We start from the raw sequence: 144,179 nt of genomic DNA on the forward strand, positions 1-144,179 counted from the left end.
CCATGGGCCTCATTAAAGTGGACTTCCCTTGGCTTTGTTGAATTCCTCAGTGGTGCCAACAACCATGGTCGGTTGGGATAGGCTGAATCTCCTAGATGGAAGACAAAAAAAGTGCCCAAAGATGTAACACAATTTCAAATTTTTCAACTTGAAATTGCCCCAAAAATATTATGATTAATTGTACTGACCCTCTAGCCAAGCCCTCTCAGGCCACTGTGGTGTCATTTGCAGGGATGTGCAGATGTTCTGTTGTACAAAAAAAGAAATCATAGGCAAAGCCATGTAAACACGCACAGACGCTTGTGATGTACAAATCCGGTAAGCAGACAACTTGAACATGATTGAATGGAAGTGTTTCCGATTCCGGTAGACCTGTTCTCTGGTGTGTGGTGGCACTAAGGCAATATATGTGACATCAACTGCTCCAACCACATGTACCTGCTGGAGTGGAAACTGGATGAAGCTGTTGATGTGTCTTATCATTGAAGAAAGAACTTGTAGGATACCACTGAAAGTGGGTTGTTACATGCTAACAGATAATGCCAGAATATATCGGAAAGAACCTTTGGCAACAAAATGAAGTGCTGCCATGAGTTTGACAATTGGTGTAATAGATGTTATATTTCTGTTACGAGGCTGGAGATCTGGCTCCAGCTGATAACATAAATCTAGTATAGTTTGCCTTTGACCTGTCACAAGCACACTGACACCTTTTCACTGACCCACTCACACAGACACAAACAGCACACCCACACACAAACAACACAAAAAAACACAGGCGTGCATCAAAATAGACAGACACCACCCCATCCCAGCACAACCACAAGTACCACATCCACCACCAACACACATCCAGACACAGCACCTACCACCACAGACACATCCACTACCACAAGCACACCCCAAACATCTTGCCCACCACCACAGACACATCCACCACCACAATCACAGCCCCAGACACTGCACCCATGACCACAGACACATCCACCACCACAAGCACAGCCCTAAACACTGCACCCATCACCACAGCCACATTCACCACCACAAGCACAGCCACAGACACTGTGCCCACTACCACAGCCACATTCACCACAACCACACCCAAAAGCTCCACAGCACACACACCCATAAAACAGTAATGCCCACACTCACCCATACAACACAGCAAGCCATAGCCAAACATTCACAACATGCACCAGACCCACAGACACCTGCACTCTCAATAGACACTTGAAACAACAAACAATTCCACTCCCTCTAAGAACCCCAACTCTCTCCCAACCATACTACCCATTTTCCCTGTGAGAGTCTTCTCTTGCTTTGTGTTCGGGTATATCATACAGATCACAGCAGGCTTATCAAGGTCCTGTATACCAAACGCTTAATGAGCTACCACCAAACTTACATTGTTGAGACTCTACGAGCATGGAGGCCCCAAGGGAATATTAATGATAAACCAGTTCACAGCAACGGGAGGCCCATTTTGAATATTACCGATTCCCCATGCAGAGGCATAGGGGATCGAAATTCTGGAAACTGACGAGTAGTGCTGGATACAAGAGCAACCACAAACAAATCTAGCCTTGAAAAAGTCTGGATAGACAAAACAGGTGCTTGGCTGCTTCTTGTAGAAAAATGATATATTCAGAATCGTCTATGAATTAAAAGGAGAACATTACACTATCTCGAACTGGACTTTCTTATCAAGGATTGTGAACAAATATACTGCAGTGTGTGTGCCTTGGTGCCATTGCCTAATAAGAGTCTTCTGTTTGCCCTTGTCCTGAGCCCTGTCACACTCACACTCACTCCTCTCAAACGATTACCCACCCCTTTCACCTCCCAACCCATCCCTTCAACATCCCAACGCATCCCTCAAAAGACAGGAACTCCCCCTACTACTCCAAGATACCCCTAAAAAAAAGCAACGGCCCCCATCCCAAAACCTTGACCAACCCTCCCAAACCCAAGACTGCCCCTCCCAAAACCACCCCCCCTCTCAAATCCAAGACCACTCCTCCCAAATCCACACCCCCCAAACTCAAGAGCACCTCTCCCAAACCCAAACATCCCCCTCCCAAGTAACATCTTTGCAGGTACCTGCTCTGCCCACTAGATGCCCTTTACTGGGAAGGTTCCCCTGGCAGTGCATTTGGAGGCACACTGATTGTCACAGCACACCTGTATACAGGACCTTGTGGACACCACTTGGACTGACTTTTACCTTGTTTAAAATAAGTTGAGAGACTTATTATGATTAAGTCACAATTTTTCTTTTCACCAAGTTTGCCCTGGCATTAATTTTCCTTTGAAATAGTTTGATTGCTAGCAATGTATCAGTGTTAAATGTGTAGTGCATATTAGTCTTTAGCATGATGGCAGGAACTACTACATACTTTTCAAATGTCTCCTATGTTACGCTGGTTCACATGGTATGTGATGGTCATTTGCATTTAGGTGCAGCCATTCAACATAGTAGTGGACACTTGCACAAACAAATAGATGTTGACACATTATTAAAGGATATTTTACTACAGGTGTGTTTGTTTCACCTTGATTACTGAGAAGCACATACACATATGCAGTTCACATTTTAATAGAATGTGCAAATTGAACTTGCATACAATACAGAACTTGCACTAGACAAAGGAAAATGTTACATGGATGAATATGTAGAGTGCTTCAAATTTGGGATTGATATTGATTTTCCAGGTAATCTATGAAGTGAGGGTTACAGCTTGCCTAGTGCAATTTCTACATGATGTTACATTGCACTGATCCCAGTGATGTGTGATGCATATGTTTTTACTGTGACAATTTTCTTACTTTCTTAAAACACACCTATATGCTGAGTTTTGGATTTGATATCCCCTCTTGTGCAAGTGTCCTTTTTTGGAAAGCAGTCTAAACAGAAAGAAATGCCAATACTGATATATTCATTTAGCACATCTCATGACAACCAGGGAAGAAGAAAAATTCAAAACTGGGAAGTGCTATTTAATAGCTGTTTATTTTTAATTAATTTCAAAGAATCCAAAAATGACACTTAGTACATACTAAATTGGAAAATCGCAAGCGCAAAAATTGAATAATAAGACACCAAGAAAGTAAATAAAATCTCAATCACCACTTCAAACCTCATACGTATCACAGTCATCCTACTCACATTCCCATTCAAACATTACAGACACAACAAAAGTTTCCACAAAGAAGGTGGAGCAATAAACACAAAAGGATGAAATATAAACAGTCTGCTCAGTTCATGAAATTTATCTGAATGATTTCAATCAGAAACCAACTGAAATGGCTTTCTTTAGGAAATTTATAATCAGTTGTAATTCTCAACACATTATTTCTGACAAAACAATAGTGTGCAAATAATTCAAGTGCAAATTACATTAACACAAGAAAAATATAGGGCAGACTGAAGGAGATGGCCTACCCGTTTCGAATCCCTACAATTCAACAAGGGATTCTCCTCAGGGCCAGGGTGCTTTCTGCAAAATAAAAGGAAACAAACAACTAAGTGGGTGTTCTTTGTCTAATGTACAAGGGCACTAAAGAGAACTGCTACACCAACATGATCACATCGCTTACCCTCAGTAGTGAATAGAGCGCTGAAGGTTCCTAAGATAGTGAAAGGGGAAAGAAAGACACATACTGAGTGTCAGTAGATAGAGAAAGTTTTTTAAAATAAAGCAAAATAACATGAACACATGAAAAACCTGTCATGGCATAATGTATTTCAAGCAGTGGCAAGTGTACCTTAGAGTAAATGCAAAGGCACCAACTTTGACGAAGTGGTTGATTCGTCAAAGTTGGTGCCTTTGCATTTACTCTAAGGTACACTTGCCACTGCTTGAAATACATTATGCCATGACAGGTTTTTCATGTGTTCATGTTATTTTGCTTTTTTTTTTAAAAAACTTTCTCTATCTACTGACACTCAGTATGTGTCTTTCTTTCCCCTTTCACTATCTTAGGAACCTTCAGCGCTCTATTCACTACTGAGGGTAAGCGATGTGATCATGTTGGTGTAGCAGTTCTCTTTAGTGCCCTTGTACATTAGACAAAGAACACCCACTTAGTTGTTTGTTTCCTTTTATTTTGCAGAAAGCACCCTGGCCCTGAGGAGAATCCCTTGTTGAATTGTAGGGATTCGAAACGCGTAGGCCATCTCCTTCAGTCTGCCCTATATTTTTCTTGTGTTAATGTAATTTGCACTTGAATTATTTGCACACTATTGTTTTGTCAGAAATAATGTGTTGAGAATTACAACTGATTATAAATTTCCTAAAGAAAGCCATTTCAGTTGGTTTCTGATTGAAATCATTCAGATAAATTTCATGAACTGAGCAGACTGTTTATATTTCATCCTTTTGTGTTTATTGCTCCACCTTCTTTGTGGAAACTTTTGTTGTGTCTGTAATGTTTGAATGGGAATGTGAGTAGGATGACTGTGATACGTATGAGGTTTGAAGTGGTGATTGAGATTTTATTTACTTTCTTGGTGTCTTATTATTAAATTTTTGCGCTTGCGATTTTCCAATTTAGTATGTACTAAGTGTCATTTTTGGATTCTTTGAAATTAATTAAAAATAAACAGCTATTAAATAGCACTTCCCAGTTTTGAATTTTTCTTCTTCCCTGGTTGTCATGAGATGTGCTAAATGAATATATCAGTATTGGCATTTCTTTCTGTTTAGACTGTTTAATAGGCTCAGCCTTACTGATTGGAGCCAGCCCATTGTTGTTAGTACTTTTTTGGAAAGCAGCTGGCACCAAATGTATGAACCCAATGTAGTTCAAAAGGTGTGTTACTTAAAATTTCGTAAACGTCAACATTAGAGATATATACATTGCACATTGGTATGCTATTGCTTGCGTTAGTAATTTAAAAATGCATGAATTTTGAGCAAATTTAAACAGCCAAGTGAAAAGGTAACAGGTAATTGGTGATGATGGTGTTGATATGCATCGTGATCAGCCAGCAGCAGCAGAGGCAGGACATGTAGGATCGGGTCCGTGGTAGAACAAGAAGTAGGAAAGCGAGTAAAGGTGAGTTTGTGCCTTATATGCATTCTATTCTGCCAATATAGGTGTGGAGGTTTCTCCACCACAGTTGCATCGGCGGGAATGCACACTGCGATTGGCTCGGCAGACAAAGTGGCTGTACCGCCTCCAACAGCTGCTTTTGCCTCTTCTGCCGTCAATACGTTAGAGATTTTATACCAGTGAAAGTGGGACCGTGGCGGTCTTTTACCTATGCAATAACCAACGTGTAAATAAGGTGTGCGGACACCCAAGTCGGTGGGCAGGGCAACTGCTGAAAAATCCACGGCGGGACCCCATCCGCCATGATTTAAATCAGTTGCTTAGTCACAAACAATATAATTCCAGACAATGGAAATGTTTTTGAATTTATTTGGCATTAATCATTTAACTGTGGTGTTGTATGGCCCCGAGGTACTGGAATGGAAAAGAATGCTGAAGGAAATTATTCAGATGGCAGTATCTATGGGTGCTGATGTTATGGAGGCAGACCAAGATAGACTGTGGAGTTATCACAATACGTCACACACATCTATGGGAGTGCCTCCATTTTTGTTGCTGAGGGGAAGGTATTCCTACAGCAAATTGTCTCCTAGTTGGGGATTGGAGTGCCTCATTTACAAGATGTGTTCATGTTGAAAGCAAGGAGAGGTATGACATATTGAACGAGGTGTAAGATGTGCAATTTCAGTCAGGGGATTTGGTAAAAATTAAAAGACCTTTGGGTTCTAGGAAAAGGAAATCTACGTTTTTCCCCAAAACAAATGTGGTGAAAGTAACTAAGCATGCTATCTTGGTGGAGAATGGGAAGTGGTGGACTAAGAGGAGTGGTTCAGTTGTATTCAAAGAGAAGGTGGATGGGTTAAATGGTGCAACTGAGACTGGCAGCAGGGGAAAATTAGATAGCAATGGTGGTGGAACAGTGGCTGCAGCTTGAAGCACGGGTAAACTGGATGGAGTTGGTGGCAAGACAGGCTCGGGTGCTAGGGGATGAAAGTCTTTTGGATGATCATTTCATGGGAAGTTCAAGATTTCGTTACAGCATGTACTGGGGAAGGAAATTGAGTCAGGGCGTTGCTTGTGTGGTGTCGTATGTATGAAATGGGAAACATGTTGGTTGGTGTGACAAATTCAAGAAGGGAGAGAAGTGGAAGATATGCATGTGTTCCCAGATACTTGCAGGATTATGTTTTGAACAAGTATGTTTATTATGTTGGTTGGTCATCTAGCTAATTGCATGCTGAGTGTAGCTAATTGCATGCTGACTGTATTATGTCATGTATTCGGAATTGTATGTCCTTTATCTTTTTCAATAAAAGTTTAGCAAGTTTTGCTGGGTAAAATTGAAATATTCTGAATATAGCTAATTGCATGCTGAATATTTTATGTCATGTATTCTGAATTTCATGGCATTCATATTTTTTTTAATATAGGTAAACTGGTTTACCGTTGGGTAAAATGTAACTATATTTTCTCTTATTAGTTATGTTGTTGTAAGTGGGAAGATATGTTATGTTTGTTATTACTGTTTCACATAGTTTTATATTGTCACAGTCACTTTAACATTTGGAACTTTGTCTCAGCATGAATGTTCTTCATTCGGGCAGTTGTTGTGGGAGTCTGCAGCAGTCACCATGGAATGTTATTTGCTGTCTGTTTGCTGTTCTTGGAATAAATCTTGACTCCTTATCAACATCCTTTGACTGGAGTGTTTTGGGACATAATTTCAAACTAAAAATAGTCCTATATGTCAGATATTCCTTTGGCATAATTTGATGTCATTTTTCACAACTACGCAAAAGGAAAATATATGCACATCCCTACTAAAAAGCCCCCCCAATTTATTTTTGATCTGTAGAACTTACTAAAACTCGGCTTCCTAGCCACATTTTCATCCTCCTCAAGGACGAGTGTGCAGAAGTGGAAGTTACCATCAACTCAAGTAAGCTAACTAATTCTATTGTATCTTATCCAAAGAGTAACGTTCTCAACACCAGCTGATCCAGCAGTCTTTGCATGGCACACTGTCACATACCGCAAGAATGAATAAACTAATAAATTAATGAAAGATAGAATGACAGCACTAATTCGATAGAGAAAATAATTTCTAACCCTCTGCATAGCAGTGACTCATTCACCGTGGAGGCCCCAGGATTGTTAGGCATAGCTTCAGTCTTTATATTATCTGCCTGCTGTCTCTTGCACAGGATCAACCATTCTTCTCACCCACTGTCTTCCATCATAACCACCTCTCCTTAAGCTCGTCCTATCATCATAATCCAGGCCCAATAAAATATTACTGAGCTCTTGGCTGATGGGAAGTTGCATAAGTCATTAAGCTTCAGAAATATTTTAGCCAAACAATTCTCCCACGTACTACAGGGAGTAAACATGTTTACTTGACCTTTTTGAAATATTGGACTGCTCTTACATGATAGAGGCTGGGATGTGACAGCTATGGCCACTTTATTAAAACAGGCACTTAACATTATGCTACAATGGATTGTAAATGAATGAAAAATTGATGTCACCCATAGCACACATGAGAAGACAGGATCGTTTTTTTTGTTGTTTTTTTTGTGGTCTTGACCTGAGAAAATCTACTATGTGTATATATATGTATATAGAGATAACTCTAATCACTAGTATATGCAGTAGACCTTTGTGCTTTCTACCATTCCTATGTGACTCTTAGAGTATATCCATTTGTATCTCTTCCTTGAGTGACTGTACTACTTATACATTTGCAATTTTTCTTTCTGTTTGTATCTCCTCTTTGTGTGACTTTACATCTTGTACATTTGCAACTTTTTCTGTTAGTATCTTTTATGTAACTCATGTAATCCTAACTCCTTATGTTTTGCAACTGGTTCTTATGTAAAGCGCTCTGACACCTTCGGGTAAAGTTCGCACTATATAACATTGCATTAAATTAAATAAAAATAAAATAAAATAAATGAAAAGCACAATTAAACACTGACACTAGGGCTTAGATTTACAAACCTTTTGCATTGCCTTTTTAAAGCAAACCATATGGAAGGTGTAGTGGTGGTATTTACGATGCAACACAAATTGCAATTTGTGCTGGGTTGTAACTAAAAGTAACGCAAAGCTGTGCGAGGTGCTGTCTTGCATTACTTTGTTCAAAGGGGGCATTCCGTGGGTGGTGCATGGGCTTTCCCACTCCTTTACCCGGTGATTTTCATGCAAATCCGTGTCTACAAAGAATTGTAAACAGGGATTTGTGCCAAAATCCTGTGCCCACTTGAGGCATGTGTTATAAAGAGAATTTCTTTTGTTTCTCATAATGTTCCCTCTTTGCCTGCGTGCTGCATTGAACAGCCCTTATACAAAGTGGGAACACCTTACAACACAGTTTTTGTACTGGTAGAGACCCCTTTCTGTACAAAAAATACACTTACCACAACCAGCGAGAGAGCAGAACAGTGCCAAACCTTTGTAGATCGGCGGCTGTTCTGCTCTCTACTATTCACGCCACGCAACGCAACGCAGCGCAGCAACTTTACCTGCTGCGCTGCATCGTGAATTTCTTAGTGAATCTGGGCAAATATGTATAAATCAGCAATGTTGCAAAAGGACTTTTATCAATTAAATTTGAGTTAGCAGGAAAAAGTGACAAAACTATTTTTCAGAAAAGCTATTAGACATGGCTCAGAGAAATTAACTCCTTGCCTAAAGGGTCTGACAAGCTGCAAGATGTCCTCACAGGCGAAGATTCAACTAACATCTCAAATACCTGGGCATCAATAAAAAAAAATTCTTCCATTTACTTGCCAGCCTCATTCAGGCCTTATGATCCGCAAGATAAGGTTGGAATGGACAAGACATCCGTGTTTCTGACTGATGAAAGCAACTTGATGCAATGTTCAAGTGATCCCTGCACTTTTGTCTTTATTGAAGAATGCCTTGATCAGCTCATAACTGCATGTTCTTCATTGCTCTTAATGTCGTCATTTCTCTTTTCATGCCAAAGCCTCTGAAGCAAGCATAGGTGAGTCTGCTCTTAGCACAAAGAGTTCTTTGGCTCACTGTAATGTAGTAAATATTAAACCATTCCTAATGTGCCCTTTCATCTATAGATCTGGAAAATGTGTCTACTCGCAGTCCATCTATACATATATCTGTGATCTAATCATTTTCTTGGAAAGTGGCTTCAGGTCTAGAAGGAGGATGGAGAAGGCCTCACTTGGGCTTTCCTTGCTAGTCCTGTAAAATGGGCTAGTTATTCCCACCCCAAGAGTTACTGATACCCGAGTTTGGGAAATTCAGCTCATTATTAGTGTGGATATGTTGCTCCAATTTGAGATAGGAATTAATAGAACAATTGGTAATTTTGGGTCCAATTTGCTTGGTAATTCATTTTGGGCCAGACAGTCAAACAACATTTTTGATTTTTTTTTTGTATCTGGAGTCTCTAGGTGAAATTAAACAGACCTGTGGTCTTTCCTTTGGTCTCATAATTCGGATGGAACATGTTATCTTTTATTAAGGTTTGGGTGCCATTTAAAATTAGTCCATCTTCAATTTCTATAGCCTCATTCATGGATGTTATTTAAGGGATCGCAGCTGCGACTCATGGAGTGCAGCTTGCGACCCCTTGCAGACTGTTTTCAACCCCTAGCGAGAGAGGCACCTTTTTTGGGTGTCTCACTCAGGATGGTATAGCTGTCAAATTCTGAGCGTGTAACTGAGTGTTTTTCTAAGTGTGCTTTGCAGCGTGATTAATGAATATGTTGTTGTAACTATGTTAGAATGTATTTGTGTGTATATGTGTTGTAAGAATATGTGAATGACTGTGACTATATGAGGCACTCATGTCTAACATGGTCAAAGTCATACACACATTCTTGACACACAAAACCTGCCACACTTTCCTAAGACGCATACACACACAAATATATTCTGACAGGGGTAGAACCAGCACACATTCCTTAAACACGCATCAAAGCACACAATAAATAAACTCTCACTTACACCCTCATTGTGAGACAGAAATTCCATCTGGAGTGAGAAACAAAAACAAGGGGGCATATTTACAAGGGCTTTATCTCTGCTTTTTTGGCTTAAAAAGCCCAAAAAGTGGAGAGAAAACTATCGCCCTATTTACAAGAGGGTGCAATCATGCATAATTGCATGTTAGCAACCTTTTTTCCAGTGCCTCCCTTTGCATCTCTAATGAGAAGCAAAGTGGACATCACTGGGCGTACCCTGGGTGGACTACCTTGCAAATATCGCTGATGTTCACATCGCGATATTTACAAGGCAGCCCACAGGATTTTAGCAGACGTTAGATTTTTGCAAAAACGGCTGTTTTCGCATAAATCTAACGTTTGCTAAAGCTCAATACACTCAAAACGTCACTTTACGCGCTAACGGACCCTTTGATTGCAGCAAAGTCAGGCGGGGTTATGGCTACTTATCGCAAGAAGACCACTACATGTACTTCTATTCATTGCTATGCAACCCTCTAATGAGTGTAATACTGTGTAATCACTTTTTGCCTTACCTCCCCCGGGGGGGGCGTGATATGAGAAACCTCAATAAAAAGATTTAAACAAAAAAAATCTAACGTCTGCTAAAATCCTGACTTACCTATGTTTGACATAGGGGGTGGATTATGCTGGTACGACCACAAGGTCGTATCAGCAAGGTTATCGCCGTGTTGCAGGAAACATCGCTAGAAAACCAGCGATGTTCCCCGCAAAACGCCGATAACCTCGCTATCTCTGGAATTTTTCTCGCCCTGGAGAAAAGTGTTGTTAATAACGCGCTACCAGGGCGATAAATTCTAGAGATAGCCTGCGATAAGAAATTTATCGCTAAGCACGGCCAGCAATATTTATCACTGGCCGTTGATAATATGCCCCAAGGTCACTCTCTCCAGAGGAGTTGCAAACAGTCTGCTAGTGGCCACAAGCTGCAGTCTACAGCTATACAGAATAGGAGTAAAATGTGATTAGGGGCGAGTGCCCAAAGTTGAGAAAAGATTGCAGGGCACAGATTAGAGGATGCGTTGTGCCTACTTATTAATGAGCACTGGGGGCATAATTGTGACTGGAGGCCTGTGTGCCTTCATGTGAGAGGAGGCTAGGTGCACCTATCAGGCTCCTTGTATGCAAACAGATGATGGGGTATATGCTGGAGATCTAGGTGCAAATTGGTCAGCGAAAGATTGGTTATACAAGATATAAGGATACATGTACACAAGTAAAAATGTTTCAAAGGCCACATATGAGGGGGGTTATGTGTACGGAGATGAAAAGGTACTGCAGGCATTCAGGGTTACCTCTGAAATCTCAAGCTGCCCAGTTTAAGTCTGAGTAGCTAATAGCAACAAATCCCGGGCATACGTGAGCAAGGTGTCAATCAAATGTAAATCCATAAAAAAGTTCTAAACACAAAAAGTCTCAAAGTTCATTCTTCTGTATATTCTTGTTGTTTATTCAAAGCAACACACGACACCAGCCGACACGTGTTTCATCACAATTTGGAGTTTTCCCGCGACTTCCTCAGGGCTTTAATAAATGGTGAAGGTGTCATAGAAATGCTCTGCGGGTGATAATTCCAACCTGGCTGGTCAAAGCTGATCTTGAAATCTTGATCAATATCTGTGTTTTTTCAGTGTTTATTCAAGAAACCTCAAAGTAAGCAATGCCGTCCTCCTAAATTTCAATGGGAGGATCACCCGTCTCTGTAGCTAAGATTAATAGCGAAAATATCCAAAAGAATCCATAAATAAGGCAAAACCACAGTCTGTCGTAACCTGGATAAACAATATGTAGTCAGCACAGTCTTTCTGACGCCAACGTTCAAAAGAAGGACAAAAGTCCAAACGTGATTGTGTAGGCTCAAAGATATTCATATGCGGGAAAGTATGTCGGGTGAAAGCCTTCCATATTAACGAATATCCCTCATTTGTAGAAAACTTCGGCGGATTTGTTGCTATTAACGCTGTGTAGGGTTTCCTTACACTTATAGAGGGGTTTTAGGGAATTATCCCCTTGCCTGGTTGCACCGTACACACACCAACTTCTGACACTACCGTAGATAGAGCAGTGCGCCTTTTTTCTCCTGAATTACTAAAAAAAACCTCCGCATATATTGTTACATAAGTCTGAGGGGCAGATTTATGAGGCCCTTGCGCCACGTTTACGCCGCTGTTGCGTCACGCAAGGCGGCGTAAACGTGGCGCATCCCTACGAACGATTTACAACGTGACGCATCTAGGCAGATGCGTCACGTTGTAGAGCCCTGCGCCGCTTGTGGGCGTTCCGGCGCAGGGTGGGCGTTCCGGGGCAGGTGCACCTCGCAAAAGTGGCTGAGTGAAATCTATAAGATTTCATTCAGTCACTTTCAGGCCAATGCTGCGTCAAAAGCCTGCGCCTGCTTGAAGCAGGCGTAGGTCTTGATGCAGCATTGGTCAGATAGGGCACCCCTGAGCCTTGCTGGAGCTGCGTCGCGCTTGCGACGCAACTCCAGCAATGCGCCGCCTTTACGGCACAGATGCGTCACGCATCTGTGCCGTTTTTGCCCCATGGTGCGCCGCATTGTAAATGCGGCGCACCATGGGTGGCGGAGCTGTGGCGCACTGTGGCGCACATTAACTGGCGCATCCCTGGGGATGCGCCAGTTAACATAAATCTGCCCCTTTAAGTACCTGGAGTGATTCTGTTGAAAGGCATGGTGCACACAGCTGAAAGCAATACAGGTGTACAAAAATGAGAGGCTCCTGATTGCACAAAAATGATGGATACTATGTGGATGCAGGTGATATGGCTGTTTGCATACAGGTAAAAGAGCAATGTGTACAAAGGGGAGATGTGTCAAAGTACACACAGGCAAGATGTGACTAGGTGCATACAGGTGAGTGGATCCTATGCCCACACACAAAAGAGATGTAGTCAGAACATGCACAGAGATGGGATGTGACTTAATGTAGAAAGGTAATAAAGCACTAGCTACACTCCTCCAGTGAGACATGTCTAAATGCACACATGATGGTGTCAAAGCTATAAAAAAAAATGGGTTCCGTCGGCTGCCACCTATAAAAAAAGTTCCAAAAGACAATTCAGTTTGAGACATCAACTGTGTATCAAGCTACCATAATTCATGTTTGTAATGAGTGTCCACAACAGGTCTAGGAAGGCCCACTCTGTGGCTTTTTTTTAATATGCACATGAAATAAAGTGATTATCCCGAAAATATCAACTTATTTAAAAAAACAAGAAATACATTTTTAGGATTCAAAAATGTGTATATTCTACACAAATATGTGATGAAGCTAAAAAGCTTATCCCAGAAAAGGCACACAGATTGGACTGGAGAAAAAACAAAGGATTGGAAATTGTGTGTGACCAGAGTGACTGCATTTTTTGGTGGGTATATTTGCTCTCTGGGCTCATCAGATGCATACTGTGTGCAGATTAGCTCATATAAGTAGAGCTGTCGCAAATGTACCAACTAGGGTCAGCCTTTGATCAATGGTTAGGTTGTTATGAGTCAGCAGAGGCATTTTGGGTTTTGCCTGGCAACTACTGGTTTTGCCATGACACATGGAGAACCTGTCTGAGTTTTTGAGGCTGTTTTTTGTTATGGCTTGCATAGACAAATCATGAAGGCGGAGGCCAGGGTATGACGCTGTGTCTGAGCATTTGAAGCTCTGTTAAGAGAATGAAGGCTGTACCTGGTCTTTGGTGGCTGTTCTTTCGTCTATGATGTTTGTTTTCCTGGTCTATGATAGCTGTTCTCCTAGTCTATGCTGCTGGTGTTTTGTGAGAGAGACTCTGAAACATCAGCACAACATCCTAGGGAATTTACTTTAATATACTTTTGTTGTTTTTCAATATTACATATTGTAGGTTTACCTTTTTACCAAATTTGTGATGTCACATCTATTGATAACACCGGGGTCAACAACTGAGTAATATCACTTTCTGTAAAATAACAAGGTTCAAAGGTCAAGTGATGTTGGCATTTTTGTGAATCGACGTCCATGGCTTCATTGTGCAATAGCTTCAGCAGTTATTGTTAAAGTTATCTCGAACCTATCATTTACAAGAACAATATATAATCTTCCTGCCAGCTGCTCCACAATTTCCATTAAATGATTGAGTGTTAATGAAACCAAGACTTCATTTCTTGACTCTTCCAAGAAATGTGAACAATAATTCTACTCCCAGGCAAAAAGGGTGATTCCATGATTTCTCTTCAGTCTACTCGAGCTAACGATGGAAAACGGTATCAATGCAGTGATTGCTGCATCCACGTGTACTATTTATTTGTGCAAAATGTGTGATTGGTTGGTGGAAGCATACAGACTCACCATTACGAAGAGCCTTTTTATCTCAAACGTGTATTCCTGCCCCCATCGCCCTTTAGGCTTTACAAACAGTAAGAAACAGAAACTGTCAATGCTGCATGATTCAGCTACCACATGCAATGCCAAAGACCTCAACAAGCAACATATTTCCCTCTCAGTAGATTGACTATATGACTATAAGAACTTGCCAAAATAAAAGTTAAACTCTTGACCATCATCCACAAAACTGCTTTGGCAATCATTTGACTTACCTTCAGTTTTACTTCAATGCTGTTACTTGGTCAGAGCTTTTTTTAGCACATTGAAAAGCGTCTGGTATAGCTGAAGGCAGATAACTCATAGTCTATGCCAGTGGCCTGTGAAATTCCTAGATTGCATATATCCTTATAACACACTGTCAAGTATTTGCCACCAATTATGCCTCGGCCAGATTTGAAATTGTAATTCAACCCAGTCCTAAAATATGAGGAAGTGTGCTTGGCTGAATTTAGGTAATGAACAGAGGTAAAAAAAATTCCAGGGAGATATAATGTAACGTTTATATGTTGGTGCTGCATATCTCATAGCCTATATGCTTGTAAAATATGTTTTGCCACTCTATTTTATCACATAGATTCACCTTTACAAACATAAGGAAAGTGAAGGACTGCACTTAATGCATACTCTCTGAGTGCTCACTACCCCTTGATGCCACAGAGTAGAATGAACACTTTGGGTTGTGTACCTTTTTCTCGAGGTCACAGTAACATTGGACTTATTTCCCTGTATCATCAAAATAACTATACATCTGTGACACATTTTGATTGTTTCATGCCTGTTCCTTCTGAATAGGAATTATTTATTGTATTTCATCAACAGCATTTGACATAGTCCAAAAATTGGTGCATGGAGCTTTGATACTAAAGACTCACCTACTCAAAGAACATTATAAATCCCTACATCTCAGAAAGACTCTAACCTGTTACTGTTTAGAGAAGAACACCCCCAGTCCATTTTATTGTTTTTCAAACATCAAAAAACTACAAACACCGCACCATTATCACTGTTAGGACCACATTACATATAGATACAACTGATCGTTTTTCAGATCCAAACCATAGTATTCACACCATCTTCTTCCCATGCTTCTGCGGGCAGCCCCTGCAATATAGCTAGGGCGTCAGTTTTAGATGCACCAGTCCACCCCTGCCCTGCACTCCAGCATTGAGGGGGCCTGTGAGGAATTCCATTTCCAGAAGATATCAAGCTTGACAACCAGAGAAGCGACCCAAATGAAAGGTCGTTCCACCAGTGGGCCACCAAGATCATCCAGCCTATCTTCTTGTCCATTCCTACGTCTTTTACCCTTTTCACTAGTTTCCCCCTTGATGTTCCTCAAATGTTTCTTCCCTTTTCTGCTTTGCCTTCTCTCCTTACCCTTGATTCCCTCCCACCCTTCCTTGATGTTGTGACCACGTCTCCCTTACGATCCCACTTAACGGAACTCTGCCTGAGGGAATCTACAATGTGTGTATATATATGTATATTGGGATAACTCTAATCACTAGTATATGCAGTAGACCTTTGTACCATCTACCGTTCCTATGTGACTCTTAGAGTATATCCAGTCATATCCCTTCCCTATGTATATAGAGATAACTCTAATCACTAGTATATGCAGTATACCGTTGTGCTCTCTTCCATTTCTATGTGACTCTTAGAGTATATCCATTCGTATCCCTTCCCTTTGTATATAGAGAACTCTAATCACTAGTATATGCAGTAGACCTTTGTACTATCTACCATTCCTATGTGACTCTTAGAGTTTCTCCTTATGTATCCCTTCCCTATGTATATAGAGATAACTCTAATCACTAGTATATGCACTAGACCTTTGTACTATCTACCATTCCTATGTGACTCTTAGAGTATATCCACTTGTATCTCCTCCTTGTGTGACTTTACATTTTGTACATTTGCAATTTTTTCCTTGTGTATCCTTTTAGTAACGCATGTAATCCTAAGTCCTTATGTTTTTCAACTGGTGCTTATGTAAAGCGCTCTGACACCTTCGGGTAAAGTTCGCGCTATAGAAAATCGCATAAATAAATAAATAAATCCAGTAAGCCCAGTAGGGCCACTCTAAGAGTAGGATCCAAGGGTTGGTCAAGCATCCGTGAGAGTTCTTGTGTTATTTGCTAGTAGAGGACTGGATTATTCTACTAGCTCGATGAAGTCATACAGGAGTTCATGTAAGTCAAGTGAGGATAGTTTAGCTGGATAAGTCTAAAGTTTGTGGAGATGACCAGCACTTGGGGGGCAATCTTAAGCTTCCCTCCATTCTGATTCATCAATTTCCCAACCGTGCCTCCTACAACTGTTTCAGTGTGCCAAGTCAGCTTCGAGCTGTAATGATTAGTGAAGTAAACCTGGTAGACACGGCCCGGTGAATAATACCGTCAATAATTTGGTCTCGAGAGGGCTGAACTCAGGGATGTCAATGTCCGAGGGGATGTTGGCTGTGAGGGCGTTGTGTAATTGCAGATATTTATGAAATTGGGTGTAGGTGAATTGATAGCGTTCTTGTAGCTCTTGGGACTTCTGCATAAGGCCCCCTGCCCATACATCACCAAGGACAGTGATGCCTATATTGTCCCATTTTTTTAACCCCTCTAGTCCTTCTATGTTGCACAACACATGACCGTCCACATGGTAGTCAGCAGATTCAGCTTATGGTCCCGGCCAATGAGTTTGAGTGCAGCTCTCAAGCACAGGAAGGAGATTGTGAGATTGATGTGCTTCACATTATTTCCGAATATATTGTCTTTGCCAAACAAGTCCAATTCTCTGCGAAAGGCTGGGTCATCCTACCAGCTATTAAGCCAATCATTTATAACAATGTTCTGCGAGGCACTATAATAACTTTGAAGATCTACCATCCCCAGGCCTCCATTGTACTGGGATGGCTGACAGTTGGCAAATGTGATTGGGGCATGACCACCTGACCAAAGAATGGAACTAATGTTGGAATTAAGGATTTGGAACCACAGGTTAAAGTTCGGGAGTGGAAAGTTTTGAAACATATGTAAGAAGTGAACGCTTGAGTAACCTACCTGTTTGCCCACAAACGCTGCCGTGAGGGGAACGGCTCTTCGACCCTTCCTGGGACCTTTCCTGGGAGTGCCACCGCAGTAGTTTCAACGCCGCCGTGAGGGGAACGGCCTCCGAAGTCGCAGCAAGCCACCACCACCGCCGCAGGGACTACACTTTCCATCAGCCCCGGCGGGCGTGGCGCGACCAACGTGACATCATCGGAGCGCCCCTTAAGAGGGAGGAGCGCCGAGCGAGCCCCGAGAACGCTTGAGTAACTTCCCTGTTTGCCCACAAACGCTGCCGTGAGGGGAACGGCTCTTCGACCCTTCCTGGGACCTTTCATGGGAGTGCCGCCGCAGTAGTTTCAACGCCGCCGTGAGGGGAACGGCCTCCGAAGTCGCAGCAAGCCACCACCACCGCCGCAGGGACTACACTTTCCAGCAGCCCCGGCGGGTGTGGCGCGACCAACGTGACATCATCGGAGCGCCCCTTAAGAGGGAGGAGCGCCGAGCGAGCCCCGAGAACGCTTGAGTAACCTACCTGTTTGCCCACAAACGCTGCCGTGAGGGGAACGGCTCTTCGACCCTTCCTGGGACCTTTCCTGGGAGTGCCGTCACAGTAGTTTCAACGCCGCCGTGAGGGGAACGACCTCCGAAGTCGTAGCAAGCCACCACCACCGCCGCAGGGACTACACTTTCCAGCAGCCCCGGCGGGCGTGGCGCGACCAACGTGACATCATCGGAGCGCCCCTTAAGAGGGAGGAGCGCCTCTCGCCCCGCGAGTCGCGCGCGGGAGTGCCCGGGCTAAGCCTGGGACAAGGGCGGGACAGTCTGCGACAGTCCGCGACTGGACGCGATCGGACAGGATCAGTCACTCTGCCGCTGGGACGTCAAGACCTCACCCACTAGTAAGATATTTACTTGTTGAGTATTGCCTTAACCTGTGAGAATCAACTACACTGTTAAAGAGGGTTACCGGGTAAAATCTCAGGATGCCGAAGAGAGCTGTTGCTGCCACGTCTAATACACTTGATAACTATCTGGTACAAACGGTGAAGAAGATAAATGTTCAACGGAGAGAATCATTGGGATTGAGTTAATCTCCCGATCTCCAACGCTTAAGTCCATCTTTACCACCCTCTTTGGAAGACATTCCACCACAGGCCATAGGCATTGATGCTCCTCTTATTACCTTCCATGAATCTGTCAATAACGATTCTAATACAAACTCAGTGGTTGCCCCCGATATACTTCTCGTAACTGATCCCGAGAGTGATATTGATTCTGATCATGGGGATCAAAAGCGACCTACTGAAGATGAACTTTCTTTCTTAGATCAGGTGTCTCGGCCGGTACGAACATGTGCTAAAAAACAGCCAAAGCGTGGAGGGTTGCGGTCTGGGGTAAGGAGGAAAAGGGTCATCACTCCAGGCACATTAAAGGCAACAACTATGGACCATGGCGAGGACAAAATAAAGTACTCTATGGATGAGGAATTGGTCCATAAGATTGTAGAGATGTTTGAAAGTAAAATTAAAGTCATAATTAAACCTTTGGTGGCAAAAATTGACAAATTGAATGCCTAGATTAAAAAACTGGGTGGCATACAAACTAAGGTCGTGGGGGAGGTGGAAAATATAACCTCTCTTGTTGCAAACATAGCAGTCTCCTCAGGGGAGAATATACTGGGAGGGGTAGGGGTGGGGGGTGTATTGATACCATCTCACCCCCCTGCTCAAGTTCCGGTAGATATTGTTAACCAGTTGGCTGTTAAAGATGACGCCTTATTAACAGTTAACATTCCCCCTGCTCAAGGTCAGGAAACAGACCCTCTTCAATTTATTGTTGAAGCCTCGCCAGTGGTTCTGGTGTTGGCTAATGTTCCACTCCTAGAACGTGGCCTGGTAGAGCCACCCGCATCCTTGTTGAGTAAGGCTTTACATTGGTTAACAGGGAATATGAAGTTAGCTCCAGGAGGGAAACAGCAACTGGCGAGAGAGATTAAGACAGCGAAAAGGGTCCCGTGGATAGGGAACCGACCCAAAAAGTTTAAAGGCGACTGTGTGGCGGTGACCTTTTCACACCCGGCAGTTCTGCCTAATGTCCTTGCAAATTTACTCCCGCCACAACGAAGAAGCGGTACGGTTGGCCCACTCACCCTAAAAATTTTTTATGGTGAACAACAAAATGTTACTTATCCTAAAACCCCAGTTCCAGGTTGGGATATTAATATGAATAATAGGTGGGGCATAAATCCTGGACCGAACATTGTAACTCAAAATAGCTTCGATGTTCTTTCGGGGCTGGATTTGTGTGTTTGACGGGAGGCTTGTGAGGAACTGGGTGGTGAGGCAACTGCAGATCTGACCCCCATGGCTCCTGTATCTTCACTTATGAGTGGCTGCGCTATCCCCGTAAAAGGGAACCTTGAATTGGGGGATAAAGTCAGGCTGTTAAGTTGGAACATCGCTGGTTTGCGCTCTAAGATAGGAGATCCCCACTGGCTTAATTTTATTAAACAACATGACATTGTTACCCTACAGGAGACCTGGGATAAGGTCTGCGATTTCTGGGTGGATGGCTTTACCTCATTTTTTGTCCCTGCGCTGAGCTCGATGGCCGGAAGAAGTAAAGGTGGTCTTGTGCTGTTGGTTTCGGTGAATGTCAGGGGTAAAATTGTAAAGGTTGACTGTGTTTCACATAATTTTCTCATTGCGGAGGTAACCTTGGTTATAACATCAAACTAATCCTTGTGAACTGTTATAATTCACAGCAAGGGGTCTCTGCAGATGAGCATTTAGCATGGCTAAACGATTTTTTAACTTCCTATAAAGAAAAGAAAACCACTTTTTGTCATCTAATTTTGATGGGTGATTTTAATGTACATTTATGTTTACATTGTGACCTAACTGATCCAGACGGTCCGGATAGTATATCCCCCCAGCATTTTGAACATACCCAGAAGGGGGAGGCACTTGAAAACCTATTGTCCAGTAACGACCTGTTTGAAGCTGAGTTTTTGGATAACAAAACCCGGGTTGCAACTTATACTGGTCGGGACTGCCAAACGATCATTGATTATATCTTCTTATCACTAGGTCTTTTAAAGTATGTCATTTTTTATAATGCTATACCGATGCCTTTAAGTGACCATAATCCCGTGGTGATTGAGCTACTTAACGGGTTTTCTCTTTTAAACACTTCTGTCCCGCCACAGACTGTTCTGTCGGTTAAAGCTAAAGACCAGGGGAGAAGGATCAAATGGGGTAAGACCGTGCCCGGTGACTTTTTCCTCACCATAACATCTAAGGCTGCACAGGAATTAAATACCTGTGTAAATCCTCTCTCCAGGGGGGAAGACGTAATAACATCGTATGAGGGCATTTGTTCTAAAGTGTCACAGGAACTGACGCTTAATTGTCAAGTAGCAATAAATAGACCGGCAATGGGCTGCTTCGGCCAAAAATGCAGTAAAGCCCATAATATTTTAAAAAAGGCCCTTAATGTTCGCCCGAGGAACAAAGCTTTGGTATCTCAGCTTAGAAGGGAGTACTCGAAGGCAATTCAGGAGCGAAAAAGGGAGTTAAAACATGAAGCCTGGGCTGAGCTCATGGATAAAGCTACCTTAAAAGACAGTGCCAAGTTTTGGTCAATTATCAATACCCCCCTGTTTTCTAGAGATCAAAACTCAGTCTTAGAATTAAATATCTCTGAAGAAGACTGACTTAGTCATTTTGAAAAAAAATATGGTAGCCATTGGAGCTGGATACCTTGGTGGTCCCTGTTCCTGATTCCATTGTGGCTCCAGTAAGGTTTGAGACAGCCGAAGTGGTTAAAGCAATAGAGAGTACGGCAGGGCATAAGGCTCCAGGACCGGATGGGGTTCCCACCGACATGTACAAGGCTAACCCGGTGTACTGGGCCGATATCCTGACTAAGGTCTTCAATGCCTCAGCAACCGTAGGGTTCCCCAAATCTTGGTCTACATCGATCATAATCCCTGTGTTCAAGAAAGGTCAGAGGGGAGAGCCGAGATGTTATAGGCCTATTTCATTGCTAGACTCCTCTATTAAAATCTTAGGGAAGGTTGTCTTGGCCAGAATTACATCTTGGGCCTCGGAGAATAACATATTGACAGATGTTCAATATGGTTTTAGAGCTGGGAGGAGCACGGAGGACCAATGTCTCAATCTTAACCTCATTATAGCCAAATACACGAGGGCTAAAAGGGGCTCTATCTTCTTGGGTTTTATGGACCTGTCCACAGCTTTTGATCTAGTTAATAGATCAAGGCTGTGTACCATGCTGCTTAAGATGGGCTTCGATCGTTCGCTGGTGTACTTTTTGGCAGAGTTGCATAAGGATTTGAGGGCCTCAATTAGGATGACAAATGAGGGGAAATGCACAGCAAGTTTTAAGTCCAGTAGGGGGGTGCGCCAAGGCTGTATTCTAGCCCCAATGTTGTTCACGTTGTACGTGAACTCGTTGGAGACTGACCTGACAACAGCTACGCAGGATACTCCGCGCATGGGGGGAATGCCAATCCCGGTGCTCCTCTATGCCGACGATGCAGTCTTATTGGCAAGGACTCCAATCGGACTGCAGAGGCTGCTTGACTCCTTCAGTAATTTTATGAATAGTCTTGATTTGGTAATTAATAGTGGGAAATCCCACATAATGTCTATGGGAAGTTTAAAAAACAATGTTAAAGCTTTCTATTGTGGCACTGAGGTTATCAGCAGAGTAAAGGTTTTTACCTACTTAGGAGTATTATTCGATGACAGGAGTAGTTGGACCCCACAGCTTACTACAAAATCGAATGCCGTGAGAAGCTCTTCTGCTGCAGTATTGGGGTTTGCCAAAAGACTAGGGGGGAAACCAACTGAGGCAATCTTGGCAATCTATAAAGCCAAGACAGTTCCAATTGCAAGGTATTGGGCAGCAATCTGGGGGTCCATCAATTCTGACCGCATTCAAATTGAGGAAAACAAGTTTTTGCGGTCTCTTCTTGGCCTCCCATCTTCTACAGCCACTTATTCTATCCATCTTGAGCTGGGTCTGGGATACATTATAGATATAATTAAATTAGCACCTATCCTGCTATGGATCAAGATTTGGCTGAATCCGAAACTTTCCCTAAACCGTAAAATTATACTTGATTGTCTTAAATTAGATCATGTGAGGGAAATCCAGTGGTTGTCCTATATTAAGAGCCTGGCTGAGAAGCTTGGGCGTCCAGAGATTTTTTCCAGACCAGATTCTCTGTGTAAAGCTGATTTAGTGTGGGTCAAGATTAACTTTATCAGGCTTTGTGAAGCCGAGCGAGAAGCGGTTGAGCTAGGTAAACCCTCAGTAAGGGCCCACGTACTGGTTACCACGTCCGACAGATAGGGAGCCACCCTATCTGTCGGTTGTGACAAATTTCTTTCACAGATGGTTACTGACGAAATTTCGATTCAATCAAATGTTTATGGTATTATGGGATGTGAAAGGCTGGGGTAGGCCGGAGGACATTCCCCCTTGTAAATGTGATGACCTTTCTCCCCAAGATACTGTAAATTTTTTGGTTTTCTGCAGTTTGTTTTCTATGCCTCGGAAACGGTTTATCACACCATTATTGAAAAAGATGAATTTTAAACAATATAAACCTGCTTTATTATTTCTCCAAATGATGGAAACGCCTGAAACTATGTACTGTGTGGCCAGCTTTTTGGCAGCATCTGTTAGAATAAGGAGGTCTAGACTGGATGTTTAATGCTGTAAGTTAATTTCTTTTAAATAAGCTCTCGTACCTGGGAAAAATGGCCTTGAAGAATAATCGTAATAGGTTCACTAATTTGGGCTTTTTATGGAAATGTACTTTGAATGCAATTGTATAATTTTAATTCTTTTAACATGCTTTTAATTGGTTGTATTATTGTATAGCATACTTTTATGATTTTAACTAATCGAATAAAGTGGTTTTGACTTGACTTGACTTGAGGCAGTATCATCATCTTGGAAAGGGCTGCACGTCCCAAAACATGGAGCTTGAGGTGCGTCCACTTCTGGAGGTCTCTTTTCAGAGCAGTCACTACGAGTACCAAGTAAAGTGCCTTGTGAGCCTCCGAATTTAATAAATATGGATCCTCAGGTATTTGAAGGATAGACTGTGTATTGGGAAGCTAGATTGTCGCTTATTGAGGCCAGCAGGGATTTAGATTTGTTCATTCGGTGTCCAGAGACCTCCTCATACAGGCTAAACAGGGCCAGACATTATGGGCCCGAAGTTTGTGGGTCAATGAGGAAAGGCAGAACATCGTCAGCATACAGTGCAATTCTCTCCTTGGCCTGGCGTCCCAAGACCACCCGTGAAGTTGTGCTTCACAGGGTATTAGTTTCGTGAGGGGTTCAATTACTAGGGCAATAAGGAGGGAGAAAGAGGACAACTCTGAAAAAAGCCTCTATGTATGGGGAATGGGGTGGAAAGGGACCTGCTGATTTGGACTTGCGCAGATGGCTGGCAGTAAAGGGTTTCTTAATAAGGTCACGAAAGTGAATACCCAGCCCAGAGCAGTCCAGTATGATGTGTAAAAAGGACTAGTCAACCGTAAAGGCTTTCTGAAAGTCTATTAGGCATAGTAGTAGCGTGCTGGAGCTTGGATATTTGATAAAGTTCCACTTTGACCTTCCGGATGTAATGCTGGGTGCTGCTGACAAGCATTAAACTGCACTGGTCTCTGAGTATAAAATAAGGTAGGGTGTGTTGTAAGCGGTTAGCAAGGATTTTGACAAATATCTTAATCATAGAGTTAATTAAGCTGATGGGCTATTAAGAGGCACACTGGTCTGGAGGATGATCAGGTTTAGCGATAACTACTATCTAGGCCATGTCAAGCCCCAGGGGGAATGGTCCAGTTAGTGGCTGCTTCAATGTAGAGAGCAAGCAGGTGGGGGGTCAATTCAGCCCAGAGTTTCGAGCAGTAGTCCATGGGGAAGCTTTTGATGCCAGGGGCCTCATTTATGAAAGCCTTGCGCCACCGATGCGTCACTTTTTCCCATGTTAAAAGTGACGCACCGGCGGCGCAAGGCCTTCATAAATAAGGCCCTAGGTGTTTTACCTGCTGTCATTCCGACAGTGCAGCATTCATCTTGTCAGCAGTAATTGGTTGGTTGAGGTCACGGGCCAGCGAGAGGGGACTCAAGGGCAGCAGAATGTCAGCCAATAGTGGGTGTGCCAGTTCTTGCTTGGGTCATGGTCTATGGGTGTATATATATTGGTAGAATTTGACGTACACTTGCAGTATGTCAGGGGTGCGCATCTATAGACAGCCTTCCACATCCATGATCTCGAAGCAACCTCACAGGTGGCCAGCTTCCCAGATTTATCTCCATGTTCGTATGTCTGCTGCGTTGTTGCTTTCCAGCATTGGCTGGCTACATCAAATGACATTTGTCACAATTAGGTTCTTGACACCTCTAGATGATGGACAAGTTCAGGGGAGGGCTGTGCTTGGGCTTGTCACTCTAGGAATCTGATTTGGGCCTCAAGTGCAATAATGTGGGACAGTTTCTCCTCTTCTGTGCCCCAAATAAACCCCTCACTAGACCTCTAGTTGTGAGTTTGCTAGCCGCCCATAGGGATCCTGCCTAGTCCACTGTACCTTGATAGGCCTTGAAAAAAGATTGGCGTTCAGACTCTATGTATTCTGTGCATTGTTGATCTGTGAGGTACCATGCACTGAGGTGCCACATTGGCCACTTGGTGTGTTCTATGGCTCCTATGCTTACTGTGAGTGGGGCTTGATCAGATATTCCCTGTGGGAGGATGTCAATTCCAGCCAGCTGGTAGATGTCTACGGCTGGAATTAGGAGAAGGGCTATGCGTGACTCTGTTTTGTGGGCCACAGAGGTATGTATATAGGGCCGATCACAGGAGTGCCAGATCCTCCATGCATCACACAGCCCCAGTGAGTAGACCCAAGCTATAAGTTGGCAGGCATGGACGGTACGTCCTTGGCCGGGGAGGACAGTCAAGTCAACCTCTGGGTTAAGGGCTGCATTGAAAGTGCCTCCAATGATGGTGGTACCCAGTTTCAGGCCTGAGAGGGGTCAGTGAGCTCAACGTGGATGAGTGTGTGTGATTGGATATGTACACTGAAACAAAGTTGTGCTGCCTGCCTTCGAGGGAGCCCTCCACCCCAATGTATATACTGTCAGGATCTGTGTGAGTTTTGGTGATCGTCAGAGGGAACCTCCTGTGTAGCAGGATTGCCACTTCTTGGGACTTTTGGATGAACCCAGAGTGGTATATTCTGTTGTAACCAAACCTTCTAAAGAAAGGACATTTATCACCAATCAAGTGGGTCTCCTGCAACATGAAGACTGTGGGCTTGTAATGTTTGGCATAATGCAAGACCAATGGAGTTCCTAATGAGGTCTAGCAGACTGTTAACGTTCTAGGATATTAGGTTAAAGTCTGTCATGTAGGATGTGAGAAAGGCAGCGAGTGAGCAGCAATCTGGGCAAATAGGGACCAGTGAGTTTGTAGGTGGTGGTGGCCTCGATTAAAGATTGTGTATGTTGCATGGCGGTGGATCTGATTATGGTACCTGAGGCCTGGGTTTAGTGCAATAAAGCATGTTGCAACAAACAACTTCCTTGCTCTCCAATCCAGCCACCTCACATCGTACTTCTAACCCCAAAGTATCTGTCGCTGAAACTAAGCACAAACACAAACCATTGAAGAACAAACAAGGGTGTAGTCATATGATGTGGACCTCCTTCATTGCAGGATACTGTGCCAGATGTTTAGTATAATAGCTTAGTGTAGTTCTCAGTGGAAACTCCCTCACTGGGCCCTGGTGCCTACAAGTCAAAAGGGGTATCTAGACGGTTCATCAGGGATCTCAATCCGGGAGCCGAGGAAGTCTATAGTACAAAAACTTCATTCATCTCCTATGTTCCCTCCAGTGACTGCATGGTCTGATTCTCAGCCAGAGGAACCTGGGCAGCTGTGGGTACAGGCACAGTGTTTATAAGATCTTGTGCATCTCTTCCTAGGTGGCTTTGGTGCAGGCAAGATTGCGTTGCAGCCGTTCCTCAACACCTCCAATCTTGGCTGGCCCATGCAGGTCTCTCTTTTCCGCCGCCCAATTCTAGGCCTGCCCAGGTGTCTCAAAGAAGTAGGTTTTTGAGTTAAAAAGGACCTTCAATTTTGCTAGGGAAAAAAGCATGTGCTGAAAGTTGAGAGCACTGAGATTTTGTTAGCTCTCATCAAAATATTTTGTTTGGTGCGTTTACAGGCCTCTCAGAGGATGGTGTCTCTATCTCAGAAATTAGGTATTCGGGAAATTAGTGGGCATGCTGGTTCTCTGAGAGGGGCTGTGGGGCCAGATATCTTTGGGCCTGTTCCACTACAAACCTTGGTGAGAGTTCACCTTCGGGCACCTATAACCGCAACCATCAAGGAATGTTTTGGTATCTGAAATTTCTGAACCTTGTGAGAGCCCAACAACCTGAAGGGTATTTGTACGTAGTCTGTGCTCGGCGCCCTCAGTATGTTCCACTAGGGTAGTCATGGAGGAAAGCAGCTTGTAGACCCGCCTCTTTAGGACAGCCACATCATCTTCCATGGAGGATATCTGTCGTTCAGCTTCAGTGATGCGGGCAGCAGCATTCCTGGGATCTTGGAGGAGGAACGATACATCAACCTTCACTTCGCCCAGTTTGGTCTCCAGCATGGTCTTTGAGTCATGATAGCTTTTTGGATGGTAGGAAGGTCGGACTATTAGATCTTCCCTTGCGGCACAGAAAAGGTGCATGGGCGTCTCCTACACTTGAGGCAGCCATTGTGTTTTGATCTGTTTTGGGTTGGGGCCTGTGCAGGAGGCAGTGGCTTGTCCTTACCGATCCTTGCAGCGGCAGACCTGGTGGCCGATATAGGAGGTATATTTGCACCGTGCCCCAGGGCAGCATGAGCAGTCAGGCCCTCCCTGTTGAGGTGGATCTCGTGGTGCAGCACAGGTGCCGGTCCCGGGCCCTGGGTAAGCTTTGTGGCAAGATGTGCTGGTTCAACCCCCAGTGGGGCAGGGATGCATCTAGTTCAAAGGGCGGCCAAAGGGAATCAGGAGCACCCCGGCCCAATTACCCTTGGACAGCATGAGCAACTGGGGCAATGACCGCCCTGGTCTCAGGGGTCCAAGTCTTGTGGATGGAAAGGAAGTCAGTCTCTAAAATGTGGAAGATATATATAGATCTGTATCTACCAGTCAACTTTATTGGATCATAACCTTGGCAGCTGAACATATCATAACTCCATTGGTTCCAAACATGTTTCTGGTCCATAAATACCCCATATATAACTACAAGACATTCCATCATAACAAATAATACAATACACTATTTTGTGTACGATAAGACAAGGAGATACTAATTACACGTTTACTCACAAAGGTTAGATTTTGTCTCTATTAGAAATTCATATGTAAGGCACTTCAATATGTTATAAGTCAAAAGTGTATGTGGGAGCTCATTGAGGGGATGTAGGTGACAAAGAGGTGGAGAGAAGTGGATTTTCTAACATCTAAGGGGTTTTCCTATTACTATAAGAAAGAGTATTTTAGATCATCCCTACAATAATAGTTGAACAGCAGTTGCCAAAGTGTGGCCATGTGCAACTCTGGAGTTCTGCTAAGGCACAAGGGAACTTGATCAGTTGCTGCATATTCATTAGCAGATCAGTGGTGAAAAGCATGCAGATAACACATTGTTTGTCAGCAGAAAGCTATCGTCGGGAAGCAGCTCGTGGCATTTCCAAAACAATTCAATTTTACCCCAAAATAGTACATTCTTTCTCAATCGAGGCCGGCCTATTTTTAAAGATGACAAGTTCAATGTGAATGCAGCACTATTTCAGGACTTGGCTTGTACTGCGCTGAGCTGTTCTTGATTTAAAAACTGTTCATTTATTGTTAACAGAGACTGGCCGCTTTTCACATCATTATGCTTACTGGTTGAGTTGAAGTCGTGCAGTATTTTCTGCTTCTGTTCTGCTTTTCCACTTTCTTGTTCAGTCACATAATGGAAAGTGAGGGGAGCCAGCTGCAAATTATAGTGATGTGGTGCTTTCCTCTGATGTGGCTTTGATAATGAGGTAGAGTAAACGGATATCAGCATTCACTGAAAAAGTGTTGGGGTAGGGGCTGCTGCTGCTCATTCAAGGCCAGACGGCCACTGCAGGGCATCTCCACCTTTCCATGGTTGTCCCTCAGTTGCCCATTCTCCAGCAAGAAATCACAAAGACACTTAGTGACAGATATTGCATTAACAGGGGAGCTGAAAGGAGGGTTACACACATGAGTCCTGAGGCACAAAAGGCATCTTACTCCAGTACTACTAGATTACAATAATGAAAAATGCAATTCACAAACCAAAGCCTGGCGATCTTACTCGTTTTCAGTATGGAGATTTCCACCACTGTGCAGAGATGTCCACATAGGTAGGTATGCTATTCTGTAGTAAATGTGGTAGGTACCAAGGTGAGTATTGGATTAAGAGCAAATCAACAAGGGTGTAGAGAGAGACATGGAAATACAAAACACCCACTCTCAAAACAGTAGTACCATTGCAAATTACAAAATATATTCCTAAATGTGCTACAGCCCTAATACTGTTTAAAAGGATTACATGCATTCAAGTCCAGCTGTGGACTACTTCAAACACTACACATGGCCCACCACTGGTACTGCAACACACTTTCATAGAATACAATGGAAGCTGGGAATTACACTAACACTTCATAGGAAATAATATTAAGTGATGGAACTTCAATCTAAATGTATATTGTATACATTTAAATCTGAGTGTTTACAGGCTTTATAATGAGTTTGGTGGTCTTACCACCATACCGCCATGGCACTCATCTGAAGAAGACCGCTGAGTTGGCTGTCTTCCACTCGTCCTATTAAGATGCATGCAGCCTGAACTGCCAACTGCATCGACGGATGGTGTCTCATCAGCGCTGTGGAGGACTGGAATGTTGTCGATGTGTACTGGATCGGCGTACAGGGCTGGGGGATCCCGCCAGAGGATTAAGAAAACACAGTTGCGCTGGCATTCTTTTGCGGAGATTCACCGACGGCTGTAGTCTGCTGCCAAACACTCTCAGCAAAGACCCATAACAGTGACCATTGGATAGATACGAATACAACACACCTGATGTCCATTGGCCAAGTGGATACACCTGTAAATCATACTTATAAAGCACACATCGTTTCAGACCATGATTCTTTGCCACTCCACTGAAGCACAGCAAGTCAGACCCCAATTTCAGGTGAGAGAAGGCAGCTCCTTTTTACCCAATCCCTTTTACCACTCTCCACACACTTTTGTTGCACATTTTCCTCACATCCATTAGTGTTTTTTTTTCCAAATTGTCACTTACTTTAATTTGGAGTTATGCCACGCCAAAACAATGCACGTTTTTCAGAGGCTGAGTTGTCAGTCATGGTACATGAAATCATAAAAGTAGAGCTACAATTGTTTGGAGCCAAAGTCCAACATACTTCTCTCAGTAAGAAAAGGGAAATGTGGTTAGTAGACAGAGTGAATGCTGGAGGTACCACCCTGCGCACACAGGAGGAAATTAGGAAGAGGTGGAATGACATTAAGGAGAAGGTGCATTCTCTGGCCTTCGCACAATATCTGGAGGCACAGAAGACTAGTGGTGGTCCTACAGCACCCCAATACATCTGTTTCCCTGGGCGTAGAAAGTCTTGGCCATCTTACATTCTGAGGGCTTGACAGGAATACCCGGGGGAGTAGAGTCTGGTAGGTCACACCTCACTAACTGTCACAATACCTCAATGTCCTGTTTGCTCTTAACTCAGCTTTTAACATTGTGTTGTGTACCTAGTTTCCTAACATGCAATCCCCAAAGCATCAGAGATGTAGGTCTGTTTGTGTTAATGTGTATTCTTGCATTTTAGATCACATCTATCGATCTCCATTACATGCCACATATTGGAATGGTGTCTGTAAGTGTATTACCATAAAAATATAATTCCTGGACCCATGATGTGGGTAGCTCAAATATTTGTACGGTATGAAGGTCACTCAGCTTATTAGAAGTGGCAGGTGACCGCGCACTACCTTTGAAGTGCTGCGCACGTCCGTTGGCCGTCGCGGCCCCGCACGCGCAATAGAACATTCCACACTAGCGCAGAACAATCGGCGCAGTTAAGGAGCTAAATGTTTGGGGATGTCATGTTTATTCCTTAATCCAAAAGGCAGGACATCTAATGAGCTTCTTATTTCAAGTACATATATTTAATGTCTCCAAATGTCACGTTAACAAGCTCAATACCACTGAAATATATCAGAGAAGTAATCTCTACCTATTTAGTTCTTCCTAAGTTTCTACTACTGTGTCATAAAACATTTGGATGTAGATACTACACTTCCACCCATAACAATGTTCTCTATTTCACAGCAGGCCTATCTGGCAGAGCTATTGGCCAGAGCTTGGCCACCACCAAAGAGACTCCCACCCCCCCCAAGATCAAGTCCTTACTGATGACAACAGTCCTGGAGATCTGGACGTGAATGACGTTGCTGGTCCATCTGGTCAGCCTGGGCAGATGTCAACAGGGAGTCTCACTGTAACCACACCAACACCTCCCACTGCAGCTGCAATACCTCAGCCAACCACAGTCCCCCAACCTGTGTACTTTGCACAGTTACGTCTATTTGGTGCCTCCCAGTGCTAGATCTTTTGTGACAATCACCAGCCCAGCTAGAGAGGAACCACAACCCAATGGGAGAGGGCACCCTGAGCCAAGGGCACAGGGTGGGGATAGGAGTCATAGGAGGGGTACTATAGGCCAGCTAAGTAAGGCCACTGGGGCCAATCACACCCAGGCCACCATCAACCAAGTCTTGGGAGCCTGTCAGGACTCCCAAGGTGTGATGGGCCAGGTACTAATCGAAATCTGGGAGATGAAGCAGCTGCAGAAGGACATACACCGTCAGATGCAGGCCAACTACACCAACATGTGTTCTCTCATAAGGATGCCGCAGGACATTCACACACCTATGAAAGAGTTTCCCAACACCACCTTCCTCTTCCTGTGGTCCAACATTAGACCCATCAACATCTGCGGCAGCCGCAGGAAGGAAGGCCCTGCAAGAGGAAGACTCACCTGCAGACACCCTAGTAAATGCTGCTTTGGATCCCCCCACACTGCCAAGAGGGGACGTTCACACACATTTCCAGGAGTTGCAGATAGCAAAACCTCCACCACTGTGAGCAAGAAACTTCACACCTAATTCCCTCCAGAGTGAATAACACATTCTCTCTGTGGACACATTTAGCTTTCTGATGGGAATAGTATTTTGTACATTGGACTTCAAACAATTTGAGATCTACAACTATGGCTTCATTCACCATGACTGACTTTTTCACTTTCGCTTTTCCCTGTTTCATTTTGCCCAATGTATATTTTCTCCTTGTTCACTTCAATAAATACACTAGTCAGAAACTCATTGCCTGCTGTAGTACATCTCTCATCTACCAATGTATATATGTACTCCCATTGGAACTTTACAATGCCAAAAATATCAGTTTATGTAAGCATGGATATTTCGCATGTACACAATGTTTTGCTCTGGATCACAACCATGTCTCAACAACACATACATACAAGTGTATTCTAATGTACCATCTTTATTCCATTGGTCAAACAATAGGCTGTAATTATGTCAGAAACATAGCAGATCACACATGACTCAAATATTCTGTGTCAGTGATCACATTTTAGTGGCAGACCTTAACAAAGTTGGAGAGGGGGATCCATCAGATAATTTCATATTGAATAGTCAAAATCAAAATGGCTGATGTCATGAGCTGAAGCAATACCGTCTAGCTCACAAAAGTAATCTCACATGAATAACACCAATCAGGGCTGGACTGGGAACTGAAACCATCCCTGGCTCAGTAGGCCCCCCTGGAGGAGAGGGCAGGAGTGCGGCCAAGCTGTTTGTTAGGGTGAGTTTCGGCCAATTTTGTTACAGGGGGCAAAACTTGCCAGCCTGCGGTAACAAAAACAAAACTCAGGGGCCCAAAATCAGCCCCCACCATGGCGGACCACCGGGGAAATGTCAGGTACCCATTACGGCCAGTCCGGCCCCGACACCAATAGACAGATACATGGCAGTACTACATTTTCTGATCATAGGATCATTCACATCCATTGTTTGCACATCTGGTCTAATGTACTGTCACAATCAAATGTCAGTGGTGTGCCACAAGCACTTTGCCCTACAATGAGTAGACACATCAACAGCCACATACACTTTACACACAATGAGGATTTTGCCAATGTGAAGGGAGACTAGCATGATTTGTACCCACAACAACATTTTTTTTCTAACACATGATGGCACACATATTGCATTAGGACCACCACCTGACAAGGTACAAGTCAAATGGATTCCTTATAACTTCCATCCTATCACTGTGCAAGCTGTCTTGGTACAGGATTTGTACACTCAAAGTATGTGACAGAAATTCCCAGGAACAACCCATGCCCCCCTTGTACTTTGGAACAGCTACATATAGTCGCAAATGTCACAACTCTGAAATATCCAAATGAAGACACCATGGTGAAGGTACCTAAATCAGACAAAAACAAATACATTAGCTATCAAACCATACATATAAGACAATTCACAAAGTCATCTTCTGGAGAACACAGTACATGACAAAAAGTGAAAGCTAAACAAGGCAACACAAAATTACCATCTGTCAAAACCTTCCTCATCAAACACCTTTCAGCTGGATTTTCCAGAGCTGGACCTTCCTAATCATTAACCTTAGCATACTCATCACAACAAGACTTGCTGTAACAGTCAAAGTCATACACAGGAAACAATGCATTTCTTGTGATGTGGAGCACTGTCTCATTCTGTGTCCAATGCACCTTCTTTAGTTTGTGCCTTGGTGCAAGGTGGCACAGGGTGCTGTATCCATAATAGCCGCTTGTCCATCTGTCAATGCTAACATGCTTCTTTGTGGGAAAAAAATAAAATTCACTAAAGAATTTCATAACAACTCCTAAGAAGTTCTGGGGCCATATTGCAAAAAGTGCCCCGGGGGTGCAACGGGAGTGTGTGTCCACTTTGCGCACCCTGGGCCACTTTGGTATTACATAATGGGCCGCAGACCCTTGTGCGGCTTCTTATGTAATACCAATAGCGCTGACGCATATAAAGAGCTATCTTAAGGGGGGCGTTCCCTCATGTGCATAGGGGAAGCCCCATGCAAATGAGGGAATTCCTTTGCCTCGACGCAAGGGCCGTATTGCAGGCGCAGAGGCAAAGAAGCTTTCAGGAGGTGCACTAAGTGCACCACGTCAAAGGCTGCGCACTATCAGTGCGCCCCATGAACTGCTCTCTCCTGCAAGGGGATCTCTAATCCCCGATCAAAGTGCAGGCTGGTTTCCGCCTGCACGATGTAAACACGGAGCGGATTTTAAGCAGCTGCACCTTTTTTCACATGAAAGCGCTGCCCCCAGGGCAGCACGAGTTTCCAGCTCCCCTGAGGGCAGCGTATTCATCATAATACGGCGCTTTTTTCTTCATTGCATTAGGCACACCTTTCTAAAGGTGTGCCCAGAGCAATGAAGGAAATGCGCCACATGTATATTGCGGCCCCTGATCGTTACAGCTTTCACTGACAGGAAAGTAGCAAGGAAACCATAGGTCCTAACACAGGCAAAGTAAACTGGCCCCTTGTGAATTGTAGGGTAACACAAAAGAGCCACATCTAGGTGCAGTGGGCACCTGACACTACTGGACCCCGGTGCCACTATGCCTGCTGCACCACTGAATGCTACGCCCCGTCTGAGAAGGACTCTTTGAATCCAATACATTGACTTCAAGTCTAGGCCACAGTTGACAGTATACATTTTTCACTTTTTTAAATAACTATTTTTATATCGCTGGTGTTTTGCCTGAGCTTTCAGAGCAAACCAACAATTGGCTTATTATCTCTCTCGCGGTCCATTGCGATTGTGTCTACAAATTACCTTAAATGTGCCGTCTCCTGCAGAAGACTCGCAAGTCTAACATAAGCTCACACACACTCTCTCTGACACTTACTCATATCCCCCTCATTCACTCTTTCTAATTCATTTCCATTCCTCACTCCCATTCCTCCATTCACTCCCATTCCTTCTAACTCACACCAACCTGACATATCTCCCCTAACTCATTCTAACTCAGTCACACTCACACTCTGTCAATCACACTGCCTCAATCACTCTCACTTACTCGTTCTCATTCATACTTATCCATTACCTCTCACTCATGGATTCTCACTGTCACTCATATACACACGCACTCTCACTCTTTCATACTCACTGACTCTCTCTCACTCCCCCATTCCATGACTCACACGCTCCCACTTTCCCTCACTCAGTGTTAATGCATCACTCAAATGCCTTCACTCTAATTCTCTAATTCTTACTCATAATCACTCCGACTGACTCACTCTTGCACACTTTTACTCTCAATGATTCCTGGTCACTTTTACTCACTCACAGATACATACACTCTCACAAGAACCCTAATGCACACTCACATTCACTCACACCCTCACTGATTTATACTCAATTTCTTTCACCCACAAATACAATCACACATGGAGGCCCTTACTCGCACTACCATTCACACTTCAACAGAGCCTTTAAAACTTTTTTTATTTACTGTGCTTCCTTTGGTAGTAACTCAACAATGGTAGCAATAGGGCAGGAATCTAGTGCTGGATATTGAAGCTAGCAAGGCACAATTTCTGTGCTGGTAACAAGGAGCCAGACAGAGCAGTAGAGCCGGGAATAATGACAGGAAAACCCCCCTCAAACCCTCCAGCAGCTTCTGCTAGGGCTGAAAGCACAATTCTATCAGAGGCTGGGACAGGGTTAAAAAGTCCACCCCTACTGCTCTATCTGAACTCTTGCTGGCCATAGCGATGTGCTGATTAGCTCCCTGACAATGCAGTTTTAGCAGATTTGCCGTGGGGCCTGAGGCATGCAAAGTATGTCTGATAAATAATATGGATGTGCCTGTGATATGGAACCATAAATTAATATACAGATTGTGTTATCCCTGTGCACACTTTTCACAAAATGTTTTGTTAGAAATTTTTCACGTTCTGGTCAGCGCTGCTCCTGTTGCACGTCGTCAGACCGTGCCTTGGTAAAATGAAGAAATGGAGTGAGAATGGACCTTCTCACAAAGAAAGCGCGCTCAATTCCATGCGGAACAATTTGTTCCCTTTCACTATTCCAAAACTGATTGTAATTCAAGAAACTCATTCCATTTTATCCATGATTTAAACGTTTATTTTCATCATTCGAATAATAGGTATGTTCATCTTATTATTCCATTGAATTCATTTCCCAATCTTCAAAATAACACCCAATGCATTTCGGGTCAAAGAAAAACAAGGACCCTTCTTCAGGGGTCTGTAAGGAAAACATACAGGACCAGGTTAGTGACCTACTCGCTATCGTGGCAAAGCATCATAATGTACATAGTCATCTGAAAACAATGCGTGCTCTATAATTGTGAACCTGATGTTATATCGTGGCATATACTATGCATAACGTCAAAAATTCACTCAATATGACATAATTGCGCAGATAATCTGACATTAACTCAACAAATCGAAACGCAAGCGATCATTTGCAATTGAATTACTGCCAACATCGTCATTTGAAAACATCATTGAATGTTGCATGGGTTGACCTAAGCATGTGCACTTGGCTAAAAATAAATTACAACTAGCTCTCGCACTTACTTGAAGATACGGGACGAAACGCCTCTACAAACGTTTCAGACGCCATAAGCGGGCGGCTTCACTATGTGTTTGAGCTATAGCGGGAAGGAAATTCAATATGTGACGGCGGTCACATGACGTGAGACTGTCAACGTCACAGGGCTCCTAAACCAATCGACCCATTCGACCTTTGCATGTGACGTAGTCACATGACATGAGTGCACTCGCTTCCCGCTACCATATTGGGTACAGAGTAAACATTACGTCAAGTACATGCAAACACTTTAAAAAGAGCAAAAAACATTTAGCATTCAGAATGATCTAAAGAGAACGGTCACAAATATGGATATTTCACCGCATAATTCATATACTACTGCATAACAAAACATTTTAACGACAGATGTTCATAAATTAAGCTAATTGATGAAAAGGACACATGGGAAAAGAACAGGCACTGTCCTCAATGCTCGGATAAATTTATAAAAAGCACAAATGTTCAATCCTGTCATTCATCCCCACACAAGAATACCAAACAATTTTACAGAAAATAATTGAGCATGCAAGAGAAATGAATTGGATCAGTGACAAAACCAAAAGATTGTTTGAAGTGAAATACCCGAGAAGACCGCGACTGTACATGTTGCCAAAAATACATAAGGATCCTGTAAATCCTCCATTCAGACCCATAGTCTCGGCTTGTGGCTCCATCTCAGAACCGATAGGAAGATTTGTTGACCAATTCCTACAGCCCATTGTCCAGAAATGTGCTACATACATTAAGGATACAACAGCCTTTTTGAAACTATTACAGTCAATTGAATTCCAAGAAGACTCAGTTTATCTACTGTGTACTATAGATGTAGTATCTTTGTATACTTCGATCCCGCACAGTGAGGGGATTGAAGCATTAGAATGGAGCCTATTACAAAGCGATTTGGATGAATCACAACAAGTCTTTATTTTGGAATTAATGCAATTCGCCCTGTTCTATAGTTACTTTGAATGGCAAGGAAAGTTCTTCAATTAGTGCAACGGAACATCCATGGGCTTTGGGGGGGCTCCCTCATATGCCAATATTTATATGAACAAATTTGAACATGATTACATTCTTGAAAATCCCTGTTGGACCAATGACTTAGTAGTATTTAAGCGCTATATTGATGACATATTCGTGATTTGGAAAGGTGAAAAAGCTGACCTGATACATAATATAGAGCGGTTGAATACACACAACGAAAGGATCAAATTCACATACACTGTGGAAGATATATCGATCGCTTTCCTGGACGTCAAAGTTTCAATACATAACAACAAATTGAGCACTACGGTGTACACAAAACAAACTGATCGGAATTCCTGTCTACTATTCCAGAGCTTCCACCCTGAGACATTAAAAAAACATTTGCCAACGTCTCAATACACAAGATTGAAGCGCATAACTAGCAATGAAACAGATTTACAAACATCACTGGAGATTCAAACTCAAAAATATCGCAGAAGAGGGTATCCGGAAACAGTTCTAAATGAATCTTTGAACAGAGTGAAAGTAAGATCTAGAGAGTCTTTACTTGAGACTAATGTTCTACGAAGTATGAGCAAAACGGTATGTGTACTGAAATATTCCACAGATGCAACACGTATTAAGCGAATCTTGAACCAACATTGGTCATTGATTGTGAGAGAACCGGATTTGAGTGAGCTTTACAATGACAGAATCACATTTGCATATCAAAGATCACACAATCTTAAAGAAATGTTAAATAAACCCAGTAAAGCTAAAACATCACACAAAGGAATGTCCAGATGCCAGAACTGTGTTCATTGTGGCAACATGATGATTGGTAACCAGTTTACACACCCAACCAAAGGATATCAAATTGATTTACAGCATTCACCTACATGCGATACTAAGAACATCATTTATGCAATCAAGTGTCCTTGCGGAAAGGTATATGTGGGCCAAACAGAACGCAAACTAAAAGTCCGTATTACAGAACATAAAAGTAATATTAGACTCGCTAACATAAAATCCACGGTGGCTCAACACTGGATACAATTACGGCACCAAATCTCACAATTAAGATGCACGATTCTTGAGGTGGTAAAACAACGCCTTGACATGGACCCCAATAAACAAAGACTACAAAGAGAGTTTTTTTGGATCAAAAAACTGAATACCCTACAACCTGTGGGGATGAATGACAGGATTGAACATTTGTGCTTTTTATAAATTTATCCGAGCATTAGGGACAGTGCCTGTTCTTTTCCCATGTGTCCTTTTCATCAATTAGCTTAATTTATGAACATCTGTCGTTAAAATGTTTTGTTATGCAGTAGTATATGAATTATGCGGTGAAATATCCATATTTGTGACCGTTCTCTTTGGATCATTCTGAATGCTAAATGTTTTTTGCTCTTTTTAAAGTGTTTGCATGTACTTGACGTAATGTTTACTCTGTACCCAATATGGTAGCGGGAAGCGAGTGCACTCATGTCATGTGACTACGTCACATGCAAAGGTCGAATGGGTCGATTGGTTTAGGAGCCCTGTGACGTTGACAGTCTCACGTCATGTGACCGCCGTCACATATTGAATTTCCTTCCCGCTATAACACATAGTGAAGCTGCCCGCTTATGGCGTCTGAAACGTTTGTAGAGGCGTTTCTTCCCGTATCTTCAAGTAAGTGCGAGAGCTAGTTGTAATTTATTTTTAGCCAAGTGCACATGCTTAGGTCAACCCATGCAACATTCAATGATGTTTTCAAATGACGATGTTGGCAGTAATTCAATTGCAAATGATCGCTTGCGTTTCGATTTGTTGAGTTAATGTCAGATTATCTGCGCAATTATGTCATATTGAGTGAATTTTTGACGTTATGCATAGTATATGCCACGATATAACATCAGGTTCACAATTATAGAGCACGCATTGTTTTCAGATGACTATGTACATTATGATGCTTTGCCACGATAGCGAGTAGGTCACTAACCTGGTCCTGTATGTTTTCCTTACAGACCCCTGAAGAAGGGTCCTTGTTTTTCTTTGACCCGAAATGCATTGGGTGTTATTTTGAAGATTGGGAAATGAATTCAATGGAATAATAAGATGAACATACCTATTATTCGAATGATGAAAATAAACGTTTAAATCATGGATAAAATGGAATGAGTTTCTTGAATTACAATCAGTTTTGGAATAGTGAAAGGGAACAAATTGTTCCGCATGGAATTGAGCGCGCTTTCTTTGTGAGAAGGTCCATTCTCACTCCATTTCTTCACCATAAATTAATATCACATTTTGCACATGCACATTCCAGACATCTAGTTGCACGGTACTTCCTTTTTATCAGCACTTTGCAGATGGATTGTCGCTCAGCTCCCCTCAGGGTAACTGATGTGCATGGATGGGCTGAAGGGATTGACCTGCGCAGTGCAAAGGCTAAGGGCATTATGTGGCGGTAAACAATGGGTAGGGCACTGCCCAAGCATCCCTGTTGATGAACCGCCACTGCTTGAATGAACGAAAAAGAGGAGAAGAGGGAGGGCAAAAAACACAGAGAAGAGAGAGGAATAGATGACGGGATACTGTGATTACTAGATGGCTCCATGCCACTGGGACACCGCTTGCGTTTACTACAAATGTTCTTTCGAGAAGTTGCAGTCTGGATTCAGCGAGAATGCAGGAATAGGGGATATCTGGTTGCACATGGTAGTGAGTCTATCGGACATGGTAGGTCCATTGCTGAGCATGATAACTCCTTCCACCTCCTCAGAGAATAGAACATCCACAGGTGAGAGAGGTGCAGCATAGATAGAGGAGGACAGGAAGCCAGGAATATATCTTTGTATTCCAAGTGTGACAGCACTGGCAGAGAAAGTAAAGCAGGCAGTGCGCCAAGAACTTTATAATATTTCAAATGACGGCATTCAGAGACAGATGGAGGAGGGTGGCAGAATGGCAGGCATATGTTTATATATGTGAAGGGGTAAGTAATAGGACACTGATGGAAGTGAGAGTGTAAAGCACAAGGCTATGTAGTATGTTTATGTTTAAAGGATGGGACCATTAAGGAGAGCAGCAGAAGGCCAGACACATTTTTGTGACAGAAGAGCCATTATGAGATCTTTACTATTTTATGTAATGGTATTTATGGCTTCGCTAAGACACTATAACAGGTCTCCTCCCCCATTACTTTCCTTGGCAATGAAGAACAATCAGTGGGGTGAAGGAGCAATGCAGGTCACCCCGTACCCATAAAGGGACTCAGACAGCTCAGTAATTACTCATGAGGTCTTTGATGACAACTAGAAAGTAGAGTACACAAAAAAGTCTGGGTCCAAACAGGTGACAATGATTGGGATGCGTGTTATGTTGCTGTATCTTTAAGAGTGTCATGGACAATGACATCACTATCAGAATGATTATATTCCAATTGCTGAGAATACAGTTTGCTGTAACTCCTGCCTGTTGATGGTTGATCATTAAAGCTACTCTACAACCATTACTGAAATAGAGTGCTTGTATTACTGGCGACGAGGGTCAAGACCTGATTGGGGACAGGTACTTTCAACCATCAACTCCCCTACACTTGGATTATTAATTTGGACTTTCTTTCATCGACTTTGGATTGTCTGGACAGTTTGGAATTGTTTATCCTGAACGCACCATGGTATTTGGATATCATGCACTTCTCCCATTGGATTGACTTATCTTGGACTATTGGATCTGTGCATTTTCTTTAATATTTGAACTTCTTGACTTTCATTTTGCCTTCCACAGTGTAAAAATCTCTTGGCCATCTGACTTCGCACTCCACACTCGCGTGTAAGAAAAAGGGGAATCCAGAAAATCGTATGTATATTCCCTGATATTTTATCTATTGAAACTAACACACCGTTGTGTGTAGCCTGTTTCTTTCTAAAACTCGCGCGCAACATTGCGTGCAACATCGCGAGCAACTTGACAATTTTCACGCATGTGTTTACCTTCAAATCTGTCTCGTGTGAAACATTGCCAGTAGAGTTCTTGTCCGCGCGCTTGATCCCTGTGTTCTCTGCTGACGCCTCGACGAAGAGCCTCACGTCTTGAAACAACGTCCTGACGCTCACGCACGACGTTGCTCATCATTGCGCTGGCAGCCATTGTTGTCCTGTTTCCTTGACAACTGATTCAACGCCGATACACACGGCTGTACATCAGCAAATTCTGCTTCGTTTTTCTTCAATTTTCAATACGATTTTCAGCGCTCATGCATATAACAGCGCATTGAATTGGAAGCATCATTTATCTTCACTATCTGCACATTGACCATCGTTTTCTCGCTGATGTGCACAGCTGCACATCAAATTATTTTAAGGTTTGGACTACTAACGCTGATGTGCACAGCACTGCTTTATATTGCTTAATTAATCTAGACTGACCATTCTAACTTATTGATTTACTACTTAGTTAGAATTTGAACATTCTATAGATATGTGCAATAACTTAGTTTTCTAACTACCTGTTGTTCTACACATAGGTATTGTATTCACCTTTCATAACTTATATATTAGAACATACTTATCTTAATAATGGCCACTACTTCTAGCATGTCACAACCACCTCCTTTTCTTTCAGAAGAAGGTGAACCCATTCTTCCTTGGAAAAGATGGAGGAATTTGTTTGATTCTTATTTGATTGCTATTGGGGGAGAGAAATTTTCAGCAGTCAGAAAACAAGCTATTTTGTTACACAATTTGGGTGTTGAAGGTAGACATACGTATGATAGTATGGACAGTATACCTGTGGGTGGAGCTGATGGTGAACCGGCAGATATTTTTGAAATGTCTATGACTATGTTAGAACAATATTTTGGTCCAAGGATAAATGTTGTTTTGGAACGACATAGGTTTTTTACTCATGTTCAAGGTTCTCGTGAACGTGTTGGGACATATGTTGCTGCTTTGAAGACTCTTTCACGCACTTGTGATTTTGGCGATCTTTCTGAGTCTCTTGTTAGAGATCAACTTGTTCGATGCACGAACAGCTCTAGGGTGCAAGAGAAATTATTATCCAAAAATCCCACATTGAAAGAAGCTTTAGACATTGTAGAAGGTATGGAAAACACCTCTACATGGGTTAAAGAGATAAGAAAGAATAAAGAAGATGATAGTCACACTGTCAGTGACGAAAAAAAGAAAACCTCTGATTCTATACATATGTTAGAAGAGGAAGCCGAATATCACGAAGATGTGGCTAAAGTTAGTATAAGTTCTAAGGGCAAACCTATCCAAAAGACGTTTGCCCAGAAAAACACTCTTGATAATCGTTCTTCTTTGACCAAAGAAGCTACCTTCTCTAAGGAACGTGATCCTCGCTCGCCAACAACGTTCTGTTAGTAACCAGAAGATGCGTTGCTTCAGATGTGGGAGTTTCTCTCACACTTCTAACTTTCCCCATTGTTTCGCTAGAGACAGCATCTGCAATAACTGTGGTATCAAAGGACACTATGCACGAGTATGTAGATCTGGAAAAAAGAGAGAAGTTAGTGAGCCAACTTCTGATATTGTACGTACACTAGTGGTTTCCAATGTTAATGATGCAATGGTCGACACAGAACATATTTTTATGCCATTCTGTGATGTGAAGATTGACAAATTTGTATTTAAACTCATGGCAGACTCTGGGTCGCCATTTACGTTAATTGGCAATAAGATTTGGGATGAAGTGGTTGGGTTGGAAAATGTTCAATTGTTACCCCCTGATATCTCTCCTCTTAGCTACAATAAGTCAAAAATAGAGATCTTAGGATATATTGTGGCCAACATTTCTTTCAGTGGTAAATGTATATCTGGGAAAGTTTATGTAGCTGTCAGAGGTGATAACCTACTGGGTTGGCGGCATCAACATGATTTAGGGATTATTCTTAATCCGGGAGCTGAGAATCCAAAAGATCAAGTCATGCTGATGGAAGATTTTCTTTCCAGCCATCTTCACCCCCAGATAAATCTTGTGTGTGAATCTAGTAAATATTTTGATGATTATTCTAACGTCTTTTCTGACAAATTGGGATGTCTGAAAGGATTTGAACAAAAAATTATCCTTAAAAAATCTGCCAGACCGTGTGTGCACAAAGTCAGGAAAGTACCTAACATGATGCAGGAGCCACTTAGACTTGAAATTGAAAAATTGTTAAATTTAGGAGTGATTGAGGAGATTGAGTCATCAGAGTGGTTGAGTCCAGTAGTTCTAGCACCCAAGGATGGGGGGAAATCGATTAGGATGTGTGTGGATCTTCGCGGTTTGAATGAATGGATCTGGGTAGATCGTCAGCCTTTGCCTAACATAGCAGAGAGCATCAGCATTCTAAAGGGAGCAAAGATATTTAGTGTTCTTGATCTCTATTCTGCTTACCATCAAGTTGTGCTACATAAAGATTGCAGACACCTGACATCGTTTGTTACACCTCTGGGTGCTTACCGTTTTTTAAGAATGCCGTTTGGTTTAGCTTCAGCAGCCGCATGTTTCCAAAGAGTGATGAAAATGGTTTTGGGCAGACTCTCCAATGTAATGTTCTTTCAGGACGATATTTTGATTTATGGTGTAGACATATGTGAGCATGACAAAGTGTTAAGATCTGTGTTAGATAAGTTAAACGAGAGTGGACTTACAATAAAAAAGGAAAAGTGTCGAATTGGCTTGGAATCTGTCACGTATTTGGGACACGTTATCTCGGGGAACGGAATTCAGCCCAAATTAGAACTAGCTGAGAGTATTGTTAAGGCACCTACTCCAGTGGATAAGGATCAGGTCAAATCATTTTTAGGGATGGCGGAATTTTATTCCAAATTTGTTAAGGGTTTTGCTAGTCTCGTTGAGCCCATTAGGTCTCTTTTGAAAAAAGGTGTACAATTTTCCTGGTCTAATGATTGCGAGAAAGCTTTTGTTTTGGTTAAGAAAGAGATTGGTGAAATGCCAACTTTGGGTCATTTTGACCCCAAACTCAAAACTATATTGACTACCGATGCCAGCCTTAAAGGGTTAGGTGCTGTGCTTTCCCAAGTTGTAAATGGTGAAGAAGTTGTTGTTGCGTTCGCTTCAAGAGCTTTAAAGGAAGCTGAGCATAATTATTCTTGCATTGAAAGAGAAGCTTTGGCAGTATATTGGTCTATATGTCACTTCAAATTTTACTTATGGGGGATACCATTTGTGGTTAAATCGGATCACCGTCCTCTAGTTCAGATTTTTTCATGTCATCAAAATAATCATATGACACCAAGGTTAAAAAGATGGAGTGAAGGTCTGCAAGAGTTCAACTTTTCTGTGCAGTATATTCCGGGGTTGAACAATAAACCTGCTGATTGCTTATCACGTCTTCCCATAGATAGAGATTGTATCACAGAGGTTACTATGAGTATAAATTGGGTTTTGGAGTCTAGCATCTCCGAGGAGGAATGGTCACACAAAGTTGATAGTGATGTTGTTTTTCTATTACTAAAGAATGTTATCAAGAGTGGTTGGCCGGATCATGATAGTCTTGAGAGTGTGTTGAAACCCTTTTGGTCCGTGAGGGATGATTTAACTTTTTTCCAAGGAAATTTAATGAGAGGTGATAGAGTTGTGCCTCCAAGTGAATTGAGAGAGAGGGTTGTCAACCTGGCTCATGAGGGGCATTTGGGAAGAAATTTGACGAAGGCTCGCATTAGGGAAAGATATTGGTGGCCTGGAATGGATCGCATGGTGGAAACCGTGGTTAAAGATTGTCATTTGTGTGCTGTCAATGACAAGTCACGTACCACCAATCACTCTCCATTGTCACCTGTGGAAGTTCCGGTTGCTGTTTGGACTAAGTTAGGCCTAGACATCGCCGGTCCTTTTGAGCTTATGCCCTCACATGAGAGATATGTTGTTTTATTGGTTGACTACACTTCGAAGTGGGTAGTGTCCAGATGCATGAGTGTGGTTAACTCAAGAACTGTGATTGAATTCTTAAAAGATGTTTTTGGGTCTGAGGGTGTTCCCAAGTTTCTACTCACTGATAATGGGGTACAATTTACTTCCAGTGAGATGAACAGTTTCTTGAAAAGTCTCGGAATTATTCATCAAAAGACAGCTCTTTACTCTCCTCAAGCAAATGGTCTCACAGAGAGGATGAATAGGGTTGTGAAAAGTTGTGCACAGAGGGCTTTAGAGTCCAAGACTTCATTCAGTAGTGTTTTAAGGGAGACATGGTGGGCACATCGCACGACTCCCAATGCTGTTATGAAAAGGTCTCCTTTTGAGGCTTTAAGAGGTAGATTAGCTTGTTCAAAGCTAAATCCTACTTGGCTTCCGGAGAAGATGGTTGAGGACAGTGTGGAAAAAGAAGTGAGAAGGAGGACTGTGTTGACAAATTATCAGCAGAAATACAAACAACGCTATGATACAAAAATGGTTGTCAAACACAGGAAATGGAATGTGGGTGACAGTGTTCTTGTGAAAAAAACGAAATTTGGTCACAAGGGTGTTTCGAACTTTATTGGTCCTTTCACCATTGTTTCCATTAAGAAAAATGTTGTCACCTTAAACAATGGTTGCACTTGGAACATGTCTAAACTAGCCAAATGCAATGATGTCAGAAATCATTACTGTGATGGTCCCAAACTTCCATGTATTCCCAATATTCCTCCTTCCACCAGTTACCAGAGAGATACTCCTAGGAGGTCTTTACAACTTCCCAAGAAGTTCAATGATTATGTGATGCATTAATGTTCACTGTTACTCTTTGATCCTTTTTCCTTTTATATTGTTTTGTGTCTTCATCAATATTCAAATTGTTCTTTTATTATGTATAGGGGATGTGTTATGTTGCTGTATCTTTAAGAGTGTCATGGACAATGACATCACTATCAGAATGATTATATTCCAATTGCTGAGAATACAGTTTGCTGTAACTCCTGCCTGTTGATGGTTGATCATTAAAGCTACTCTACAACCATTACTGAAATAGAGTGCTTTTATTAATGCGGCTAAGGCGACAGTCAGTGGCTGAGATCATTTCAAGCATTCCATCCATCACTTTGTTTTGATGACCTAGAAAGTGGAAGCATTTGGTGCAGGGGCCTAGCTATCCATAGTGTACCAGGCGTGGCGTCACCGGGGCCCAGAGTATGTGGGGCCCAATGCACACCAAATGTAGCTATTTTTTACGGCTAAACCAGGTGAGAGGGGAACCATTTTTCCTCCTTGCATGAGAACCTGTGGCATCATTGCTAAGTGAAGGATCTGGTGGAAAGCACTCCTGTTGTTGATACTTACCCATCAGATTCTGTATGCTTTCAGCAATGCATGATGTTGTCTTGCAAGATCCTCATGTACAAATGACAGCATTTGTGATCTCTGGATTTTTAATTTCTGGTATCGTTTAGTTTCACTGTATTAGTATTCCTCTGATTTAATTCCTTCAAACATTATAGAACTGTAAAGTTCATATTCATTATGTACCAACACTTTGAAAAAATAAGGTGATTCACATGCAAATTTATTAAAGTATAAAATTTGAATTTATTCTGTGCAAAACCAAACTAAATATGAAACACTTGCCTTTGACTGTAGGATTTCCACTCGTCTGTATTTAGACCGCAGCAGCTATACTTGTGCTGAATCCAAATGCCCACATTTCAGCTCCTCTGTCTGGATTTTGGGCTGCCCCAGGGGGCTTCAAACAAACTTTTCCCCGAACAACACCAGACCTTAGTAAAAAAAAGGGTGGCACGAAGCCCACTTTGTAATGACACCTCTTGACAGGCTATCAAAGATACTTTTTGCCAAGAGACGGGTCAGCATGGCTATAGTCAGTCAGCTTAAGTACAGTTTCACACCTGGCGCCTCCATGCTGAGCAGGTCTTGGGGCACCCTACCCAAACGTTCACCAAGTGAGAAAACAAAATTAAGCCTAGGATATTCTTGGAACTTTTGGCATAACCACAACTGGACAGAATTAATATCCAATATAGAACTCTTTGCATATGAACTGAATATTTCAGTGAATTTGTACATGGCACGATAAGCAAACAGCCAGATAGTTTTTTTTATATAGTTTTATTTTAAACTCTTAGCTTCAATTGTACTTATTTCATTAATTGTACAATAAACTTACCTTACCTTACCTGGTGACTCCATGTTGAGCAGCCATTGGGGCACTCCACCCAAACTTTCACCAAGCAGAAAAAAACAAAATGAAGCCTTTCATGCTATCAAGTAAATTGTGTGTAGAAATACCGAAGAAGAAGAGGAGAGAACAATTGCTCACTGCAAGATATACTCGCCTTATATTTATATGAAAAATAGCATGGCTAACAAACACACACAAGGTGAGGTGGTGTCCCGTCGTGTGCAGGTAGCATGACAACACAAAGAGATGAGCTCTCTCTGATTTGCAGGTCACACACTTGATTCCTGGCAAGGCCGGCTTAGCTTTTCATCCTTCTGAGATAGATACATCCAATACTAGTAACTGGGTAATATTAAAACCTATTTACAGTGCTTAGAAATGGCAGAGGCATGGTGTTAATTACTACCCAATCCAACAGTGTTCATTGTATCTACCTCAGAGTGATGAAATTTAGATTTAGCCCTGCAAGGATTAAAGTGCATACCTTCAAGCTGCACAACGATCTCTTAAAACATGCTAAAACCCACTGAGATATGCTATAGAGATTCAAGCACTATCTGCACTTGTGACCCCTGCAGGTTGAACGAGTTTCTGTTCAAAATAAGCTGCAACTCACTGCACTTTATTGGATTTTAACATGTGAGCCTAATGTTACATGCACTGCTTTAGAATAGGCACACTAACCTTCTAAGATAAGTTTGATTATTCAGTAACTTTAGTTTTTTTGCCTGTATTACACTTAAAGTTGCTGAACACAGGTCTCTGCAGCAGGTGTTTTAATCTTACTAGTAGATCCACGTGGCCAGCAGGAATAGCTGGGTATATATTTTAGTGGTCAGGATTTCTAGCTGATGGCAACCTGCTGGTGACAAGTTTGAATCTTGTTGCAGAAAACTCGGCCTTTCGTATGACTCGTGTAAATAAAATAAAAAAACAGACTGAACTGAATGATGATAACTTCTCTTAACCTTGATACTAAACTGCAAGAATTTGCTAATAGACAATGTAAAAACACATCTGTATGCCTGCTGTTGCAGAAAAAAAGATGCTGCAGTGGAGCATGTCACTTTCATCTACGTGAAGACAGATATTTTCAGTTACTCTCTTGCAGTGTAATTCTGAGAATCATGTGCACCTTGGGTAGCCGGGGAGGGTCAGATACCGTGGGCAGTTCGAATCATGCCACAAATGTGACTCGTTATCTCGCATTGCAGAAAATAAACTCCATAAAGGGGGGAGACTATTCTGCCTGCCCCTCTGAAGCAGTTTTCTTAGAATATTTACAGCTCTGAAGTCAGATTAATGTCCTCTGCCAGAAATGGCTACACTCAGAAACATTTCAACAAAAATATCAAAAACATAATTAACCGTGAAAGTAAGAAATGTAATATAGAGATGTTATCACTTACATTATTCCGCATTAAGATTTTTTTTTATTAAGCTGCATGTATTTCAACCTTCATTAACCTTTGTTAAGATGCTTTTCCTTAATTCTGAAACCTGCAGGTTGAGGTGCAGAAGAATGGCTGTACAGTAACCAAGCGATGGGTGGATGATGTTTGAATTAATCTCTGCCACTGGTAATTACTCGGGTCACATCCCGAGTGATTTTACCCACCATGCCACCTCAGATTAGACACAGCCATACATAAATCAGTGTTGGCCCTTCTCCAATAGGAACAGTCCAGCCTACACTGCCACTCCAGGTCCTCTCCGAAGCAAAACACAAGCAACACAAGACCAGTTTCACCCTAGTTAGGGGCTCTACAGCTGTGTGCAGCTTGGTGTCAGTGGCACAGTGAGGACGGTACCCATGCCTGGGCATACCCGTTGCACTTGGGGCATCGCTATAAAGTAAAAAAAGTGATAGGTGGAATGCTTGAATTAATCTCAGGCACTGATTATTACTCAGCTGCATCTCAGTCCATCATTTGGGATGTATGTCATTACCACGCATGCTTTTACAACTCATGCCTTTACTACGCAACTTTCACAACGCAAGTCGTTACAACGACTTGCGTTGAGGGGTGCTGGATAGTGAATAGTTTAATTTACTATTCCAACTCCAGTCTCCGTGGATAGTAGGGAAGGTTTTGGATAGTAAATTAAATATTCCCTATCCTAGAGCGCCCCCCCCAGCGCAAGTCGATGTAACGACTTGCGTTGTAAAAGTTGCGTGGTAAAGGTACTGCGTTGTAAAAGTTGCGTGGTAAAGGTACTGCGTTGTAAAAGTTGCGTTGTAAACGCTGTTCCCCATCATTTGTTGCCCACCATGCCATCTCAGATTAGACCCAGCCGTATGCAAATCAGTCTTCATCCTGCTTCAGTAGGAACAGTCATACCCAAATTACTCCCAAAACCTATCTGTGCTAGCTTAACAATATCGAAACATGTAAAAAGTGCTACACTGCTTTCTGAATACTTCTTCAAAAAATGCTGGAATAAGTGGTAAATGGCATTGTTCACATATCAATGTTAGTTTTTGCCCTAGCTAATTTCACTAGTTCCTTTTTTTACCTTTAACCCTAATTTCTCCATGGCTCTTTATGTAGAAGTTGAAATATGTAAACAAGTCTGTGTTATTGCTTGTCTCAACCTTTTCCTTCTCTAAAGCTCACTCGCTGACTCCCTCTATCAGACTAGTTTCCACCCTATCCAGACACCAGTGCTCAAGGACACTCTTGAATTCTGTCTGCCATAGTCACCCTGCCGTTCCTAATTTCAGATCCCTTGCTTGTGACCTCCACCTTTTTTCTGCCGTCTTCTCTGCTTGACCTTCCATTCGAGGAACCACTGCATCTGCCCATTACACTTGCTCTCTCACCGACACCTATCCCTGTCTCCCTCCTGTGTTTTGCTCTGTTCTCATACATCCCACTAGTCTACACCAATCTCATGCCTTGGATCACCCTCTTGTGCACCAGTTGTTCCAATCCTTCTTGTTCTCTTCTCACCAAGCTCCCTACTATCCAGCACCCTTCATTGTGACCATGTCTCACTCAGTTGAGCCATTTAGCTCAGTGGTGGGCTTAGTTTGACACTCCCTTCATCTGGCTGTCCCTTTTTCAAATCTCCATGTCTTTGTCGCTTCATTGCTTCCTTCCCTCCGGAAATATCATTTTGAATGCAGCCATCTGTCTACACCCCTTCAACCATTCTCTAGTGCAGATGTGCCTTCCTCACCTTCTTCCAAGCTGTCATTCTCCAAAGGTGCTCCATCGAGCTCTTCTCAGTCATAATCCCAAACAAACGTGTATCCCCGCAACTGTCCTGTCGTTGTTCGGTTACTTATGGACCCTTGGCTCTCTGTCTCAGGTCTGGGACCTGTCGTAAATATTCACTGCCATACTCCCTGAGACCTAATTCACCTTCTACACCTGACCAGCACTTTCCTTCCCCAATCACAATTTAATTGTACCTCAGCTCAGCGACTAATTTGTTTGAGGCAAGGCGCTTTGCCCAACTTTGTCCTCTATTACTCTGGGCAGACACCATACCATGCCTTCCACCTCTTCCTGTCACTATGTATGTGGGCACCCTGGTAGACCTGCTTCGCGTTGCTTGGATCCTGGACCGGAACCGACGAACTCAAAGAGATGCCTACCCCAACAATTGTCCTCAACAATCAATAGGACACCACTCACCTGAGAACTTTGCTCCAACTCTAGTTGTCCGGCCATCAATACTTCTCCTTCCCATATTGTCTCTATGTGTCACTGGTTATTCCTGACTCCTCATTCCCAACTTCATGTGTCACTTGTAATCCCTTTCCTCCGGCATGTTCAATTTCCCATTCTCTATTGCTACTTGGAGCCAGCACTCATGGCCCTTCTGTGTTCCTGTGGGCTTGTTATCTCCTCATCTCTTGGTAGTTCCAAAATCTGTGGCCCGGTATCCTATGGGCTTGGTCTGCCATGTTACATACATCTCTGAGAATTTTCTTTTGCCCATCAGGCCATAAAGGCTGAAACTTGGGAAGTTCAATACCCCTCTGCTTGGATGTCCGACTTGCTTGCCTCTGCCACTCTCAAATCAAAACACTTCTGCACTAAAGGAAATTCTGCCAAGCAGAGCTGGATGCTGTAGGAGGGACCCCCACTCTGCTGGTTGCTGTGTTGTGCTGGTCTGCTGCTTGCTGCTTCTGTCTTGGTCAGTGAAAGGACTGGACTTTGCTTTCTGTATCCTGCTTCCACGGTTCTCCAGGGGCTTGTGTGTGCTTGACTCCTGTTAAGAAGTCCCAGGGCCATCAAAGACTTCATCTGCAGCCCCTGAACTCCTCTGCTGGGAGTTCTGACCTACCAAGTGGTGCAAATTCCAGTTCCTGGGCCCTTGGAGGTAGCTTGGCTTCTAAGAACCAAGAAAATGCACACATCGACTCTCAGTGCCCTTTTTCCAGAAGCAGCACCACTGTTCGGTTAAAAAATCCATGCATCCCCGGTGTGCAGCTGAAGAATCAATGCATCACTTAGTTTGTAGCTGTGAAATCGACGCAGTGCCTGGTCTGCCACATTGACATAGTGCTCTGGATTTTCAACGGATCGTCCCTGGAAGCCAAGCTCTTCATCGACTTTGGCCGCACTGAGGAACCAAGGCCACGTGTCCGGATATTGATGCATCACTTCCCCTCGCAGTAAGGAATTGATGCATCAACTCCCCTGCACTGTAGTAAGGAACCAATGCATCACCTCCCCTGGCAGTAAGGAACTGATGCATCACCTCCCTGGGAATAAGGAACCAATACATCGCTTTTCTTTTTTGGTGCCTCACCTACCCTGCACCTGTTTTCGCCTTTGATTTTGACGCACCTCAGGTACTTTGTGCTAAAAGTGACACATCCATAGATTTCTACGAACCAAACTGTTTTTAACCTATAAAAGTGATACCTTTTCTTGTGGATGTTGGATTTTTGTCGTTTTGGTATTTTTTGATTCAGATAAACATTGTTTATTTTTCTAAACTGGTGTGGTGTCCAGTCTGTAGTGATTTCACTGTGTTACTGTGGGTGTTTGTACACATGCTTTATACATTGCCTCTGAGATAAGCCTGACTGCTCGTGCCATCTACCAAGGAGGTGAGCAGGGGTTATCCTAGCTGTGTGGTTCCCTTATCATGACTAGAATAAGGGTCCCAATTAGAGACATCCATTTCTAACACCCTTCAAAGTACCTCAAGTGCCTATCAGTTAAGAATCTTTGCTGGGAAATCCCACAAGGATCTTATTTGTAGCTGAAAAATAAACTATCTATGAAAGCCTTTCAGTTTTCAATCCCTTCCAAGAAAGCCTGCCTTTTCTGATCTTTGAGGAAAAATATGCTACACAGTGGTTAGGATGATAAAGGAAGGAGGAGGCTGGCAAAAATAATCTACAGAGAATTGGTATTAGGCACACCTTTGCTTTACTAAATGAGTCAAAGCACGGATGGTGTCACCACCCCATATGGGGAAAACACCCACTATGCCACATTGATCTGCAGCCTTAGACCTGGTCAAGCAAGTGACAGAAGATAATAGTCTCTGTTTGGTGAAACCCTCGCTGCAGCGGACAGAGATACACTTTCAATCTGACTGTACTTATAGTAACTCGAGTTACACCTCTACCTGCCTAAAATGATTACCCTTGTGGGTCATAGTGCGCTTTACAAATACACATAACTTAGCATACTGCTGCACCTAAATCTAAACGAATGGTTACCGTTTGAAGTCCAATGTTGCTGAGAAAGGCAGGCCAATCTGCAGAACACTGGATGGTCTTCATCTTTAGGATGCTATATTGGGTGTGTAATGTTTACAATAGCTTGAATTATCTATTGCTAAAGATTTGGATCTTGCTAGAGCACAACTGCATCACAAGGCACATTTATTTATTTATGTATATATGTATTTATTTATTTATTAGACACACCCAATAAACTTAATTGCACCTAGGCATAGTTCATCACATTGTACTATTTTGTGGCACCACCCATAGGAAGATATGCAGTTGAGGAAACATAACTAATCAGTCCCTTAAAAGGAAAGTTTCTACAGCTTTTCTATAACTCGCTAAGGTAGTTTAATCATTGCTACCAGTGGGAGGTGAGTTTCAATTCCATGCACCGATTAGTGCAAATCTGCAGTCCACTTTCAAATGAAGCATAGTTCTGTAAAATTTACAAGAGGGTCATTGCTTGATCCAATAGTTCAGACAGACAGTCAGTCATTGATTCTTTCCCACAGTACAGTAGAGCAATGAGTATAGGGGTTATATACCACACATGATAAATAAGGGTACGTTATTTATTGAGTGGGATAACTGCAACCTATTACAAGTTGATGGGGAATAACATGCCAATATTGGTGTTTTATGCATCAAAATTGGCATGATACAGTAAATATGGTATAGTTTCCCCTGTTAAATTTCTGCGGGTTTAACAAAGGTTGAGTTATTTAATGCATCCGATAATTATCTTACGCGTTAAATACATAATAACTCATAATAGCAACTCGCGTGTAAACAGGGGTTTTCGCATCGTTTGGAATTAACCGCCCAACTCGTAATCAGGCACTTCAAGTAAAAGGCATATGCCTGCAGTACTGCTATCAAACATCCTTTAAATAAGAGTCAACCTTGCCACTATGTTTTGACCAAATTATAACATTTGTAATTTGACCCTTCCGGAGCCATCTTTTTACGTCACTGATAATATATAGCTTTGAATTTATGATGGATCTATCTATGTTTTTATGACGTATTTTGTCAAGGTACAGCGATGCTTGATTTAGGTTCTGTATGCAAAAGAAGACAAGGCATAGAAATTTAAAAGGAAAACATAATTAACTTCTTTACATTTCATGTTTGGGAGATCCTAAAGAGAAACATGAGTCTCAAGTTGGCAATGAAGAGTCTTTGGTTGCCTCTCAATTCAGTACAGCTGGAAGACAGTGTGTGCTTTAGATATTCAGAGTAACAGCTGCATGAAGCAGGACAGTTATAGAACCAGATTTAAAACATTTGCACACTTTAGAGATGTTTATTTTGGGAAGATTTGTTACAAAAGTATATTCAAAGCATGGCATGTTCTTTTAGTGCTCCATTTTCATTTGGAAGTCTGTACATAAAGTTCTTTACAAAGAGCAAGTTGGAAGTAAGACAAGGTAGAGTGAAGGCAGAAAGAGCTCAGCAGATAGAAACTGGTTGGATAAGTCAATTGTTCTTAGTGCAGTGGGAGCAGGCTGCTCTTTGAATGAATGTATATGAGTGGCCACAATGGAAAAGGACTGGCATTTCTTTTCTGTTTTGCATTTTTGGGATTTGATGCAGGAAGAATCAGTTACTTCCGTATAGCATGTTGTGCAGCATTTATTGTGTTTCTTGGACATGTGTGTGGTGGCGTTCTGGTCTAGAAATTTGTGTATGATGGACAGAGGTTTGCAGTACAGGCGAAATTTGAGTAGACCAATGCCCCTCCATTTTTTTATAAACCAAATAGATGTTGGCCTCCTGATCTTCCTCTCTGATCTTTAGATCTTCCTTGGCTTTGGAACCCTTGTAGAAAGTCTGTGGGTTCACAGAGTGAGAAATATTTCCAGAGGTCTCATTGACCCCTTCTGGGATAAATCGCAGGGGGATATGGCAGTATTGAAACTTCTCCCACCAGAAAGTCTTGTTTATTGAGGCCCCCATTTTGGGTTCTGGGAAATCAAGAAATGCAACAGAATGGTGTTTATAAATCGTTATTAATGTTGGTTTAAATATTAACCCAACCAGAGTAATGAAAATTACTGGTAGTTATGGTAACAATAATTAAAGCATTAGTGAGTATTAGGAATGTGAAAATAATAATGAGGGACTATTACAAAGTCTATTTATAGTCTCCGTCGATCTATTAGAAATGTACCCAAGTCCTTTATCCGGCTAAACAGAGATAGCACAACTATGTGTTTGCAGTGTTCTGAGTTCACGGGTAAGCCTGGGTGGAGTTCTGCAAAGTGACAAAAAACTCCACCAAGCTACTCAGAGTTTGGTGAACGGCGGAGTGGGTTAATTTTTAGTTCCGGTGTTTGTCCTGCACTGTAAAATCAGTGTGAATGGCATCTTGCACCGTGCAAGAAGGCGTTGTTTCTGTCTGCTGCTCAAGTAGAAATTCTACTCGAATGGCAGCTTCCTCAATGCGAATGGAAGGTTTCTAATGTGGGCAGTAGCGACCGCCTGCATTGAGAAATCTTGCTGAGAAGTGGTCTATCATTGGATTTTCCTCTCTCACGCTTGCCAGCTTACCGTTGGTGAGCGCGAGCCAGGAAAAAACTCCATGAGCTCCGCAGTTTGCGAAAAACTCTGCGAAGTTCACCGCCCAGCTTATTCACTGGAATGGTGCACAGCATCATAGTGTCTTTCGGAATCCAATGTTCTCCCCCTGCGATGCTAAATCCTTGGCCTTTATAGACTGTTGCAAAGGTAAACACACCCTAGCAACCCTACTATCTACACTATTCCGACCATCTCCTCTGTCAGAACCAAGCATCCACCTAAACCCTCCCGAGCACCCCCGAATAAGTACAACATCCCGATCACCCTTCAGAGCCCTAGTGCCCCCGTCACCAAAACAGTCTTGACAGAGCGGCGCTGTCTGCTCCACAACTGCAGATCTGCAGTAAAACACAAACTTGAAATCTCCGATACCATCACCCATCACAACATTGACATGCTCTTCCTCACAGAGACCTGGTTCAAAGATACCTCTCACTCTATATTTGATCTCCTATTACCCACAGGCTATTCTATATTCAGGAATGATAGAACTGACAGCACGAGGGGAGGTGTTGCAGTCATCTTTAGAAACTCCCTTCAACTTAAGGCTTCTCCTATCAGCTCCTCCCACACCTTTGAATGCCTTTCTCTTGAGCTACAATTGCACCACCGTTCACCCCTTAGATTCCATGTCATTTACCGCCCGCCTCGTAGTGGCCCTTTGTTCTTGGAGGAACTCATTGACTTCATCAGTGACCAATACTCGCAAAGTGACAATCAAACTTTCGTGGGTGACTTCAATCTCCACTGGGGCCTACCCCAAGACTCTTCTGCAAACTCCCTGGCCACCTTCCTCTCTGCAAACGATCTTATCCAACACTGCACAGAATCAACACACTCTAAGGGCTCAATCCTGGACCTTGTTATTTCTAAAGCAGGCCTGCTTTCTATCACTTCCCCTATTCATGTAGATTGGTCTGACCACCTCCTCATCCCATTCTCTCTTCAACTATCACACTCTATAACTCGTGGCAAACCCAAGAGGGCTATCTCCTGGTTACGTGATGCAAACAATATTGATGTCGGTCCCCTCTGTGAATCAGCTTTGCTATCACTTCCAAGGCTAGACCCGAACCTAGATGTTGACGAACTCACCTCCAAATGCCTCACAGTTCTTGCAGCCGAAATCAATAACGTCGCTCCACTCAAAAGCAAAAGGATAAGACCCACTCCCTCAGCACCCTGGTTCAACAAATCCCTCTATGAAGAAAGGAAGCAGCTACGATTCCTGTAGAAACAATGGAGGCATGTGCCCTCCACCGATAACTTGGCCACGCTTCGCTCAGCAAGATCCAAGTACCACAAGGACATCTTCCTTGGGAAAGCGGCGCACTTCAAAACCCTCCTTGACTCAGCCAAAAATAGACCTAAAAAACTATTCGATCTCATTAAGATTCCTAACTACTCTCCCTCAACCTCCAAGTTGGAGGATTCTGCAAAGAGAGCAGCGGATTTCGCTATTTTCTTCGATGAAAAAGTGAAATCACTTGTGGATCAGGTCGCTCACCCTACCCCTTCAGAGGAGTGCAAATCCTTAGCTATTTGGCAGAACTTTGACCCCATATCTGATGATGCCCTTTTCAAGTGCATCCGCGAAACAAAGCCCTCCAACTATTATCTGGACCCCATCCCCAGTGCCATTGCCATTGACTTCTATACCCTTTTCCTTTCCTATTGGACCACTCTGGTCAACCTCTCCCTCCATCAAGGCTCCCTTCCTGTCTCCTTCTAAACTGGGCAGGTCACCCCTCTGCTTAAAAAACCAACTGCTGATGCGACTGACCTTAACAACTTCCGCCCCATCACTAACATACCCTTTCTTGCGAAGATCACAGAAAGATGTGTAGCGAAACAACTCTCTCATCATATCAAGGACAATGATCTTCTTGACGATTTCCAGTCTGGCTTCATTCAAAACTGCAGCACTGAAACAGCCCTGCTGCAAGTAGTTGATGACGCACTGAGGATACTCTACTCTGGGCTCTGGGGGGTCCTGTCTTCTAATTCTCCTTGACCTTTCTGCATTCTTTGACACTGTCAATCATAACACCCTCCTCAACATTCTTCAACAGAGAATGGGCATGGAGGGCACTGTGCTTAAATGGTTTGCTTCCTTCCTTTCAAATAGATCCCAAATGATCAAAATAGCGAACAGTCTTTCATCCCCTGTGGCGGTAGGTCAAGGTGTTCCTTAAGGCTCTATACTTGCACCCACATTGTTCAATATCTATTTAGAACCACTGGGAAATCTCCTAAGTAAATCCGGGATCCACTATCATCTCTATGCAGACGACACTCAAATCTACATTAAGGTTGCCTCCACTCACGATCTCTCTATCCTAAGCTCTACTCTCGACTCCATTCAAAACTGGATGTCAACTCATCAACTGATTCTGAATCCCTCCAAAACTGAATTCCTCCTCTTCTCCTCCTCACTCTCTCCTCCCCCGGTGCAATCGTGGATGGATCAGATGAATCTACTTAACAATAAACCCATCATTGTCAACAGCGCAAAATCCCTTGGTGTCATACTCGCCAAAAAACTCAATCTAATCTCCCACATCAATTCCATTGCAAAGTCTGCTCGATACCAACTGCGCCTTCTTTGGGGAATCCGTCGCTTCTTCCCGGAGCAGGACCTTATAACCCTGGTGCAATCGCTGGTCCTCTCCAGACTAGACTACTGCAATTCTCTTCTTACTGGCCTCCCCAAATCCCACTTGTCCCCCCTTAAATCTATTCTCCATTCAGCAGCTCGTTTCATTTATGGGGCTAAAAGAAGCGACCACATCACACCGATGTTATCCACCCTCCGCTGGCCTCCTAACGAGGCTAGAGCTATCTACAAGACTGCTTGTATCACCCACAAAGCCTTGCACTCCTCCTCTCCTCGCTACCTGGCGTATAAACTGAAACTCTCTGGAGGCTCTAGACCATCACGTAATGCGGATAATCTACTGCTTGAACCTCCCACTTTCAAGAAGGAAAGAACGATGGCCCAATCCTTTTCAGGCAACACAGTGAGAATCTGGAACTCCTTTCCGCCTCTGCTACGGACCACCGCCTCCTCCCAGGCCTTCAAAAGGGACCTCAAAGTTCTCCTCCTCCAAAGACACCTCCAAAAGTAATTCACGTCCTCTCTATTATATGAAGGAAGACCTCCCATTACTGAAAATTCTACTCTCCATGACTATGGAAATGCCGTCCCAGTGTGTTCTTGTGGTTGGAGTGTTTGCCATTTATTGCAGCATTATCCTTGTACTTGTGTTTGGTACTCTTTTGTAACATGCACACACCTCTTTTCCCCTGTAACACACGGTTTGCTACCTCTCACATTTTGTTTGCCTTTGATACTTGCACAAATGCCACCATTGCCTACGTAACGTTTGTTCTTGTGCCTGAGTGTCTAGCATATATTGCAGTATTATACCTCTAATTGTACTTTGTTTTCTCTTGTAACCTGCACACTTGTCACTTTGTCCTCCTGTGCACTTTTTGCTAACTCATGTATTTTGTTTGCTCACAATTGTCACTTTACCTTATGTAACTTAACGTCTGCTTTTGTAATCTGTTCACGTGTAACGTTCTCCTCTTGTATCAGTTCTGTTCCTATTGTGAAGCGCTCTGACGCCTTCGGGTAAAGTCCACGCTATATAAAAATGCATAAATAAAGAAATAAACACACATGATCAAGCTTTCATTCTTGTCTTTTTTGGTTTTTGTTTTGTTTTGCTTTTTGCAGTTTTATATAGCATGAACTCGACCTGAAGATATCAGAGCGCTTTACATGAGCAACAGCTGCAGTACAGACGGACACATTCATTTTTTTAGGCACGGTGAGATTAATTGATTTGCCCAGAATCACAGGATGTTTGAGCCTCTTGCCGGACTCTCTAGCCGTTTAGCCACATTCTCTCATTGACCCCTTGAGTCACGGACTAGAGCGTGAGAAGTATATGCAAAAGAGGCAATGATAAAATAATGTGTGAATTGCACATTATAAGCACATCTTCACTAGTAAGTGCTAAAAATGATCATTAATAATAAATATTCACATATTTAACTTCGAGGCAAGCATGCTGTGAAGATCAGAGTTTGATAAAACACTCATAACCTAATTAATCAGTTATAAAAAAAACGTAGGGCCTCATTTATGAGAAGTGAAGCATCACTGCGTGAAAGCAGCGATGCGTCACTTCTCAGTGCGCTCTCCTTGCGACATGATTGGTGCGTCATATTTACTGTATGACGCATCATGTCGCAAGGAGTTACAGATACGTCAGTATTTCTGACGTATCTTTATGGCGCAAAAGTGACGCATTGCTGGAGTGTGCCACAAAAGTGACGCAACTCCAGCAATGTGTCCTTTCACTTGGGGCAAGCCCCATGTGAAAGGGCCTGCGGCAGTCTTACGCCTGCTGTGAGGCAGGCGTAAGATATTGATGCATTTGCGTCCTAGAATTGGCGCAGTGAAATCTTATAGATTTCACTGCGTCACTTCTATGACCCTTTCTTGCGTCAGAACGCCCCCCTGCACACATAATACCTGGCGCAGGTATAATGTGGCGCAGAGGTTAACAAAGTGACGCATCTACCTAGATGCGTCACTTTGTAAATATGGTGCAACAAGGCAAATTTTTTATGCCCCTGGTGCGTCACAAAATGTGACGGACAGGCGGCGTTAAAGTGACGCACAGTCTCATAAATAAGGCCTGTAATTTTTTACCCTACCTCGGAGCGAATATCAAAGTTGTAAAAACAGAGATTAGTGACATCATTAGGGGGAGTATTTTAGCTGGTTGAGAATGACTATGGATAGTCCAAATCATGAGTCCGGATGTAGGTCAAGTCATGTTAGGATCTCCGCTATCAGAGGCTGTGTGATTTATTTTGTCATTATCCTGGTCAGGAGGAGGTGTTGGCATGGATACCAGTTGAAAATTTGTGGGGCGATTATTAATAAGGAGTAAAGTGCCCAGACGTTTTTGCATTAATTTTGCATGCAGTAAACTATTAATTTGTGCTTTTTTGCACATGACCTGTCTATTAGATAAAGGTTGGTGTAAGTTGCGGGCAAAAACTGGAGCGGGCACAATTTGTGCACATTTCCTAAATGGTGCTAGTGCTAATATGTCACAAATATCCTTTATGTCCATTTCAGCTAGGCGACCTGGATTCAAATGACCTTGTTGGTGATGCGCTTATCTAGCAGAAATATCTTGTAGCATCACGCCAAATAATCTTCCATGATTGCTTTCACGGTTGGCTGGTTTTGTTTATGTTCTTACTTCTTGGAGTGTGTTTCTGTTGATGACTAGATGTAACAGGTTTTCAAGAAATACCTTTCAGAACTGGATAAACAATCACTTTGTCATGACTAGGAGTCAGGTTTTGAGTTTGTGGGTTACATCAGGAGTTTTGAAAGACCTAGGCTTGTGTGAAATGGGAGATAGATTTGGGAGAGGATGTGGTCTCACGGCTAGAATGCCGACTTTGGAGCTTGGAAACCAAGGTTCGAGCCTCGGGGTCGACACCAGATCCTGTGATTCTGGGCAAATCACTTAATCTCCCCGTGCCTACCAAAAAAAAAATGAATGTGTCCTTGTGTAACGTAACTGGTGCTCATGTAAAGCGCTCCAATACCTTCGGGTCGAGTTCGCGATATATAAATCCGCAAATAAAAAAATAGATGCATGTCACCCCTATACTTATGAGGTCGTTAAACGTTCCCTGTTTAAACTGGTCAGGGGTGGTACAACAGATCATTGGGGTGGATTGCAAGCAAAGAAGGTGCCACTGTGAAGCAGCAGCTTGTCTTTAATGGGTAAGGGCCCGCTCCCGCCACCTTTTGGCCATCCTAAAGAGTTTCTGTCAGGCTGAGTACAGGTTAGCCAGACAATCTTTAGTTTCAGGTCAGGCAGCCAGAAGCTAGTGTGTAGGTGCCTGGCTGCTTGAGCTGAACTTAGCGGTGCTGAGGATGTCACAGCTCTTGAGGGCATGGCCTCTGTAGTGTCCAGCCCCAAAGAATGCAGGCAGACACAGTATGTTGTAAACACGGACCTCTTTATTATACGTCCTCACTCTTCAATTACTAACGGCTATCTCCCTGTTTGGTCCCCCAGCTCCTCCCTTTCCGCCCGCCCTCGTCCCTCACTCGGGCAGGTCCTAGTGCCTGACCAGTTTGGTCACTGGTCACTTGCATCGACACCATTACATCTCCCCCTCTGTGAATAAACGAAAACACGATAATGTATGCCACAGCAAAACAGTAAACTATTGTTTTTAAAATTCTTCGATAAAGTGAGACGGTTTCGTGATCACACGTCTGGGGCGTGACTGGAGGTTGGGACTGTCGCGCTCATTCTCATAGGCAATCTCCATCAGTAACTGGCTGTGAGTTGGCAGTGTCTCTGGGTCTCCCGGCTCCAGTTTTGGTTCGGTCAGTAGCTCCTTGACATTTGGGCTGCACCTTTTGAAGTATGTCACATTCCTAGTAAGTCTTTTTCCATCAGTCTCTGCAGTGATCATGGTTCCCCTTTGGTGGATCACTTTGAGTGGAACCTCATGGTATCAGCAATCGGTCTTCCTGTGCTGCTCTTGTAGTGCCAGCACCCAGTCTCCCTCTTGGATTTGAGGGGGAGTAGCATGGCGTCACTCATCGGCATAGTTCTTCATCTTTTCCTTCTTTATCTTGTCTCTGACCGCCATTTCCTCATGATCAGAGTCGAGATCCAGTTTGTGTGCTGTCATACTCATCAGGGGTATTCTGGTGTGCACTGGTCGTCCTAGCATGAGAGTGGCAGGACATTTGCCTTTGGTGGAATGAGGCGTATTGCGATACGCTCGCAATACTTCGTCGAGTGCTGTCTGAAGGCTCTTCCCGGTAAGTTCTGCTTGCTGGATGGTCTTCTTGATCGTGGCCATGAAGCGTTCGATCATTCCGTTGGCCTGTGGCCATAGTGGTGTGATCTTGTGGTGTGTGAAGTTGAGGTGCCTAGCAAAATCAGCAAAGTCATGGCTGTTGAATGGAGGCCCATTGTCTGACTTCACCACTAGGGGGATGCCCCATGCGGCAAAGACCTCCTCTAGGATCGGTATGACGCTTGAGGCTTTCGTGGATGTGCACAGTTGTACGATGGGGAATCGGGAGTATTCGTCCATGATGGCTAGGACATATTGGCCTGATTTGATTGGCCCAAAGAAGTCAATGGCAATGTGTTGCCAGACGCCCTCCGGTAGTGGAGACATTTGTAGTTGTGCAGGGGGATCCGGACGACTTACCAGTTGACATTGCGGACAGTCTTTCAGGGTCGTTTCCACCATCAGGTCTAGTGTTGGGAACCAGACTCTTTCACGGAGTGCTCTTTTTGTGGCTACTATGCCCCTGTGTCCCTCATGTGCCAGGTTGATGACCTCTTGTCTGAGTTGTTGTGGGATCACTATTCTGGTGTCCCGTAAGATGAGACCATTTTCGGCTATTGACAGTTCTTCATGTACGTGCTTGAATGCTGCCATCTCGTGGTTGTTTTGTTCATTGCTTTTTGTGTGTCTCCAGCTGTTCGTTTGGATCAGACGTTTCACCTCTTGTAGGGTGACATCCGTTTGCGTCGCTTCACAAATGGCCTCCAATGGAATGGCCGGAGGCCTCGCTTGGTCTATTACGGAACAAATGTATTCATCCGCGATTGATTGTTCTGATTTGTTGGATCTAGCGGGGTGTCGGGACATGTAGTCAGCGGGGTTTGCATCTTTTCCTGGTTTGTGAATTATGGTGTAGGTGTACTCTTGGAGCTCTATTCTCGGTGGCATTTTTGCTCGCGGGTTTCCAAATATTGTGATCAGCGCCTGGTGGTCAGTTATCAGTGTGAAATGTTTTCCAAAAATGAAAAGTTGGAAATGTTCACACGCCCAGACAACAGCTAGGCTTTCTTTTTCCGGCTGTGAATATGCTCTCTCTGTGTCCGTTAGACTTCTGCTGGCATATGCTACTATGTGCCGTTGGTCTCCTTCTCTGTCATACTGCGCGAGGATGGCACCCAATCCCACGGGACTGGCATCCACGGTTATCTCCGTCTTTCTTTTCGGATTGAAGTATGCTAGGTTCTTTGCTGATTCCACAGTTCTCTTGATTTCTCGAAATGCCCCTTCACACTGCGTGGACCACTGAAAGGGCTGTCCTTGTTTAGTGAGCATCCTTAGCGGGTAGCTTAGCGTGGCGTAGTCAGGTATATATCTTGAGCAGTAGCTGGCCATGCCTAGGAATGATCGTACATCGCCTACGTCCTCCGGGCTTGGTGTGTCGTTTAGTGCTGCCACCTTTTCTGGGTCTGGTTTCAATCCGCTTCCAGAGAACAGGTGTCCGAAAAATTTTGGTGTGGGTTTGTGAAGTTCACACTTGTCTTGGTTGAGTGTGAGGTTCGCTTCCATCAGCGCCTGACAGACTTGATCCAGTGCTTTGTTGTGTTCTTCAGTCGTTGCTCCATAGACGAGGATGTCATCGCTGTAGTTTAGGACCTGTAGAATGTGGTGTATTGTTCTCCTGATGGCCTCTTGGAATATCTCTGCTGCTGATGACACCCCGAAGCTTAGTCTTTTATATCTGAATAATCCAAGGTGTGTCGAGAATGTTGTGATGTATCTTGACCTTTCGTGCAGTTCTAGCTGATGGTACCCTTTGTTGAGATCCAGTTTGGAAAAGATCTTTGCTCCATTGAGAGAAGTGATCATGTCACTGATGTGAGGGCCTGGGTGTCTTTCTCTCTCTATTGTCGTGTTGGGAGCCCTCATGTCTACACACAGACGGACTCGGCCACTTTCTCCTTTCTTTGGGACCACCACGACAGGGGAGACCCATGGAGTTGGTCCATCTGTTCTCTCGATGATGTCGGCTTCCAACAGGTCTTGGAGTTCCTTCTCCACGGCTTCTTGCAGGTGGAACGGAATTTTTCGGTGGTGTTGCGCCACCGGTGTGACTTGTTCATCTATATGTAACTTTATTTGGCAGTTCTTCATTTTTCCCAGGCCTTGAAAAAGCTTGGGGAACTTCTGGATGAGTGTTGGTTTGTCAGTGACTCTGAATAAGATGTCCACTAGTTTCAGTCTCTCAGCAGTTGCTAAGCTCAGGAGGCGGTCGGCTTCAGGCCCCTCGATGACATGGATATAGGCTGGTATTGTCCGACATTCATATGACAGTTCGGTCTCAAACTTCCCAAGACATGTTAGTGGCTCCTTGGCCATCCACGTATACACTCGTACGTGGGCATCAACTAGCTTGGGTGGTGATTTCATGCGTTGGTACTCCGTTACTGGTAAGTAGTTTAACGTTGCTCCACTATCTAGCACGAACTGTGTGGGGTGGGAGCCAACTTTTATGTCTAGACGCTGGTACTCTTTCAGCTGATCAAGGTCAGCTACACGGTAAAGATATTCTTTTCGAGGTCGGTGGGTGGGTGATGGGGATCGAGATTCTCGTGATGACGATCGCCGAGATTGACATGTCCTGGAGGAGCGGCAGCTGGATTGTGACGACCCAGTAGATGAGTCTCGTCTATCCTGGACTGCTCTGACGTGATGACGACTGTTTGAGGGTTGGTGTCGTCGGTGTCTTCCCCCGTGGTCACTCTTTGGTACTGCCCCGCACATGCTTTCAAAATGGTTGTCTCTACCACATTTCCGGCATTGTTGTCCTAGCGCTGGGCATGCATCTGCATGCAGGAAAAGGTATCCGCATCTGTAGCACTTGGGTTGTCTGTCTGATCGTCCCTTCGTGTGACTCTGGTCCTTGTGTCCTTTGTTTGACTGGTGGTGATGTCTCTTGGATCTGGAGGAAGTAGACTGTGGTGGAGACCGTCTCTGCTCTTGCCGAGACTGCGTCCTGTAGACTTGTTCTCGTCTCTCACTTTTCCCAGTTTCCATTCTCTTCGCGTGTTCGTCAGCTTGTTCATCTACTCTCGTCATCTCTACGATATCTTCCAGCGCGTAGCTTCTCTTGAGTAGCTTGCATCTCAGTGGCTCGGAGAGACAACCTTCTATGACTCTTAGTCGCAGGGCGTCCTCAGTTGAGAATTTGACGAAATCGCAGTGCTTCGCCAGTCATCTCAGACGTGTTACGAACGCCCCCATTTGTTCACCTTTCTCTTGGGTGGCCAGGTTGAAGGTATACCGCTCGAAGTCGATGTTCCTTTTGTGTAGGAACTTGCTGTCTAGTGCTTCACGTACTTTGGCATAGGTCTCAGAGGAATCTTCTGGCAGTTCTTTTATGATTCGTCCACCTTCCCTGCCAATCAGGTTCTTGAGAATGAGCAGTTTCTCTTCGACGTCTGTCACCTTGGACGCTTTCATGAAATCCTCAAAATCTTCGATCCACTCTTGCCATCGCGGGCCCATGCTCCCGCCGGATTCAATGACAAGGGGCTCGAGGCGTCGCAGGAGGGATGTTCTCAACATGCTTGCGGACTCTGAGTCGGGCATTGTGCGCTTGTGGTTCCCGCCTGCTTTTGTAGTCTTTGTTTATTATCTTGCTGCACTCACCAGAGCTTGTTTATTGTCTTTATTGCACTCGCTAGTGCTCGTTTGTTGCTTCTGTTGCACTCACCAGTGCTTGTTTGTTATCTTGCTGCACTCACCAGTGCTCGTTTACTGTCTTTATTGCACTCGCCAGTGCTTGTTTGTTACTTGGTTGCACCCGCCAGTGCTTGTTTGTTAGTCTATTTGCCTTTGCCAATGTTTGTTTGACCCTTGCCAATGCTTATTTGCTGTTTCAGACTCTTTGCCTGACTTCAAAATGGCCGCCGATGATCCCTCGCAGGGGATTGGTCAATATTGCCTGACATCAAAATGGCCGCCGGGAATATCGTTTTCAGCGAGATTTCAGTTGTTTCTGCTCGTTTCTTCAACCGGAGCCACTCATTCACTCGGCACTTCGACTCTCCACTCACCGCTTGTCAGTTGCAGCCACGATCCACTGCCAGAGTCACTTCAGCAGGTGAGGTTCACTTTCCTTTACTTTTGCCGCCGGAGTGGGCTCCCGGTTGGTGATTTTCTTCGGCCACACGCTTCTGCCGCCGAGGTGGGCACTCTGTAGGCGCTCTTGATAGCGCGCTTCTGCCGCCGAGGTGGGCACTCGGTAGGCGCTTTTGTTGGCGCTCTTCTGCCGCCGAGGTGGGCACTCGGTGGGCGTTTTTGTTGGCGCTCTTCCGCCGCCGAGGTGGGCACTCGGTGGGCGTTTTCAGCAACGCGCTTCCGCCGCCGAGGTGGGCACTCGGTAGGCGCTTTGATTATCACTCTTCCGCCGCTGAGGTGGTCACTCGGTAGGCGCTTTCTTGCAGCGCGCTCAAGCCTCCAGACGTGGGGCGAGCTCCGGACCAGTCGGTCGCCGGTTGCTGCTGTAGCCGTCCACATGTTTACGGTCCGGTACCCTCGTCGGCAGTTGTAGTGTCCAGCCCCAAAGAATGCAGGCAGACACAGTATGTTGTAAACACGGACCTCTTTATTATACGTCCTCACTCTTCAATTACTAACGGCTATCTCCCTGTTTGGTCCCCCAGCTCCTCCCTTTCCGCCCGCCCTCGTCCCTCACTCGGGCAGGTCCTAGTGCCTGACCAGTTTGGTCACTGGTCACTTGCATCGACACCATTACATCTCCCCCTCTGTGAATAAACGAAAACACGATAATGTATGCCACAGCAAAACAGTAAACTATTGTTTTTAAAATTCTTCGATAAAGCGAGACGGTTTCGTGATCACACGTCTGGGGCGTGACTGGAGGTTGGGACTGTCGCGCTCATTCTCATAGGCAATCTCCATCAGTAACTGGCTGTGAGTTGGCAGTGTCTCTGGGTCTCCCGGCTCCAGTTTTGGTTCGGTCAGTAGCTCCTTGACATTTGGGCTGCACCTTTTGAAGTATGTCACATTCCTAGTAAGTCTTTTTCCATCAGTCTCTGCAGTGATCATGGTTCCCCTTTGGTGGATCACTTTGAGTGGAACCTCATGGTATCGGCAATCGGTCTTCCTGTGCTGCTCTTGTCGTGCCAGCACCCAGTCTCCCTCTTGGATTTGAGGGGGAGTAGCATGGCGTCGCTCATCGGCATAGTTCTTCATCTTTTCCTTCTTTATCTTGTCTCTGACCGCGATTTCCTCATGATCAGAGTCGAGATCCAGTTCGTGTGCTGTCATACTCATCATGGGTATTCTGGTGTGCACTGGTCGTCCTAGCATGAGAGTGGCAGGACATTTGCCTGTGGTGGAATGAGGCGTATTGCGATACGCTCGCAATACTTCGTCGAGTGCTGTCTGAAGGCTCTTCCCGGTAAGTTCTGCTTGCTGGATGGTCTTCTTGATCGTGGCCATGAAGCGTTCGATCATTCCGTTGGCCTGTGGCCATAGTGGTGTGATCTTGTGGTGTGTGAAGTTGAGGTGCCTAGCAAAATCAGCAAAGTCATGGCTGTTGAATGGAGGCCCATTGTCTGACTTCACCACTAGGGGGATGCCCCATGCGGCAAAGACCTCCTCTAGGATCGGTATGACGCTTGAGGCTTTCGTGGATGTGCACAGTTGTACGATGGGGAATCGGGAGTATTCGTCCATGATGGCTAGGACATATTGGCCTGATTTGATTGGCCCAAAGAAGTCAATGGCAATGTGTTGCCAGACGCCCTCCGGTAGTGGAGACATTTGTAGTTGTGCAGGGGGATCCGGACGACTTACCAGTTGACATTGCGGACAGTCTTTCAGGGTCGTTTCCACCATCAGGTCTAGTGTTGGGAACCAGACTCTTTCACGGAGTGCTCTTTTTGTGGCTACTATGCCCCTGTGTCCCTCATGTGCCAGGTTGATGACCTCTTGTCTGAGTTGTTGTGGGATCACTATTCTGGTGTCCCGTAAGATGAGACCATTTTCGGCTATTGACAGTTCTTCATGTACGTGCTTGAATGCTGCCATCTCGTGGTTGTTTTGTTCATTGCTTTTGTGTGTCTCCAGCTGTTCGTTTGGATCAGACGTTTCACCTCTTGTCAGGTTTTGAGTTTGTGGGTTACATCAGGAGTTTTGAAAGACCTAGGCTTGTGTGAAATGGGAGATAGATTTGGGAGAGGATGTGGTCTCACGGCTAGAATGCCGACTTTGGAGCTTGGAAACCAAGGTTCGAGCCTCGGGGTCGACACCAGATCCTGTGATTCTGGGCAAATCACTTAATCTCCCCGTGCCTACCAAAAAAAAAATGAATGTGTCCTTGTGTAACGTAACTGGTGCTCATGTAAAGCGCTCCAATACCTTCGGGTCGAGTTCGCGATATATAAATCCGCAAATAAAAAAATAGATGCATGTCACCCCTATACTTAAGAGGTCGTTAAACGTTCCCTGTTTAAACTGGTCAGGGGTGGTACAACAGATCATTGGGGTGGATTGCAAGCAAAGAAGGTGCCACTGTGAAGCAGCAGCTTGTCTTTAATGGGTAAGGGCCCGCTCCCGCCACCTTTTGGCCATCCTAAAGAGTTTCTGTCAGGCTGAGTACAGGTTAGCCAGACAATCTTTAGTTTCAGGTCAGGCAGCCAGAAGCTAGTGTGTAGGTGCCTGGCTGCTTGAGCTGAACTTAGCGGTGCTGAGGATGTCACAGCTCTTGAGGGCATGGCCTCTGTAGTGTCCAGCCCCAAAGAATGCAGGCAGACACAGTATGTTGTAAACACGCACCTCTTTATTATACGTCCTCACTCTTCAATTACTAACGGCTATCTCCCTGTTTGGTCCCCCAGCTCCTCCCTTTCCGCCCGCCCTCGTCCCTCACTCGGGCAGGTCCTAGTGCCTGACCAGTTTGGTCACTGGTCACTTGCATCGACACCATTACATCCTCTTCAGCATGGAACGGACCTCTCCTCATGACGAGGGGAAGCATCACTGATAGCCTCGGACCTGGGTGCTTAATTTATAAGATTAGAGTGCTTCCGAGTGAGTATATATGTAGACGAATGAGCGTATGTGTGTGCAAGTGTGGTCCACCCGCCCCTCCCCCTCCTGTTTAAAATTGCTGGTCGCCACTGTATGCCATTTACCAGAACAGAGGACTTAGGAAAAGCAATTTCTCAGTACATAGCCCGGTCTAACAATGGCTCATAAAAATGTGCATGTTATAGGGGGAGGTGTCTTTCTGCTGCAAGCCCCTGATCACAAATCTATGATGCATATAATACAGTCACTGATATGTGACCAGTGGGAAAGTATTAGCCCTTACTAAAGTAGGATACGGCCAAGCATTGCATCCGGTGAGACGTACAGGATATGCACTAGAAAATTCCACACAGAAACACAATAAATATTTGTAGAGGAAATGTACAAACTAATGGACAGTCAGGTGCCATCTCGTGAGTACAATTTAAGCAGTTTATGCAGGTTCAATTAATCATGTTTTAGCAGCAGCTGCTTAAATTGGAAGGCAAACTTTGATTTCCCTGTCACAAATGACAATATGCAAACATAGATTGCACTTTATTCTGGGCGAGGCTGTGAAGCAAAACGTCAGAGCAGGCGTGACTGCTGCTTTGCTGCACTGTACAGCTTTTAAAACATGCTAGCAATTTTCCATATATTGATTTATGCACCATTGCTAAACATTTCACACAGTTGCATAGCCAGTGTGTCATGGCCCAAGCGCAAGGAAGGAAGTGGGCCTCCAACCTGCTGTTTAAATTGTGAAATGCATCAATAATCAGAGTTCATAGGGGCTCTGAAGCCTCTGGGCCCTGGTGCCGGTAGGCTGACAAAATATCGAAAATAAAATATCGATATGCAATAATATCGATGTTTTAATATCGATGGTATAGTATATCGATGTGCCATAATATCGACAGACAGAATATCGAGATTAAGGTATGTATGTTAGTAATATCGAAATTTTGTTGTTTAGTGTTATGTATTTTATTTTGTTGTTTATATGTTTGCTAAATATGTTTAGAAATGTATGTTTAGGGGGGCGTGGCTAGCAGCCATCGATGGCGGCTGCTGCTTAGAGAGGCTCCGGAGCAGTGCAGGCTTCCCGCAATGATCCGTAACATTTATCCGATGCCAACCTGTGCCTGACGGGGTGGAGGTGAACAGGAGTCCGTGCGGCGCCCAGCGGTGCAAATTTGGAGCGGATTCGGCGCTTCCGCGACCCCTACATGACAGCAGAAGCCAGAGAACCGGTGAGGCCTGTCTGTGGCCAGGGAGCCCCGGTGCCACAGTAGCCCCTGTGTCCGCCCGGAAGCCGACTCCCGGCGGTCACCCCTGGCCGGAAGTGCCGGCGGGACGTGAAGGTCGCTCAAGTGACGGCCATCCTTCCTCTCCCCTAGGAACCAGGGGCCACGAGCGGAACTGCGCGACCCCCGGCTGCAATTAAAGGGGGCCGAGGACTCCACCGGAGGCCTCCACAACTGCCGCACATCGCGACGGAGGTACCGCCATCTTGAGCGCCGGACGCGCGTAGCGTCCCTACAGCGGCGCCCCCCCAGTCTGGCAGTGTTTGGTCCGGGGCCCCGGCGGCCTGGGAGGGGATCTGCAGCCTCCTCGACTTTGCCCTGAGAGGTGGACACACAGGGGCGCGTGGGCATACACATACCTACGCCTGGCGGGGACACCCCCCCCCCCATCTTCACAGCAGCGGAGCCACACCAGCAAATCGCGCTAGATCCGCACCACCCAGCTGCCCAGGAGCACGGTAATCAGCGCGGACTGGCCGGTGGAGGGATACCCACTACGTCTTTTGGTATCTGGAGAAGCGACGCCCGGTGTCCCCTGCTGTGGCAACGGGGGTACAGACCTGCCGCAACGTGCACGCGTGGTGTGACCAGCCGCCCTCACGACAGACCTTACGTTTCGGGGAGTGTCAGACATGTCGCAGAGAGGCCCCAGACAAAATGCCACGCAGACCAGGTTGGACAAATTCGCGTATGACAAACACTCCCCGCCCCAGGACCAGCGCAAGACGGGGGGAAAAGCGACGGAGGCGGAGGGTGCCAAAAAGGCCACTATCGAGGACGTCCTGGCGGCATTGGCACAGGTGCAAGCAACGGTGGGGGCTACGGCTACTGAGGTCACGCTCACCTGGGCGGACCTCCACAAAATGGCTGAAAAGGTCAAACAAATGGAGGTGGTCACCAAATCCCTGGTCGAGGATGTCTCGGAACTACAGACGGCGATGGAACGACTACAGACGGATAACAAGCTGCTTCGTGACAAGTTGGATGACCAGGAAGGGCGCTCCAGACGCAACAACGTCCGAATTTTAGGAGTGCCAGAATCAGAAAACACGGGCGCCATGGACCTCTACGTGGAGGAGTTGATCAAGACCAAGCTCCAGCCCAAGGGGCTGTCGAACTTCTTCTCGGTGGAACGAGCCCACAGGGTGCCGGGGGGGAAGCCTAAGACTGGAGGGCCACCTCGACCAATACTGGCAAGACTTGTCAATTTTAGAGACCGCAACGCCATCCTGCAGGCCGCACGAGTGGCGCCGGCCATCCAGATCCAAAACTCGAGAGTAGCGTTCTTCCCGGACTATACGGCGGATGTCGCCAGGAGGAGGAGAACATTCCTGGAAGTCAAGAAAACGTTGAGGGAACAAGAACTACAATACTCGATGCAGTTTCCGGCCCGACTGAGGGTGGTGGCAGACAAGAAGGTTTGGTTCTTTGACACCCCAGACGCAGCCCGGGACTGGTTGGAGGGCTGGCACACTGTGGACCGGCAGCGAAAACCACCGAGACACCATCACGACCGAGGAGGACACAACGGGACGGGCTCACAATCATCCGGCAGAAGCGGAGCAGAAGGATCACACTTAAATGGACTGGCAGGAAATGGCGGAGAAGAATGATTCCCATTCAATAGATGGCGCCGATGATAACTGCTGATAGTCGTTAGATCGTTTGGGAGCTGTTTTTGGACTCTGGCGACTCTACCCTAGAAGCACGCAGGGATGCCGCCTGCTCGGGGAGACACTCTCCCCCCTTACACGCAAGTACTCTGGTTGTGGGATGGGTAAAGCGCTCTGCTCAGTTGGGGAGGCGGGCAGTTGGAAGTCCGTTAGGCAGGGATGCAGGGAGGGGGTATTTGGGAGGGGAGGGTTTTGTTGAAGTTAGGAACGTACATGCATGGTCTAGGAAAGTAACGAGGATTCCATATGTGTTTAGGCGAGTCGAAAGTAACGAACAGGGAGGTACGGCTCCCAGCGGAGCCTTTGGCAGTGGTTCAGCCCCGGGTGGGGGGGGGGGACGGGGGAGGGAGGCACCCCGTGAGATCCTCCTGTTCCTTAGTGGGCATAGAAACGCCCGATGCCCAGATACCACTTCTCCGGCACTACACTACCGACCCCGGAATACCCAATGGCAGATATTTTCAATCCCGTGAGGGGCGGAGTGAATGCTGAAACGCAATGCCCGGCCTTGCGTGTCATGTCCTGGAACGTGAGAGGGCTGGGGGACAAGGTTAAGCGAGGTTTGGTCCTTACTGCAATCAGGAGACTGAAGCCCATGGTAATACTATTGCAGGAAACGCATTTAACGGGGGGAGCGGTCAAAGCCCTGGATCGAAGAGGATACAAGATGGTAGTTCACTCGGACTTTACGTCCGGTTCCAGAGGCACTGGGATCCTGATACTGAAGAATACACGGTTTATCCCCATGCTCACAAAAACTGACGATCAAGGGTGCTTCGCAGCTCTGCAGGGGCAGTGGGAGGGAAAGCTTCTCACCCTGGTTTCAGTCTACATTCCCCCGGCATTACACTCAGTACACCTCCCCAAACTGGGTGAGTTTATTCTGGCCCTCCCGGAGGGCGAGATTATTCTTGGAGGGGACTTCAACGCCATCCTTGACACACAACTCGATAGGTTCCCCACACAGGCCCCCGCGGGGGGATCCCCCGCCTCCAACGATTCTTAACTGCCATGGATCTAGCTGATATTTGGAGACACCTCTACCCCAACACTAACCGATACACCTTTCACTCCTCAGTACATGGGAGTCTGTCAAGAATTGATCTTTTCTTAACCCTGGGGGACGGTCTCCGACTAGCGGAGGAAATGACGATTCACCCTCGAGGGATCTCGGATCACTCTCCGCTTACACTCACACTCTCCTCACAGATGAGATCACGCAGGCGTCTGTTCCCCATACAGGCCGCTTATCTCAAGGTTCCCCAGGTCCGCAAGGCACTCAAAAAGGTTACAACACAGTATTTCACGGAAAATGTTCACTCAGTACACTCCTCCGAGATACTGTGGGAGGCTTACAAGACCGTTCTGAGGGGGGCAGCCATAAACACCATCACAGGGTACAGGCGTGAGCGTTCCCGAGAACTGGACACTATAGACCTGGCCCTGCGGGACCTGGCGGAGTCACACGACCGGTCCCCCACACCCTCCACCCTGCACGCACTGACATTACAACAGCAGATATATAGCGACCAGCTCCGTATGTATGTCAAGGGTCAACTGACCGACACCCAGAATAGGGTCTACGAGGTGGGGGATAAGGCCGGGAAGCTGCTGGCCTGGCTCGATAAACGGGACGGGACATCTAGAGGGGTTCCGAGTCTAAGGGACACAGAAGGCACACTGCACACCAACCCGGAGCGCATTGTAGATCTCCTGGCAGAACACTTTGAACAGGTGTACACCCCTGACCGGATGGTCACCTCTGAGATGGCCAGAGACGCACTAGCGCCGATCGAAGTCCGCACACTGTCCCCGGAAGCATCAGGAGAACTAGAAGCGGATGTCACCGCTGAGGAAATTAGCTTAGCTATTCAGGCCTTGAACCCGGGTAAGGCCATGGGGCCTAACGGGATACCGGTAGAGTGGTATCAAGCAATGCCTGAGGCCCTTAGCTTACACCTGTTGGGCATGTTTCAGGAGTGTCAGGAGAGGGGTACACTCCCGCCTGAACAAAGATTAGCGACTATAGTGGCTGTCCCCAAACCGGGCAAACCACCTGAAGAGTGTTCCTCTTACCGCCCTATCTCACTACTCAACGTGGAAGTTAAACTGTTGGCCAAGCTCCTGGCGACACGACTCTTGCCCCACTTATCTTCTCTGATACATCCAGACCAGTCCGGGTTTATGCCGCACAGGAATACGGCCTTGAACCTGCGACGCCTACATGGCGTGCTGGCTAGGGCGGATTCGATAACGTCCCAGGCGGTAGTCTTGGCACTCGATGCCAGGATGGCGTTTGACCTGGTGGAATGGGCGTACCTGTTTGAGACGCTGTCGCGCCTATGGTTCGGGCCCCGCTTTATTGCATGGGTCAGGTTGCTCTATACAGACCCGGAGGCTAGAGTGATAGCTAATGGCCATGTCTCTCGGACATTTGCCCTGGGAAGGGGTACAAGACAAGGTTGCCCCCTCTCCCCTTTGCTGTTTGCGATCTCGCTGGAACCGCTCGCCACGCTCATCAGAACCTCGCCCCTTCTTAGGGGTATCTGCTGGAGGGAGGGGTGGGAGGACCGGTTGTCCCTCTACGCGGACGACATGCTGGTCTACTTATCTAATCCTACCGAGGGTATTCCGGCATTGTTACAGCTTTGTGATGCCCATGGCAGGATCTCGGGCTACACGCTGAACTGGACTAAGTCAGAACTGTTTGTCCTGAGGGGACAGCCTCCGGCCCTTGACCCGAGCTGCCCTCTGCGGGTGGCGAGTTCCTCGTTCAAATACTTAGGCATCCATGTCACCAGGGACCCTACTGACTTCATGGATAAAAATTTGAAACCCCACATAGATAGACTCAGACGAGACGTTAAGTTCTGGTCTGACCTCCCGCTGACGCTCTTAGGCCGGGCCGCACTTTACAAAATGATGGCACTGCCCAGATTTTTATATGTCCTCGAGAACACGCCATTCCCGATTGCCCCCAAATTCTTTCAAACTGTAGCAGCGTTGGTTTCCAGCCTCCTGTGGGGAACTCACCCTGCTCGTATCGCCCAATCTAAATTACACAGAGGCTGGTTTGATGGAGGTATCGCCCTGCCCAACCCGAAATTTTACTACTGGGCAGTGCACCTTAAACCCATCAACCACTGGCTACATGCCTCACAGGATGAGCCGGCTTTCCGGGCAGACAGGGGACAACTGGGCTCTGATACCGTGTTGGCTCCGCTATACGACCACCGCAAACTTCGCTCCTTAGTGGGGCCCACTAAATTGACTATCGCGGTCTGGCACGCAGCGACGACCGCGCTCGGGTGGAAGGGGGTGATCACCGAGCTAACCCCGCTGTGGGACTCCCGAGTCCTAGGTCACCTGAGGAACAGCAAAGGGTTTTCACATTGGGACACGATAGGGATCTCCACAGTGGGAGATCTTTGGGAGAAGGGCGGGGTTGTGCCCTTCAATAGGTTGAAGGAAATATATGACCTCAGTGAACGAGAGCTCTACCGATACATCCAGATAAGGCACGCTTTACTGGCGGTGCTGCCTCCGGACACAGACCTGCTGGAGTCCTCACCGCTAGAGGACCGTCTTCTCACTGAATTCATGGTAGAACGTGCAACGTCCCTTGTCTATCGCAAAATACTTAATAATGCACCAGACCCGACACTGACATTGAAGGCAAAGTGGGAGGGGGACACTGGTGGGATGGACGAACATGAGTGGAGTGAGGCACTGGCATCACCTAGGGAGGTCGGAATCTCCTCAAGACTACGACTAGTGCAAATGAAGATACTACATAGGGTATACTACACTAGAACAATGTTACATCGTATCCACAGGATAGAACACCCTTACTGCCTTCGTGGGTGCGGGGAGGAGGGCTCATTCTTCCACACCATATGGGATTGCCCTCGTATTCAGGAATATTGGAAACAGGTGTTTCGGACGATCTCGCAAACACTAGACTCGATGCTACTACCGGACCCGAGGAGGTGCCTTCTCAATATATGGGAGCCTACCGACCTCTCACGACACGGACGACTCTGGGTCACTGTGGGATTGGGGGTAGCGAAAAGAGATGTCGCACAGCGCTGGGGGGTCCCGGAAACACCGTCCAAGTCACAATGGTGTTTGAACATGGACAAGATAATGGTGACGGAAAGGGCGGTCTACGCTAGCCGCGCCTGCCCGGCAAAATGGAGCAAAATCTGGTCCAAATGGAACACGTATAGAGGAGAGATATGTGACCCGTTGCCAGAGGAGGACCTAGAGGACTCAGATGACGAAGGGGAGGGGGAATAGTGGGATGAGAGGGGTGTGAGGTTGAGTGGCACGGACACTGACAGGAGGGCAGCTGCTCCACTACCCCGCAGTGTACTGAGGCCAGGAGGGCATAGAATTGTACATTATACGCCCACGGGGAAGGACAAAGACTTACCTTTTACAGGATGGGATGCCACTATGGAGGGTTCTGTCCTGGGACTCCTCAGTACGTTGCTTCCAAATGACCACTACTGCACTAAACCTGACCACAATCCTGTTCCTAATAGTTACTTTGTTTGTTTGTTTGTTTGGTTATGAAAATGGGAAATCAACAGCCAATACTTTCTGCCTACCTGCACGTAATGCCGGGACCTGTGCATGTAACGGTTGCCATGCTACAAATTTTATGGAATAGTTCACTGACATATCTGTAACATAACCATGTCTACTTATCTGAATAATAGCGGCCGGCCCATTGGGTTGTAGGCATTCCGCAGTGTATTTGAAGGATGCAATAAAAGTTTTTGATCCCAAAAAAAAAAAAAAAAAAAAAAAAAAAGAAATGTATGTTTGAAAATTAGTAATTTTGTTAACATTTTGCGTTTTAGTATTAGAGCGGGTTGTGGGTTTATAGGGGAATAGGGTGGGAAGTAATTTAATAATAATTAATTAATTAATATATGTTTGTAAATATTTTTTATTATTAATTAATTGGTAATTAATTAATATTAATTAGTTAATTAATTAATATAATTGTGTACATATTTTTAATTAATAATTAATTGGTAATTAATTAATATTAATTAGTAAATTAAATTAATTATAGCTAATGTGCTAATATATTTACTTTAGTGTTATTGTTAATTAATAATTAATTGGTAATTAAATAATGTTAATTAATTTTGGGTAAAGGAGTATTTTTAGGGTTCAGGGTCAGTTTTCAGTTTTTGGGTAAAGGGGTATTTTTTGGGTTCAGGGTCAGTTTTCAGTTCTTGGGTAAAGGGGTATTTTTTGGGTTCAGGGTCAGTTTTCAGTTCTTGGGTAAAGGGGTATTTTTTGGGTTCAGGGTCAGTTTTCAGTTCTTGGGTAAAGGGGTATTTTTAGGGTTCAGGGTCAGTTTTCAGTTCTTGGGTAAAAGGGTATTTTTAGGGTTCAGGGTCAGTTTTCAGTTCTTGGGTAAAAGGGTATTTTTAGGGTTCAGGGTCAGTTTTCAGTTTTTGGGTAAAGGGGTATTTTTCAGGGTTCAGGGTCAGTTTTCAGTTCTTGGGTAAAGGGGTATTTTTAGGGTTCAGGGTCAGTTTTCAGTTCTTGTGTAAAAGGGTATTTTTAGGGTTCAGGGTCAGTTTTCAGTTTTTGGGTAAAGGGGTATTTTTAGGGTTCAGGGTCAGTTTTGGGTTTTTGGGGTACAGGGGTATTTTTAGGGTTCAGGGTCAGTTTTGGGTTTTTGGGGTACAGGCGTACAGGGTAAAAATAAAATAATTTTAAATTTATTTTAAATCAATTAAATGAAATTAAAAAAAAACATTACATTAAATTATTAAGTTTTAAATTTATTTTAAATGTATATGTATTACTTTTAATTTTTAAATTATGTTATAATGTTTTTATTTAATATTTGTTAAATTATGTTTTTTAAAATTATTTTTACATTATTATTAATACATTTAAAAAACGATATTTTTTAAATTTCGATATTTTTGTACTACGATATTATTTTTTCGATATTTTTGTACTTACCATTATGTAGATATAATGTCGATATTTTTGACTTCGATATTTTTGTCTCGATATTTTTGTAGGTCGATTTTCTGTCTCTCGATATTTTGTCAGACATTCCTGGTGCCACTGCACCTGCTGCACCAACGGAACTTGAAAGCCACACCCTTAATATCACAGCTGCCTCAGACTGGCATCCTTGTGCGCCAGTGGAGTACAATTCTCTTTTGAGCAAAGCCAAAAACTGAAGGTGGAGCGCCATTTTGTAACACTTATTAGGTTTTCATGACCATGTGTCTCTGGGGAATGCCCCATTTCAGTGGACTAAATTTTTGCCGTAACGATTATACTTACTCCTGTTTCTGCTTAGTCCGCACGCCATCTTATCGGTAATTGGGACCGCCCGCCATAAGGGCGGGGGTCCCGTGGGGTGTATTAGGATGCGCCCGCCACTGTGGCGGGCGCATCCTGCATTTTTAGCTTTGTGGCGGGCGGTGCTCTCAGCACCGCCCGCCACAATGCTAAAAATGCACATATGCATTTGCATAAACAAAGCGGCAGGCACCGTGTGCACCCCCCACCTCTCCTTCACTCTGGGGGCCCGCAGGGGACCCCCAAAGTGAAGACCGCATGCCTTTTCGTGGAGGCATCACCGCCATGGAAAGGCATCTAAAAAAGCCCATGCTAATATGACTGGCGGTGTCTATTAGACTCCGCCACCATATTAGACCTTTTCCGCCCCGGTCGCAAGGCGATCAGGGCGGAAAAGTGGTGGACAGTCTTTCCGTCCGCCGCGGTCCCCCCGCCATACTAATAAGGCGGGGGGTCATTTAGGTGAGGATGGCGGGTGGATTGCCCCCGCCAGGCCGGCGGTGGCTACCGCCAGCCTAGCGGGGGCAATCCGCCCACCATCCTAATGGGCCCCTATGTGTTGAATCTGTAAATCCATTGTGGAAGTTAACGATATTGATATTTTGTATGAAAAGCCCTAACTATAATGCATGTTAAATCCATCATTTTAGTTTTAAACATAAATTTTTGTCACTGAAAAGTACAAGAGTTTTAGGTTAATGCTAACGATGTGTGTAATGCCTACAAAATTCAGAGGCAGGTAATAACCATGCAGGCGATAAATGAACATTTACATGGAAGGCAGGAACACAGCAGCTTAAATCACCACAGGATCATAACTTTGAAGCACAGTAGAAATAAACGAGGCCTGGGAGGGGACAGTTTGGCTCATAGGAGAGGTGCGCTGCAATCCCATTTAAACTGCCATGTTTAGGTCTCGCCTGAGACAGCACATGATCTGTAGTTTGGAAACATTGTGTTTACTTAGAAGGGCTTAGAGATCGCTCATTGCTTACCATTGGTTGGCTTCATCGCCACGCTCATTTCCTTCCTTCTCTTTGGTTAGCACATGCTGGATTCACTTCCTCTTCATGAGTTTACCTATCCAGGACCCAAGTGTTTCTTCCTTGCTCAGGATTCTTCCACCTCTCGTGCCTTTGGAGCTACTCTTTCCTTGTAGTGGCAGCACTCCATAAGAGTGAATGTATTTTCAGGTCGCCCCGCGATCCCGCGCCAGATTGCAGTTTTTTTCTGGTGTCTTTTGACATAATATGCTGTCAGGCTCCCTTCAAAGCACGAGCCACACATGACATTTCATTTGAATTATGCACCAACTACAGTGATCTGTTCACAATGTATTATTCCCAAACTTTAATCCTGAAGTCCTCTCAGCCTTTCATCCTTCCAAGATCAATAAAATGTGTCCTTCGGATTTGGTAGGGTAATGAAGACCTGTAGTATCAAGTGCTATGAAGCTACAAGTCTTTGGCAGTAAGCGTACCAAAATGATATCATTATTAACATATTTCTGTGGTGAAAGAGTCTCACTGAATTAGACAGGTAGAGACTACACCTCCCACCCTACGGAGCTGAAACCGCAAAATATTGCAGATTACTTTTAATTGTGGCATGATACATGAAGAAAGATCAGTTTATTCTGAAGAGGCCATGTGAGGAATTCAGAATCTGGGTAAAAGATGAGAGGGAGCCAGCTGCAGCCCATGCAGGTGAGAGGGGTGGGGCCGACTAGGGGAGTGATTTTGACAGACAACGATGAGGGAAAATTAATTATTTATTTAATTTTCCGTTGAGGTAATCTGTCAAATCACCCCCAACCTGGCCCCAACGCCCTTACCTGCACCGGTCCACAGATGGCGAGCGCCTTAGGTCTGCACTTTTCTTTGTATCCACTGAACTGCAGCCCCTGCAGGGCCTGTACCCAGTGTGTGGATTGGGATCATAATTAGACCCAGGCACTCCCCCGATTAGTGGCCCACATTTCAGAATCGTACATTTTTGTAATAGTTTTAATATAGTGTTAACTGGCAGGAAAAGGAAGAGAACAACAGAGACTAATTTTTGCCCTTCCTTCCATGAGGTGTGAGGGAGACAACCTGGGGAGCTCACTCGCTGGCCCTAACCAGCCCCCCCACCCTGACTTTGTAGTCCTCCTCCCTACCCCTGTCCTCTACAAAGTGAGTGCTAATGGCTTCCCATCAGCATCTCCTTGAGGCCTTTGTCACCCTGGAGGGAGCCAGGGGGCAGGGACACCTCATGCTGTTACAGAAGGATCAGTCCATTGTCATTCTACCTCTGACAATTAGCCGGCCTGGGGTGGGTCAAGCTCTGTATATGTATGCAAAGGGTGTAATAACTGCGTTTTATGTTGTGCACTTGCATTCGAGACAGGAATGGCCCTGGCTGAGTGGACTGCTTAGTCCACCCAAAAAGCGGCCGTCCAACTTGCCTGGGCAATTGGGCCATTGGTCAATGTCCGATTGTCCCCCTTACCAATCTGAGCCTGCCTGTGCCCTGTTTTGTTATAGTGCATTGGTGGATTTTCAACATGTTCCCAAGCATTTCAAACGTTGGTGGATAAAGTAATTGAGGTACATTGGAAAAGAAGCTGGTCAGGTTCACACACTTTGGTCAAGCGTTAGAGCCAGTCTACATTTGAGTCCACCTAGTTCCACAGTAAATATCTAAAGCACTAGGCAACATCGACAGTCCCTAGCCCAGCAGTGGAGTCACTGTCTCTTGGAGGTAAGTCAGCCTGGGAGGTGAGTTTAGCTGGCTGTGCAACATGGCAGAAGGTTTGTTTTTAAAAAGCGCTATAATGCAGCCAGGGCAGGCTCTGTAATAGCACTTTTTTTAGTGGAGAAGGGTTAGGTGGGTAGCATCTACACCCTTCATGTATCACGCCATCCTTCCCTTCAAGATGCCTCCTGCCCAACCGTCCAGCCAACAATTAAAATAAAAGCTCAATAATTCCGCCAGTGCTAGTCGCTTAATAGAGTTTTTTTTAAAACTAAATCTTTTAGACATGCTTCAGAATGCTGTGGAGGTTGGGTAGTCAAGGGCTGCTCTTTGGAAGTGGCTCAGAACTCTCCTACACCGTATTTAGACCCTTACACAGGGAATAACATTAGTGAATAAGAGAGATGACATAAGGAGAACTATGGACCTACATGTTAGGTGCAAATCAGTATGGAGTGGGAGGACACTCTGGACTTGTACTTCTGGGACTTTTGTCAGACTGTCTCCAGATCTGATGCCACTGGCTCATCAGATGCCCACCCCCCCACCCAGGAGAGGGTGTACTTGCTGAGGACACTAAAGTAAGGAAGTCCTTTTGGACTTCCATGGACTGTTAATGGTTATGCGTACCCTAGGAGTAAGTTCCAGAGACTCCTGCTGCACACACAGATACCCTGCAAATCATTGAAGCGCTCTGGTGCTTGGACAGTGCAGGTAAGGCGAGTGGGCTCCCTTGAGGACTGTGAGGTTTTGCTGCAGGAATCCACAAGATGTGTAATTTGAAATATTTATAGAGGTCAGTTTGACATTGTTAGAAATGGGGGTCTCTAGTTGGCAGAGGTAGGTACCTTTGTCCAAAAAGGGACCCTTGCTTCTAGTCAGGGTAAGGGGGATAAACACTTTAGATAACCCCTGCTCACCCGCTTGGTAGCTTGGCACGAGCAGACAGGCTTATACCAAAGGCAATGTGTAAACTATTTGTACTAACACTCACAGTAACACAGTGAAAACACCACAAATGGACACCACACCAGTTTAGAAAAATAAAATATCTTTGTCTAAACTAAACAAGACCAAAACGACAAAAATCCAACATACAAAAACTCTGTAGAATGTCTTTAGAAAGGCTGTTGCAAAAATAAACTTGTAGATAATGAAATGCAACACTTTACTCACAAAGGGCCCGATTCACAGAACTAACTTAAGACAAAATCATAAACGTACTACCATTTTGGTATTCACAGAAGGCACTTACTCATTTTGGTATTCACAGAAGGCACTTACTCATTTCGGTATTCACAGAAGTTAGGAGTCCTAACTTTAGGACTCCTAAATGCCTTCTGTGAATACCGAAAGTCTTAAAGTTAGGATTTTTCTTAGTTTAGGAGTAGTAAAGTTAGGACTCCTAACTTGAGGACTCCTAAATGCCTTCTGTGAATACTGAAAGTCTTAAAGTTAGGAGTTTTCTCAGTTTAAGAGTCCTAAAGTTAGGAGTCCTAACTTTACTACCCCTAAACTGAGAAAAATCCTAACTTTGAGACTTTCAGTATTCACTAAGTATGGGCGAAATTTGCGAATTCGTGGTCCGCGAATTAGTGCGAAATTTCAAAAAAAGTCAGCGAGTTCGCGAATTTTCCCGCGAACTCGCGGATTTTTGTGCCATTTGCACAAATATGTGACCACGTGTGCCTGTAACTTTGTCAGCGCACCAAAAGGCGCCAAGGTCCCTTGAGTGAGCTGGCCATTATAGTGGGGATGGGCGGGAAGAAGTTTCATACCGCTAGTGTGTGGTGGATGGGGCCAAACGGGCACGGGCTTCTATGCGAGTTCACATGCATCTTGTTTATAAAGGGTCAGAGACCAAGCAGAGCAGAAGATGAGGAGAAAGCAGCCTCCTGGTCACAGGAGCTACACGGGGATGGCGTTTGGGAAACTCATGGATGCAAAAATACGTTTGGCACAGGACCCCAGAATCCTTCACATGTCAAAGATAGCTCTGCTGCGCGTGTTGGTACAAAGCCATTCTGATCCTGCTCAGTGGGTTCAGGCGCATGCAGCTGCTGCTGCTGGACAATGTCCCATCTCATACTAAACTGCCCCGTACAGGCATGTGCTGGCGCTGGGCAGTAGGGTGCAGTGGCATGCGGGTGCTCCACGCCTGGTACATGCGTATACCTGGTTCATCACAGCACCCTCTGGTTCACCACTGCCACCCTCTGGTTCACCACTGTCACCCTCTGGTTCATCACTGCCACCCTCTGGTTCACCACTGCCACCCTCTGTTTCATCACTGTCACCCTCTGGTTCATCACTGCCACCCTCTGGTTCGTCACTGCCACCCTCTGGTTCATCACTGCCACCCTCTGGTTCATGACTGCCACCCTCTGGTTTGCCACTGACACCCTCTGGATCATCACTGCCACCCTCTGGTTCATCACTGCCACCCTCTGGATTGCCACTGCCACCCTCTGGATCATCACTGTCACCCTCTGGTTCATCACTGCCACCCTCTGGTTCATCAGAGCACCCTCTGGTTCACCAGTGTCACCCTCTGGTTCATCACTGCCACCCTCTGGTTCATCACTGCCACCCTCTGGTTCATGACTGCCACCCCCTGGTTGATCACTGCCATATTCTGGTTCATCACAGCACCCTCTGGTTCATCACAGCACCCTCTGGTTCAGCAGTGCCACCCTCTGGTTCACTACTGCCACCCTCTGGTTCACCACTGCCACCCTTTGGTTCATCACTGCCACCCTCTGGTTCATCACTGTTGCCACCCTCTGATTCACCACTGTCACCCTCTGGTTCATCACTGCCACCCTCTGGTTCACCACCGCCACCCTCTGGTTCATCACTGTCACCCTCTGGTTCATCACTGCCACCCTCTAGTTCTTTACTGCCACCCTCTGGTTTGACACTGCCACCCTCTGGATCATCACTGCAACCCTCTGGTCCATCACTGCCACCCTCTGGTTTGCCACTGCCACCCTCTGGATCATCACTGTCACCCCCTGGTTCATCACTGCCATTATCTGGTTCATCACAGCATCCTCTGGTTCACCAGTGCCACCCTCTGGTTCATCACTGCCACACTCTTTTTCATCATGGCCACCCTCTGGTTCACGACTGCCACCCTCTGATCGATCACTGCCATCCTCTGGTTCATCACAGCACCCTCTGGTTCACCAATGCCACCCTCTGGTTCATCACTGCCACCCTCTGGTTCATCACAGCTCCCTCTGGTTCACCACTGCCACCCTCTGGTTCACCACTTCCACCCTCTGGTTCATCACAGCATCCTCTGGTTCCCCACTGCCACCCTCTGGTTCATCACTGCCACCCTCTAGTTCATCACTGACACCCTCTGGTTCATCACTGCCACCCTCTGGATCATCACTGTCACCCTCTGGTTCATCACTGCCACCCTCTGGTTCACCACTGCCACCCTCTGGTTCATCACTGCCACCCTCTGGTTCATCACAGCACCCTCTGGTTCACCCCTGCCACCCTCAGGTTCATCACTGCCACCCTCTAGTTCATCACTGCCACCCTCTGGTTCACCACTGCCAACCTCTGGTTCGCCACTGCCACCCTCTGGATCATCACAGCACCCTCTGGTTCACCACTGCCACCCTCTGGTTCACCACTTCCACCCTTTGGTTCACACCTCCCACCATCTGGTTCATCACAGCACCCTCTGCTTCACCACTGTCACCCTCTGGTTCACCACTGTCACCCTCTGGTTCCTCACTGCCACCCTCTGGTTCATCACTGCCACCCTCTGGTTCACCCCTGCCGCCCTCTGGTTCACCCCTGCCACCCTCTGGTTCATCACTGCCACCCTCTGGTTCATCACTGCCACTCTTTGGTTCATCACTGCCACCCTCTGGTTCACCACTGCCACCCTCTGGTTCACCCCTGCCACCATCTGGTTCATCACTGCCACCCTCTGGTTCATCACTGCCACCCTCTGGTTCACCACTGCCACCCGCTGGTTCATCACTGCCACCCTCTGGTTCACCACTGCCACCCTCTGGTTCATCACTGTCACCCTCTGGTTCACCACTGCCACCCTCTGGTTCATCACTGCCACCCTCTGGTTTACCACTGCTACCCTTTGGTTCATCACTGTCACCCTCTGGTTCATCACTGCCACCCTCTGGTTCATCACAGCACCCTCTGGTTCACCAGTGCCACCCTCTGGTTCACCTGTGCCACCCTCTGGTTCATCACTGCCACCCTCTGAATCACCACTGCCACCCTCTGGTTCATCGCTGTCATCCTCTGGTTCATAACAGTCACCCTCTGGTTCATCACTGCCACCCTCTGGTTCATCACAGCACCCTCTGGTTCATCACTGCCACCCTCTGGTTCTTCACTGCCACCCTCTGGTTCACCATTGCCACCCTCTGGTTCATCACTGTCACCCTCTGGTTCATCACTGCCACCCTCTGGTTCATCACTGCCATCCTCTGGTTCATCACAGCACCCTCTGCTTCACCACTGCCACCCTCTGGTTCATCACAGCACCCTCTGGTTCACAACTGCACCTTCTGGTTCATCACAGCACCCTCTGGTTCACCACTGTAGATTATGGGGAGAAAGCACACCTGCCCAGCCTCAACCGGGGGCTGGTTAATGTGTTACTGAATTTGAGCTTCAAGTCCGGCACCTGCTTCCTTATCTGTAAGTGCTTCCTGTTGTGGTTTGATTTTTGTGACAGCCTAGAGCATTGTGCCATACTTGTAACTATTCTCTGACCCTGCTTCGAGGGTCAGAGAATAGTTGCAAGTAGGCAACGAGGCGCCTCAGGAAGCACTTACAGGGTTACAGCAGGTGCCCAACTTGAAGTTAATTTCTTTGTAACCATTTTGTAAATGGTTACAAAGAAATTAGCTTCAACTTGGGCACCTGCTGTAACCCTGTAAGTGCTTCATGTACTTTTGTTTTTGAAAATCCGTCCCGAACGCGATTTAGCGGATTATTCTGCAATTTCGCGAGATTCGCGGACCGCGAAATTGCAGAAAATCCGCAAATTCCGCGAACGGAACGGATTTTACGCCCATGCTTAGTATTCACAGAAGGCATTTAGGAGTCCTAAAGTTAGGACTCCTAACTTCTGTGAATACCGAAATGAGTAGGTGCCTTTTGTGAATACCAAAATGAGTAAGTGCCTTCTGTGAATACCAAAATGGTAGTAAATTTAGGATTTTGTCTTAAGTTAGTTCTGTGAATCAGGGCCAAAGTACCTGAGATGCGTTACGCAAAACAAACAAAAGGGTCGCAGAGAAGGTGATGCATCGATTCTTCCTGCGCTCCGGTTCCGATGTTAAAAGATGGCACCTCGATGCGTTGGGATGAACCGGTGCGAGAAAATTGGGTCATTACTGGGATGCGACAACATAGAGGCAATGGGTGCACGCCCAACGGACATGCAGCGAACTCTGTGGCTTTCCGAGCCGTGATAGGCCCTGCGACATGCTTCCCCAGTGATGCGATGACACCCTCGGAGACTGCGACACGCTTCTCCAGTGTTGCGACGGCGATCAGCAGCAGCGCGCTTACTCAGCGATGCGACTACCCTGCGACAGGCTTCTCCGGTGATGCACCGGCACACTCTGTGCGAACAGCGGCAGCGGCAGCTGCAGCGGCAACGCGCTTCCTCGATGATGCAACAGTAGCTACTGCTGCGGCGTCACGGTTCTCTTGTTGCATCGCGCTTCCAGCTCCCTTCAGCAAAAAGGCCTCACACACAGATAAAGGCCCTCCAGGCAGACTGGAACTCCCAGCAAGGAAGTTCAGGGAAGCTGGGGGTGAAGTCCTTTTGTGCCTGGGACTTCAGATACAGGAGGTCAGCTCTTCTCAGGGCCTTGGAGACTTTTCTTCAGAGGGACACAGCACACAGCAAAGTCCTTCATCAAGCAGGGGACACAGCACACAGCAAAGTCCTTTAGTTCTCTCCTCAGTAGAAACAGCAAACAGCAGGCCAGCCCCAGACACACAGCAATGGCAGTACTTCTCCTCAGTCTCTTCAGCTGATCTTCTTTGGCAGGTATTCCTCTTGATTGCACAGTAGTCTAAAGTTCAGGGGTGTCAGTTCTCACATTTATACCCCAAACGTCTTTGTTCTATATGTGTGAGGGGTCCTGGACCCAGTCCAAACCAGTTCTGGGTGCTCTCTACCAATGCACAACTTTCTTAGTGTGGGCCAGGGTCATCAGATGCACCACAGGCGGTGGAGCCAGCATTGTGGAAGGCAGGCACAGCCCTATCCAGGCCCAGGTGCTACTCCTCCCACCACTCCAAATGCAGATTGGCCTATTTAACCTAGTGCTGACTCACCCAGACTCCTGGAGCCACCCCAGCCCCTGTCACTCTCAAACCAGACAGTCAATCCACTGACAGGCAGAGGCACACAGAAAGGTTGAACAAGAAAATAGCCACTTTCTAAAAGTGCTATTTTGAAACACAGAATTTAAAAACCATCTTTACTAAAAGATGTGTTCTTAAATTCTGAGTTCGGGGATACCAGAATCCAATTTTCTTTCTCAATCCTATGGGAAGATATGCAAGTAATATGTTACACAGCATTCCCCATTCTGTTCTGTGGGCAAGATAGCCTTTCAATAGTGAAAAAGAAAATTGGCAGTATTTCACTATCAGGACATTTAACCCACACTAGTACATGTCCTACCTTTTACATACACTGCACCCTGCCCAGGGGGGTACCTTGGGCCTACCATAGGGGTGTACTAGGTGTAAGAAAAGGGAAGGGTAAGGCCTGGCAAGTGGGTACACTGGCCAGGTCTACATGGCAGTTAACAAACTGCGCACAGGCACTGCAGTGACCGGCCTGAGACATCTTTTTAGGGCTACTCACGTGGGCGGTACAATCAGTGCTGCAAGCCCACTAGTAGCATTTGAATTAACAGCCCTGGCACACTCAGTGAACTTTACTAGGGACCTACTGGTAAGACAAATATGCCAATCATTGGTAACCAATCATAATAGCAATTTACACTGAGAGCATATGCACTTTAGCACTGATCAGCAGTGATAAAGTGCCCAGAGTCCTATAACCAACAACCACAGGTCAGGAAAAACAAAGGAGGAAGAAGCAAAAAGTTTGGGGATAGCCCTGCAAAAAGGACCCTTTCCAACAGACATGATTCATGTATAGTTTAGGTACTAACTTATGTGGATGTGAGATTTAATTTAAATATTATTATAACGTTTAATAATAATGTAAATTTTTATTTTAATTAAAATGTTTTATATATATATGGTTTGGTGTTCTCAATGGAATTTGCAATGTATTTTTAATTCTTTTGTGTTATGTGGATGTATACATGGCTATTGTATATGATATTCACATTCTTATTTGAATTCTGGAATATGTTGTTATACTTTTCTATTTATTTCGATTAAATATCCTAGAATGCAAACAAAGAAACCATATGGCATACATTTTGACATTTTGTTCTTTGATAATCTATGAAACCTGCTATTTATAGATGGTTTTCAGTTTGTTGATCAGATCAGTGATTTGGTTGTGTTTGACAAGTTCTGTTGGTTTATTTAGGTCAGAGTTTACTCAATGCTCCTTAACTACTCTAGCCGTTGAACATTATGAAAGAGTAGTACATTCTGAGAGAGCATATCGTGCATTTGTCTGATTTATCTAGAAACTTTAGATGTTAGTGTTCAGGCTGGTCTTTGTGTAATATTTCCGCGTGTTTATTTTAAGTATTATAAATATTTCTTTGCAAACTTATTCGTTTGTAACTTTTCTGTGGGTGTTCTTATAGTTTTTTTCTCCCACCTTTCTTTTTTCTTCATTTTCTTAACTGGCACATTTTGTGATGGTAAAATTGTACTTCTGGTATATTAATTGTTTACGTCAATGTTTAAATATTTAATATCAATAGTTAGGTTTTTCAATTATATATTGTATGTTAAGTAAAGAAATGTACAAATGCTTGAAAACACATTGAGGTGTTTCAATTTAGTTTTTGAGAATCATGGGTTCCTCTGTAATTGGAGACGGTTGGCAACAGTAAGAGTAGTGTTTGTTGGGTCCTCTTTTCATAGTGTCGATACGTGATTTTTTTCTGTCTAACTGCTGAAAATCTGAATGTGATTGCTTCTGTAAGGTATTTCATTTTTTTCAGTTGTGCAATAAGTTGAACGTGGCTTTTCTGTGAAATTGATATGTAAAATTTTTATTTTTTATTTTTTCTATGTACATATTTATATACATTAAATATTTGAATGTTTGTGCTGTGAAATAATAAATTGTTATGTTTAGTTTTAAAGCTATATGTAAATCTGTTTATGTTGTCTTGGATTTTCTCATTTTCATTATCAATTAGGAAATATATATTTTTGTAGATTATGTTTTGTTTTTCTATGTTATTTTCATGATATTTTTGATAATCAATATTTGTGTTGTCGATATATTAGTACTTGCATTGTGTACATAGAAAGTTGATATTTTCCTCTTTGTTATTTAGGTAACCATATTTTTTAAACCAAATAATATTTATGTGGTCGCTATTGTGACATACAACCCCTCCCTGAATCAGTTTGGGCTGCTCTTCTTAATTACCCTGTTAGTCAAATACTAAAAGGGGTACTTGGCTTCCAGTTTGAAGTTCCGCAGTATGGGGGCCCAGGACACCAGACGTGAAAGACCCCTGTTGCCACAGTTGGGGCCCAGTAACATCCGATTGCCTTGGGCCCCTCTGGCCTACATTTATCATTTCTGTTACTACAGGAGCAGCCTTGGACACTTCCCTACTGTACGAAGCACAGCCTTCACCCTAAACAACAAAAATAGTTCTCAGAAAGTAGGTAGGTTGGGTAGATTTTGGTGCAATCAAGCATAAGCATAATTCAGACCCCATCAACAAGATCTGATTACATGAAAGTTTTGGCAGTGTTTATTTTGAGCAGTTGGTTGCAGGTGGGGCACACTGGCACTCATTTTTTAGGACTGGCACTCTGGACCGGCTTTAGGGCAGTGCGGCTAGTGCGGCCCCACTGGGTGCTGACCTATGGAGGGGGCACCAACCTCACGGGGGGGAGGCATTGGGTTTAGCAATAAGGCATGGTTGGAAAAATGAGGGACAGTTATGTCCAGTGGTAGTGAGATAATCTGAGGAGGCGGTCATGGGGTGTGGGGGTGCCAAAAATGATTGTATCATCAGGCGCCACCAGCGCTAAAGGTGAACGTTTGAGATAAAAAGGCAGGATGTGTCTGATTGTGTATGAAAGAGGTGTGAGGAGGAATAAAGTCTATGCAGCCTTGGTATTCAACATCCTGACATTTGATAGCACCAGCTGTGGACTTTCCAGCAATACTTTCGGCCCAGTGGCGGCTGGTGACATTTGAAATTGGCGGGCGTAAAATTGGCGGTGGAGAAAACATACAGGAACAAACACCACACAGTACCATACAACGAATAGAAACCAACCCCACATCAAAACTAATGGAGCGCGCTATGTGAAAGTGAACTCAGCATGTTCATAAAGTGATCACATATTTTAGAAAATGTTCATTTCGTGAAACCATCATGCAGTGTTAGAGGCTTAGCTTATGAGTAGCTTCAAATAGAATGAAAACACAAAACAGGTATTACAGCAAATTTTGCCTGCAGCGGGCACCAATGCATTGTATATTCCATACCTTGCAAATACATATACAGGGTAAATTTACGCGTTGAAAACTGCCCAGATTTGAAAATGTGGGATACTTTTTTTTTCAGCTGAAACACGCTAATGAGGGGCACTTTCATTTTAATGCCCAGATGTATTTGCTGTGCTAGTCCGACCCTGGCTGTACAACGTATTCCGAGTGAATTTATCAATAAATAACACATGACTCAACCCCCAGTGGCTCCAATTGCCCTGTTGGTCCAGTGTCACTCCGAACTGAGGGAGTTCTTGCCGGGTCGGAGGTGCACTCACATGGATCTGTCTACATAACGTGCTCGCCGTGCAAACCGTAGCAGTCTTCTCAATTGACTCCAGTGACGCCATTTAAACTTATTTTAATTAATGTTTAACCTATCATAGATACTGTTTTTAACACTCCGTCGATCGTCAGCCCCTCCTTATCCTCTCACTCCCAAATATACAATTTGGCACCAGCATGACTGAGCTAAACTGTGTGAATCAGGCGAGTGACGAAGGTGCTGGTGCTGACAAGTTTGTGTCTAGTCAGAGGTCAGTCACTCCTCTGATGTCCCTACTTGTTCGGTGTGCAGGGGAACGGCAGTTCTCTTGTGTCAGTGAATTAACGAGACACGCGTTTGTGCCTGCTTACTGGCGCTATGACTATGAGAGATGGAAACAAACATACAAACTACTGCCACAAACGGATGAGAGAAACTCGCACTTTATTTACTGTGAACTTTTGTACAGAATGCAAAGCATGACTGTATTTTCGGCTGAATTGGGTTAAATGTTACAACTCATTTACACACAGTCACAGAGGCCCTTATTTAGGGCAACCCAAGGAATGTGCCAACAATGTACAGTCTTCAGAGTTTATTCGATGTTATATTGTTTTCATTTTTAATTATTATGTATGCACATGCACGGCACTCACCACATGGGAAGGAAGTCGGAAGGGAAACTAAGAATCAGGCGTGAGCGCTCTCACTGCACAGGACCATCTCTTCCCAGAGCAAGGGCAGGTGGCACGGCGACATCGCAGTCCCACCTGCCCCATCACAGTCAGGCACGGGTTGCCAATGCCAAACGCAGCCGCAAGAAGAGCACAGAGCATCCATAGAAGCACCGAGCACCTGCACGCCACTGCCAACGGACCCGAGCCGGCGCACAAGGAGGCATGCATGAGCTGAGCATCCCGGGCGACAGGGTAAAGGAGTCCCGGCGCGTGGCACAACACAAACCACCTCAACCCCCAGACTAGAGAGCTTCTTCTTCACCCCTCTGAAACTCGCCTCCTTAACAAAATCCCCCCTCACTCCGAAGCCGGCAGAGACAGGCTCAGGCAACATTTAAATACTTAAGTATAATTTACATGCGATATGCGATATTAATACATATTCATAATAAAATATTATATAAAACTTACCTTGGCTTCCCGCGCTGACTCCCGAGACTGCGGACTTCCGACTGCCGCCATCCTGGATTTTGAATGCGTCTGACGTGGTCTGGGCTCTTGTCAACAGGAAGGCTGCAGGCAGCCTCCCTCTTCTCCACCGCAGCCAGCGCTGATTGGTTCGGCCGGCTGCCCCAACAGGGTCATTTCTCTCAGTCTGTATGCTGCAGAGAACGGAGAGTGGGAGGTGGCAGGGGGGAGCGGCTTGCCCACTGTTGCTAATACTGTCTGTTTGGACAGCCTCTCAGGCTGTCCAAACAGTCAGTATTACCAACAGTGGGCAAGCCACTCCCCCAAGCCACTCCCCCCTGCCCTGAGGCTCGAGTAACTCTAAACCAGGAAGGAAGTTCTGCTTTCTTGACGTGCGAGAAGGCAGAAACAAATGGTAGTTTTAAATAACTACCATTTGTTTCTGCCTTCTCGCATGGCGAGAAAGCAGGGGGGGTGGCGCCCAAACGCCCCCATGGAGGAATCACCATTGTTTCGGCCTGGGCACTTATTCTTTTACAAAAACAAGCACAGGTCTCGGGACATCCATGCTTGAGACCAGTCAGTTCGCAAATAACATCCTCAGGTGGGAGGAAAATGTATCACTCCTTGCTCAACAGATTGCCTCATTATAGTTGGACTCTGTGGGCCTGGACAACACCCCTACAGAGACGCCCGATGCCACCAACCTATTCAATGAGGTGGAGGTATAGAAGTGTTTTGGAAAATGTGATCTTGTGTTTTTATGCTTGAGGAGATGAGATGAAAATGCTGGTGGGGGATACTGCGCTCCAGATAAACCAAGGAGGCCGCACAGATTCATGGGTTGCATCTTTTAGAGAAAGAAAAAATACCTTTTAACAATTTAGTTTTCTGGCCACCCACTTACATATTTTTCTAGGGTGGACACCGGTGTAAATAACACTCATCCTTTTAGATTTAGGTTTGGCCATTTTCCACACTTCCATTTTCTGTGTGCAGGCATACAAACAAGAAGCAGAATAAAGTTTTTGGGAGATAAGCCACCCTGGGGAATGAAAATGTCGTAAGATGGTGGTAGTAGGAGGCAAAGAATAGGGAGTCAAGGAACTGGGAAGATTAAAATGACCTTTTCATATTTAACTCAGAAGTGCAATCCCTCATCAGGAGTAAAGAATTGAGGACTACTAAGTGGCACACGGTTTTAAAGATCTGCATAATTATGTTGTTATTTCATTTTATGTTTCAAGGGCTTTGTCAGCAAGATGAAATGTTAGTACAAGACACGATCCGTTTTAGTTTCTACAGTCCTTGGTCTCATGCAATGATACCAGATTATAGCCTCCCTGCTTCTATTAAAAGTATTTTTGTTGTGTCCAATGTTGGACCACACATTATTCTTTTGATAGATATTTGTAGCCACCTAATATGAAAGTCCTAAATATTTATATCGAAAGGCAGAAAATGCTAATGTACTACAAGTCCAACACTCTGGGGATCACAGTGAGCAGAAGGCTCAATCCAACACCAAAATGGTTGAAAAGTTAAATGTGTGGTTGACCTTATAGTTCCCCAGTGCAACGTCTAGCATGGGTTTAGCAAAGTATTGTATTAATTGATGTATTGCATGATGATTGTCACCCATTTCCCTTTGGAATGTGGTGGAATAGTCCCTCAGATGCAAATAATGTTCCATATGTAGATTTGTGGAATATACCTGGAATTACAACAAACTCTTGTGTAGCTATTTCTGACAATCAAAGGGTATATGTAGTTCATCATCACACATGTGGCAAAATGCAGGTAATTCCTCCTTAACAGGCTTGACATCCCGTGTGTTCTAAATAAGCAGAGCTTTCCTTGCATTTCTTTAACAGCTAACTAGTGTGACCTGACAGAAAAAGAAGGTTCTGATGAAAAGAGATAGTATTGTCTCAGCAGTTTAAATAAGTGGTGTTAGAAATGGGGGTCTCTAGTTTGCAGTGGCTGGCCACGGTCCAAGTAGGGACCCTTCTTCCTAAGTCAGAGTAAGGGGGCTACACCCTTTGATAACCCCTGCTCAACCCTGTGGTAACGTAGCACGAGCAGCTAGGCTTATCTCAGAGGCAGTGTGTAAAGCATGTATAATCATACACAGTAACCCAGTGAAGGACACTACAAAAGGACACCACACAAGTAGTTATAAAAAATAAGGATCTTTATATATAGACTTAACACAAGACCAATAACAGTAAAAAGCCACACTACTGAAAAAGGGGGGTACTCTTGAAAAGCTGGAAAAAGAGTTCAAAGTGTTTAAGTAGGGGTTCAGTCAAAGCAGTGGTCTCTGTGACCCTTTTACTTACAAAGTACCTGGATTTCGTGGCAAAACCAACAAAATGTCACAAAGGAGCTGTAGCGATGATTTTCCCCACACTAGGCCGGCGATGCGTTGAATCCTTGCCGCAAGGGAGGATGATGCGCCGGGCTGCGTGTGCGTGCGGGACAAAGCGACAGATTTCCTCACACTAGGCCAGCGATGTGTTGAATCCTTGCCGCGAGGGAGGATGATGCGCTGATCCTGTTACGTGTGCAATCTTGTTGCGATGCAAGAAAATGGCGCCCAGCGAGGGAGCCACGATCCGGGTGCGATGCGAGGAAAATGGCGGACACACGGCGTCCGCGCTGCGATGTTACTGGGTCACTGAGACTTCAAAAAACCCACAGATGTGCGATGCCACGATCTCTGGGGTTAGCGAGCACTTTGGGGTACACAAGCGTGCGATGCGATGATCTTTGGTTTGCGAGCACTCGGCGGCAGCAGCGCGTGGATCTTTCTTACGCTCTTCAGCTGCGGCGGTTTGCAAACGGTGTTAGCGATGATTTTCAGCTCTCTCTTTTCTGTAGTAGGACTAGATGCCCTGGAACTCACAGGGGCCTCACCTGCAGATAGAAATCCTCGCTGGGAGGAATCAGGAGACTGGTGGGGGAGTCAGATGTGCCTGTGACTCCAGCAGGTGGCTTGTTCTCTTCTTGCCCTTGGGTGATTGCTTAGCAAAATAAAAGTACTCTGAAAAGTCATTTTCCCTCTTCTTCCAAGTCCAAGGGGAATTGCTGCAGGCCAATCCAAGAAATAGCACACAAGCACAAGGACAGTTCTCTCCTGCAGGTTCCTTCAGTGAAGCGGACAGAGGTTCTTCTTGACATCCAGCAGCAATACAAAAAGCAGGGGATTGGCACAGATATTTATACCCCAAAAGTCTTTGTTCTCAAAAGTCTCTAGTCACTGAACCCAGCCAGAACCAGTTTTGCTCAGGCTTGGAGCTCTTTGTTTACCAGGCTGCATCCTTCCTTTCAGAAAGAGGGGGTCTGCCATCTGACGCACAGTAGGAGGTGGAGCCAGCATTCACATTGCCAGACACAGCCCTATTCAGGACAAGGAGCTACCCCTCCCCAGTACTCAATGCAGATTTCTCTATTCAACCCAGGTCTGATTCAGCCTGCCTTGCCCCTCTAAACCCAGACAGCCAATACACATACCAGCAGAGCACATTGGAGGCTTAGGCAAGAAACTACCTACTTTCTAAAAGTGGTATTTTCAAACACAGAATATTAAAACCAACTTTACTAAAAGATGCATTTCATTATTCTGAGCTCAGGCCTACTAATCTCGAATTTCTACCATGTTCCCTAGTCAGATAGGATAGGACTATAAGATGTAATAGCCAGTCTGCCCATTCTAGCCTATGGAGAACAGGTTGCCTTGCAGCAGTGAAAAACAAAATGGAGGGTGATTCACTACCAGGACATGCTACACATAGCAAGCCATGTCCTACCTCACACAGAATGCATCTACCATAGGGGTAACTGACATGATGCTAAGTGAAGGGTCAGGGGCTGGGAAGTGTGGGCACTTCACAGCCAAGATGGCAGTTCTGGACTGCATGCAGACACTGCAGTGGCAGGTCTGAGAAACACTTTACAAGCTGCTTCTGTGGGTGGTGCAAACCGGCGCTGCAGGCCCACTAGCAGCATTTGGGTTACCAGCCCTGGGCACACACAGGCCACACTACTAGGGACTAACAGGTAAACCAAATAAGCCAATCAGGGATATACCAATTCACAGTCATATTTACACTGGGAGCATTTGCGCTGTGGCACTGAATGGCAGTGGCACAGCACCCAGAGCATCTAATACCAGCAAAAACAGAGGAGACAACATCGAAAAATGGAAGGGAGACCCACGCCAATGGTACCAAGTCTAACACGTGTCCCCCTCAGCTGAAATGTGGGGAGAACTACCCATCTCCTTGGGCGTTCTCTTCACTAAGGTGGACAAATCTGGACAGACCCTCAGCAATGGCGTGTTCTGTGCCAGGGCGGTGTTCCACCGTGAAATCCTTCCACTGTAGGGAAATGGACCACCTCAACAACTTGGGATTCTCACCCATCATCTGAATCAGCCATCTGAGGGGCCTGTGGTCTGTCTGAACCCGGAAGTGAGTCCCAAACAGGTATGGTCTCAGCTTCTTCAGTGCCCAGACCACAGCAAATGCCTCACGCTCAATTGCACTCCACCTCTGTTCCTGGGGAGGTAACCTCCTGCTGATGAAGGCTACAGGTTGGTCTAGTCCCTCCTCATTGATGTGTGAAAGAACAGCCCCCACCCCATGCTCTGAAGCGTCTGTCCGGACAAGAAATTTCTTAGCAAAATTGGGTGCCTGGAGGACAGGTGCTGCACACATGGCAGTCTTGAGGGCATCAAAAGCTTTCTGACAGGTGTCAGTCCAGTTCACAATCTTTGGCTGCTTCTTGGAAGTCAGCTCAGTCAAGGGGGCAGCAATGTTGCCATACCCCTTGACAAACCTCCTCTAATAACCTGTGAGACTGAGGAAGGCTCTCACCTGGTTCTGGGTCCTGGGGCTCCCATGCCAGGATGGTTTCAATCTTGGGCTACAGGGGTGCCACCTGGCCACTCCCCACCTGGTGTCCCATATACACCACAAAACCCTGCCCAATCTGGCACTTACTGGCCTTGATTGTGAGGCCTGCTCTGCACAGTGCCATCAACACTTCCCAGAGGTGGCGCAAGTGGTCCTCCCAGGAGGAACTAAACACTGCAATGTCATCCAGGTAGGCGGCACTTAAATCCTCCAGCCCAGCCAACACCTGGTTGACCAACCTCTGAAAGGTGGCTGGGGCATTCTTCATTCCAAAGGGCATCATGCGGAACTGGTAGTGCCCATCTGGTGTGGAGAATGCTGACCTCTCCTTGGCCCCATCAGTTAAGGCGATCTGCCAGTACCCAGACGTTAGATCAAATGTGCTGAGGTACCGGGCAGCCCCCAATCGATCTATGAGCTCATCAGCTCTGGGGATGGGGTGTGCGTCGGTCTTCGTGACCGAATTGAGGCCTCGGTAGTCCACACAGAATCTGAATTCAGGGGTGGCACCAGGCGCGGCAGCATTTGGTACCAAGACCATGGGGCTGGACCATGGGCTGCTAGAGGACTCAATCACCCCTAGGGCAAACATTTTGGAGACCTCCTCCTTAATGTAGGCCATGACCCGGTCAGTCACTCCGGAAGCCTTGTGCTTGACAGGAGGACTGTTTCCGGTGTCCACATCATGGACGCACCACTCAGTGACACCAGGCACCAGGGAAAACAAATCAGAAAATTGCCCCAACAGCTGGTGACAATCTCTCTGCTGCTCAGGGGTCAGTGTGGTGGAGAGGACCACACCCTCCACTGACCCATCCTTCTCTTCTGCACACAAGAGGTCAGGAAGAGGCTCACTCTCCTCCTCCATTCCAGCATCTGCGGCAAGAAGCATGCCCACTTCAGACCTCGCAAAGTGGGGCTTCAGGTGGTTCACATGCAGGACCCGCAAGGGGTTCCTGGGAGGCTGAAAGTCCACCAAGTAGGCAGTGGGACTTTTGCACTACACCACCTCAAAGGGACCGATCCACTTATCTTGGAGCGCACTGGGGTAAGTACCAAAACCTTCTGACCAGGTTGAAACTCGACCAGAGTGGTGTTCTGGTCGTGCCAGTGTTTCATTTCCTCCTGGCTGGCTTCCAGATTTGCCTCAGCAATTTTTCTGAAACGCCGAGTCTTGTTCCTGAAGGCCAGGATGCAGTTGAATACATCTTGGGGAGGTTTCCTGAGAGATTGCTCCCAGCCTTCCTTGACCAGACTCAGAGGCCCTCCTACCGGATGGCCACAGAGCAGTTCAAAGGGACTGAACCCTAAGGAGTTCTGTGGCACCTCACGGTAGGTAAACAACAAGCACGGCAAGAGGACGTTCCACTATGACTCAGAGCTCCTCTAGGCCCATAATCATGCCCTTCAAGGTCTGGTTGAACCTTTCAACCAGACCATTTCCTTGGGGGTGGTAAGGAGTGGTGAACTTATAAGGTACCCCGCACTTCCTCCACAGAGACTTCATGTACTGGGAGATGAAGTTGGTCCCCCTGTCAAACACCACCTCTCTGGGGAACCCCACGTGGGAGAAAATCCCCATCAGTGCACGTCCCACCACGGGGGCCATCACCGTCCTGAGTGGGATGGCTTCAGGGTACCGGGTGCCATGGTCCACCAGGACCAGGATAAACTTGTTGCCTATGGCTGTCCTGGGATCCAGAGGCCCCACAATGTCAATGCCCACTCGCTCGAATGGGTTACTAACAACTGGAAAGGGCTGGAGTGGGGCCTTGATCTTCCCTCCACTCTTCCCACTTATTTATTTATTTCAAAGGTTTTATATAGAGCTACTGGACCCAAGAGTATCAGAGCGCTTTACAAGGATGGTGAACATAATGAGATAAACTTAACAATTAAGCGAAAAAGAGTTACAGTATGATAATGCATTCAACAGTGCTAAGGGGGAAAAGAAACAGAGAGATAACATTAAGTGGAAAGTGAATATTAAAAGTTAGGAGAGAGAGGGGGTGAAGAGAGGGGCAGTGAGAAAATGAAGGGATTGTGAGGAGGTGGGAAGTGGAGCGGACAAGGGAAGAGAGAGGAGTGGACATGTTCAGAGTCAGTAACATTAGATACCCCAGGATTTGTTGAGAAGAAGTACTTTGAGTTCCTTTTTGAAGAGAGGGTAAGAGGGGTTGCAGCGAATATCCTTAGGGATCCTTGGCAAGTTTCACATGTCCTGCAATGAGTGTCTGAACTCTTGCGCATCTGGGGCCAATAAAAGTGGGTGACCAGCCTTTCAAAGGTCTTAGGGCCCGATGTAGGTAATCCTCATTTACCGACTCTAAAATACCAAATTTTACCGATTCGGTATTCTAGATTCGGTAAATGAGATGTAGCTAAAAATTCGGTATTTTTTACCGAATCGGTATTTACCGATTCGGTAATTGCCATTGATTCCTATGGGCCTTGAGGCCCATAGGACTCAATGTCAATTACCGAATCGGTAAATACAGATTCGGTAAAAATACCGATTTGTCAAGGGGAACAGGGTGTCACTTTGACACCCTGTTGCACCCCTGATTTTGGTTTGTGTGCCATGTAACACACATACATGCCTTTAGGGCATGTATGTGTGCCACATGCCACAGGTATACATGCACAGATGTGCATGTACACAGGTATTCGTTATTTACCACCAAATAGTATTTGGTGGTAAATAACGAGTCGGTAATGGCCTGTGGCACTGTTTAAAGTGCCACCTACATCTGGATTTACCGATTCGGTAATTTTACCGATTCGGTATTTTACCGAATCGGTAAATTTACAGAATCGGTAAAATTAAGGCCACCTACATGTCAAATCCCAAATACAGGTCAGTAACGGCTGAAATCGGCCATTACCGACCGGTATTTGGCAACCTACATCTGGCTCTTAGTCTGGCCCAGATGTCCTGCCAATGGAATGTCATGAGCAACCCCAGTAGGAAGGCTCTGAAGCATGCGGGCACCACCAGCACACGGGCTGACCCCAGCTCAGCAGCCTTAGGCTTGCTATACAGAAGACCGTTCTCCCAATAAATCAGATGTGAACCAGACTGTTCACCTGCTGCCTGGGCTGCAACCTGTTGCCGCATACCCTCCAGAGAAGGGCAAACTCTTTGCTGCTCACAAAACTCCTCCCTGGTGGGCCCTCCATCCTACTGCCAATGGGTCAGCTCAGGTAGGTCCCCCAGGTTGGCACTCTGCTCCCCGGTAGGCTCCAGGGCATCCCCCTTGGGGTCTGCTACCTCCTGGGCCGTGGGAACCAAGGGGGCCGGCTTCCCGTGCCCCCTACCCCTTTTCTCTAAGGCAGGGATCTGGGCCATATTCTCAGTTCCCAGATCCTTCTCAACACCCTCCTTGGCTGCAACAAACCTAGTGGTAGCACACGCCCACTCAGGCAGACCCAACATTTGTAAGTGAGCTCTCCTCTCCACCGTAGCCCACGGGGGGGTTCTCTAAATCATTGCCCAACAGACAGCCTACAGGCATGGCGGGCCTCACAGCTACTTGAAGAGTTCCTGAGACCCCCCACTCAAAGGGAACCTGAGCCATCTCACATTGGCTCTCTGAGTTGTCTGCTGACACTACAGGGTAGAATGCATGATGGACAACCTGCTCTTTGGACACCAACGGGGAGTTGACAGCAGTTACACTGGCTCCTGTGTCCCTTAGAGCCTCCAGTCTATGGCCATTGATGGTCACCCACTGCCTGTACTTCTTAGTATTTTCAGGCAGTGCAGGTTTAGGGACCATCTCAAAGTCTCCTAATGAAACAAGGGTCAACTCTACGGGGTCCCACTCCTATGGGGGACCCATCTCTTCCTCCCCCAGGGCTACACCAGCAAGCTGGCGGGGTGGTGCATGGGTTGGTGCAGGGTGGGCTCTCAGGGGACACTGGGGATCAAAATACCGGTGGCCTGCTTGGCCACACTTAAAACAAGTAGGGGCCCCCTCTGAACAGGCCTACCTGTCAGGGGCACTGACCTCTGCTCTTGGGGAGGCTGGGATACCACTGCTTGGTTCCCATGGGAATTACTTTGGGGCCCTCTCGGAAACTCCCTTGGTTTACCACTTCTCTGCTGGGGACCCTGCCCACCTTTGGCGAAGTCACCCATTGGACCTTTGCGAACCCGGGTGATCACCCAGCGGTCTGCCTCCTCAGCAAGCTTCCTAGGGTTAGTTAGCTTGCAATCAATCAGGTGCTGGCGTAGCTCAGGGAAACAGTTAGTAGATAAATGCTCTCACGCAATCAAATTATACAGTTGCTCAAAAGTTTCTACTTTGCTACTTTTTACCCAGCGCTCCGCAAAAAAAAGACACATATTCAACCCACGTGGTACCCTCTAACTTCTTGGAGGTCCTAAACCTCTGCCTATACATCTCAGGGGTTAAACCATAGCGGATCATCAAAGCTTCCTTCATGTGGGCATAAACCATTCTACTTTCCTGGGGCAGGTCCAACAAGGTATCCCTCCCCTCACTAACAAAGCGCCCCCACAACCCAGCTCCCCAATCCTTCTCAGGAACCCGGTGGGACACCATGGCTAATTAGTATGCTGCAAACCACTGTCCAATATCTTGACTGTTGTGGAAATCCTTAATAACTTCTTTGGGTATATACACTCTACTCTCAGTATGCACTACAGGTATGCTGCCTCCAGAGGGGGAGATCTCTACACTCTTGGCCTTAATCTCCAACTCCCTCAATACTCTCTCATGTTCAAATTTCATCTTCAATATCTCAAACTCTAACTTCTTGTTCTCTAGGTCCCTCTGACCCTCCATCCTGAGCTTAGCCATCTCCATGTTATGCCGCCTATCTCTCTCCTTGTCCTCCACCTCTTCTGGAGACAGGCCCCTTGAGGACACACTAGTGCCCGGGCTGGAAAGCGCTTCACCACCTACCAATTCTACTACTTCCACCTGCTGCTCTCCTGTATTCTCTCCCTCCTCCCCAGGCTTTCCCACATACTTTGGGGCATCCCTGGCTTCTAGCCAGGCCTTTAGTGCTTTGTAAAACTCATCCCTCTTAGTGAGGCCTGTGATAGGGACTGTGAATTTTTGCAAAAGAACTTGAGCTACTTGGCATTGTAGGTATCTATTAGATCCTCCGAGGCATTGGATCTGTGTTTGCCCATTGTAGAAATAACTAGCGATATCAATCAAAAATAGACTCAAAAATCTCAAAAATGTCTGTGGTTGCGTTATGGTCTGCACTCACTAGTAGTGTACACTATAATTACTGTATGCGATCACAAATGCAAGTCCAGATCCTCACCGCTGACCACCAATGTTAGAAATGGGGATCTCTAGTTGGCAGTGGCTGGCCACGGTCCAAGTAGGGACCCTTCTTCCTAAGACAGAGTAAGGGGGCTACACCCTTTGATAACCCCTGCTCAACCCTGTGGTAACTTAGCACGAGCAGCTAGGCTTATCTCAGAGGCAGTGTGTAAAGCATTCATGATCATACACAGTAACCCAGTGAAGGTCACTACAAAGGGACACCACACAAGTAGTTATAAAAAATAAGGATCTTTATATATAGACTTAACACAAGACCAATAACGGTAAAAAGCCACACTACTGAAAAAGGGGGGTAGTCTTGAAAAGCTGGAGAGTTCAAACTGTTCAAGTAGGGGTTCAGTTCAAAGCAGTGGTCTCTGCGACCCTTTAACTTACAAAGTACCTGGATTTTGTAGTAAAACCAACAAAATGTCGCAAAGAAGCTGTAGCGATGATTTTCCCCATGCTAGGCCGGCGATGCGTTGAATCCTTGCCGCAAGGGAGGATGATGCGCCGGGCTGCGGGTGCGTGAGGGTCAAAGCGACAGATTTCCTCATGCTAGGCCAGCGATGCGTTGAATCCTTGCCGCGAGGGAGGATGATGCGCTGATCCTGTTGCGTGTGCGATATTGTTGCGATGAAAGAAAATGGCGCCCTGCGAGGGAGCGACGATGATCTCGATGCGATGTTCCGGGGTCAGCGAGCCTTTGAAAAGCCCGCAAACGTGCGATGCAACGATCTCTGTTTTGCAAGCGCTCCGCGGCAGCAGTGTGTGGATTTTTCTTACGCTCTTCTGCTGCCGCGGCTCGCAAATGGCATTAGCGACGATTTTCAGCTCTCTCTTCTCTGTAGTAGGACTAGAGGCCCTGGAACTCACAGGGGCCTCACCTGCAGATAGAAATCCTCGCTGGGAGGAAATAGGAGACTGGTTAGAGAGTCAGATGTGCCTGTGACTCCAGCAGGAGGCTAGCTCTCTTCTAGCCCTTGGGTGATTGCTTAGCAAAATAAAAGTACTCTCAATAGTCCTTTTCCCTCTTCTTCCAAGTCCAAGGGGAACTGCTTCAAGCCAAACCCTGAAATAGCACACAAACACAAGGACAGTCCTCTCCTGCAGATTCCTTCAGTGAAACGGACAGAGGTTCTTCTTGTCATCCCGGAGCAATACAAAAATCAGGGGTTTGGGTATAAATATATTTATACCCCAAAAGTCTTTGTTCTGAAAAGTCTCTAGTCACTGATCCCAGCCAGAACCAGTTCTGATCAGGCTTGGAGCACTTTGTGTACCAGGCTGCATCCTTCCTTTCAGAAAGAGGGCGTCTGCCATCAGACGCACAATAGGAGGTGGACCCAGCATTCACCTTGCCAGGCACAGCCCTATTCAGGACAAGGAGCTACCCCCCCCAGTACTCAATGCAGATTTCTCTATTCAACCCACGTCTTACGCAGCCTGCCTTGCCCCTCTAAACCCAGACAGCCAATACACATAACAGCAGAGCACACTGGAGGCTTAGGCAAGAAAATACCTACTTTCTAAAAGTGGTATTTTCAAACACAGAATATTAAAACCAACTTTACTAAAAGATGCATTTTATTATTCTGAGTTCAGGCATACTAAATGATAATTTCTACCATGTTCCCTGAGTCAGATAGGTCTATAAGATGTAATAGCCAGTCTGCCCATTCTAGCCTATGGAGAACAGGTAGCCTTGTAGCAGTGAAAAACAAAATGGAGGGTGATTCACTACCAGGACATGCTAAACATATCAAGCCATGTCCTACCTTACACACACAATGCACCTACCATAGGGGTGACTGACATGATGCTAAAGGAAGGGTCAGGGGATGGGAAGTGTGGGCACTTCACAGCCACGATGGCAGTTCTTGACTGCATGCAGACACTGCAGTAGCAGGTCTGAGAAACACTTTACAAGCTGCTTCTGTGGGTGGCGCAAACCGGCGCTGCAGGCCCACTTGCAGCATTTGGGTTACCAGCCCTGGGCACACAGAGGCCACACTACTAAGGACTTACAGGTAAACCAAATAAGCCAATCAGGGAAATACCAATTCACAGTTATATTTACACAGGGAGCATTTGCGCTGTGGCACTGAATGGCAGTGGCACAGCGCCCAGAGCATCATCCTTCTTCTCTACAAGGATATCTGTCTCCTCTGCAAAGTAAATGGCCAACAGTAGGGCTGTCTTTGTGCCATCCCACTTCAGAAAGTAAGAACTATATTCAAATAATTGTCCTGTTTCACATTAAATGAGGAAATGCTCATCTGGAGAGTCTTCAAATGCCCTCCCTGGCAAAGGAGGCATATTCACAAACCCCTATCGCCACAGGAAAGTCACTTTTTCCGATGTACCTATGTGATAGGGTCTTCACCTTATTCACAAGGCGGCGTTAAGCCACTTAAGGTGCCTTGCCGCCGCCTTGTTAATAAGGCCCCCTTTCACACTACACTTAGTGTGAAAGGGGTGTGCAATGGGTGTTGCGGTGTGTGTTCCGCTGCAACACCCATCGATTTTGACGCTGCCCCATATTAACAAGGGTGACGTAAATATGGGGCAGCACCAAAATTAAGACCAGGGAAAACCTGGCCTTAACATGGCAAAACGAGAAGAAATGCTTTATTTCTCCTCGTTTTTGTTGTTTCTATGTGTGCTGCATTGTGTAACACACATAGAAACAGCAGAACGCCATTCATTGTTTATGTGCAGGAAGGGGTCCATTCCTGCACGTAAACAATCAATAAAAAATGATGAGTTGCAACTTCTATGTATGCTGCATTCTGCAGCCCACATAGAAGTTACAAAATGCTAAAATAAAAAAAAAGAAGTTATAAAATGCCTTTACTGATTATTTATGTGCAGGAAGGGACCCTTTCCTGCACATAAACAATCTTTCCCTGTAATGCAGGCAACCTTGCACAATGGTACAAGAGTGCCGGCGTTAGCGCTAGGCACCTACATTTACCGCCAGCACTAAGGGAAAGGCACCGTATTCTTGTCAAAACGGCGCATCCCTGTGTTTGGAAACTGTCGGACTGTGGAGTTATCCTTCTTGGCTTAATGCCGCACTCCAACAGTTTCCTAGTAAATATGCCCCCAAGGTATTTTATGTTCAGTAGCTTGACACGCAGAAATCTGAGTGCAAAACTCTCATGTTGGCGGTACTTTGCTGGCTCCCCGGGGTATGGCCTTCTTCTCTATCCAGCTGTCTCTCCCGCTAACTTGAAAGAAAAACTCACTCATTACTGGTGGCTCTAGATTGACCCAAGTAAATATTGTCTCATGCTGGAAATCCCTCAGTTGAGGAAAAGCATAGCTGACAAGTGTACTGTTGCCATCTGTGATGTTGTATCCAGTCATGGATTTTTAATCCCATACCTTTAATGAGGAAATTCAACTGCAAATTCCAGAATGAAAAGTGTTGTTGAATAAAAAGTCAGGACTGGCTGACGGATTCAAGCATCACATATGGCCACTTCACAGTTATGGAAAGGTAAAACCCAAAAGAAAGCATTCTCTTGATTCACCCACAGAATCAGAAACAGTCTCCCTGAAACAACAAAGCTTTCATTTCTGAAATTCCTTTAAACATGGCTGCTTTCTATGAGATTGTGAATTTGCAATAAGTGAGTACTTTCAGATAAGTGATTTCTTGGGGAAATTCTAGCAAAGTGCAATGAAGGGATGACTTCACATGCCCTTTGCAGCAGCAGAAAAGTATGTCTGCTAATACAGAGAGAATCCCGGGGTGATTAGTGAAATGCGGACACTCTGCAGCTGTCATCTGCCCCCTGTTCTTGGCACATTGTAGGCAGGGGGATAACTTCAGAGGGGTGTATGGGGTATTACAACTCTTTAATAAATGTATTCTCTAGTAAATAGTTTGGTACAGGTGCTCTCAGTCGGGTATGATGATGTGTCTGTCTGATTTCGCCTGAGATATTTAAATACACACAGGCAAAACTACACACGCTCATACGCACACTCACGCACACACAAACATGCTTTTTAGTACGCTCTCACTGCTTTGAAGGTATTAAAAATTGTTGGTATTTTACTAAATATTGGCGCATATTTGTGAGAGAAGTGGTGGAGCCTGGAGTTAGCCTCCTTGGCTTAACGCCACGCTCCGCCACTTCTGAAATGCAGGGCTTTACCATATTTACTAGAATACGGTGCAGCCCTGCATTTCCCCCTGCACTGGCGCTAATTTAGCTGCCTAGCGCCAACACAGTCACCCTTGCACCATAATACAAGGGTGTCTGCGTTGTTTATGTGCAGGAATGTGTCCCTTCTTGCACATAAACAATCAGTAATGGAGGTTTGTAACTGCTGTGTGTGCTGCTTAATGCAGCACACATAGAAGCTGCAAAAGTCATTTGTTTTCAATGATTGTTTATATGTAGGAAGGGACACCTTCCGGCACATAAGAAATCACTGGCGTTTTGCTGTTTCTATGTGTGCTGCCCAATGCAGCGCACATAGAAACAGCAAATAGGGAAAAACAATGCATTTCTACTTGTTTTGCATGTTTAAGACCTGGTCTTATTTTGGCACTGCCTCCTATTAACACCACCCTTGTAAATAGGGGGCTGCATCAAAATCAATGGGTTTTGCAGTGGAACACCCACTGCAACACCCATTGCCTTCTTCTTTTATGCTAAGTGTAGTGTGAAAGGGCGACTTATTTACAAGGGAGCGTTAAGCCACATTAAGTGGCTTAACGCTGCCTTGTTAATAAGGCAAAGCCCCTATCGCCACCAAAACATCTGAAAAAATGACTTTGTGGTGGCGATAGGGGATTATAAAAATTCCCCATTGTGGTTCCTCCTGCTTGGAAGCTTTAACCATCCGCACTCCTCTCCTTTGGCAGTGCCCCATAAGCACCCGTCATGCCCTCCTTGTAATAAAATGTATTTCAACATGATATGCAAGCATGATTGTTGAAAAAATCTGAAGCTCATCCTCCCCCGCCAAAATGTATTGGTCATGACATGCCCCTGTCTGTAGGCCTGTCATTCCTAACAGCTTTTGCTGATATCTACTGAGCCCGAGCTGCACGTAATCTTTACAACAAAGCCTTCCCTGTCCGCCTCTTCCTCCTTGCACACCTCTTGCTTCAATGGGTGGGGGGGGAGAGGCTTCCTTTGGGAATTCACGATGCACAAAAACCCAACTACATGAAACTTCAATCAAGAAAATACGTAAGACACTCACGGACAATGTCTAGCCCAGCCTCTTGTGACAGTGACATTTACTGCAGTCAGGAAACTTTATGTCATGGAAGCAAATCAAAGTTTCCTGAATCGCCAGTCCACATGAGTGTCAGTAAACTCTTTACCCATCCCTACATCTTCCCCCCCGCTCATGACAGAATTTCTACTGCAGCTGCTCTATATCAGATATTTGTTTTATTCTAATATTCTTATGTCTGCTTCCTTCATGATTGATCCAGCGTTTTGGGCCTACCCTCTTACCATTTGTCCTCTGAGGGACTCTTCATATCCGCACTGGGAGGTGAGGAGAGTTAGTATTACATAGATCAATTTCAATTAACATTGTAACCAGTTTAGTTACACAATAAGATCCAGGAATCGGTATCTATAGTTAAGAAGGCTCATTACAAGTTAACAATCAAATTAAGGTAAACTTCTCTTAGAGCCATGCTGTAAAGGTGCTGAATAACAGCAGGGAAGCCCAACCACCGGAAGAAATTGAGGAGGACTAAGATTAGACAAACAAGCAATTCAGTCACAGCAATACAAAAGAGTAACACAAAAACGTGATGCTCAGAGAAAAGTCTCACGTTTAGACATCTACACATTAGCAAATCTAGATCTCCTAAATTAGAGTCCAAGCTAAGAGGATGGTTCTTTAGTGCCTAAAAAAATCTCAAAAGTCAAGGAAATTCCACAAAGGGAATAAAGAATGAGGCAAGAAAAATTAAGTAGCAAGTTGTCAGCATTTCAGAAGCTCGGTCTAGAGTTTTCTCGGGTCAGGGAAATAAGTGTTAGCTAAGCCACACTTGAGAAAGAGCCAGAGGAGAGCATAGAAGTCCAAACCTCTCAAAGTCCAAAGGAAAGGTGCTCTAAAGGGTCTGAAAAGGTTCTGAAAGAAGAGCTGAAAAGTCTGAAAAAATGTCAGAACTCTGGCTGTGTGAACACTAATTTATAATACACAAGAGTCTTTATGCAACACCCTCTGTACACATCATCAGGGGTCCATTGTCTTTCTCTGTGCTTACATTGCAGATTACAACATTTAGCAAATATCCTACACCAGACATGGAAATGACATTGTCTTCTCACACTCAGGTTAGACGATAAAATTGCTGAATAGGACTTTCAGTTAACACACTACCTCTCGATATTCTTTGATCTTCTCAGGCTCTCTCTCTATCACTAGTACAGTAAAGTTAACACGCAATCCCACTCCAAGCACAGAAAAATGGACTCCACACAAAGGTTCTCCAAGAGACAGCCAGAACACCGGCTGGACCAGCATTCCCATTAGCCACCTGTCTCGCCTACCCTACCGAGCTCTCAGCCCTTTATCCGCAATAGAAGTATAATTACTTAGCAAATCATACATCATTGAAAATCCTCAAGTAGATCCCAAGCGCCCATACAGTATCCCAGGAATCATGGGCAGAAACAGAATCCCTCGAGCCAACACTTTGCCTAGACTACCTGCTCAATATACTACTGTCCATTAACCATAGGCTACAAATAATTCTCCAAGTGCCCTAACCTGAGTGCTTCCCAACTACAGAACAACAGTTAAACATGACACAAAAATAGCTGAACCTATTCTAGCTGAGGAAATAGATCTTTAATTCCTACTAAAAACCTGGGTTAATGAACACTCTACACCCATTCTGGACTTGCTTGCACCACCTGGCAACTTTCGACAGGACAGACCACAAAGAATAGGGGGAGGGCTAGCGATCATTCACATAGGTGCTGCCGGTAAAGGTAAGAGTGGTGAGGCAGGCCGGAGGAGAAGTCGACATATGACGGAATAGTGAAAATAAATAATTTATTAATTAAATAAAACCACTTACCTTGCACTCGCCACTTTCCTGACTCTATTAAAGACAATAATGATCTCTTACAACTGAAAAATCAATTTGAAGTTGACCGATTTCAAACCTATTACAGAGGGAGAAGTCTTCTAAATAATCGTGAACTTGAAGCCCACATCCCACACTATCAATCAATCAATCATCGCATTTATGAAGCGCGCTACTCACCCGCTAGGGTCTCAAGGCTCTGAGAGGGGGGGGTTGGGTGCTGCTACTGCTCGAAGAGCCAGGTCTTGAGTTGCTTCCTGAAGGAGAGATGTTCCTGGGTCAGCAGCAGGTGGGAGGGGAGGGAGTTCCATGTCTTGGCCTCCAGGTAGGAGAAGGATCTTCCTCCAGTGGTGGTTCTGCGAATCCGAGGGATGGTGGCGAGGGCGAGGCTGGCGGATGGGAGCTGGCGGGTGGGTGTGTAGAACGTGAGGTTGTTGTTGAAGTATTTGGGGCCCATGTCGTGGAGAGCCTTGTGTGTGTGGGTGAGGAGCCGGAATGTGATCCTCTTGCTGACGGGGAGCCAGTGCAGGTCTCTTAGGTGGGCAGAGATGTGGCTGTGACGGGGGGTGTCCAGGATGAGTCGTGCAGAGGCGTTCTGTATGCGCTGCAATCTTTTCTGTAGTTTGGTTGTGGTTCCAGCGTAGAGGGCGTTCCTGTAGTCCAGTCGGCTGGTGACGAGGGCCTGGGTGACCGTCTTTCTGGTTTCGGTGGGGATCAACTAGAAGATCTTTCGGAGCATGCGCAGGGTGGTGTAACAGGATGACGAGACGGCATTGACTTGCTTGGTCATCGTGAGGGAGGAGTCCAGGATGAAACCCAGGTTGCGAGCGTGGTCCGTGGGCTTGGGGGCGGTGCCCAGTGCGGGAGGCCACCAGGAGTCGTCCCAGGCGGAGGGTGATGGTCCGAGGATGAGGACTTCCGTCTTGTCTGAGTTCAGTTTCAGACGGCTGAGCTTCATCCATTCCGCGACGTCTTTCATTCCTTCATGGAGGTTGGCTCTGGCGGTGGCGGGGTCGTTAGTGAGGGAAAGGATCAGCTGGGTGTCGTCAGCGTAGGAGATGATGTTCAGATTGTGTTGGCATGCGATGGCTGCGAGGGGGCTCATGTAGATGTTGAAGAGGGTGGGGCTGAGCGGGGAGCCTTGAGGAAAGCCGCAGATGATCTTGGTGGCCGCTGAGCGGAAGGGGGGGAGGCGGACTCTCTGAGTTCTGTCTGAGAGGAAGGAGGTGATCCATTCCAGAGCTTTTCCTTGGATCCTGGCGTGGTGGAGGCGAGAATGCGGCTGATAGGTCGAGGAGGATGAGGGCAGCAGTTTCCCCGTTGTCAAGCAGGGTCCTGATGTTGGCGATGGCTGCGATGAGGGCGGTCTCGGTGCTGTGGTTTTGCTCGGAAGCCGGACTGCGATGGGTCAAGGGATCCGTACGTCTCGAGAAAGGCAGTTAGCTGTTTGTTGACGGTCTTCTTGATGACTTTGGCGGGAAAAGGGAGGAGCGAGATGGGGCGGAAGTTCTTGAGGTCCGTGGGGTCCGCGGTGGGTTTCTTCAAGAGGGCGCTGAGCTCCGCATGTTTCCAGCTCTCTGGAAACGTGGCAGATGCGAAGGAGTTGTTGATGACATTCCGGAGTTGGGGTGGAGTCAGCTTTGTTAAAGATGTGGTGTGGGCATGGGTCGGCCGGGGAGCCGGAGTGGATGGTGTTCATCACGCGGGTGGTGTCTTCGGTGCTGACGGGGGTCCAGGTGCAAAGGGTGTTGGTGGGAGGCGATGGTTCGTGGTTGGGTGCGTGATCTGGGCGCCGAAGCTGTTGTGTATGTCGGCGATCTTGCGGTGGAAGAATGAGGCGAGTGAGTCACAGAGGTCTTGCGAAGGCGTGATGTCGTTGTTGCTGGCGCTGGGGCTGGAGAGCTCTTTGACGATGCTGAAGAGTTCCTTGCTGTTGTGGGCATTGTTGTCCAGTCATTCTCTGAATGCAGTCCTTTTGGTGGTGCGGATCAGTTGGTGGTGTTTGCGGATGGCGTTCTTGAGGGCTGTCATGTTTTCTGTCGATTGGTCGTGGCGCCAGGCTTTCTCGAGGGTACGGCAGGATTGCTTGGAGTTTTTGAGGTCGATGATGAACCACGAGGCTTTCTTGCTGCCGGGTCTGCTGGGAGGATTCTTCAGTGGTGCAAGGGCATCGGCGCAGTTGGTGAGCCACTGTGTGAGGTTGTGGGCTGATTCGTTGGAGTCCGTAGTGTTGGTGGGAAGGTTCTGGCTGAGTGAGGTGGTGAGCTGGTCAGTGGTGATCTTGCTCCAGCATCTACGGGGGGCCTGTTGTGGGTGGTGGTGGGTCATCATTTTCCTGTAGTTGAAATGGACGCAGCTGTGATCTGTCCAATGTAGTCGGTGGCGTGGCTGAAGGAGATGTGGTTGCTGGAGGAGAAGACTGGGTCAAGCGTGTGGCCGGCGTAGTGGGTGGGGGTGTTCACCAGTTGCTTGAGTCCGAGGTTGGCGAGGTTGTCCAGCAGGGTGGTGGTGTTGTTGTCATTGTTGTTTTCTATGTGGAAATTAAGGACTCCTAGGAGGATGTAGTCTGGGGAGGTGAGGGCGTGCGGGCTGATGAAGTCTGCGATGTCTTCGCTGAATTGTGTGCGTGGTCCGGGGGTCTGTAGATGAGGGTACCTCTGAGGGTGGTCTTGGGGTCGGTGTGTATCTGGAAGTGAAGGTGCTCGGCGGCGGTGAGGGTGTCGTTGGAGTTGGTCGTCATGCGGATGGTGTTTCTGTGGACGATGGTGATGCCTCCTCCTGTTTGGTTGATGCGGTCCTTCCTGGTGATCTTGTAGCCATCCGGGATGGCTATGGCTCTGTCGGGGGCTGAGGCGTTCATCCAGGTTTCTGTGAGGAAGGCGATGTCCTGCGTTGTTGTGTTGAGGAGGTTCCAGAGGTCGACGGCGTGCCTGTGGACGGAGCGGGTGTTGAGCAGGATGCACTTGAGGGGTTTGTTGCTGGTATCTGGCCTGGTGGGTGTGTCGCAGGTTCTGAGGCAGGTGAATTTGCAGGCTTGGCAGACGAAGGGTCCGTGGGTGCGTTTCGGTGTGGCTCGGTGGCAGGCGGGGGTCCGGCCGGTGTTGAGCGCATGGAGGGTGGCGGTGTCGTAGCTCTGTCGGGTGGGCTGGCAGTGGCGAAGGCCAGGGGTTCTGGCGCTGGGCACGGTCCAGGCACGGATGGGCACAGACGGGCTTGCCTTAGGCGCGCATTCGGTGCGCCAGCAGCACGCCCGCTGCGCGGCCTCCATAAGAGGGGGCGAGGGAGGGAGGAGCAGCTGGGGGGGGGAGTGGGGTGGTCAATGGGTGGTGAGGGGGTGGGGGCGTGTGGGACACAAGCGGCGGGAAACCAAGGGCACAGAGGGCAAGGGGAGCAGGGGGGGAGAGAAAGGCACAGCGGGTAGAGAGGAAAGCAAGGGGCACAGAGGAAAAACGAGGGGTACAGAAGGAAATCAGGGGCACAGAACGGCAAAACAGAGAGGGAAAAGGACACAAACAGTGGGAATTGGGAGGCAAAAACACGGAAGCAAACAGTAGGTTAGGTGGTGAAGCACAGAGGCGAGAACCACGGACAGCAGTCCCCAGGGAAGCGGTCAGCACGAGGCTGACCAGTCTGCAGGGAGACAGCGGATGAAACGGGCCAGCAGCAGCGGTAAGCCGGGGGTCTGCGCAGTGGCAGAGGGAGCAACCTGCCTGGATTCAGGGTCAAGGGTCGCTCCTCTCACCACTGCGTGGCCTCCATAAGAGGGGGCGAGGGCGGGAGGAGCAGCTGGGAGGAGCAGCTGGGAGGGGGAGCGGGGTGGCCAATGGGTGGTGAGGGGGCGGGGGCGCGTGGGACGCGAGCGGCAAGAAACCAAGGGCACAGAGGGCAAGGGGGGGGCGGGGGGGGAGAGAAAGGCACAGTGGGTACAGAGGAAAGCAAGGGGCACAGAGGAAAAACGAGGGGTACAGAAGGAAATCAGGGGCATAGAACGGCAAAACAGAGAGGGAAAAGGACACAAACAGGGGGCACTGTAACAGTGGGAATTGGGAGGCAAAAACACGGAAGCAAGCAGTAGGTTAGGCGGTGAAGCACAGAGGCGAGAACCACGGAGAGCAGTCCCCAGGGAAGCGGTCAGCACGAGGTTGACCAGTCTGCAGGGAGGCAGCGGATGAAAAGGGCCAGCAGCAGCGGTAAGCCGGGGGTCTGCGCAGTGGCAGAGGGAGCGACCTGCCTGGATTCACTACTGATCCCCTGCCTTCCACCCTAGAGCAGAACCTCAATGACATCATCTCCCTGATTTGGACCAAATTCATCAACGCCTTTCACTTGTCAGGCTTTGTACCTAACTCCCTCCAACTAGGCCAATTCACACGTATCCTCAAAAAACCAAGGGCTGACCCAAATGACCTCAATAACCTCAGACCTATCACCAACCTTCCTTTTCTAGTTAAAACAATTGAGAAGTCTGTCTGTCCTACTACAACACATAGATGAATTCAAACTCTACAATACATTCATATCAGGTTTCAGAAAAAGGTTGTATCACAGAAACTACAATGCTCAATATATCAAATGACATTCACAGATCCTTAGATGAAGGGGACTCCTCCCTCCTAATCTTACTCCACTTATCAGTGGCATTTGATACAGTCAATCATCAAACTTTCCTAGAGACACTCAAGAACCGCACTGGTATCAATGGCACAGTCCTGAGATGGTTCATGTCTTGTCTGCAACATCGTTCTCAACAAATAAAAATCAACAGTTGCCTCTCTAAGCCTACTCCTGTCCCATAAGGTGTACCTCAGGGATCAATCCTCTATCCAGCCCTATTTAATCTCTTTGTGGAACCCTTTACAGTTATTCTGAACCAAGCAGGGATCAAATACTACCTATATGCTGACAACACCCAACTCTACTACAAAATAGCATCACCCAGTGACATCTGTCATCTGAATGCCACACTAAATTGGATATAAACCTGGTTAAACACCAAGAATGGATCAATATTCTGGATGCTCTAAACAGTTCTCTTTCACTTTCCAACTCTGTAAAATCATTGAGTATCACCCTGGACAATAACATGTCAATGAGGGAACACATCAACATCTCAGACAAAGGAGCCCGCTACGCACTAAAACATCTAATAAAAATCAAACTGTGTATTCCCCCTGATGATCTTAAGACGGTAGTGCATTCACTCCTCCTCTCAAAACTCAACTACAGCAACGCCATCATCACTGGAACTCTGAAACGTTATCTTGGGCTCCTAAGAGCAATTCTAAACGCAGCTGCCAGACTCATCACAGGAATCAAACAGTTTGCTCATAACTCATCTGCCCTCAAGAGTCTCAATTGGCTTCCCTTCGAGGGAAGATGCACCTTTAAGACACTCACAAAGCCCTTCATACTCAGAACACCAAATACCTATAAGCCAAACTATCGAGAGCAGGAAGAAGCCAAGCACTGAGATGCTCCAATTCACTTCTTGTACCTCCAAAACTGAAGAAGAAATCATCCCAAGCACGCTTTTTCTCTGGAAATGCCATAAGGATTTGGAACTCACTCCCTAAGGATCTCCGCACCAACCACTTCTTTTCCTGCTTTAAACGAGACCTGAAATCAGCATTGCTTAACAATTACTTTGACACGCTCACAACCAAGCCACGTTTCCCAAGGGGCTTAACGAATCCTAACATGTAACTTGAGAAAACGTATTCACCTAACATGTAAAGCGCTCTGATATGTTTGGGTCAATCTGGCACTATATAAAACTCAAATAATAATAATAATAACAACAATAATAATAATTCTCAAACTGCCAATGGATGTGAAAACCTGCCAGAAATGTCATGTTAGCAGAAAATAAAAAGCAGGATTTTATGCAGCATGGTAAAATATAGGCCTACCGAAGACAATTTAAAATATTAACTCAATGGTGCACATTTATTATGCTTTTGCATATTTAAGCACAACTGAATATAGTTCGTCAATACATTAGAATCACATTACATGTGGCATACAGTGAAATCTTAACTGTACATGTGCAAGTATATCAGAGAACCACGTTATTGCAATATGTGAAACTTTAGTACACACATTACATAAATCCTCTGTCATTTCTAAAGTAATCACATTGTACATACGTGAGGATGGTTTCTATTTAATCATCTAAACAAATTATGTTATTTAATGTATTAAGGCACGCCTTATGGAAAGTGAACTTGGTTTTATAATGAGTGCATGTCTATTAAGTAAGGATGGTTCATTAACATCTTCTGTGATACAGTTGAAGCACCAAATATAAGTAGATTTACTAATCCTACAATGGATGCACTTTAGAAATAATATCGAGTGCAACACCCATTTTAATGTTGTTAGACCACACAAGAAACATGTGCTAAGTGCACGTTCAGGTTAGACATCTGTTAATAAATGTGACATATTTGTGACGTGTAAAAGATGGGCAAACTTTTTGCGCTGCACCACCCTGTTCTACATAATTGTGGTATTGTTCGAGCTCATTAGTTTTTCTGTGAAGCACTCTTCTGCTCTCGTGAATAGATTTTCGTTATACAAGTAATACAGCAATTGTCAGTTATTTTTGACAAAATCAAAATCAAATCAAATCAATGTATTTGTAAAAATGCTAAAATATATATGTGTTTTGTGTGACATTCGTTGATAACGAGAGCACAATTCTGGCTGGTCTTTGCATAACAGGGACTCTGGGCAGAGCTCCTCCGAGATTGCCATGTCCGTGTTGTCAAACAGAAGGAGAACGGGACCACGCACGAGTGATGAGCGTGTTGACAACGGTCCCGCGCCAACGTCTTCAGTTGTTAAACAGAGCACATGGGAGCCATGACTCTTCACCCCCTCACGGAAGGCCCATCATCTTTGTGTGAATAATTAATTGCCATAACCACTCTAAAGTACACAAAATGTTGCAAGAAATTTAAATTATGTTGGTTTAAATGGTTTGGCACCAAACCAAGATGAAACTTGGGCCAAACAGATGTTGCTGCTTCAGGAGCAGCAGGCTGATGCTCTAATGAATATGAAAGATGGCATGCCGACAGGGTATCTGGATAGGATATGAGCACAGACGTGAATACATTAGCATCGGAAGGTTAAGTGAAAATATCACCTGCAGCTTCAATTATTAAAGATGCCGTCCTCGGATGTCTACTGTGGTCTACCCCAATTTGCTCCACAGTACCCCATGGCCACTCTTGTTGGGATGGTAGCCAACCCACCTTTGGTTATGTGAACATTTATTTAGGGATGATATATGGGTATGGCCTAAGAACTAAGGGCCAGGTGTACAAATGCATTTTCTGGTTGCAAACCCTGTGACTTACTAAATCAAAAGGTTTGCGACAACAAAATATAATTTTTGAATGGTCAAAAAAATTTTTTTTTTTAGAGTAGGCAGTAGCCCATGGGACCCCTGCCTATTCTTAAAAAAAATAGTTTTCAAAACCTTTCTTTTTTTTATTAAAGCATCCTGTTTTACGTTGAGGAAAACATGTTGCATTTAAATAACAGAAAGACTGCTTTATTTAGAAGCAATCACAGACATTGTGGTCTGCTTACTCCAGCAAGCCACCATACTTGTGCTGGCAAAGCATTGAAGTGGGTCACAATTTGCAACCTACCTCATTATTGTCCATGAGGTAGGTCAAATTCAGACCCATTACGATTCAGTATTTTGTGAACCGGCATATTAGTACATGGTCAAATCGTAAACAAACATAGGAATCACAAAAAGTCGGTGCGCATAGTCTGACCACTTTTTGCGAATCCTATCTTAGTACATTTGGCCTTAAAATGCTAAAGAAGGTTTACTTTTTGTTTATCAAAGAACACACAAAGCCTCTGGATTAAGTTCAGACGTTTTTTAGCCCTTATGAATGCTACAACTCAGCCTCTGGTTTTGTACCATGTAAACATGGAATTAACCCCTTCCGTGCTTGTGACTGAACCACGCCGTCATGCAACACGGGCGGCGTGTGCTCATGACAGCGTGGTTCTGTCATGCTGCGGCCGCTCAGCCCACACTGATTCCCTGCCTGTGCGGGCGAATTGATGAGCGGGCGTGGTCATGACGGAACCACGCCGTCATGAGCACACGCCACCCGTGTCTCATGATGGCACGGTTCCATCACGAGCACAGAAGTGCCGTGCTCACCCCCAAACCCCCGCGCCACGGCGGAATTCGTGTCACGGCGAATGGGCTAATGGGCTAATGCACGCCATTACAAAGCATGTTTACTATTTATCAATGAGTTATAACTATCTGTCTGCCTGCCATCCAACCATCCATTGCTTCGAGATAATTGTGGTTGATCTATCTATCTATCTATCTATCTATCTATCTATCTATCTATCTATCTATCTATCTATCTATCTATCTATCTATCTATCTATCTATCTATCTATCTATCTATGAATCTATCTATCTATATGTCTGTCTGTCTGTCTGTCTGTCCGTCCGTCTGTCTGTCTGTCTAGTCATGTGTCTACATATTTATTGTCTATGGATTTATTGTACAATCAGTCTGGTTTTCTGTCACTGCAGGTTGTGAAAAGCTGTAACGCAAACCAACATTTCTTACTGTGTTATCCATGCATGAGATAAAGCAACACTTTAACCTACCAGCACTACTCTCTATCCACCGAACAGAAAATTCTTTTTGAGGGCCAAGGGACAGTAAACAAATGTTTTTATATGTGAACATGTGCTCACTGTAGGATGCGAGCAGATTCCAACTCTACAGGCATTGACATAGATCTTTAGGAATGTGTTCGAATCCTGCTCCAATGTATTTACAGCTCAGCATTAATGTGTTTTTGAAGTAATATTATGAGCACTTTTTCAACATAGGCTACTCCCAGAACACCAATAAAGTTAAATAGCTCAAGATTTTTCAGTTCAGCTTTTATCAATTTTGACATGCACATGGAATAGAATTAGACCAGAGTTGTCACTTTAGAAATGGTGAAAAATTATCCAGCTATTTTAGAGAAAAAGTAGTGCAAGGTAGGTCTATTTGTATACAAAATGTGGCTCATTAGTTGAACAAGGTGAGACAAACACAACAAATACATACATGTCCAAAAATGTACATGCAAATCAACGTTTATACCTTCAACCCAACCAACATACATTCGGACAAACAAATATTCAATCACAGATACATTGGGATTCAGATGAACAAAGCATATTTGTAAAGTATCGTCAATCCATGACATTCAATGGAGTCAATCAAAGGTGTTTAAGTGAACTTTCTTACATCTCCAAAACAATTATATTACAGAAAGTAAATACAAAAAATGAGCATACAATCTTAACACTCCATTATTAATCATCCACACAACCTACCACAACACAAGACATCACACAATACATTTTTAAATGTACATAAAGACTACAATGTTGTTCAATGTATTTCAAGATATACAGACTCCTTAGCAGTTGGAAGGCCTCATATTGCAATATAGTATAAACAATTAAATATAGGAAATATGTAGAAATAATGCGCTTTGCATCAGTCCATTTCAGCCATTCAAAGGTGTAGTTTTCAAGAACTGCCATTGGTTGCAGGACTATCCTTTAAGCCCATAACATTTAGTGGAAGATTACATTGTCCCATTACGGTAGCTTAAGGTTTTGCTGATAGTGCATTGGGTAGACCCATACACCATCCTCCTTGCTCTACCATCCTGTGTGCCAGAAATAACTTATTCTCCAACCCCTCAGGCCATATCATCAACTTCTCTGCTCTCCCTTACTCCTCACTTCATATTTGCTCGCTCATCTTCCCTCTCAATATATCTTGTCATCTCCGCATTGTGCCTGCGTCACCTCACCTCACTCTTGCTTATCTCTCTTTCACCGTATTGTGCTCTCCTCTCATCCCTGCCTCTTGTCATTCTCAGGGCCGGCTTTAGGGCAATGCGACTGGTGCGGCTGCACTGGGCGCTAACCTGTGGAGGGGGCGCCGACCTCAGGGTTGGGTGCTGTGTTTAGCAAAAATTTATGAGTGGAGAGATGAGGGGCACTTATGCCCGGTCGTAGTGGGAGATTCCGAGGAGGCGTTCATGTGGGGTGGGGGCACCAAAAATGATTCTCGCACCGGGCGCCACTAGCCCTAAAGCCGACCCTGTATCTCACTCACCTGAAATGCGTCATCCTCGCTTATCTGAAATGTATCCCTGCACCAATGCATTGAACATAACAATATATATATATATACTACCAAAGCCAGGAAACATATTTTTTCCCAAAAAATGCACCTTAAGAAATTAACCAATTCTTCAACAAAATATTCCAAGGTTTCCCTCCATGATTTTAAACAGTACTGGGACATTCACCCAACCTTGTTATATGACATGCAGGATAAATGTTTGTGCGGGATAGTTCTACAACAATCACATGCAAAGGTATAAAAGTGTAAAAGTGCTTGTACACAAGGATGCTTGCCACACTCGGGTGAGCACTTAGATGTGCAAAGGCAGATATACTCTTCAACTCACATGCCCATAGTAACACTTTCTATATAAGCACCCATTGTGTGCTCATCTATTCAAAACCACAGATGCTCCCTCACACTGATAAATGGGTGCATATACTCATGAGTGCACTGATACATGACAACATACTCAACTACATACACACGCAAACACACCTGAATACACACACTCATGCAGACACACACACACAGGCGACAACCCTAGGACAATAGAGTTAGAACAGCAGCTGGAATACTTATGCTTCTTTAAAAAGTGATACTTTCGGGGGGGCGTGGCTACCGGCCATAGGAAATGGCCGCCTAGTCTAAGAGCTCCGGAATCGACACAGCCCTAAACGCTAAATCCGCATACTAATCCGCAACACCAGAGTTACCTGAGGGCATCCCCCGCCGTCGGAACTCCAACGGCACGCATCGCTGCCTCCCCGCTTGAAAACTGAGGCTGTGGGCTTGAAATATCGCTGCCGGACCCCACGAGGCCTGGTGCGGCCTTGAAGCCCGGGGACTGGAGTTGGCGGAGTGGCCGGCGGGGGACACACGCTGAGCGACGATCCAGCCGCCTTTCCTGCTCCCCGCGGTGTCCTCCCCTGCTGCCGGGACTTTGCGGTGTGTCGCGGGGGAGCCTGCCCCCCCCTCCCCCTGGCACTGTTGGTGTTCCTGAGGCGGCCTCACAGCTCCGTTATAGGCTCCGAAACGACGGCGGAGGCGGCCCTGGACTTGGAGCGGTGCCGCTTTCGAATTGCCTGTCTTCCCTGCTCTCTACAATGCGGCCTGTGATCCCGGACTGTTTCTTCGCCTAAATACCCCCTGCTGCACTCAGGACTGTGCTACTGCTGGGTCCTGGGACTGTGCTGGACCTAAGTGTGAAAGTGTGATCTACTGGACTGGTGGTACTCCTTTTGCGGCGCGCCCTCTGGCATTGTTGACGCGCATGATTGACCTGCAATTGTTCTAGGGGACAAATCAGGGTTTGGGGGTGACCAGTCGACTCACGTGGTTTTCTCCAGTGCTGCCCGGCTGCACAGAACCTCCGTACTGAAAGCAGCTCCTGGGACAACTTCGGCGGAGATCTCTGTTTACTCAGCCATATAGGTGGTGTCTACTCCGTCGCCCATCTTGCCTCCCCCACTGCCTCTGTACCCACAACTCACACTGCCGCGTTCCGATTTGCCTGTACTCGACTGCACACCCTGTGACCACACAGCTGGAAGAGGAACAGTCTGGGGTTGTATTCCCGGATCGCCTAGTGACTGCGCCACGTGTACATTTTTTGTACGACCTGCGACCCAGGGTAAAATGTCAGGCAGGGGGCCTAAAACTGAGGCTGTCCAGGCTAAATTGGATAAATATGCTTATGAGAAAGGTTCTCATACAACACCACCTCATGGCAAAGCACAAGAAGGCGATGGAGGGAAGAAGGTAACATTAGAGGACATCATGAAGGTGCTCGCAAATGTCCAAACGACAGTCGGAACGATATCCACGGACGTTTCCCTGCTGCGGGCAGACCTCCACAAAATGGCGGACAGGGTGAAGGACGTGGAGGTAGTGGCAAAATCTCTGGTTCAGGACACAGTGGACCTCCAAGTGTCAGTAGCTCGCCTGGAAAAGGACAACAAAATGTTCACTGACAGACTGGACGATCAAGAAGGGCGCGCACGACGGAACAACGTCAGAATTATTGGCATTCCGGAGTCGGAAGGGACCCGGGCAATGGACCTTTATGTAGAAGAGCTGATACAAACAAGGCTACAGCCCAAGGGACTTTCGAACTTTTTCTCAGTTGAACGCGCTCATAGAGTGCCGGGTGGAAAGCCCAAGCCCGGGGCGCCCCGAGACCAATATTGGTGTGCCTATTTAACTTTAGAGATCGCGACGCGATTCTACAAGCAGCAAGGATCTCTCCCCCGATCCGGATATTGAACTCAACCCTCTCCTTCTTTCCGGATTACACTGCAGCTGTCTCGAGAAGACGCCGTAGCTTCTTCGAAGTTAAAAAGCTGCTGCGGACGCCAGAATTGCCATACTCCATGTTGTTTACCGCTAAACTAAGAGTGGTGGCTGAAGGGAAGACATGGTTTTTTGACTCTCCTGAGGCGACACTAGAATGGCTGGAGGGCTGGCGTCCAGTGCACAAACAAGACCGGAGACCGAAACCACACCGCCGCCGGGAAGGGGAGGACTTCCGGAGGGCCGGAGGTCAGGAGCCGCACAGCGACTTCCATCCTGAAGAAGAATAGGATTCGTCGTATAACGGACACTCCTTCATTATTGGAAAGGAGGCACTAAGAACATTAACACTTCCACTGCCTCGGGGTTCTGGACTGGGGGAGGCCTCAGGGACTCCTAAAGGCTGCTGCTTCCTGGGACTCTACCCCCGATACGCAAGTATTGCTGTTCTGGGAGGGAAATTAAAGCACTCTGCAGAGTTGGGGTGGCGGGCAGTTGTAGGTTCGCCTGGCAGGGAGACAGGGAGGGTGGGTGGTACAGGGGGTGGGAAGGTAACTTATGCGCTACACTTCGTTGCTTATGTTATGTATTTGATTGCTTCCTATTGTTTAGTAAGACTTAGCTTTGTTATGACAGCACTATGGGACGACACAGCGGATCTATGGGCCACACACATTTCTAGATTATTTGCGCACCTTACTGCATGTGTAGGCTTGCGGGCCAAACACGATACTATATCCTTGATACACTTCTTTGTCTATGATGCCTGAAGCCACCACACAGGGGCCGCGGACTCGGCGGATGACCCTAACCCTGCTCACCTGGAATGTTAGGGGATTAGGAGATAAAGTAAAGAGGGGCCTGGGACTCCAGTACCTGAAACGCTGTGGCCCTGCAGTGGTATTTCTGCAGGAGACGCACCTGGTTGGGTCGGCAGTTCGAGCTATGGACATGGGGTTACCAGATGCTGGCTCATGCAGACTTTTCCTCAGGCTCCAGGGGTACGGGGATTCTTAGTAAGAAAAACTTCCCACTGGTGGTGCAGCAAACACGTATTGACGATTATGGCCGCTTTGCGGCGCTGACATGTCAGTGGGAGGCTGGTCAGGATTGTTTTAAGAAAAATCAGGGCCCACACAGCCCATGTGTGCTGCGTGACCAACAGTTTTATATCACAAAAGAATTTATTTTCATTTATAATCAAGTTTCATAAATTCATCCAAAAATGACATCAAGGGCAGATCCTGTCAAAACAGTCAGTTCAAAAACATGCAATTGTGTGCACAATATGTACAAATATACAAACATTTACAGTGAGTGCTAAAGATTTCGCAACACCAAAAGAAAGCTTAATACAAAATAATTACATTCCAAGCCAATTGCAACATAAAAAACATTTACACAAAACACAATACTACATGTGGGAAGGAACCAGTCCTTTTAACTAGAATACCAGTGGACAGGCGGAGTTAGAGGTGGAATAGGGTTGCCTGTCTGTCTCACAGAACCGGTGATGGAATGTTTATAAGATTGCCAGCAAGGGCCCACAAGAGTGGTATTAGTTAGTCCCTAGCTGCACCCTTCTTTCTTGTCACAGGCTGGGGGTCAACGCGTTTACACCAGGTACACAGTTCCCGGGTGCGTCATTGGAAAGGAATCCTTCCTTCGTCTGCACTACGGCTGTTTGCGGTAGAACAATACCCGTCACTCCTCCCGAACTTGTATCGGGATCAGCCGTCCTCCTGCAATTGTAATCATGTGCAGTTGACACAAGAAAAAGTATGTGAGCCGCTCCAATAATCGACCGCGCACCGCTTCGCGGGCGCCCTGATGTATGACACCTCCACAACTAATTTCAGAATACCTCTTTTGATTTGCAGTCCACCTTCACCCCTGCAGCCTTTGTGCTTGCTGTGCAGAGAAGCTCTTACCCAGTCCTTGTCCTGAGGAGAACCTACAATATCTACGGTTCGAAACGCGTTGACCCCCAGCCTGTGACAAGAAAGAAGGGTGCAGCTAGGGACTAACTAATACCACTCTTGTGGGCCCTTGCTGGCAATCTTATAAACATTCCATCACAGGTTCTGTGAGACAGGCAGGCAACCCTATTCCACCTCTAACTCCACCTGTCCACTGGTATTCTAGTTAAAAGGACTGGTTCCTTCCCACATGTAGTATTGTGTTTTGTGTAAATGTTTTTTATGTTGCAATTGGCTTGGAATGTAATTATTTTGTATTAAGCTTTCTTTTGGTGTTGCAAAATCTTTAGCATTCACTGTAAATGTTTGTATATTTGTACATATTGTGCACACAATTGCATGTTTTTGAACTGACTGTTTTGACAGGATGTGCCTTTGATGTCATTTTTGGATGAATTAATGAAACTTGATTATAAATGAAAATAAATTCTTTTGTGATATAAAACTGTTGGTCACGCAGCACACATGGGCTGTGTGGACCCTGATTTTTCTTAAAACAATCCTGACCAGCCATCTTGTTCTGTTTAGCAATTGTTGAGGTCTGGGCTGGTCAGTGGTAGGACCCAATACCTTCCTTTGTATACAGCATGTCAGTGGGAGGGGCGCTTATTCAATTTAGTCTCTGTCTACATCCCACCTGGGCTCCATGCACAGTCTCACTCCGCCCTCACGTCATTTCTATTGACATTGCCGGAAGCGACACTCCTGATGAGGGGCGACTTCAACGACATAGTAGATGGATCACGAGACAGATTCCCTGTTAGGCCGGAGCTGCGGGGTGGGCGGCGTCTTCTTGGTCTGATAGATGCCCTGGGACTTACGGATAGCTGGCGGTTCAAGCACCCAAGTGAAACGCGTTACACCTACTACTCAGCAGTGCATAATTGTCACACGCGTATTGATTATTTCCTGGTATCTGCGGACGCCCTACAGGGTGTGGAGGAGGTCACTCTCCGTCCCAGGGGCATTTCGGATCATTCCCCAATACTATTCAAATACACCCATCATCAGGTCTGCCGAAGACGCATGTTCCCGGTACATGCTGGCTTCTTTCAGATCGCGCCCATTCAATCGACCCTTGCACATACCACTAAACAATTTTTCCAAGAAAATTTGGGCTCGGTGGCTTCTCCTGGTACGCTCTGGGAGGCATACAAAGTGGTCCTTTGGGGACAGGCCATGGCATCAATCCTGGGCTATAAACGGGAGCGTCAGGCAGAGTTGGACAGCCTTGAGGCTGAGCTGGACGTTGCCACTGCAGAGCAGGAGGCCCACCCCGCCCCGGGAACCGTGCGTACGGTTCGCTTGAAACAAGCAGAGGTTCTGACTCACCAGAGAGAAGTGGCGCAAAGCAAGATACAAGCTACTAGACATAGGGTGTACGAGCTGGGAGATAAGGCAGGGAAAATGTTGGCCTGGCTGGATAGGAAAGAAAAAGCGCATAAAGTCATTGCACAACTAGCTTCGCCGGGAGGCTCCCTGATCTCCGACCCTGATGGCATAGTTGGTCTCTTGGCCGACCATTATGAACAAATCTATGCTCCCCGGGCATCTTACACGATCGCGGAGGCATATGAGTACATTAAGGATCTCTCAATACCTAAGCTCTCCCCGGAGGCAGCGCTTCTGTTGGAGGCAGACATCACCGCCGATGAGGTACAAACGGCCACTTATGCGCTGGCATCGGGTAAAGCGCTGGGGCCAAATGGGTTCCCAGTTGAAATGCACAAGAGACTGATACAAACGACGGCCCCCTTTTTCCTCAATTTGTTATCCGACAGTCTCGAGGTTGGGGAGCTGCCACGAGATCAGCGACTAGCCACAATTGTCGCGATTCATAAGCCTGGTAGGCCTAAGACAGACTGCGCCTCCTACCGTCCAATCTCACTTATCAATGCGGAACCAAAGATACTCGCTAAGCTGCTGGCGTTTGAACTTACTCCACACCTGGCGACGCTAGTTCACCCGGATCAATCTGGCTTCATGCCACATTGGAGCACAGCTCTCAACCTTCGCCGGCTTCATGCGGTTCTCGCTCGTGCCCCCTTTCTCACGGACCCCGCTGTCATCCTTTCGCTTGACGCCACTATGGCGTTTGACACAGTCGAATGGCCATACTTGTTTGCTGTGCTCCAACATATGGGATTCGGTCCCAAATTTTGCGCCTGGGTACGTCTGCTTTATACTAGACCACTGGCGCATGTTGTGGCGAATGGCCACATCTCGCTAGACTTTCCACTTGGCCGAGGCACGAGACAGGGATGCCCTCTGTCTCCGTTGCTCTTCGCATTGATCCTGGAACCGCTTGCGATCTGGATCAGATGGGAACCTTCCATCAAGGGACTCCGGTGGACTGACGTGTGGGAGGATCGTATCTCTCTATACGCGGACGATATCCTCCTATACCTCACCTCCCCCAAAAAATCTATTCTCGAATTGCTGAATGTATGCGAGAAGTTCGGTAGAGTGTCAGGTTACACAATTAACTGGGCTAAGTCCATCCTTTATGTCCTTGCTGGTCCGCCACCTGTTCTGCCACTAAGCTGCCCCTTACGGGCTACGACAGCGGCCTTTAAGTACCTGGGTATCCTTATAACGCCTGACCCTGATGAGTTCTATAGTCTAAATCTCAGCCCCCTTCTAGAACGGTTTAAGCGCGACGTGAAAGTGTGGCAGACTTTACCTCTCACGCTTCTAGGCAAGGCAGCACTGTATAAAATGATGGCGCTCCCCCGTTTCCTTTATGTGCTCGAAAATACCCCGTCACTGATCCCCTCGTGATATTTTAAGGCGGTTGCTGCAACAGTATCCATCTATTATGGGGAGGAAAACCGCCTCGAATCGCACAAGATAAATTAACTAGAAGTTGGTACGATGGGGGGATAGCACTTCCAAATGTAGAACTATATTACTGGGCAGCCCATCTCAAACAGATTAATTTCTGGTTGCACGCATCACAAACTGACCCTGCATACCTTGCAGATAGACACTCTTTGGAAGGTAAGGGTCTGTTGGGTAATCTATATAGCCCTCGTCTGCCTCCGGATTTGATAGGTCCTACACGTCACTCAGTGCAGTTGTGGTACCGGGCCAGCAGGCGTCTTAAATGCTTGGGAACTATCACCCAAATGACACCGCTTTGGGACTCAAGCAAGTTGGGCTTCCTCCGAAATAGTAAGGGGTTCCAGGCCTGGGACAACATTGGTATTTCGGTAGTTGGTGACTTATGGAAAAAGGGTAAGGTAGTAGATTTTGCCCACCTGGAAACACAATACGAGATGTCACAGACGGAGAGGTTCCGATACTTGCAAATTAAACATGCGCTACATTCTGTTATACCAATGGGCACTGTCCTAGAAGAGTCATCTCCTCTTGAAGATAGGCTTCTTACTGAACACATGGAGGCCAAGGCCACTTCTCTTACTTATAGGAAGCTTGTAAATAATCTTCCGGACGCAACATCCACACTGAAACAGAACTGGACTGAGGAGGTGGGCCCCTTTGAAGACTCTGAATGGCAGGAGGCCCTCGCCTCGACCCGTGAAACCGCAATCTCCTCAAGATTGCAACTGGTCCAACTCAAAATACTTCACCGCACGTACTACACCAGACCACTCCCACACAAGATAGGAAGGGCAATGCACAAATTCTGCTTGCGGGGCTGCGGGGAGGAGGGGACATTCTTCCACACCATCTGGGATTGCAGGCTCATAGCGACATATTGGACAGCAGTGATGCGCACAATTTCCCAAACAATAGACATCTCCCTGCTGCCGCAGCCTCGTCGCTGCTTGCTGAATGTATGGGAACCTAACGATCTGAATCACCGGCAGCAGGACTGGGTAATGTTAGGTATGATGATGGCAAAACGCAACATTGCCAGGCTGTGGGGCTCTACGGTTTCGCCGACACTTTGTAATTGATGTAAGGACATGGATGAGGCGATGGTGGCGGAGAGGTCGGTGTATATCCACCGTGGATGCCCCGGAAAGTGGGGTAGGATATGGGGTGCATGGAACTCGTTCAGGGGTAACATCTGTGAGCCACCGAGCACCGCTGGAGAAGATATTGACCCTGACTAGCAATGTTAAATTTGGATGTGCAATGGAAGTTGCAATATGTTTTTTCGATACAATGTACAGTTTTTATGCTTTGACATTGACTGTGGCTGCGAGAGGCCCGCTGCAATATTTCTCTATTGGCTGTAATACTCCTATGCAGATCTGTCCCATGTGCTTTGTTCTAATAAAAACATTTAAAAAAAAAAAGTGATACTTTCCAGCTTCGTCAGAAATTGTGTACAGTTCTGTAAGAGGCAACTGTTTCGACTAAGAGAGAAAAGTACGGGAAAATAAAACACTGATTACGAGCGGGGAATTGAGAGAAAGGAAAGGAGTATAAGGGGAGAAGCAGATGGAGAAATACAGTATAAACTATGTTAAAAAACAAACAAAAGATATTAAAATACTTGGCTTGACACGGATCCTGTGCCCTAACTTAGACGTGTGCTAGGACCCACGGCCTTGTTGTGGTATCTCACATGAGGATAGTGACAGATAACATGCTGGATTTCTCTAAGGGCAGCGATCTTATCCTCACACAACAGATGCTTTCCGGTTAATGTCTGTTTGGCTCTCTTAAGTTATATAGGGCCATATGTAGGTAAATTGGAAATACCGATTCCTAATTATCGAATTATACCGAATCGGTATTTAGAAATCGGTATTTCCAATGTACGTAATCATTTGGTAAACATTACCGAATCGGTAAAAATCAGTAAAAACGTAACAAATCGGCAATACCGATCGGTGTTTCTGCATCGGTAAATACCGAACCGGTAAATACCGAATCGGAAAATACCGAATCGGAAAATCAAATACACAGCAATTGAGGAATCAGCCAATACTATGCAACCACCACCCTTCCCAATCAGGAAGTGGCCACACCCAGGCAGGTGCACTCAATCAGAACCTTCTGGAGAGGCTGGGAGTGCAGAGGAGAGCAACAGAGCCACTGCCTGAACCTACTCTGAAAATCTTTCACAATGGCCAGCCAGGGTACAGAAGGAACTGCAGGTCCTTGTGGAGGAGGTAGTTAAGCACCACACCAAGCTTTTTGGTAAACAGTCCCTGCAAGTAGCAGAATCAGAGAAATACAAGATCTGGCTTGGAATCCAGTCCCAGGTTAATGCAATTGGAGTGACCCCCGGGACACTGATGTGCTGAAAAAGCGTTGGTATGACAGCCGGATCATCATCAAGAGGAAGATGGCTGAACACAAAAAACAAGCCAGCCTGACGGGAGGAGGAAGGAACAGGGCCCTGACTGAACTCGAGAGACTGGTGGAGTCAACAATAGAGCCAGAGAGCGTCTGTGTAATTGGAAATGCAGACAGCTCTGCCAGAGATGCTTCAAAACAAGGTAAGAAGCATGCACAGCATTGTTCTCCCCCTTCCCCTATCCCAAATCCTCAATTGGGCTATGTGAATCCCACTCCAGTACAGGTTTTACTTCAGACCAGCAATGCATTATGGGAGATGTGGTCAGTGAAACCCCTATCATGACAGGAATAGCACTGGACAACAAGTCATTTGATACACATCAGCGAGAAGCAGGCAGAGGACAATGAGACAGTGTTGCAGAAATGTATTTTATTTATAGCAATGCAGGGCTGCAGGTACACTGAGCTAATGTACAATTTCTGTCCACAGGCGAGACCTCACGCAGGACTGCGCAGGACAAGGGAGAGAGGGCACCCCAGAAGGACACCACAGAGAAGGCCACAACAAGTGCTGGCCACACAACACCACCACAACCAGCCTCACCACCACAGCCAGCCTCACCAACATCAATACCACCTGCAGTGGTGAGACCAAGAAGGCGTGCTGTTGCTAGACTGCTGGATTTTGAGTCCTCCTCTGAAGACTCCAGGGGGGGGGGTGGAACTCCTACTGTGCCACAGGATGTCAGCAATGCTGGTTTGGTGGCCTCGACTGAAGGAGCACACAGAGGTGCCAGACGCCGCCGCAGGGCTCGTGTGACAAGTCCACCTCCACATGATGAGAGCCATGGTGTCTTTGGCAGGCAGGAGGCAACCATGGTCAAGGTGCAGCGCCTACAAGGAAAGGCAATACTGTCAGTCCAACGACAAATGAGGCGCCTTAATGATAACATGGCCAACATTGACAAGGGCATCAACTCAATGGCAGAGGGAATGAAGGAGATGGCAGCGGGCATGCGGGACATGTCCCAGTCTGTGATGCTGCTGTGCAGTAAAATGGATGAGGACAGAGTTACAAGGTGCAGGGAGAGGCAGAAAATGGGGCAACATACTAAGGCAGTGAACCGGCTGGCAACTGCCACTACACTACTATGCAGGCGCTCCGTGGCCATGCAGGATGGGCTGGCGCACTGCAGCACTGATGTGTCTAGGGGACTGGTAAAGGTCACCACTGCTCTGGAAGTGCTGCTTACGAGTCACTCTGCCACCACTGGTGCTGTCAAAGTTAAAGACAGCGAAGACACAACCAGTCGGAGCATCATAACCCCCGTGTGACAGACACACGGAGGAGCAGCAGACAGCATGGGGCCGCCACTGGTACCACACCCTGGGCCCGATTCACAGAACTTACTTAAGACAAAATCCTAAACTTACTACCATTTTCGTATTCACAGAAGGCACTTACTCATTTTGATATTCACAGAAGACACTTACTCATTTTGGTATTCACAGAAGTTAGGAGTCCTAACTTTAGGACTCCTAAATGCCTTCTGTGAATACCCAAAGTCCTAAAGTTAGGATTTTTCTCAGTTTAGTAGTAGTAAAGTTATGACTCCTAACTTTATGACTCCTAAATGCCTTCTGTGAACACCGAAAGTCTTAAAATTAGGATTTTTCTCTATTTAGTGGTAGTAAAGTTAGGACTCCTAACTTTAGGACTCCTAAATGCCTTCTGTGAATGCCGAAAGTTTTAAAATTAGGATTTCTCTCAGTTTAGTAGTAGTAAAGTTGAGAAAAATCCTAATTTTAAGACTTCGGTATTCACAGAAGGCATTTAGGAGTCCGAAAGTTAGGAGTCCTAACTCTACTACTACTAAACTGAGAAAAATCCTAATTTTAAGACTTTCGGTATTCACAGAAGGCATTTAGGAGTCCGAAAGTTAGGAGTCCTAACTTTACTACTACTAAATTGAGAAAAATCCTAATTTTAAGACTTTCGGTTTTCACAGAATGCATTTAGGAGTCCTAAAGTTAGGAGTCCTAACTTTACTACCACTAAATTGAGAAAAAAGCCTAACTTTAAGACTTTCGGTATTCACAGAAAGCATTTAGGAGTCCTAAAGTTAGGACTCCTAACTTCTGTGAATTCCGAAATGAGTAAGTGCCTTCTGTGAATACAAAAATGAGTAAGGGCCTTCTGTGAATACCAAAATGGTGGTAAGTTTAGGAGTTTGTCTTAAGTTAGTTCTGTGAATCGGGCCCCCAGTGAGGAAAGTCATTCAATGCCACCCAGCACTGTTGTGCGTGGGTGCAGACGGTGATGCAGCCCACTCTTTCAGGACAGTTTTGGGTGAAGTAACCCATTACTTCCTACTATGGATGTGACAAATTGGAGATTTTGTTGTGGTGTGGTGCCCAGGAATTAAACTACGTCATTACATTCAGAAACTGGCTGTGTCTCCTTACTTACTTAAAAATTGTTGCATGTGATCTCTGCCCGTCTCTGTCTCCCATCTGTTGCTGGTGGCACTTCTGCTGTGTTGGGCTCTGGCTGTGGAAATTCATCATCATGGTCCTCATAATCAGTAAATTCCACTTCTGTACCTTTCTTTGTGGCAAGGTTGTGCAGCATTGCACAAGTTGCAATAATTTTGCAGCAGATGATGGGTGTGTACTGATGTGCACCTCCGCTTTTGTGGAGGCAGCAGAACCTGCTTTTCAATAGTCCAAAGATGCGCTCCACAACGTTGCGAGTTGATTTGTGTGACACATTGTATCGTTTCTCACTCTGGGTTGATGGGTTTAGGTAGGGGGTGAGGATAAATGACTGTACGGCAAATGCACTTTCGCCTAGGTGAGAAAGACAGTGCCATTAGTCACATATACCAATACACATTCATCTGCAGTTAGTTTAAGGGAGTGTCACAGTGATTTACCTAGGAGGTATCCTTCCCCAAATTCTCCAGCAGCCAGGCGTGTGTAGATCTCACTGTTCTGGAAGATGTATGAATCGTGGGTGCTCCCAGGAAATTTGGCCAGTGATTATGTTGCCAGCATAACAGGTTACCTGCACATATATGGAGTGGGTGGACTTTCTGTTCCTGTAGATATACTCAGTGGCTGCTGGTGGGCAGATTGGAATGTGTGTGCCATCAATGCAGCCTATGACATGCGGAAACTGTGCCATCTGGTAAAAGTCTGTCTTGGTTTTCAGGAGTTTCGCTTGTGTGTGTGTGAAGCTGATGTAGTGATGCATTCTCTGCATCATGGCATTCAGGAACTTTCTGAAGAAACGGGACAGGCAACTCTGAGACACCCCTCCTACCGCAGCTATCACCCCCTGGTAACTGCCAGATGAAAGGAGATGTAGGCTACAGAGCACCATGTGGTGGTATGGTGTGCGCCCTTGGTGTTGGGTGGTCAAGGAGTGGGTGCAGATCCCTTATCAAGACCAAGATGGTGTGGGGGTGTAGCCTGTACCTTTCATGGATCTCAGCCTCAGTCTGTTGGAAGAGTGTGATGCGCTGACTGTAAATGCGCTCCTCCCATCTCCAGATCCTCACTCCTGCTGCCTGTAGACGTAGCCGCCTTGCAATCACATAGAAAGCTGCCATAGTGATCAAAGTGTTGCATTTTGGGATTGCTTATATACCATGTGGCTGATTACCACCTGCTTTAAGTCAGTGTTAATTACCGACTCTAAAATACTGATTTTCATGAAATTCGGTATTACCGAATTTACCTACATCTCTTCTCTACTTTTTACAGTTTCTTATTTACCGATTCGGTAAATAAGGAATCCGTAATTCCGATTCGGTATTTTTGGATTCGGTAATGATGAATCGGCATTTACCGATTCATATTTACCGAATCCTTGTTTTTGGACTCCTTCATCTCAATAGCCTAAATACCGGTCGGTAACGGGAAATTTACAGAATTTCGGCTGTTACCGACCGGTATTTAGCTACCTACATATGGCCCATAGTGCTTTGTGGAATATGGAGTTTAATTTTTCTTAAAAAGGTTTTTGCAATGTCTGAAAACAGGCTCTGTCAACAGTTCATTCTTATGTGTTCCTTGCCTGTCTTTTTTCTATCACTACTGTAACCTTATATAGCTTTGCAAAGTTTTCCGTGGAGGTACTATGGTAATCAATGTATTGTCATCTGCCTGACTGAGATTCACACCTTTCAGCTTCTGCAGCAGAAACACAATCCACGGAGCTATTTACTGGCCTTGTATGACAGATCCATCTTCCATTGCAGGAGTAAGTCACAACAGGCAAACAGAACTGCTTGTGGTCTCATTTGTTCGCGCGCATTCGTCGCTAGAGAGGCCCCTGAGAAAGGATAATACGGTAAAAGGGCCCTTTCTTGTATTTGCGGAAATCTAAGTGAGCAATGGCGGCAGTGGACACGCGCAGCATGAGGAAGTGGACGGTGTCCGAGCATGGCCCACCCTCCAGCCAGACTGACACATTTCTGAACTGAACTGTGCTAAAGTCTTTGGCAGCCGTGCTCTGAGAGGCCACTTGGATGAGAAGGCTGTCTGCAGCTGCCAAGCAGGTGAACAGCTCTGAGGCAGGGCCGTTTGGAAGAGATAACGAGGCAGTTGGCAGTAGATATCACGCAGGTGAACAGGTGCACGTCATCTCCCTTTCACCGCTGTGTCAAGTCGCTGCCTCTCCACTCTGCCTCCAATGTTGGCCTAGGCCCTGCGCCAAGGATGCTGAAAAAGCCTATTGGCTGCAGCACGGCTGTTACAATGTGATTGAACCAGGCACCTCGAGTTTAGTTTTACCCGATAGGGCTGCCATCTGATTGGATGACTGCAGCGAGCACTTCAGCTGACATTGGCATTAGCCAATCAGATAGTATTTGCTTTTACTCAAACATGGGGGTGCACAGCATTTCTTGGACACACTGAAGACACACTCAGATTGTGTCAGCCCTTCCTGGTAGTGCTGCTGTTTGCTAATCTACTACTTCTGGTTGCTGGTTCGACGGTACTACGCCCAACTCTACCATCGCCGAAACATGCAACAGCAGTTTCCCCAACAGCAAACTGCCTGATAGATGCATACCATACCTCGCTCTGAAACATTCTCTGATAAAGTAAGATTTTGAGTTAATGTCCCAAAGACATTTTGGGGGATATACACAAGAAACTGTTGGAGTGCGGTGTTAAGCGAAAATTTCGAATGCCACGCTCCAACAGTTTCAAAATGCAGGGATGCGCGCTATTTACATGAATGCGGCGCACCCCTGCATTCCAAGCGCTGGCGCTTAATTAAGCGGCCTAGCAGCAACGCAGGCACCCTTGCAACATAGTGCAAGGCTGCCTGTGTTGCAAGGAATGATTGATCATGTGCAGGAAGGTGTCTTTTCCTGCACATAATCAAGCATTAATGGCGATTCGTAACTTCTATATGTGCTGCAAAATGCAGCGCATATAGAAGTGGCAAAAAACTATTTTCAATGATTACTTATGTGCAGGAAGGGACACATTCCTGCACATGAACAATCACTAATATCGATTTGCTGAATGCAGCACACATGGAAACAGCAAAAACAAGTAGAAATTAATAATTTCTTCTTGTTACGTTTAAGACCAGGTTTTGCCTAGTCTTATTTTTGTTGGTATCCCATATTTACTCTACCCTTGTAGATAGGGGGCAGCATCAAAAAGCAATGGGTGTTGCAGTGGGACACCAACACCCATTGCCTTCCCCTTTGCCGCAGCAGACTGCTGCAGTAAGGGGCATATTTACAAGTGGCTTAACACCGCCTTGTAAATATGGAGCAGGGCATTGGGCCACAGGAACATCATTAAAAGTAAAGTTCCTGTTGACCAATGCCCTTGTAAATATGCCATTTGTTTCCTTATCCGTCTCTAGCCTGCCTCTTTGGCACATATGTTTCACTTTTTTAAAATTAATTTGAAAAAGCCCTTGAACGTTTTTCTCTAAATTGTCCTGATTTTCTGGCAATGTTTCCCAGTTGTAACACATCTTTCTATGGACTTGCGGTCTCTCAACCTTGGTGTATCAAGTCTGGCATTTGCCTCAGTATTGTGGGTAAATACAATGGTGCTGCAAATATGTGAAGAAATAAGTTCTCAGTGGATGATACAAACTATCACATCCATTTTGTTCCAATTTGTTCCCTCGTCTCCTGAAGCTCCCCTGTATTTTTCACTTTTTAGCTCACTTAAAGAACATTACTTTTGAGGGACCCACACATCAAAAATGGTGCTTCCTAGATCCACCCTCCTAGATCCACCCTTCTATTGGGCTGACACTGAACCAGTCTCCTCACGGGCTGTCAACATTTAACCACTTACCTTTGGTTCGTGCTGGTGGTAACAATGATAAAATCTGAATACATTTGACTCAATGAGTGTTTGCCTCTCACCTATTGTTAGGATTGCAAGTCACTGATTGTGAATGCTATTGTGTTCAAATTGCATGCACAAGATGGAGAATGGATGTTGCAGAAGGAAGGAAAGAGGATTTGCCATTACAGCCACACTTGGTGCCCAACCCTCTTCATACAGGCAATACAGGCAATACCGGCTGCCCATGGCCTTTGGAGTGGTTTTGATTAAACAAGTAACTGTAAAAAAAGGCTTTGGCCAAGCCAATGTAGTTTGGCAATTGTGTGTATGCGGGGTACGCGCATGGTACGCGTACCCTACGCGTACGGTGCGAGTACCTTGCGATTTTTAAAAAAAAAATTTGCCCTTTGGGGTCCTTTTGGGACCCACTGAGAAGGGCTAGAGGGTCTCTACCCTGCCCCCTTTTTTTTGTTTTCCACTCTTGTTTTGGGCTCTCTTGTGCCTCAGTTCTCCTGAAAAACAAGATGGTGGCCAACACTTCCTGGTTTGGACAGTTTGGAATGTTGACAGTCGACTGCCAGACAATCAGAAACTCGCTCGCGCACGTAAGGGTACGCGCACATACGCGTACGGTACGCGTACGGTGAGCGCATATAGATATATAATTTGATCAAATTAAATTTTCTCAATAACTACTGGAGGGATTTTCACCAAATATAGAAAAGGCACTACTGCATACCTGTCCCTACCATTTTGCCAAGTTTGGTGTAATTCCGTTCAGCCGTTCGGGCTGTAGCCGTGTCTAAAGGTCCTACAGAAAATGCCATTTGAAAAATTTCAAATTCAATTTTCTCAAGAACTACTGGAGGGATTTTCACCAAACATACAAAAGGCACTGCTGCATACCAGTCCCTACCATTTTGCCAAATCTGGTATAATTCCGTTCAGCTGTTCGAGCTGTAGCCTTGTCAGAATGTCCCTATGGAAATTAACATGGGGAAAACACGTTTTGGGACCCCCCTTTTTTCTCGGCCCCCCGAAACTTTCAGGGAAGGAGCGCAGCGCAGCGAGGAAAATGTAAGGAAAATTACAGGCAGATCCCTCAATCGGCGCCAAGTTATTCCCAATAGAATGTTCGGAATTTCCTATGGTAACTAGGTCCTAACTATATATACCTACTGGCGACCGCAAGTAGGTAATATATATATATATCTATATATATATATATATATATATATATAGATATATATATATATATCACTCCAACTCCAACTGTGCGCTTTTCCATTTCAGGAAAAAAACAGCCACCACGAACTCAAAATTGCCCAAAGCAGTATTTTATTTGCAAATCTCCGGCAAAATCACTCTACGCGTTTCGACACTTGGGTCTCTTGGTCACCAAAGTCATCCGTTTATGAGCAAGAGGCTTACTGTAAGTCCACGCTAAGTGTATCTTATGTATTGGAAGCAATAATCCTTGACAACAGATAGCTAAAGCTGTCAGCATCCAAGTCCTAAAGAGGAAAGAACCCGAATGATGGAATTTCTAGAAGGAAGTGCCCTGAACTATGCATCAGTGTCCTAGACCAAGACCTTTGGGGTCACGTGTAAGATGTTAGATTCTGCTCTCATCTTTCCTCCTCCCTCCCTAATGGCTGTAGTACATAGTCTATCATTTCAGACCTTTGAGTAATAATATATGAAGTGATGCATTATCATACCTTGTATTCAGTTTAGCAAAGTAAATATGATTTATTGAAATATGTTTAACTTTCAACTTGGGACAGCAGAGGTAGTGATTTTCTATGCATTCTTCTTTTTTCTAATGATCAATTTCAACATGTTTCTCAGAGCACTCCACTGCAGCAAAGCAGCAATTCTCTGGGCTGTGATAGCCTCAGTACTTCTCCCTTGGCCAGTTTTAAACTCTATCAAGAGTAACATTATTAAGGCTTGCCTGCCTGCCCCACTTTTTCACACTAAAGTTTACAAAAATATTTACAAAAATTATACAAAAAAGTTTACAAAACTTTTTTTATATACTTCACTTATTTCTACTGCATCCACTGACTGCTCTCACCTCAAATTGCATCTTTTATAAACTATTCAAACTTTCTCTATTTTATATTGAATAAAATACATTTAACCTTATAGTATTTTTTACCACAGCCTATGACAATTTGACAAATTTACGTGCATAGGTAACTTATACCAACCGATGCTCGAATGAAAAAGGTAGTTTCAAAGTATAATTCAAAAAGCCTCTCTTTGCAGACAGATACACACACAAACACACACTATTTGTTGTGAAACGTAAGCATGTGTGTTAAATCTATGAGTGTATCTGACTACAGCAAATGTGTGGCTTGTATGTTTGTGGAACACGGCCCTCTTTCTGGATAGCAGCTTTTGGAAACCGTAAACTGTATTAAAAAAAACAGTCCCTGTGACATTAAGTGGGTCAGATCACAACCCTAGCAAAGTGAAAAGTGTCCTTCACTGGCATGGGTGTACAAGTGTAACAGTGTGCCTGTCGCATGCTCAAGCTGCAATGCAACATCATCATAAGCTCCCTGTGTAAAATGGAGATGAAGCGACACTGTGGATAACGTTCTGTATATTTGAGGTCCCAGGGCCTAAGCAACTATTTAATTTAAACTGTAATAAACAACTTATCCCCTTTGTGCAATTGACTCTTCACGAGTATAAATAGAAAGTGGTCGAGGTGAGTCTTACTTTTAAATGTACCTTGTCAAGTGGTTTATTGCTTATGGCCCAGAATAACTGTTGTATAAACACTGTTAAATAAATATCCTAGGGCCTGTTGATTTTTATTATTTTTTGGCAAGAAAGGCAATTCATTTATCTGTCATGCACATGATTCTGTATCATAGATATTCGTCCAAGCACTTAGGGCGTGATTCACAACGGTCCTCCGCACACGTGGCGGAGGCCTCACAGTCGTGGGGGAGTCTCCCCACTTGGGGAGGAATGTCCATACTAAGAATTCTCATTGCGGAGACTCCGCCCCTAGTGCGGAGACTCCCCTGTGATTGCGGGGCCTCCACCATGAGTGTGGAGGCCCTTTGTAAATCCGACCCACAGTTACATCGGGCCAGATGTACAAAGAGTAGGAATAACGATTTCCAAATAGCTATTTTATCCTGATCGCTATTTGGAAATCGTTATTCCCTATGAATGAAACTTTTTGTTCCATACCAGCGATTCCTAGTGGGTCCCAAATAGACCTACCTCATGAATAATGATGAGTTAGGTTGCTGGTTGCAAACCATTAGAAATGCCTGCCATCACAGCGATAGTGGCCTCCTGAGGTCAGCAGACCATCATGTCTGTGATTGCCTTTGAATAAAGGTTTTAGGGCCAGATGTACGACCCTATCAATTTGAGAGTCGCAAATTGTGTCGTTTTGCGACTTGCAATTTGCGACTCGGAAATTAGAATGTACAACAGTGTCTCAGACACTGTTTGCGATTCCTAATGGGGTCGCAAATTGCATGCCTCATTAATATTCATGAGGCAGATGCAATTTGCGACCCCTTTAGGAATGGCTAACACTCCCAGGAATGGTGGCCTGCTGGGGTCAACAGATCACCATGTATGTGACTGCTTTTTAAATAAAGCAGTTTTTTTTAATGCAGCATGTTTTCTTACAGGAAAACAGGATGCATTTAAAAAAGAAAAAAAAAATTAACGTTTCTGTTTCATTTTTTAAGGGCAGGCAGTGGTCCCTGGGACCGCCGCCTGCTCTTAAAAAGTATTTTTACATCCATTCACAAAGGAGAAGGGGTCCCCTGGGGACCCCTTCCCTTTTGTGAGTGGCTTATCACCTACTTGAAGTAGGTGGTAAACTGCAAGTGTTTTGTGGCCACAAATGTGGTCGCAAATCAATGGTACATTCCATTGCGACTCGCAAACACTATTTTGCGAGTCACTGACTCGCAGAATAGCATTTGTACATGCCAGGACCCTTTTTTGTTGTCGCAAACGAGCCGATTACCAGTTTGCGACCGCAAAAAACGGTTGTACATCTGGTCCTTATTCGTTTATTGAAATGCATCCTTAAAGGAAAATGGTATACGTTTCAACAATAAAAAAAAAATGGGACCACTGCCTGCAAAATGTTTTTCCAATATCTACAAAGGGAAAGTGGTCCCCTGGGGACCCCTTCCAATTTATCACTGTATTATCCCCAACTTAGAGTTGGTGGTAAAATATCAAGGTTTTGCGACCGCATTTTGAAATCCTTGATACACAACACTGTAAATCGCTATTTGGAAAGGACGCCCTAAAGATGCCCCTTCCAAATAGCAATTTCAATACCCAATCTGAGATTCTGAAGAATCGCAGTTTGGATGTTTGCGCATTTGGAAAAGTACTTTTGCCACAGCAGACGGTCCGATTTTGCGATTCAGTCCATTTACAATAGCAAAAATGCAAAAGTCCACTCCTCTTGTGGAGGCTTCTTTACCATGCTTCTCATGAAACAACCATTTTAGAGCCCCACATTTTTCATCGCTATTAAAGCCTGTCAGTTACTTTGGACCGAGATCACAATTTTATTTTTAAAAGTCATAATAAATGTATTTTTAATCAGTTTTCTCTTCTTCTTTGAGGTGACATAACTGTTATAGGATTTACAAAAACCCAAAGAATACATGCTTAGAGTTTCTAAGATTGTAGATTTATTTTGGCAAGTTTGACCATAAACCATCAGATCTACGACCTGCAGAAATCCGTTTCCCTCGTTGGGTGTAAACGCGCAGTAGCTATGTTTTCCCAGAGAGAAAATACATTTCCTTGTGAAGACATCTCTTCCCTTTCCGAATTTAAATACATTCGAAATTTCAGTGAATCTGTTATAGCCATTTATACAAATCTGTGAAAGTGATGCAGTATATTCGAACATAAATTCATTTTGAGCTACCTAAGAGACACAAGGGTATGCAAAAAATAAGTATTAGTCTGCCTTCTGAAATTGTCAGAAAGAGTACTTTGCAGACTTGTTTCTTGAGGATTTATAATTTTTATAAGTCACTAACAAATATACAATGGAAGTACGGCAGGATCAACTAGGTATTGGAATGCATATTCAACCTGAAATGAGATAGACATATGGTAGATGGTGGAGATAGAAGAAATAGAACATTTTCAACGAAAACATTTTTATAAAAGGAAACGATAGAAGGCGAACACTGTATTTCTATTGGCTGTGGGGTCTCAGCATTTCTTCCAAGAGAGACAGCATTTTTCTCTCGAAATTTAAATATTTACAATTATGAAATGTTTTACTTATTTCAAAAGAAACAGTTTTTAAAAGGCTTTGTGAAGATTGAAGAGGGATACTTTCTGTAATACACACTAGTGTGTGTTCCATGGTTAGATCCACTTGTTTGCTTTAAAGAAGGGGTGAAAATAGAAATAAACTTTGCAAGAAATTCCGGGAAAAAATTACAGTTTTGTTTCATTTACGACAATAAGTGTATGACTTCGAGTATGAGATACATTGTGCATTTGTCAAAGAGCGACATGTGTGGCCTTCCCACCAGAAAGTTATGACTACGTGCCAAGGACTTAATAAGTGGAATGCCATAAAGCATGATGTTTCAACATCTAAGACGTGGGTGCTGTGCCCTTCATCAGCACTGCATCAGCTTTGGAGTGTTACAAAATTTCAAAAACACAGTCATGATTTGCAATTGTTGTGACTTTAAGAAACAAATACATTAAAATATTTAAGTCAGGTTTTCCATTAGCAGTCTACAGTTTTAGATACTGTATTGTTTTAGCTTCGAAGGTGGGGTCAGCATGCTGAGGAACTTTAAATGGGATGTCCATATATTGAACCTTAATATTTAACATAATATGTATTATTTTTCTTAATTGATATTGTACTTACTAGACAAAGTTTACTTTGATGTAGATGAGAACGTAGAAATAACGCTTGGCCTTTTAATATTTTATCTTAAGGCCTCGGTTTTTAAGAACAGTCTTTCTATTTTACTACTGTATAGCCCTGTGCAAGTGGTAGGGTTATGCCTTGAGGTCTGCAAAGTTGCAAAGCTTTTCTCTTGCAAATTTCCTGTAAGTCTCGTGAATATTCCATTTTCTCTCCATTGTTCACAAGTTTACTGCACGAAGGTTTTCATTTTAAAACAGGGTCGCTGTAAGTTGAAAAGAAAGCTCACAAACATCATTTATCCAGGTTGAAGTTGCGACTCAAACTGTTTTTGCCATTATCTCACAAGAAAACAGCACATCTATGCGAGTAAATCTTGCCAGTCTGCATGATAAAAAAACTACACAAGGTAAAAAAGAATAGGAAAAGAAGGATACGCCACAGTCAGACCAGTAATCGAGATCTCTGCAAGACCTAGCTCACGTAATGAAATGCAGAAGGTGTGTGTGTCTGTGATTTTTTTTTTACAATTTATTAGCATACATGTGAACATATATTATAAAATATATTTTCAGTCCTTTAACCTGACCTAATAAAATCCACATGTAATCAACTACACTCTTAATATATCTTTAAAACATAGTATTATATAATAATATATCTATTGAATGCCATGAATACATACTCTCTACAGAGAGGTATGCCTTCGGTGTATGCCAACCGTAGTCTGCAATACTGGTGAGAGGTAGAGAAAGAGACCTTCAAGCCCTGCTGCAATTGGCTGCATGGGGCATTTTCAGCTGCCAAATGACTAAGGGGGTCATTACGATGTCGGGCGGAATCACTTCTGCCCGACAGCTTCATGACCGACTCGGTCATGGGACCGACCTACACCCGTTCGCGATCCCGACCGCCCCATTAGGATGCAAACGAACACTGTTCAGTCGCATGCCTATATTTCACTATGGGAGTATGCATTATGGCCATAAATCGGCCCTAGTGCCTGCTCCCATAGTGAAATGGGAGATGCGGTTTATCCCTGCACCCCGTGGCAGGCACCTCAAGGTGCAGGGATTAACAGGGGGGGGGCACCATAAGTGCCCAATCAGCCTCCAACCGGAGGCAGTGCACCAAAAGGGGCCTGCTAGGGGCTCCCAAAGACGCTTTCTGACATGGCCAGAAAGAGCCGCCCTTGAGATTACTTGACGACTTCCGACTGGCAGACAGGGTCTCCGAGCCCATGGGAAGCCAGCCGGAATGACTGTCTGGTTTAGTTTACAACCGCCTCCATCGTAATGAGGAGGTCGTAAAGGAAACCAAATGGCCCATTACGATGCGGCTGTAAAGGCTCCAACAGCAGGTCAGAGCCTTTACAAGGAGCATCATAATCGGCCCCTAAGTTTGAAAAACCACTTTTGATATCAACCTATAAAAATCAAGACTGTACTGGCCATAGACAGATGAATGGCCAGCCTGTGAGGTTCAAAGTCATTGAAGCGTGGTTGGGAGAAAAGGGTTCTCCTTTAAGTGCACTCTAGTGATTTACTGTCCTAAACTAACAAAAATGCACATAGAGCCCATTGGAATTTGTGAAAAGGATAATCCATTGTTGTGTTTGAGATTCTGCTTTTGCTCATAAGGCGGAAATGGCAACTAAAAGCTGCAATGGAATTACATTGGTGGAAAATGACAGTGTGTGTTTTTGAAGTAGCTGCTCAACAAGGGTTAGTGGCTTACAAGTGAGTTCACTGATGAATCCAGTGGGATTGCACATCAGGAGCACACCAGGAGCACAGCAAAAAAAAGAAAGCTGTGGTAGTGTGACCATTTTGGTTCTTGCCACCTGCGTGGATGCCGTCCATGGAGGCTTCTTCCAGAATTTCAACAGCACACAGATTCTAGAACATTCCCTGTTTAGCTTGCTTGCCACTATATTAGAGTCACTGTGGTAAATGTAGACACCTAGAAGGTGGAGGCTGTTTGTCTCCCATTAAAGGAGCATCTTGAACTGTAGTGTAGTTCCTATTATCCCAATAGGCTCTGCGCATTGGAATAATACCTTCAATAGTATAGGCCTAGACCAGACGTTAACTAGGTCTACTACTGTCGATATTAGACTTAAAGTTTTGGGTTTGCCAGC

At 45.5% G+C, this 144,179-nt stretch overlaps 1 long non-coding RNA gene across 1 annotated transcript; it reads right to left on the reverse strand.

Annotated features, from left to right (window-relative positions):
* Positions 1–32,171: 32,171 nt before the first annotated feature.
* On the reverse strand, positions 32,172–92,881 carry LOC144827527 (uncharacterized). The gene is made up of 3 exons (XR_013610235.1): positions 92,791–92,881; positions 46,842–46,990; positions 32,172–33,115 (listed from the first exon to the last, which is right to left on the reverse strand). It is a non-coding gene; the product is annotated as an uncharacterized LOC144827527 (long non-coding RNA).
* Between the last annotated feature and the right edge of the window lie 51,298 nt (positions 92,882–144,179).

Source organism: Lissotriton helveticus, chromosome 4_1, assembly GCF_964261635.1.
Source record: "Lissotriton helveticus chromosome 4_1, aLisHel1.1, whole genome shotgun sequence".
Lineage (NCBI taxonomy): Eukaryota > Metazoa > Chordata > Amphibia > Caudata > Salamandridae > Lissotriton > Lissotriton helveticus.